The 125636-nt window shown below is 43.4% G+C and overlaps 1 protein-coding gene across 1 annotated transcript; it reads left to right on the forward strand.

Annotated features, from left to right (window-relative positions):
- The first annotated feature begins 49818 nt into the window (after positions 1-49818).
- On the forward strand, positions 49819-104724 carry MB21D2 (Mab-21 domain containing 2). Its single transcript, XM_057380613.1, has 2 exons — positions 49819-50029; positions 101074-104724. The coding sequence occupies exons 1-2, from the start codon at positions 49819-49821 to the stop codon at positions 102336-102338; spliced, it is 1476 nt and encodes a 491-aa protein (XP_057236596.1). The 3' UTR covers positions 102339-104724.
- Positions 104725-125636: the final 20912 nt, after the last annotated feature.

Here is a 125636-nt window from a genome sequence, read left to right on the forward strand (position 1 = left end):
GACATATATTAATATGTTTTATTACTCAAGTATTGGGTACTGAAGTCAAATKTGAAATGAAAGAAAAGAAATAAGCCTTCAGTAATTCCATTGTTTTCAGACAAGCTTTTTAGTCTCCCCATCTCCCTTAGATCAAATGGCACTTGTATCACAGAGTTATTATTTCTTGTTCCTTTTATTTTTTCTACTGGGTACAGGTATGTTCAGGCATTTCAGACAGTATACAACTTCTCTTCTAAAAGTAATACATGTGGGTTTTTTCCTGTAATATATGCTTGAATGCTCGAGACATGTTTTTATTTACTCGTTACCAATACTCACAGAAGAAAGGTCATGTTTCCATTTAATCCTTTGCACAGATATGTATTTATTACTTCAGTATTTGACAGCTTTTGTCTTGTGCCTGTGTGTGTTTCTGTCTCTTCCATCTTTCCCCTACTCTCACTGCCTTCTCCGCCCTCAGTAGCACTGTCACAATCTCCATTGCACAGAYTTTTGACTTCAGTTCTGGCCTTTCATTCCAGGCTGCCTGTCTGTGTTGCCTCCTTCTCCTGCTGAAACCATGAATGACTACACCTGTATGGGACACTCTGATCCTTTCCTCCACATCCAGTGGGGATGGATRGTCATCACTCCCTACTGGGAGTCTGTGCCACTGGTAGTGTTTACAACACTCTCCTGCCTTTATCCCACATCTCCTGCTCAGCTTGTCAGATGTGTTCCTCCTTCATTGTCCTCTCTTTGCAGAGACAAATTCAAAGGAAAGGTCTCCAATTCTATTTTAAGATGGACTAGGTGGTACTTTTTCCTTTCATTCAAACTAGCTAACTTATTTTCACTAGAATCTTCCCAAAGGAATAAAACGGAGGACTACATATAACCCAGTACAGTTTACCTTTGCGATCAGTCAGTATTCTCAGTGTTAGATGAATTCAAAAGAGGGCTGTAATGCCCTGTTCTCAGGAAATCCCCATTATACCCTGCTCACAAGTGGTAATATCTAGCAATTTTTGATACATACGGCAAAAGGTTGCATTTCTCCATGGTGCCAGCTGGACTCCTGCAGCTTGGCACACATCTGCATAAGCCTGTAGGCTTTCACAGAGAGCTGCATTGTTCAGATGAAGTTCACAGAGATCATACTGGCAATCTTCAAAATAACTYTGTGGATCGACTACTGCATGGCAGTTCTGGAATGGACCATTTGGATCTGTGATCAGGCCACAGTATGCATTGCTTTGGATCATGTRTTTTTCCTCATCAGTGCAGTTTGGAGTATGGCCATCATCTGGTGAGCACCTAATGGGGAGAAAAAGAAAGAAGACGTGAAAAATTAATGGATAGATCTTGGATTCACTAGCACCTGGGATGCTTTCCAAATCACATCTACAAAAACTACAAGTCTCTTCCCAGACTAAACATGATATATTCCCAATCCCTATACTTCAAACTTTTGGGATAGAAATTGAGATTTCAATAGGACCTCAACATAATAATTTTTGAGAAGTCTGCAAGAAACCCAGATACTTGTTTTTGCTTTCTGGTAAGTCAAGCTGTTTATATGGAAGGGGAATTAGGAAATGAAAGCATTCAAAGCTAAGCTCCAGCTGTTACAGAATGATGTATAGTGAAATTATAACTAACAAGTATCTCAGATGAGTTGAAACAGTGAACATTTGAAGTGGAARGCAGGGATTTCTCCCCTGTCCTTRGCACTGTTGAGGCCACACCTCAATTCCTGCGTTCAGTTTTGGGCCTCTCAATATTAGGGCCTGACACGCATGTCTATGAGGAGTGGCTGAGGGAATTGAGGTTGTTAGGCCAGGGAAGGGGAAGGATCAGGGGACCTCTGCTTGCTCTCTCCAGCTCCCAGAATAGTGGTTGTAGTGAGATGGAGGACAGGTTCTTCTTCCAGGTGACAGGATGAGAGGAAATGGCCTCAAGTTGCACCAGGGGAGGTTTAGATTAGCTCTTACAAACAAATTCTTCTCCAAAAGGTCTGTTGAGCATTGGAACAGGCTGCTCCAGAAAGTGGTGTAGTCACCTTCCCTGRAGGTATTTAAAAGATGCCTAAGTGTGGTATGTGGGGACATGGTTTTTTGGGGGATATGGCAGTGCTYGATTAACTGGACTTGATGATATTAAAGGTCTTTTAAAGCCTAATCMGTTCTAAGAGTTTAAGATTCTACAAAATTTTCTCTTTTCAAGCACAATGAAATTACCTGTGAAATTTCACCCAGATGGATAAAGTAAGTACACTGACAAGGACAGATTTTATCCCCTGTGTGTATTACATTTTTGGCCCCCATGCAACAGTTGTATAAAACACTGGCCATTGCATAACCAACAGCTAAGACCTAAGATCCTGGCTGGAGTCCTACCTGGAGTCATTGTAAACCTGCCARCTGTTGCCCAGGCTGGTTGAGTTTGGCTCCATCTCTCCATCTGGGTTGAGAAAGTCGTCTGCTTTATGCCCGTTGTAATTTCCACATATTCCACAGACTTTAGACATAAAGGTACTGGGAAGAGTGATTTCTGCTCTGTGATTTCCATCAAACTTGACTTTCAGCCCAAAGTCAGTAGTAACCACAACATACTGCCCACTGAAGGAAATACTGACACCTGGGGCCAAGGTCACAGGGACCACCTGGCTGACTCCATTKACCTGCAGGCACAGAGAAGGACAAGTAATTTAAACATAGGAAAATAAGTCTTTTTAATGGCGACCCATGTATATTCCTATATTAACACAGTGAGCAGTAAGAATTCACTCTGTGCTAAGTATTATTTACCAGGAATGGTGTATATGGCTACATAAACTAGGACCTTGAGGCCATAACAATGTGGCTACAACACACCTTACAAGTGTGGTCTTGGTGAGCCAGACACAGCTGGCAAAAGTCCAAGACTTAGCATGGTCTGTCCGCAGCACCTGCCTACAGACTTATACTTTTAATTTAAAAAAATAATATGTAGAGGGAAAAGGTATAAGAGAGAGGCTGTTGGACAAATGAGGACATATGGGTTCTCCATCTCTCTAAGATCCGATGGGAGAGGTTTCAATATGCCTTCTACCTTTACCTCTTTTAAATCAATGTACTATTTTCTTATAAGGAGGGTGGTAACGAAGCAAGGTGACCTGTTCATTTGTTGGAGGTTTGACTCAGTCATTTCTGCTGTTTTGGCCCTTTGTGGAAGGGATCCATAAAGAAGTCTTGGGATACAATAGTTAGCCAAGTGTACAATCAGTGTAAGGAGAGTMATGAAATTGTCACTCCAGGACTCCCATCTGGCCCTGCTTTATGGAAAAGGCCAGGTGTTCAGTGAAGTTATCAGTGAAATGGAAGAACTAGGAATCAGGGATGAACATGCAGCTTTACAGGCTACCACACAGGACTGAGAAATYACTAGCAGCATGAACTCAGCTGATTCAGGACTTTTTTGCTCCCTGTTACATGCCAAGCTTAAGCATGTGGAGCAGGCTAGAAAGGTAGCCTAGCCCACAAACCCCATCTGGAATGTCAGCTCTAAGCCCTACTTTTAACAACACAGCTCAGAATTTTAGCCTATGCTTTCAGCTTTGAAATTCCTATGTTTAAGAACTCCACGTTATTCCTGCTCCTAAACATCTGACTGTCCTCTAAAAGTTACTGTGTAGACCTGGAGARTTGTAGTCATTGCACAACAATTTATTCCTTCATGCTATGTGTTACAAGTGATAGAGATTGGGCTCCAACCTTACCTTAACAGCTCTTTTTTGACCAAGGTTGATCCTGTACCCATAGACATCAATATCTACATATTTGACATAGGACACACGGGTGTTGCCTCCCCTGTGCTCATTGGCTGCTTCCACATTGAAGTAGGGCAGGGAGCTGTTGCTGTGGCACAGCTTGGAGAGGGTGTAGGTGCAGGTGCCCATGAAGTCATGACGCTGACCATCAAATGTGTTGTAGTGGGGATCCCCATGTATACTGCAAATAGCTTCTGGACACAAGAAAAAGGAATATGTTCTCATTAATATCCTGACACATCCCCAAAACTCATCTCACTGTGTTTTCCTACATCACAATCACCCTTGTTTTTTTGGCTTACTTCTGGGAGAACTGAAACAGAAAATGGTGGTTTGTATGGCATAAAACAATGTCATAGCTAAATACACACAGAAATTAACTGAAGCAAAGAAGTAGTACTGGTAGTAAAAAATCTAACYGTCCCACAACCCATGGAAGTAGTATATGTGATGAACAAAAAATTACCTGTCACTGGAGGTGGTGTAGGTTCAGTTGGTGTAGGTGTCGGTGGTACAGGTGTAGGGACAGCTTCTGTTAGTGGAAAAGACAAAGCAATACAATGAGCTTGAACATTACAGGGTGAACACTATTCACACACCAGCATACAGGAGTTTTCACTTATTCTTCAGCAGCAGAAAGGTAGAAGCTCTTCAGTGAAGCAAGCAGAAYTATATGTGTTTAAAATTGGGATGTGGGGTTTTTGAGCACGTAGGAAATCTCATCTGACAGTTTGATCACAGTGACCAAGCTCGGACTCCTCTCTAAAGGTTTAAGTGTAACAACAACTGAGTGTGTGACTCCCTCTGGTGTATGTTAAGACACATGAAGATCYTACTCTCAGTGAGGGTTGACAGGTRTGAGAGTGAGAYGAACAGAGAAGCTTTTGTCTCTTGGAGTTACCTTTGTGCACCATCCGGTGGCTAAATCATATGCTAATACAACTGGAAAAATGAAGAACTGGCTCTCCCTAGCACTCAAACAAAAAAAGTCCCTAAGTCTTTTTCACACAATTTTAAATAAAAACATATGTTCTGAGGATATGGACCTGAAAGGAAGTTTTTATCACAGGTAGTACGAATTTGAAACATGTTATGTCATTATATGAGTAGTATTTCACAGAGAACAAGACCTATTCAGACCTAATGATACTTTCCTYAAGCTTTTCAGCAAATTTCTTGTGCAATTCACATCTCACAAGTATTGCATGTTTGTCAGTAAAAATGGATCCCAGCCACGCACAGCTTGTGCCAGTCTTGGCTGATCTGTCACAGGGGCAGAGATCAAGCTCAAATTGCTGATTCGTAGTCAAAGCTGGTAGTGCAACTCAGTGTTATTGACTCTTTGTTACTTCTTTCTGTGACATGTAGTTGTACTGTGTGTTTAWTGAGCTTTCAGGAACTGATATTTGCTGTAAAATGCCAATTAGACCATTTAATCTGGAATCCAAGTTCAATGTGCATAGCCTTGTCTGGTTTAGAGATGCACTTCAGACCTAGAAGTGAAGATAAATTTTGCTGGAGGTGGAGAAAAGGGTCACATTTGCTGAGAAAGGGTTAGCTTGTCTTGGATGTTTGAGTTGATGAGGAAAGATTTAGGAAGAAATTACAGTAAAACACGTAACATTTAAATGAAGTGAAGTGTGAAGTTTTTGCCATTTCTCTTTTGTGTTTCAAAGTTCTGAGGGGTTGCTATATTGTGTATGGAATAGAGTAATGGTCAAGAGGTTCTGCAGAGAGGAGGAAGAAGTATAGACTCAGGTGCAAACACAGACTTACCACAGGGTCCATCCCTTACTCTSACGTTGTCCAGTGCTGTATCCCCGTACTCTGTCAGTCCCCGGACAGCCTCAAAAATTACCTGAGGGGGGACACAAAGTGATCATCAGAATTGTTTGGGCAAACACAAGACCATTTCTCTCAGAATGTTTCCAAACTAATCTCTCTGCTTGATCACTTAAAGCATCAATAACCTGAGGTTTTAACAGTTTTCTTAGCTTCCCTCAGAGGCCTAAAATATATATTCTGTAATAACGTGAGGACTGGAAGAAACATATTMTCCTATTTTGCTGACTTATACATGATTTATGAAAGTTAGGGGTCTGGATTCTACAGAGGAGTCCAATGCARGCAGCATCCCTAAATTCAGATATTRAAACTCACAGCARACAAAYCTGCATTGAAGRYATCTAAAGCCCTTGAATTCATGATAAAATTWAAGAAAGGAAAAGAGAGAAAACTAAACTGAATAATATCCCTTTACTAACAACACTCTTGAAACTAGGAGGTTTTTTTCCCCTTCTTTTAGTTAATTGACAGAAATAATGAGTCCATTATCTTTACAAAATATTAACCAAGCAAATCTTGGTTATATCTTCCAGCTTACATGGACAATATTTTACAGCTTGCAAGGGGAGAACRGGTGTGACGCTGTACAAAGAAATATATTCTGAAAATATATTACCTTTATCTTTCTCTGTGTTGGAAAAGTGTGAGTGATGGCACCATAGTTCCACAAGGAACTCTGATTTCCCCTGCGATTCCACAGCACCAACTCCTGTGTGCCATCTTGGATAAGCACCCTCAGCTCATTCATCTCTTCTGAGCCGAACATGTAGTACCAGAAGTCTATGCATATTTTTCCAGAAACTACAGTATCTGGGCTCTCCAGCCTGTTAATGTCGAAGGGGATCAGATTACTTGCTTCTTGATAGATGAAATAACCTTCTGCAAAGTGAAAAAGTTAAAATGTGGTTGAATCTTGATAACTAATTAGTTGTCATTTAAAATTGAAGTACAAGCAAACTYTGGAAGAAATTAAGGGCAAAGAAGTCAAGTGGAAGGTGTTCGGACTTCACATTGCAATGGTTAACCACAGAGTCATCCAAAGTAGAATGCAAGTAGAATGAGAGCCGGGCAAATAAATTTCATCTCACAAGAACAGTTATTTTGGGATCACAATTAAAGATGCAGGACTCTTCCAAGGGACACCACCTCCAGACAGTGTCACATTGATCYGTGTTCCATTTCCACTTTCCTCAAAGGAAAATAATGCAATCTGCTATACACTTTCTCCTGTGGGTTATATTTTTTTATATTTTTTATATTAAGATTTTGGTCTCAAGATGAGACCTCTCCTTCCTGCCACAAGGAAAATTCTAAACTGTCAGCATTTGCTTTTGTCTCAAAACAGAAGACATGGAAAGCAATGCYGATATTTCCTTCAAAATATTTACATTTGACATTATGAAAAAGAAGGAAAYTTTTCAAAATTCAGAGATTTGCAGTATTTCTTTAGGATTTGAAATGCTTTAATCTGATCAGTTCAATRTATGACCAGATTTTGCTTTACTAGGGCTGAAGTTTTTTGTTTCATGTGGGCAAATTCTCCATTGCAGCTAAAGTCAAGTCTTTCCGGTGTGACTATGGACAAGAATCAAAAATAAATGTAGGGTAAAGTAGGGCTCCACACATGGAATCTAACATGCAGTCATATATTTCAGTTGTCAAGAAAATCACATTTGAAGTTATATGGTCTGTGACGATTCAAAAAGTAAAACATYATTATTTGTGTTAATCCAAATAAAAAATATTTCATTTCTTTTTCCAACAGGCAATTTTAGTTCTCATTATCAAAAGAGTAAAACTAAAGAAAATTATTTAGCAATGATCCCATTAATACTGTTTCAATCYGCTTACTGACTCTGACAGTAGCTGACCTTTCAATCTTGGGAGAATTACAGGAAGCTGTATGACTGCAGACTGATCCTCCTTAATGGATCTGCTGGTGCAAAGACACCAGTTCAAATACACAGAGGTGGAACMATGGAGTATTTGTTTGATACTATCACCTTGTTAGACTCCAGTTTTTAAATCACAGGTATCAGGACAAGCTTTTAAAAAATGTTCTTCACTTTCATAATTGATTTTGTAGTCAGCTAGTGTGAACTTTATCTTGTGTCAGTGCAATAATCACTAGATTTGTTGYCATAAACTGGTATCAGTGTAATTTGGCCAGAAGCCTGCTCTTAAAAAATGATATCTTCCATGTCACTTTATTCTCTGTGAGGTCTGAAGTGTGATACAATTAGCTTTCTTTCACGTCCATTCACTGATACAGATATCCAACCTATGATGGGCAAGCCAGTTTAATTCACTCCTGCCTGATAGGGTGAAAAGTCAAAGATGCATGAAACAAACCTGACACATTTCAAAGGGATTCATGAGTCTCTTCTCTTTCAAAGAAAAGGGAGTCAAGCTGTCTTCAACAAAAGAAAATCAACAAGGCCACAGCCAGGCACTTACTTCCATCAGGATAGTCTCCATCAGGACCTGTTCCATCAGTTGGAGTGTCATGCTTGGTTCGTATCCACACTCCCTGATTGACATTGCAAGGCTGGGTCCAGTCACAGAATGGCCTTGAGTTATTGTTAAAATCACATCTGGTGAGGTAAGCTGGAATACAGCACATTAAAGTGAGGAAGAGGAATCAGTATGTCCMAAATCTACCTTAGATGTTAAGAGCACTAATGACATGCAGTTACCTGTTTCAGGATCCCATGWCCTCAAGCCACCTTTTGGTTTTTGCTTGAGCCTGTCAAGAAAAAATATGGAGTGAAGTTTTGTGGAATTTGTGACGCAAAAACTGTTTAAGAAAGAATGTTGGGACCTCAATTTATGCCTCTGGGTGTTCACTGAATAACTGAATAGAACCAGGGTTTCATCCATATCTGATTTTCTCTTCCCATRTGGAAGTTATTCCTTCATGACAAGCTCTGGGTGTGAGTGAAAGGTGAGGAGGATCCTCTACTCTATATCCCACTGAGCTGGAATGAGATGAATGGATACATCTCAGCTCAGACAACACCAGGATAATAGCAAAGACTTTCTATTAACTTGCTCATGACATTATWATCCCCACGGTTGCAAAGCAAAGTGTGTAAATGCCAGTAACCCAGTGTACTGTGTAACTCGGTTATTTGTTGGAAGGCTACATTTAACCCTTGTAAACATCTCATGACACAAAGCTTTCATTTAATTCAGCTCTTCTAATTTAACCTAAAAATTCTCTAAAACAAAAGCAGTTATAAATGCACAGTCCTTGTGTGCTACAAAGTCCTGCAGAGATGAGTTGACACAAGACCAAAATCCCACCCCAGATCACGATGTAAATGGCTCTGCTCTTTGTGTGTTTTGCAAAGGGAAGGAATGGTTCCCTGTTTCTGGAGGCAGAGTTCAGTTCCAAACTCTGGGGTGCTCCCTTCTTAATTATCCTTATTGTACTTGACACAGTATAGAGAATCTGTCTTTAAGTGAATGCATCACAAGAAATATCCGCACTACTCAAAATCCAAGCAATGACATTCAGAAAACTAAGGAGATTAGGAACAAATACCACAATCAATTTAAYATGAAATGATGTAATGAAATGCAGCAAGCAACTGGAAAATAGACTGAGCTAAGGCTAAATGRCAGATAAAGTTAAGTTTTCCTCASASTTCTTAGATTTCTTCCATGAGAAAKGAAAAGCCATAACAAGTTGCCRCTTGGTCTCTATTCWGTGCTGTCTTTAAACAGTTACACATCAGGCAATTCCTAAAGAAAAGGTTACTGTAGGTATATTCAGAGTTAAGAGAGTTTTATAACTATTGTTGTTATTTGTCCAGGTCTCTCCTTTTCAGATGTGCCATTAGTAATCCACAAGTTACAGGTTCCTCTCTCAGACAGAAGCCAGTGCAGAATTAGGCAACCACAAATTTAAGTGATTTMTTTTAAAAAACAACATGGTACAATTATACAATATCCCACATTTAAAAGGTGAAGAAACATTACACATTTTAAAAGTGAAGAAAGGATATTTATCATTAACAGCTAAGATTCCTGMATTAAGCTACATTCAGTAGTGTACTACTTACCCTGTGGTATTCAGCACTGAAAAACARAGTAAAATTAAAGTGCACTGTAAGTGCCAGAGGGTTCCCATGCTAGAAGACAAAGTTAAGTCTTCTGGGCAGTACAGTTTGCATAGTAATCCACCACTGTACTGAACAAGGAGAAAATGGGGACGACCTACGGTGAGGCAGGTGAATATATTGACAAGAGGGTGGAGGCGATTATAAAAATCTGTCCAACCATGTATCATGTTCCTTGGGTTATCTACCTTGAGAAAAGCACCTATGAACTCAACACTCATACTCTGTGTCACTTAATGACACCCTTAGCTGTTAGTTAGAGAAATTGATGTGATTTTGGCAATTTTGTGGCTGCTCTTGTATATTAAAGAAGTCTGCAAATTTAAAGAGATGGTTTTYKGACATAGATGGCAAGACAACTTTTTTCATGTTAAAACTCCTGCCCAGCTTTCACTGCTAGTATAAGTGAGATTTCTCATGCTGACTAAATTTTCTCCCTTYCTGACACTAGCAGTCAGCAGAGCAGATACCAAGATGTCAATTTACTCACAACAGTCAAGTTGTCATGRACAAAATTCAGGAACTTGCTGAAATATTATGACACCAAATTGCTCCTGCTTAAAAATAAAGGATAATTTTCTGGGCTTCCATGAAGTTTTTGTTGGCTGCTGGCAGCCCAGGAAAATCAGGTGGGTCATTCCAAATGCCACTTGGGCCTTTACTGTTCTGTTCTTTTGCATCATTCCTTGCATTGGGGTGTGAAACAATTAGCTCAAAGGCAGACWAATTCCTACCTAACTTGAAATTAATGAGAGATGAGAAACAAAGGAGTATCATAAAGTGTACACTGTTTCCTTGCTCATCCTGGAAATCCCAGATCATGTCTCTATTTTTTTTTTTTTAAATATAAAAGGAGGATGTCACTGGGAGTGGGGCTGGAAAAGTGGCCTCTTAGTTGCAACCACTTTCTCTTTGCAATTATATTCTGACAATTAAGATTATTAAGCCTTTATAAATTAAGTCTGGMATTTCTTCAACTCCCTTTTGCCCTACTCATTAACAAGCAGCTATGGAGCCTATTTACAGAAAGAAGAGAAATAGAGGCAGATCAAGGGAGGCTAAGGAGAAACACAGAAGTATTTCAAGTTAGATGGTAACTGATGTGTTGACAATGGGCTTAGACYTGCATTCTGGCACAAGAGTAAAATTATGCTGCACACAAGTCCCTCCCAWGCAAGAGGGTAGATGCTAATTTGATTGGTAATGACTCCTCTCCAGTGAAAACCCTTTCCTGAACAATGTGTGTACTTTTGCCAGCCAGTAAAGAGAGCAACCAAAAAAATGTGTCCCAGGAAAGACAAATCAAGTCATAAAAAAAGCAAACTCAGCACTTTGCCCATTCTAGTGAGCGCTGTCTAGTGTGTCTAGTGCAGTTTTTGCTGCACTGTTACTCCAACACATGTAATTGTTCCCCGGTASCTAAATCTGGTTCCTCCTATTTTCATGGATCCAAGTGTTCTCTGAAGAAGAGCAATTGCAATTCACCGTGTAGCTAATGCTCAGTGTGTGGCTTTCTAATCAGTCAAAATCTCGGGAGCTTGAAAATCTTAAAGAATGGGTGAAATTACACAAAACCTCTTTGTCCTCAGCCATCACTGTCACAGTGACACTACGGGTGACTGCTACACTGCTAGCTAGCACAAAGCTGCCTGATATGAAACACTGCTGTCTTGTGGGGATGCACTTGCAGCACATGTGCGTCACAGGGTTTATTCTGTCTGAGGCTATATCTGGAAGAAATTTTAAATTAATTTACTAAATGGCTGCTCTTAAATTCTGTGCAGATTCCCTTAATTTTAAATGCATTATGTTCYGTAAATTTGCACATAGCAACTAAACATCTTTATCTGATTTTTAGACAATATGACTGTATCTCATTGCCCTTTGCACAGATTTAACTGGCTTTTTTGTATCAATTTCAGTTTAATTGATACCATTTGCATGACTGAAAGTATCCMACTATTGTTCCTATTCAGCTCATAATTTCTTCCTCTTCCCTGGCAAATGACCGAGTCAGGTTTTGGAGCATGTATTTCCTCTGTCACTGTTTCAGGAATTCTCATTGACCTCTGGCTCCATATTGCACTTACTGACGTTATGGGTGAGAAGGCACWGATAGACCTCCCATTCCTACAGAAATCTCTCCTTACTGGACTCTGGTAGGAGCTACACTCAAGGCACTGCTCTGATAAATATTCTCTAAGGAGTTATAAAGCAAACAATCAGCACCTGTGAATCTATAAAGTGATAAATTTAGATTATACAGAAGCGTAATTAATCTCACTTCTGTWGAGTAGCATGTTTTGATTGGCTGATAGGACACAAAAAATGTCTGTTATAAATGGATGTTTGCTTGATYATTACAGTGTTTGTGTTCTGTTGTGCACAAGCTGAGGTGGTTTTTACAACTGTTGGCTCTCCAAACTAAAGCTTGGATTTGAAATTCAAGCTGTCCCTTTCCTGGTCTGAAAGCTGTAATAATTTGGARAATTAAATGTAACATTCTTATTAGAGTGACAGATTAAAATTTCATTCTCTTTCTTATGGTTTGAAAAATGCAGAGATAATAGAAATAAAAAGATAGTAGGTTCATTGCTATTTTCAGTTGTCAACTGCCTATGGACAAAATTCCTGAGTGTGAATAGTGCTCTTATACTGAGAACTAAAAGAAATTAATCTTCACATACATGAGTTTATTTGGTGGTTATAAATGTGCACTATATGGATAATATATAATTAGGTCTGTAATTATTAAGGCCTTTCTTATCTTTCAGCTGAAATACATATCAATRTATTTTATTTCCAGCATACTGAGGTAAAGACCATAATGTTCCTCCCAATTAATGCAATACAGTGAGTTTGTTGGTATTCCAGTGGATATCRGAAGAAAGACGATCATAGGTAAAACTGTTCTTTCTTCTTTTYGGGGTGCTACACTTATAATAATGAGATTAGTAAATCAGTTCATAAAAGCCAAAAGATTTTCCAAGTCTCTCTCTTGGTAAAAGAAGAGATATAAAAGACAATTTTGAATGTGTGTTTTGGGAGTAGATCTCTGCAGGAGGAAACAGTTGATATTTATCATTTTAACTGCCTTCTCTATGGAGGGTTGGGTTTTTTTTGGTTCACTGATAATCTAAGCAACTGTCTCTGGTTCACTGGAGTTCAGTAATTTCATATCTGCACCTTTATATATTTTACATTTATTATTGCATCTCAGTACACAAGAAGCCTGTGGTGAGCCGAGACCATTCCGTGACAACATTTTCTTTCAGAGGCACAGTGCTGCTCTTTATTTCTGTCCATGCCTTTGCAAATCAATGTTATCTTCAGATACAAAGGTGTGATTCAACTATTGCACTGTTTCAATTTCAATATTCTGCTGTCAAAGCTGTGGTCCTGGTTCATTGTGGTCTAAGCAAAAGGGGCTCGTGGCTCATTTTTTAAAACCAGATTAGATTATAGCAGCAGTGTCTAAAATTAACAATCTCAGGCTTGGTTTAATGAATGCTGAAGTTTGTTTAATTTTCAGCTCACCACTGCATACTCCTTTGGTGCTGATGAATCCTGCATTGTCCCACCAGTCTCAGCACTCTGACTTCARCAAACCTTTCACTTACTTGAACACRATTTTAAACAGCTGTCTSTGCCTGGTTGATTATTTTTGCTACAGATCCCAAATGAATTGGTGCAGTTCTTTGCCTTCCAACCCAGCTGCTCATGAACTGAGTAACCTTACAATCCTCTTAACTCTTCCTGGTCATTTCACAAAAAGATGCCTTCTCCCATTCCTTGTCTTCTGAATGAATCTGCTTCCTCTCAAGTTAGAGAACTAAGGTATGGGAATTTCGTACAGCCTCTTCTGTAAAAGAGTCCTCTGAATATCAATTGGTTCCTTCAATTATTATAACTTGTGCTACAGCTGCTTCACAAAAAAAATCTAGTACAATTTTGGTTTTGTGTAAATATTTAGATATGTACAATTATAAATTAATAAAAATTAAGAAACTTGTCAAAATCTATTCATATGGCCTTTTCTTATCTAAATCCTACACTTCCCATGAYTACTGGAGCCATGCACTACTCTCACTTACCTAGATTACAGATACCTCCCTGCCCCCTCTACAGAAAAACTCACTGAGAGGTGACTGAGGCCAGCTAAGAAAAATCTCAGTCCAGCAGTTCCTGCCACTTTTACAATCAGGGAAACTTAACAGGGAAATTAGGCTGTAGCTCAATTTGTCCCCAGATGACGAACCAAGCCCGCTCGGGACCCTAGCAAAGTATGAAGGTTGTGAAATGCATTGTTACTTGTACTTTGTTCTGCAAGCTCTACACCTGAAATGAACAAAACTGAAGTGGAGCTCACTTGTGTCATTGAGGTGTTCAGAGTAGAGTGATTTGGCTGTTTGCTTTGGAGTGAACTGTGTTTACACAAGAGTACTTGAGTTTTGAGCTATGCAGGAAAACAAGGCTCATGCCTCTTGAGGTACATAGGGTTTCTTATCAGCAAGGCATTTAGTACTCCAGGTGACACCTGGGTGTGTTTGCATACTTATACACACATAAAAACTTGTATGAACAAAGTTTAGGACACCTAACTGACTTGAGAGATGATTTTTTTTTTTTAAGTGGTTGACTGTGATTTCCATTTTCAGAAACCAAAGTCAATTAGATAGCATTTTCTAACATATCGAGTCCACTCAAAGTGTGACATTCTAGAAAACATAACTATATTTTGATCAAGGGAAAAAGTTTCATTTTTTGTTCTGCTGGTCAAAATTCAAACTTTACACATTTCCTTCAAGCTTCTCTGTTTGCCACTGAATCTTAAAATCAGACACATATAGATAAAAGATGAAGAATAAAAGATGAAGAATGTCAACTACCACAATGTGAAATGTTAATTATCAAAAAGAAGACATGCATAMAAATTTCTTTTAAGATCTAAGAAATTGTATTTCAACCTTTAAATGTGATATAATTTTTAAAGAAAGAGTACCCATAGCAGTGGGTATGGACCCAAGAGAAAAGCCTCTGGATATGTTATTTCAGCATTTAGTACATAAAAAGGCTTGGCAAAGTAGCATGCCACTGCTGAAAGAAAGAACCTGAATGGAAATAGGAAATGAGCATCAAACCAAGGAAACAAATAGTTCTTGGAAATAAGGATGCCAAAGCCATTGCAATCAAGTCAGTGATGTATTAGACACCCARGTCTTGATAAGCATTGCTGAGTTATACTCGTAAGAGTGAGGACGTAAGTAGCTATTAACATGACTCAGAAAGATAAAATAAATTGCCCTTACAAAAAAATCATATATAATCTCAGAAATCTTGATGCTTCTACAGAAATAAGCAAATTCCATGTGGTTTAAATACAGAGTTGGAAAACTCTCTCACTAGACACCTGCAGAAATGCCTCATTGAGAACARCTATATCTGCCACATGCAATCTTCCTTCTCTTCTTGGGCATAAGAAAATCAAACAGTAATACTACAGTTTGCTAAGCAGATCAATAATATCAGAATATTCTACCCTTCTTTCAGGATATTTTCAGTATGCCCATGTGTGTAATTGTATGTGTAAAATTACGACAATGTCTTGATTCATCTGGAATTACATCAGTCAAGATTCCCCACTGGGGAGGCCCATGGCAATAAATACAAATAAAATTACTAAAGGAAGAAGGAAACATTGAAATTTACTTGGTTCACACCCTGCTTAAAATCTAAGTAACTCCAAAATCCTATCAGGTTGGTTTTGACCTTGTCYAATCAACAAGGAAATACCACAACTGGGTCCCTCTGTTTCCTGTGTTTGACCATACTACTTATGGAGATTTAAAAATATAATTAGGAGTATATACCCATCTTGAAATGAACTTCTCTTCACACTTGCATTCAGCAATGCATGTGGAAGTGTCTATAAATGTCAGGAATAACAAATTACAGAGCAGAGAGACCTTTCTCTGGCAGCCAAACCAGACAAGATTTACCTGGGTAGTACATAKTGCATCTGTGCCATCAAAGGGACTTAAAACAAGAAGTGTCAAAATTCMATGTTGAGCTTCAGAAGTAATGGTGTGATGGCTTAATAATTACAAATTTCACAACTCTGCTTTTTGTTCAGTGCCCTAAGCTCTGAGCCTCCGGGTCACCATCAGGTTTTGTTATCGGATTTTCAAAGAAGTAAAATTATTCTCTCTTTTTTTCTTTTTTCTTTTAAGCAAAATACCCCCTGTGAGTCAAAAATACTCACTTCATCACAATTTGCACTATATAAAAACAATTTTGTAAGAGCAGGATCAAAATGGAAGAATTRGCAAGTTAGAGAAACATCCAAATAAAGTGGAAAAACAGAAGCAGAGGCAATTTCCTTCTCACTGTTATTGTTGTAAGTACAGATCTTCGAAGAAAAGCAAACCCATAAATCTTCCCTGTAGTTTTGAATAAGCCTTTTAGAGATGGAGTGCATGACACCCTCAAGTCCTGGCAAGTTTTCTTTATTTCAGGTCTGCAATAGAAGTATAGCCGAGGATAATCGGAGAGAAAAGCTTTATGAAAAAAAARCTAAACAAAAATTAAGCATACTAATCTGTTAAGATTTTACTATGGAAAATGTCTTTCATTTTATACCACAGTTCTTCTGTTGCTTTATGTTWACATGTAAATCCAGAAGAGAAATAAAACCAAGAAAATAATACAATAATATACTTAGAAAAATCTTTTAAGCAACCATGGGCTGTAAAATGTTGCTCCGGGCTCTCTTTGCATGCTGACATCTAGAAACACGTCTCTAAACCACTATGCTCAAGGGACCAGGTGCAATGAATTACTGTAGTTGGTTTCACTCAGTGAAACCACATGGGGTTTCCCATGATTTCTGTGATTTTTTCCCCCCAGGCTTAGGTTTTAGAGCTGCTGCTCTGTTCCCTTTTTTCAGCGTGGAACAGTATGAGATGATAGGGCTTGCCAGGCATCACAGACTGGAAACGAAACTTGTCCTTTCCTTTATCTCAAATGTCTGTTCTGCAGGGAGAGTTCTTGTACCTTGGTCTCCTGTATCCCATATGAGTCAGCCTGGATTTCTGGACTGGGTGTATTTAATTTTTTACAGGTAACAAGCAAATCCAAAGTAGAAAAATGTGAGGGAAATTACCTGGTTACCTCAGAGACTGGAGTACTCCCATGACTTGTGAGTTCCACCCAAGTTCCACCCAAGTGCAACAGTGGCAGCAATGGAGGCTGTGGGCACACATGCAGATCACAGCCCTGAAGGCACAAAGGTGGCCGTATTGCAGGGTAACAGCCATGGAGGAAAGAAAAAACTGTGCATTAGAAAGTGCAGTGAAGGGTGAGGCTTCCCTCCTTAAGGCAAGTGGCTGAGGCAGTGCCAGGCTTCCCTGGTTTTGGCAGGAGATGATGTGCTTTGCCCATGGGACAGCTGGCCTTGCTCTGGACATTCCCTCCGCCTGCCAACGAGCTGAGGCGTGTGCCAGGGACGTGGTAACAGAAAGTGGTGCTTACAGGCGGTAACAGGAGCAAGGAGATGATTTTGGTACTCAGAACCTGCAGTGAAAAGCAGCCCAGCCCRGGGCCACTCTCTGGCCTTGCAGCAGCCCAGCCATGGCTGGCTCTAGGCCGGGTCCTGGCTGCCCACAGAGCCCCGGCTTTGTCCAGGCCCAGCTCCTGTCCCCGGGCCCGGCTCATGAGGGGCCTGTCTGCAGCCAGCTGGGACTGTGCTGTGCTGCCCCACAGAGAGGGGAAAGGCAGGGGCTGCCACATGGATGGAAAGCATGGTGGGCACGTGCCCGGCGTGTCACACCACCTGTCCCCTCACAGGATGTGATTCTACAGGCTGAGGTGTTTTTACATTTTACACAGTCCCCTGTGAGGCTTATGCAACCTGGGAATCCTGCAGTAATGCCATAGTGATTTTCCATTCATGCCAGAGTTGCTCTTTAGTTTGGTTTCTCATGTCTGGTCTGATTTTGGTAAGTGGGGAATTGTTGAGCAAGCTGATGGCACTGTTTTCTTCCTTGAGTCCRAACTTCATTTTCACAATACCAGGTGAGAAATGAGCTTTGATGTGCACTGTGACAGCGCGGCCTGGCACGCAACTGGCAGGGGTCCAGCATCTGTTCCTGTTTGTGGACCCATGGAATTAATTCTTCATTGTAAGCCACTGCATCTTGATGTCTGTACAAAGCTGTCAACTGCTTTGGTATCTGCAGACAAAATGAGTAAAACAAGAAAAGAATTGCTTCATTTACCCCTCTAGATTTTAATTGGTATTAAATTTGCACGAGCCTGAAAATCTTGGCTATCCAGGTACCATGGCCTTTGTCTTTTCATTACTTTCCTAGGATTGGGTAAAATCAAATCCAATCTTTCACCTTTTAGACCAGTTCAATAAGAGTTTTAAGAGCATCTTCTGGCCTATGTTTTGCCCTACTGATCYTGGTAAATCCAGGCAAGGCCTCAAGAGCTTTTGAGCTTTCTTGGGCATTTTGAATACTCCAGATTTGGAATTCTATGAAACTGAGGCTAAACCCCCYCAGTATTTGGCAAAAAATTTTGTTTCTGCTCTTGCCTATATTTTTAGGTTCAGTCCTCTCTTCCTACTCCTCCAAACTTTAGGGCTGGATTTCASAAATAATTCTCTCTCTTCAATAGATTGAAGCAAAACTCATGGATTTAAATACCCTGGCATCAAAATTGTGGGCAATAACAGAAGAAAGACAGTAATTTCTCTTACCTTGTTTGATGCTATTTCTTCTCATTTTTGTCACCTCTGTTTTCTCTAGAGACCACCAGACACTGAGAAGGCTGCCCAAAATGAAGCAAGGATATGGGGAGGGGGCAACATTTTGTGCCAGTCTGCACAAATGCCTGGATAATCCCAGTGCTGCACATGATGGTTGTGCTCGAACTGTGTTGTGGTCCTTTAATTAAAGACTTGCTGATGCCTCTTAGCTATAGAGATGYCTGAGGATATTCTCAAAGAGTTGCTCTGCTTCTACAGAACTGACATCTAGATACCTGTGTGTGGCCATTCACATGCTGTGAATCCCTGAGCAAACTTGATAAGTAAAAATATTTTTACATGGTCTCTACCTGGCAGCCAGWATAGTTTGAAGTCAATGCAACTCTTTAGAAAAGCCACATTCGGTGCACTGTTCTAAAAGTTTTTGTGAGAATGTTTTAATTCTTGAGGAGTTTCCATTATTTGCTAACCCCAGTGGGTAACTGTAAACAAGGGATTATCACATTCTGGGTGTGTAGTTGAGGCTCAGTTCTTGGGTGTATGCTGCTTAATAACCTGAGCAATGATGTGGAAGAAACCATAAAATCATGACCTATGGGGTGTGTAAATGAGACATTTATGGRTATATTAGATAAGGAAACCTATAGAATGGTGGCACAGAGATCTGTGGTGCTCATATTATACATGGATGTTCACTTACGGGAAATACACTGTTGTACTTCTGTTACCAAAATACAACCTGTAATTAAAGAAAGGTGATAGGGTTAAATAAGTTTTCTGAAAGACTGAATGTTTGCAGTGTAAAATCAGCAGAATTCAGTGTCATAAACAGAAGGGCTGATCTGATTTGAGGTGGGAATACTGAGTCAGCTGTGATAGCTGYAATCACTTAAAATTTTTGCTCATTTGAAGCATGGTATTTTCGTCTGGAGCAAAAGGTTCAAGAAACTTGCTGAGAATATTGATATGATTTGGAAGACAGCTGGTAGAAGAAGATAAGACTATTCAAACGCATTACATTGTTTTATAAATAATATTTAAAAACATACTTAAATGGCATAATGCCAACACAGAATGAGACTGCAGTGAAGGAAGGAGTACAGGTAGTTTTAAATTCTGTTATTGKGAAATTACTTAATCTTGGATTCTATAGGTTATAAAAAGCATGAGCTTTCTTTGATTTTTCTTTTTATTTTTTAACACTGTTTTGCATATGGTGAAATCATTTTCTTGTGTCATAATTTCCTATAAAAGAGAAGTTCCTCACTCTTCAGCTGTTTCAGTACTTGCAGATGATCTATTTGCTCTGCCACTGCTTTGGCCACTGCTTTCTAGGAGCAGAGCMCAGCACTTTGTCTCATCTTCTGTGTGCCTGAGCTGTCTTGCTCTTCCTGTCACTCTGACCAGGCTGCTGGCATTCTCCTACACGTCTGTGTCAAGTGCTATTGGGGCAGCAGCTTGACAGAGAAGAGAAAACAGGATACCAGATCTGGTTCCTAATAATTTACCTGTTTAATCCCTAGCAGCACTTTGGTGCTGGGTAAATAAGAYTTTGCTCACAAATGCTAAATTAATTTAATAAAGCCAGAAGAGGAAATTGCAGCAATCTGACTAAACTGTGGTGAAGTTGAACAGACATGGTGTTAAAAARCACAGTTTTGTTAAATGCACTTCTCTGCAAGCTAATTATTATTACTTTCTAAAGGGAGAAAGTAATAGCCTCTAACAAGTGCAAGTTCATTCAGCTACCGAGTTCCTGRTGACCTCTGAGAACCAAGCTTCTTTAGGGTATTTTTAAGTTGGGCAGGAGAAATGAAGTGTCCTGAAGACCTGACACTGGAAAATAGAAAGCAATCAATTTCCACCAGTTATCTGTTGGTCATTTAGATTGCATTTGACTAGGAACTATAAATTTTAAATATTTGTTCACACATAAAAATATTTTAACTCTTTACAGTTAACTAACATAATCTCTGTGACTTTGAAGGCACTGAAAGATCTGWACTCTTGTAACAGAAATCTCAGCTCCAGAAGCTGTACTTAATCTAATTTTTTAATGACTTCTGTGAGTCAGAGGAATTTCCACTATGGRTTGAATCAGTGGTAGCTGAAAATCTCTGCCTTGCATTGCCTTGTGTAGACGTGTCCTGAGTCATGTTCTTTAATTGCCTCAGTCTGTAGCTGGAGAAAGTACAAAGATTAATAGAATCCTCCAACTGGTGCTCCTTGACATTGTATGACTGAGAGTGTCCTGTAAATGAAATCTTAGGAGTTGCCTGGCTCTGTGGTTAATGGTGCAGAGCAGAGGCTGAAAGGAGGCCTATAGTCATTCCCATCTGAAAGGGATGGATGGTGCAGCTTACACAGCTTAATATTTTTCAACATTTCCAGTTATGGCAAGGTAGGCTCCTTAGATAGCAACATCCCAAATAACGAGCCTTTCCTGAAACATGTGGATAGAAACCACTCTCAATATAGAAGAGACATACTCTGAGGTATATATGCATGAAAGATAGTACATAAAATATCCTTTAGGAATTTAAAACAAAGGCAAATAGAAAATTTCTTCAAATTTCTGAAAGGAGTTTAAGCTTTGGAGAAAACTGTATTTTTCTTCAAGAGGCATCTCTCTGTGTCAGGATTCTCTGAATGACTTATGTGGTAGGGGTTTACACTGARCAATGAAATCTATCTATCTATTCTTATTGCAATGATTACTGAAGAAAACACCACAGTTTCATTGCCCAGCTATTGACAGCAGGAATCCTGAATCTTGCTCAGACTGGAATAGGTAGATGGTGAAATCTRTGCAAGTTGGTGCCCTCTGCCGAACTCTTCAGCTTTGAAACACATGCACTTTACTGGAGGCCAACTTGAATGTTTCTTTTCAGTGAGGTACTGCAGTTAGGCATTGGACAGAAGACCCATGCTTAAGCCCTGGTCCTTGCAGCCTGTCCACATAGTGAAGTGTGGATGTTCTAGTGTACATCCAGATGTTGACTTGGCCACACTAATTCTGATACAAAGAAATCAGGGGTTGGAGAGCCAGAGTGTCTATGCAACCACCAGTCTAGTCTGAAAACATTCTGACTGTGTTCACAGAGCACAGATCTGGTAAGTCTGCTGAGTCTGGAAAAGAGAAGTCGTAGACATGACCTGTGCTCTTCCAGTACCTGAAGGGAGTCTACAAAAAAGATGGAGGGAGAYTTTTTACAAGAGCATGTAGTGACAAGCCAAGGGGAAACGGATTCAAACTGACAGAATAGATTTGACATTAGATATTAAAAAGAAATGCTTTACTGTGAGGGTTGTAAGCCCCTGGAATAGGTTACCCAGAGAAGTTGAGAACTCCCTTTCCCTGGAGTTGTTCCCCAGGCTGGGTGGGGCTTGGAGCAACCTGGTTTAGAGGCAGATGTCTCTGCCCCTGGCAGGAGGGTTGGAACTGGATGACTTTTAAGGTCCCTTCCAACCCAGACTGTTGCAAGATTCTATTAAGTAAAGATAAGATTTGTCAACCCAAGACAATGTCAAAGGGTGCTGCCTTTGCCTGTCAAATGATCATTTTTAGTARCACCAAGTGTTAGCAGCTGGTTCAGGGCCCTGAGCAACAGTCTGCACTTTGGAGATCCTCCATTGTCTGCTTATAGCATAGAGACAAAAAGACATTTTTTTCTCTCATCTTCATATTAGGACTCAAGGTCTTCCAGGCACTGCTCATTTATCAATGCACTTTTGTACTACACCTTTTCTGGCATGAAGCCTGATCTTAGCAGTGACACGCAATCTGCGGGTGGCAATAAAACCTTGTCTAATTAATGTAATTTTCCTGTTCCCTGTCATGACTCAACAAAATGCATCAGCCTCTGTTTTGCCAGCAGTTTACCCACTGACTTTGATCTCAGAAACCTTTAGGTCCAGACGCATTCTGCCTTACAGAGTGCCTATTTACCAGTGTGTCATCAAAGCRAAGATCAGGCAGAGTGTCTCCACTAGACCTGCCCAATAGGGAGCCAAAAGAATTTTACTGAGAGCCCTGCCTTTAACCATCAAATCCTTCCTTGATGGAACAAGACTCTCTAGACTGACAGGACAATGAGCATGAGTTGTATTTTGGGTGAGGCTTCTGTCTTTGGGTGGGATAGAGCACAGGTCATTGGGTGTGGGGAGCTTATTTTTGCAGCCAAAYAAATGTTAATATTTAAATTGGCTTTAGCTTGTTTCATGAACATGAAAATATTCTACCCACAAGATGACTGCAATTTTCACTGTCTTTCAAAAAATGATGCCAACAGGAAAAGAGGAGATGACAAAACTAATTGCCTAGAGATGAGGAAGGTACTCAGTGATCGCAGCTGAAGGTGCTGCCAGCTTCCACAAATTCCTCTTTGCCCTGGARCCAAGCCAAACTAGAGAGCAGGAAYRCACAGCAGAAAGAGCAGGTCCTTCCTATGAAATGCCCGATGAAATGGGCAGGAATTGATTGCTACGGTGAGGAAGAGAGCTGCAGCTCTGTTATGATTGTAATTCCATTCTGACAGCAGCATGTGTGGTGGGACAGCTCACGGCCACCTGTCTCTTTGCTGTAAGGATTCCTCAGGGAGTTCCTGTGTGGCAACTTCTAGGAAAATTCTGCTGTCTATTCAGAAGCTAAAAATTTTGCCATATGGCTGCTATACAACAAATCAAGGCACATACCAGTTTTATTTCTGTTGACTGATGCTCACCACTCCACAGTTTTTCCTTCATCCACAATATAATGAAAAGATCTAAAAGCCTWACGTCTTTGGGCTTCATTAACCTGCTCTCTTTTCAGATGGACTGGACAGAAGATGCATGTTAAACAAAWCAGATGGAATGCCTGAGTGCRCACAACTGAAGCAGATTTGTTTTCCAAGTATAGGAGTTTTTTTATCACTCCTGGCACATACATTTCCAAAGTGTTATACTGCAGGAACTCTTATTCTAAAGCTTCTTTGTAGCAGTAGTTGAAGGATTAAGAGCTGCTTCTTAGGATATATTTTTCTCTGAAAGAAATTTGTAATCATAATAAACTGCTGGCTGTATAAGCCTTTGACAGAGGCACACATTTGACAGACATTTGTGTTGTCAGGAAATCTCTCTCTTGGGTCTCTAGTGGGAAACRTCAACTCTCTCAAGTAACCTCTGTTCTAGAGCCTTGCAGTTAATGGTTGCTATGTAATAACAAAACAACAAAAGCATTCCACAATATAAAYATGGCATATGACTGTCCCAGCCTCAGCTGGGCCTGCTGACACTGCAGTAAAGTTGTGTGATGTTGGATAGCACTCTCTGTATCACTCTGTGGAGGATAGAAGCCAGGGGGAGGTGACAGCATGTAATCCCTGCTCACTGCTCTGGGAGTGGCAACCAGGACTATCTGTCGTGAGAAATAGCATCCCTGCAGTTTGCATTCTCTGAAAGGCCACTCCCACAACAACAGACCCACAAACAATCCTCTGTTATAGGAACTTTCAAGCTTTACAAGCTCATAAATTACAATTGCATTTATCTGAAGATAACATCATTACTAAGCTATATATGTTACCATATAGCTTCACCTTTGCACCTGAAATGCTGGAGAATGACATTTCCACCAGCTATAAAGTCAGTCTATTCAGCCACAGCTAAATTCAATTTTAAATAATAAAAAACTGAAAATGTTAAAAAATGTTAAAAAAAATTGCAGAGGTTTTTTTTTTTTACAGCAAAACAGTTTCTGAGCTCAACCCAGCAAAAATAAAAGTATTTTTCTGACTTTTTCTAAGYCACAGACTCCAAAATACAGCTTCCATACAACACCCTGGAATGCATTCTGACTACCCTAATGCATTCATGAGAAACAAACACCACAAAAACATCTGAATGCAAGTCAGACATAGCAGAACAGATTGAATGGTATCTCAGTCAAGACTTGTGATTCATGCGAGATACAGTATTTGTAGAATGTTGCCAAGAATGCAAGAGTAGGTTTTGGACACCCACTGCTACAATTATGGAAGTTTAGGTTCAGTTTCCCAAATCTCGTTGTTTCTCAACAACAGAAAAAGAAATACTGGGGTGGAGGGAGCCCCAAATTGATCAAACCTAGTCCCTCTGCAATCACAGAAACTAAGCAACCATTGAGATACCAGTCTCTGAGCCCACCTCTGCTAAGAAACAAAGAAGAAAAGGAATCACATTTTCATCAAAGAGGAATCTCACTCAGCCAAGTCTGCCTCCTCTGATTTGAGCACCAGTCAGGCTGTTAAGAGAATACCCTGTAAGTTTGTTATTAACTTTTATGATTGATACTAATAGGGAGAAGGGAGGGAGAAGTAACAGCAGAGGATTTTTTCCTTGGCAGGGGGAAGGTAAAACCTAACACAAATATTTTCAGTGTATGGAAGTGTTTATCTTCTTGTAAAAAATATTCCTTTTAATTTCATCAAAGTCCACAAGTGAAGTCCATCATTTAGTACTTTGGCAATGGCCAACTTCCCTTTCTTAAGGGTAAGGWGAAAGCTGGTCACAGGAAAGGAAGGTCCTAACTCATGGGAAATTCTGAAGAGAATTTCTGTGTGGAAGTGTGTGAAGGGAAGCGCTCCTATTTCTCAGCTCTTACAAATCACAGTGAGGTGTTTTTTTTCCAGCATTTTAAAAGAAATAGAGAAATTCATACCAGGCCTACAGTAGACTTGTGCCTGTCTGCTTCCAACACTTTCTACATAAAATTTCCTGTCACACTGCATAATGGAGTATACATTTATTTCTTTCCAGCAATATTCTACCCAAATTTGAGGTACAAATGGCTAATAATTCTAGTCATTCTAGCATTCTAGTCCCACGCTCCGAGAAATAAGCATGCTCATCCTAGAAAGGCTTAGGTTTATTTTTCTTCTTCGTGCTGCTGTTTTCTGGTGAAGTAATTGACTTTGCATATCTTACTCAGCATCTCCTTGGCAACCTGGAACAGACTCTGCTTGTCCTCCTATTACTAAGGCAGGCAYTGCCACACTCAGCATCAGGGGCATTTTCTTTCTGAGCAGAGGAGAGCGAGAGTGCCTCCCAAAGCCAGAGGTGCAAACGGCACCTGGAGAGGAGCCAGCACAAACTCCTTCACAGCAGTCCTGGTGCTATTTCTGACCACAGCAAGCACTGCAGGAGACTGAATGCTGAGCTCCATGCGTGGTGGTCTAGCTGTTTAATCAGAAGCCACCCTGAGCTTTGAACACTGGTGAGGTAGCCCCAAGGAGTGCAATATACAGGGWTTGAGCCCCTCTCCTATGATAACAGGCTRAGAGAGCTGGGGGTGYTYAGCCTGGRYAAGGGAAGGCTCCAGGGTGACTTTATTGCAGCCTTCCAGTAGTTAAAGATGGCTTATAAAAACGAGGAAGAGTGTCTTTTAACATGGGCAGATAATGATAAGTCAAGGGAAAGGATTTTAAAATAAAAGAGCAAAAAAAATTTATTAGATGTTAGAAAGAAGTCCTTTACTCAGAGGGTGGTGAGGTGCTGGCACAGACTSCCCAGAGAAGCTGTGGATGCCCCATTCCTGGCTTTGCTAAAGRCCAGATTTGATGGGGCCCTGAACAGCCTGGTCTAGGGGCTGACACCCCTGCCCATGGCAGGGGGCGGGGAGTGGAAGTAGATGATCTTTAAGTGCCTCCCTTTCTTCCTTGTAACAGAAGTATTTCTACTATTATGTTAAAATACATTTACTAGCATCACTATAACTAAATAACAGGGCAAAATACAGTTCTGTAGAAGATGATTTTGGCACACTGCCTCTCTCCTTGCTCCAAACTCCTGGCAGCAGGCTGCCTGGGTTACTTGAAGTGGAATTTGATTACAGCCTGCCAGCCAGAGCCTCTGCTGCTTTGCTGACTGCACAATGTGAGTGTGTCAGAACAAATTCACTGCAAGGGAAACTTCACTGAAGTCAAGAGAGTTGTACTAAGAACAAATCCAGCCCATCACTAGACTTTTTTTCTGGGTGAATTAAGCGCTGATGCAAGCAGGCTCAGGTCCCACTGCAGTTGGCAGCAATCTTTTGAGAGACTCAGGACTGTCTATTCAGTGCTGCCCTGCTCTTGGACCAGCAAAATCCTTTGGTGTTTCTTGCCACATGACATTTCTCTGCAGCAGAAGACACAGTTAAGGACAAGGATCACAAGTGCTTATATCTGTGGGGAAAGCCTCAGTAATAKGTCATTTTTAAACACTACTTTCCTGATATGGCAAACAGTGTGGGAAACAAGTTTTGAGACATCCACATGCATCTATCACTACCAAGTTGCTACCACAACCATTACTATCACAGCAGTCCATTTTACCACTGATCACATAAGACAACCATCCAGCTAATTTACTTATCATCCCAAATTGAATTCTGTGGCAGCTTGGTAAGCACTCACTGCCTTTCCCTTCCCACTGTTCCCACTGTCTCCAGTGGCAACACTTTCTGCAGTCCCATACTGAGCAACCAGCTTGGAGATCAGAGCCCATGAGCTGAATATGTGGGGTAGAGTCCAGGGAAATTTTCTTTTAAAATAAACGAATAAATGTTCTTCAGTGAAGACATTCTATTGAATATCCAGCCTGGACCCGAACCTCTCCTGGTGCAACTTGAGGCTATTTCCTCTTGTCCTGAGAAAGGACTTTTCCAAACGTCCTTTTGTGGTGATAATTTAAAAAGGAGAAACCTCCCTTTCTCAAAGATATGTGCTACTAAGTTTTCAGGCTGGTACATTGATAAAATGTAGAAATCAGAGGGACTGGATGTAAAATAGATGCTCAGAGTATTCTATAAGCTCCTCAGCAGTTTTTGGAAATTGTCTGCCAGGATTATTTTCTGAGATTTTCCCTCAATTTTCTTCTCTTTTGCAAAACAATGACCGAGGACAGTTCTGCAGAACCAGCCTTGGTGCAGGGTCTCTGTTGTCTGATGTGCACCAGCACTGCCTCTCCTGGGGTGGCAGAAAGCAGCTCCCAGCAAATATCTGGACAGGCATGGTAGAGATGGAGATACCACTGGAATGGCATTTTTCCAGATTCCAGCAATAAATTTGGTTTTAGTATCTTCAGTGGTGATGGCCATGACATTTTCCTGAAGATTAGTAATGCAAGGASAGATTTCTGTCCTTTGGTAATAATAAACCTGAAATATGGGTCACAAARCATGGAAAAAATCCCTTTCATTTCCTGCTTTACAAAACTTATGGGATTTCTCATGCAAATACAGGCTAGAAACTACACCCATGGGCTGCACAAGCCTATTGTTTACAGGCAAGCTCACCCCTCGGCAGCAGTATCTCTAAGATAGGACCTCTGCAGTTATGTGGGGGTGTCACTGCAGTCCCACTACCACAGCTTTTTAAAGGGCAGAAATATATATGTAAGTATTATTTTATAAACTGCATTGATATATCTGAGATGGGAAAAACCACTGATGTGTGCAGGTGAATGGCTGACATTGTACAGGCTGATGTGCAGTCTTTGGCATTTGGGATTTCTGAAAGAATGTTGTTAAAATGGGAACTTATATTTCAAATTAACTGTTCCTTCAGAGAGCAGGACAGAGGGGGTGGGAKTGTTCTCTGAATGCAGGGAAATTCAGATCGTGTGATGGAGGGACTGCAAAGGGAACCAAGCCAGGTTTTGATTATTCCAGTTCAGATCAGCACAAAAGAATCAGTGACCTGCTGGATTTAAATGGTCGKTTTTAGTGGCCTGATTCTACCTTTTATGTCAAACCCCATCAATGCTTCTTTTACACCACTTTACAAGTTCTTTGCCTGATTGAGGCCATAGAGAATGAGCCAAGCACGCACTGTGACTCAGGAGACACAACACTGATGATGTCAGGGAAACCTGTCCACTCCCCCCAGCACTGGTTCTGGCACCAGACATCCAGATCAGTCCTGGGAAGTGGCAGCTTTCAAATATGTGTTAATTCATATGTAAGCCTCTCTTTTTGCCATCTGCAGCCCTGGTCAGCTGTTAACTGAGAGACAAATAGAGGTGAGCAGCAGAGTAAATAGCCAACAGAAATACATTTACTTATAAATSTGAGCATACAGTACCCAGCATAGGAGGAGTCCACGTAGTTCCAGCTGCAGGGATGGATAGGACWGGCTTGTGGGACACTGAGAGCTGCTCCACATGGTCACAGATATGTTGTATGGCCACAGACAGATTGCTTTGCTTTGCTCTTTCTCATTTTTACCCACCTGTAAAACGGTGTGTCGGTGCTCCAGCTGTGGGGACTGCGGGCTAAGAGCATGTCCTGAATCCCTGGTACAGCTCTCCATAGAGCAGGCAGCATAGCTTCATACCAGCCTGAGTAAGAACTTCGGCTTCCAGGAATTCCATCACTCCATGCACTTCCCTTGCCTCAGGCTCTGCTTGGATAGGGGGGTTTGAATTTGCATTATACCCTGGATTCTCTTTTATTTTGTTAATTTACACGAAACACTATTCCATGTTTATACATGTGTTGACGTACGTGAAGAACAAGAAGTCTAGTAACATAAAATAGGAATTTCAATGGACCAAGCATTTAAATAAAGATGAGACAGCTGGTCTCAGAGACAGAAACAAGATTGAGACTCAAGAGGCTTAGATCGAGTTCCTAATTCTGCTGAGCTCTCTACAGAGACTGGGTTTTTAGCATTTTTTTCTCCCACTGTATAGCCTTGAACAAGCCAGCATTTCCAAGCTGCTTATATAAAAAGTATTAATAAATGTATTAAYTCACCTGCTTCACTAAGTCTAGGATGATTAATTCCCGATGAGATAGAGGAAACAACTTAGGTGTAAGTTCTTTTGCTGCTAAGAGGCTTAGAGAGGCATGAATTTACATGCAGATTTGTACATACGTATAAATACAAATATATACAACTTCTGCTCACAACACAGGAGGGAAGGATGTGGCATAGGTGTATTTTCATTAAAAAAGGTTGAAGAAATTTTTTAGGCTTTCCATAAATAAACTACACCTGGGAGCAAAGGAGAGAAAAGAAAAAGCAGAATTTCATTATTAAAAGCATTCATTTTCTAAACCTCTGAGGAGAAAAAATGGAGTTGTTCTAGACATGGAAATGAATTTTTTACTRTTATACTTTCTACATTAAGTGTAATTGGATCAATATCACAGGCTGGCTTGTAAATATATGCAGTTCTCAAATGTGCTTTTTCAGATTTATATATTTTGTGCTTTGTGGTGTTTTGAATGCAAATATATGGCCAGATATGCAGCTTACGGTGTTCATTTGTTGGTTTCAAAAGCAACAGAAAGTATCACCCTTGTATTGAGTTATGGCCGAGTAGGTTAGAAGGATCCCCARCTTATGTATATTCCCTATGTCCACGAGTTCTGCTGGCAGCCTTTCTGCTCATGAAATCCATCTTTGTCACAAACAGCAAATCTTGGGCAATGGAATAACACAATCTCATTATGGGATGTCATTCCACAGCACAAATACATTATTCTCAGTGGATTTACAAACAGTGTAGCCGACATTGCCACCTGGATGTGACAGATGTACTGGGTACATTTGCACCAAAACATGATTTACACTTGTCAGGATAGTGGCAAGAATGGGCTGCAGAGAAGACTAGAAATACTGTTGAGAGAGTTTCTCCTTCATGGTTCCTTAGACACCATAATCCCTGTCCTGAAGSATGGGGTGGGGGAGGGAGCAGCTCTCCTTTGCTCTGTAAGTTACAGCTGGATGTGGGGAATAATATTCATTCAGCTCAGTATTTCTATCTGCAGGGCCTGAGCTGTGCCTTCCAGCTGTGGGAGCAAAGCATGTTACCCCTCATCAGTAAAAAATACTTGTAGGATCTTTGGATCCTAGAGATGCATCTCAGAGGGTGAGGGATAATGACAATGTCTGACCAAGCTGCAGGAGAGCTCAAATTCTACTCTGTGGAGTATGTGTCAATATGACCCTTCATTCCCATGGGAACAACCCTCAGTGGCTCTCCAGGCATTCCTTCTGTGCCAGGGCAAACATCCCTTGGCCACGTGGTTTGTTCCCTACTTGAAGGCAGTGCTGTTGGATTTGTTGGTGCTTGAAACTCATTCTCCTCCAGCTTTGGCTCTGTAGAAGTCTACAATCCAGACCTGAGCTGCACAGAAAGCTGCCCTCACAGCACATGTCTGCACATTTTGGGTACCTTTCCAGCTGCTTAYRGGTTACCARTGGTGATAGRGTATCCAGCTTYCCAGYGAATAAGGAGAAAAATGCTGCTAAMAAAAGTAGTACCAGTTAGAACAGACTGGTTTAATACTGGCCTCTTTAAGAAGGAGAAATATAAATGTCTGTGAATGAAGGTAAATCAAACTGAAACAGGCACATCAGCTCCACCAGAGCCAAAAATAAATGTGAGCAAACCTCCAGAGTTCTATGAGATGAGATAAATGAGAGAGGAAATGATCCACTTAGAGCTGGAGGAGTCCAGATAACATATTAGCATGGAGGGGACAGACTGAGGGAATGTCTGCAGAGTTCTGTCATCCAAAGAACCAGCAGGACTGATGGCACTCAGTATCACAGCTGTCTGTAAGGCCAGCAGGAACTCACTGTTTCTAGGACACAGAAGATTTTCACAGGAGACTTTCACTCTTTCCTAATGAAGGAGGCAGTCAGAATCTTGCACATACATATGGGGCAGGAGTGGGGGATGCTGCTGCAAAGAGGACATACTCTATTTTCTGGAGATGGGAGAAGCAGTGAGTGCTGCTCTGGGGGAGTCAGGAATGAAGGCAGCTTGGCTGGGATAGAAGCAGAATGTGGAGAGRCGAGTGTGAGTTGTGGAGCTCCCCTTGCCATCTCAAATGGGATCTGGTGTCTAAAAAATGGGTTGTCCTCAACCTCTGCCTAAGCTTTGGACTSCTACYCATCCCTAAAACATGGTGCYCTTTCACATGAACAGCAGGACACAKTGACGTGCTGGAGWGAGCTCTCGATCCAAATTCAAGGYCCCACTGGGTCAATGATCCTCTAGCCCAGCAAAAGGGAAGCAAAGCAGAACAAAGCTGTCATATCTCCAACCAGCAACTTAGAGCCTAATTTCCATTTCTCAACTATGGGCATTTTAAGCCCAAAGCCTTTCTGAGTAAAGTGTCTCTGAAAATTAGGGCCTTTACAATCCAGAGGATTTGTTTATAGCCTAGGTCTGCATGAATCTAGTGCTTGAATTTCTCATCTGTGAAATTTTAATGGGGGAGCTATAGAAAGAAGAGAGTTCTGCATGGTTTTACAGTAAAATCRTGCACTTATGTTTTAAATATGAGATATCTACAGTACAAAATAACAGTCAAGWACAAAGTGAGTAAATGAAGAAAAGAAAATTAAAATTAAATGAAAAAAAGCACCTGCATGGAAGTGAAAATCTGTTGACAGATTATAGTTGTGTTCCTGTGGTCACCATTGCAATTATTCTGACTCCTGGAGCAGAATTTAGGAAGCTAGATTGTCACTTATCTATTCAGTTCTACTGGGGATGCCTTTATTTTTTCAAAGTTTGTGCTAGCACTAATTAATTCTGGACTTTAAGTATAAATGAAAGTGACTCTTGACACGTTGAAATAAAAATTCTCACAGAATAGAAACTGATACTGTTGCCTGTGCAATGGCAATGTGACATCCATTAAAAAAATTATGTATATCTGACCCTGCCTCTCACTGAACGAGAAAGAATTTGAATTCAGAGTATAAATATGTTATTTTCCAAACCCAGGGAAAAGGGAAATCACAAGCCCACCTAGGAAATGAGCATCTCTAATGAGGAGGCTGCTGCAGAAACAGCATGCAGACACTTCTGTATCTCATTAGGTCAGACTTGTAAAACAAAATTCCAAAAATTAACCTTCAGCAGCCAGTATTGCAGCATGATTGTTATAAATCTTAGTGCAGGGAACATAGTGGGGTTCCTGTCCAGCCAGTCCCCACTTCACAACTCCCCATTTGCCATCTGCTTAGGCCAGCATGAGGCTGCTGAGCTGGGGCCTTGTTTCTGTGAGCTTCATGGTTGCATCCTCCCACACAACTTGGAAATTTATCTTGACCTGTTTCTCTTGACAGATGAACAAAATTGYTTCTGAATGCAAAGACACACAAGATATAGCTATGAATAACAGCYACCCTTGATCCCAGCATTCCACCTTACTGCTTAATCAGTTGGAAAGAGAAGCAGGAGCTTTCTTGATGGTTGAGGGACTGAAATATAAATTCAGTGCTGAATTCGCACTTCTCCATAGCCTATGTCCGATTCTAGGCAATTCTGCTCACCCAAAATGAACTGACATTTACCTTCTCARAGCCATTAACCCTTGGCTGTCCATGGAAGAAGCACCTCTCAAAATTCAGGTGATTCAAGCAGATATACAAGTATGAATTTTGTTTTTATTTGTTTTCATAAAAAGGTTCAGGGTTGCTCAGAAGGAAACACTCTGTTTTTGGGTTTCTAGCACTCCGCCCATGGAGTGAATCAAGAATTTTTAATTTGATAGTAAGTTGCAGAATGAAATGGCTTTTCCATTGGCTGTCTTGAAGGCTGCCTTTCAAAATTTCACTGGTCAGCAGGCCCTGAGGTTTCACACTATGTCACTACCAGAATAAGGGCAAAGACCCAAAGAAGGGAAAGAATCCTGTGAAACTGTTTGGCCACGATGCTATAGGAAAAGGCTTCTCCACTGCTCAAGGYTATCCTGCCTGCAGTGATTTCCAGGAACCCTGTGAATCCCCTTCTGTTATTCTTTATACATCATAACACTCTGTTACTTCATCCTGGTCTCTTTATCACAAGAACCCATCCATGGCMGAGTGCAGTCAATAAATGGATCTACCCTGAAGTCTTCAGTAGGTGTTATCTCAGCTCCAAAACATGCAGGTGGCTCTTCCTAAGTAGCATGTGTCTTAACTTTGACAGGCAATTTTTCCAAGTGTCTCTGCTTAGAGTTAGTCTTCTAAACTCTCCTTTTGGCATCTGGCTGAAGCATCAGCTTTCTGAGGGCTTTAGCTGATTAACTTTAGTGACACTGCAGCCATGTTCCCAAGATGTCAAAATACACATTCTGTTTGGAGCAGGAAGCTGTTGGTCTGAATTTGTTTGCAGCAGGAGCAGAAGTTTGGCTATGAGGTTTKTTGGCTGTAGTATAAGGAAAGTTTGTAATTTATTTATGGGTTATAGACCTGTGAATAAATACATCATTGGTACCAATAATCTCAACACTTACTTCTGCTCTGCAATATTAGTGAAGCATTTCATGACAAAAATATGACAAGGGCCTTTTGTGACTCTGGAAAACTTCCTAGAGCTTTCACTCTGTATCTGTGTGTTTTCRTGGTCTGTGGACAAAGCCTGGCTCTGTTTCTGTACTTTTCAGTACTTGTCATTGAGAGGACATGAGAAAAATGTCTGCAAAGTTACCCAGCTTGATCAAGGGTAATCAGACTCAAATGAGGTGAGGCTACAGGACAAGTCCTAGCCTGTCCCTGATGCCTTGAGTATCACAACAAAAGGTTTGGGTATGTTGAAGACCACTGCAACCATGCCAGTGAGCCTGGRCAGATGCTACAAAACTGGTATTTCTATACACCTTCCACATTAAAAGGAGGAAAATAAACCTGTGATTTTCACTTTTTTWAAAGTCTCCTTTACTGCAACACTGAAATGTGATGCTGGGTGAATGTGGGTGCAGAACTCTCCATCTGTCATGCTGGCCAATATTGTCTTGTTTCTGTGTTTCTTCACAGACTCATGCCTGTGTGAGAGCTCTCTGAGGCAGAGATCCTACTTTCATTTTTTTTTTCACAGCATCTGACACAGTAGAGCTTGAATTCTTAACCAGCTCTTGTGAGCTAGCATTAAACAGTCCTGATATGAGCAATATTTTAGAACAAACCWAACTTTTAAAACTGCACATTACTCTTGTGCTAGGCTTCTGTGTACAGGTGAATTTACCCTTTGAGATCTCATTATGGGGCAAGGTTTCATGTTCTAAAGATGTGGCAAAATCAGCAATCTAGGGAACACTCATAGCCTTCATCTCACCCCACCTGCCCTCTCAACAGTATCAAGGGAACTCTTTCTGAGGCTCATGCTAAGAACAAGAATAGGGAACTGACCTGGCTTTTGGAAGAAGAAAATGACTAAAGAATGTAACTGTATATTCACTACTGGCCCAGTAAGCAAAGTCTCAGACCCTGGTACAACCAAGGGAGTTTATTGCAGCAGGTGAATGGGAATGAGCAGCAGACCTGATGGAGTGTGGGAATCAGCATGGCTGTTAAACACTTGGTACACGGAAACACGGTCTGGAAGTGATGCTCTGGAGTCTTGTCTTCCTCCCAGTTTCTCTTTTATTCCACTACAGTAGCAAAACCTCCTGCTTGCTTATTAAGATCGAGCTGTCTCTGTTCTTAGGGAAGATGTTGATTAGGAGAGAGTAGGAGCGCTGAACTGATGCTCATTACTTGAACTGGCAGAGGTGTAAATCTGGGCAAAGAGGGGCTGGCCAGCTCAGGCCAGACCAGACCAGATCAGGGGTGTTTCAAGGCTGTTTCAGTGCTCACTTAGCTGCTCGGTTTCACAAGCACTGAKCTTCTTGCTTTTGCTTTCATCTCATGCAGAGTGCAGAGTGCGAGGGGACAGGTGCTCTGATTCCTGTGATGTGCTGAAGCTGATGATTCCTGGTTTGCTCATCTGTGCAGCAAAGAAATCAGTCAGTTGAGGTAACACGCTGACAAGCATTTTGCCCCAAAGCCTCTCCAGCTAGAGCTGTGAGAATGGCTTTTGTTCTGCCACAATGGAGAGGAGAATTCTCATGTATATTTTAAACAGCATGCTGAAAGTAAGGACTGATCTTCCTTGCTAAACCCAGGAAATTTTATTGAACTTAGTAAGAATTGCATTTGAAATTCCTCAGTGACAACATGACCAAGCAAGCTCTCTGTTATTCCTATAGAGTTAATTTCCATTAGAAAATTAATTTTCTTTTGCTTTTGTCTAAATGAGTAATGAGAATCCAGCCACCATTTCAAATAAGCATATTAATACTGGTAGCACTGTCCTTTTCTGTCTACTGCTTCTCTCCTGTCCTGAGTTGATTYGGACACAAGTGACATCAGTCACACCCAGAGAAATTGCAGCCAGAGTAAGTGGATGTGTCAGAGAAAGGAAATTGCAGGWGGTACCTGCCCCAGCAGAGAAGCAGGGAAATAATGCCATGAAGCAGTCCTGGAGAGACCTGTGTCCATCTACAAATCTAGTGGAAGAAGGGATGTGATTTTATAATTTAGTTTATAATGCAAGAGGCTGTAAATTAATCTATAATCCAAAATGGACTAAAAATTTCAGCAGACTGTTAATGGAGGATGTGTGCTGGTGTGACAGAGWTGGACAGAAGCTGACTGGTAGACCAACCTTTTGACTTTAATTCACAGTCTATGTTGTCAGGCTCCCAGCATACTGCAGGCACAGCTTCTATTACCCTCTTCCTGCTTGAAGTTGAGTAAATATACTTAAAAAGCAAACTAAAAAGTCACAGTTCATTGACAGTAACTGAACAGAACTGAGAAAGAAAAAACATGATAGCTTGAGGTGACAAGAGCTAAATTRCCTTGCAGAGAGCATGGATAGGTACAGATACATAGATCAGACAGTGTGACAGTCACCAGCCACTGTGCATTGCAGCCAAAACATGGTCAGCAGCTGTCTATCCAGTTCCATAACAACTCTGCATTATGGATCTGCCCACCTCTGCTTGCCTCTTACAAACAATGCAGTGGGTGACAACTCAGAACCTGGGTGGGGTTGGCTAAAATGATAATTTGTTGTAGTTTTACCCRGAACACTTTGCTGGGTATATGTATCTATTTTACTCATTCCTGAGTAGCTGTTAGAGCCTTTTTTCTTCCTACTTAAAGTCTTTATTTTCTTCTCCTCCACCAGTGTGTTTACACATCCTGATCAGAGCAATCAAAGGAACTTTAGAGATGCCCCGATCATTCTGTTTGATTTTCTGCCTAAAGGTAGGCTTCTTCTTCAAACCTAGAAGTAATGTTATACASGCTTCCTCAAATCTCCCTTTTCCTGTAAAACAAAGAAGCCAGTTTTGCCCAGCTCAAGATGCTGTTTGAAGTCAGATTGTAGCTGTCTGTAGATCAGTGGAAAACACAAACCTCTGCACTGAATTGCTATCACTCTGGGCTCACAGCCAGCATCTGGTGTCATCACCTGCTTCACCTACTTCAGTTCAGAGCTCTGGGAATAAGAAATAAGTCTTTGGAAATACCTTCTCCAAGAATGAATACCCCTTCCCATCTGCAACATAAACACCTACCTGGACTTCTCAGCTCTAGAGCAGAGCACAGAGGGAAAAGGGCACACAGAGGTATTTTTAGACATCTCATTTTCCCCCACACTCCTGGCTTGCATATGGGCTGAAGCAAAAGAGAAGCAGGTTATGAAAGSCACAAAATCACACTAGTGAGGAGTTGTGGACAAGATAGTGGCCTTGCATGAATGGGAGAGGAAATTTCCTTCTTAGCTTGCAACTTCTCTCCTACCCCTACTGGTAGGCTTGCCTGCTGCTTTACAGTGTTTCACAGGTGGACAAAGCTATAGTTCCCTCTCCAAAATACATCATACGACTGGAGCTGTCACTGAAGGGTGGACATGAGCCACATGGGGTCTGTGCCAGACACTGGAAAGCTTTTGTGTGCTAATACCCCTTGTCTTCAGCTCAGGACTTAATCCAGCTAGGAATTCTTATATTCTAATGCCAGGAAACAGAGTGTAAAAAACACAATTAAAATTAATACCTCTCTGAGATAGTTGTGTAAGCCAGCCTGGAGAGGACAACACCGTAATCTTTTTGGTCTTTCTGTAACCTAGTGCCCATAAGGRAAAGCAAACATCAAATTAACTGTGATACACACACTGGAAGCTAAGTGGAGTGAATGAGGAGAACTCAGAGATAAAACATGCTGCTCTCCAGATATTATTCTGAAAATTAAAGTGAGTGGATGGGAGATATACATCACAAAAATATTCTATTATGCTCAGTGTACTAGAGCAGAACTTTCACCCTTTTAAACTCATTAAAATGCAGCCATTTTTGTTTCAAAGGATTAACATGTTGCCTCTAAAGAGAGAAGAAAAATGTGATTCACGGTGTGCTTGGAATTAGATATTGTTAATTGAAAATAACYCTGGGCACTTATACAGTGCTTTTCAGCTCAGAATCTTGAAACTATTTAGTGTTTGTATAAAATTCATTCATGTAAAGGGGCTGCTAGAAGACTTGTGTGCAGCAAAAATCTCACCAAAAAGTACAGCAGGAGGTCTTGTATGCTTGCATTATGCATTAAGGCAAACATCACTTATGGGCAGAAAGTTTTTGAAAATGTGGGGACTCATTGTCACATAGGAACAAAATAGCTGCCTATAAAAATAGCAGGAAATGATTTATGATGGTTTGGCTACAGCTGAATGGGTGTTTGTRCAGCTAGATAAAACAAGACCCCTGGAAACTCTGGAAAAAAGACACTGGTGTAGTCTGACTTCCGTCACTCTGAAAATGGAAAAATATTCATTGTGAAATGAGGACTTTGTAGCCTTGTGCAAACTCCTTATCAAAATTATTGCAGAGAAGAAATTGCTGGTGATGGGTTTTGGCCACAGAGAATTTTTTGATGGCCTGAATCTTCCAGTTTAGTGGGGAGGTTCAGAGCATCTCTAAGTCCACTGTGGTCAAAAGTAACATCAAAATTCTCCAAAGGACTTCCACAAGAATTCAAAAGGCAGGCAGACTCTTAAGGGACTTTATGAATGAAAGACTCTCAACTTAGCTTCATCACAAATGCTCCTGCTTGGCAAGTGGGAGACTAGGCACCCCCACTGTAGGGGCTGCTTATGGTCAGAGAGCCACTTAGTCTGGAGGAACTGAAAACCCCTTCAGTCATCTCCTTTTCCCCACTCTCCCAGTGTCAAATTAAAAAGAAACACCATTCATGAATTACAGCAATTTTATAAAATATCAAGCAAAAGCCATTAAATCTATCATAAGCAGAAACAGCTAATTAAGGGAGTGATGTCCTTTTGTCTCTGGAGAAGTACAGTGACATTCTGTAGTTGTGCTCTGAAGATTTATGATTTACTTGCTTGTACAGTATTGGTGCTGATATGTTGGAGTGARGATTTATCTTTGCAAGTCATATGTTTCTGAACTCGTTGTGATCTACTTTAAGTTTGCTGATTGTGGCTGGGATTTAGAATGATTGGGACAGTGACATAATCAAAGTCATACTTTGGTACATGGAAGCAAAAGAAGTATCACTGCTAGGCCAGGAAATTTTGCGAAGTGCCACCAGATTAAATAAATAACTCTGGAATAAAAATGAAGAGGGCACCACATACTGAAAGGCAAGACCTGTTTGAAGTGGAGAGAGCAGAATGACAATTTCCATGTGGCTAATTGATGCAGCAATTCCAGCAGGAAGTCTTGTTACTGATGAGTGTATCCAACACCTCCAAATGCCCCCTGGGAAGCAGAGGTGATGAACGTCTTTGATAAGCCATTTTCTGCAGGCTTTTATTCATTGCTAAGGTAAGGGATGATTTCTCACAACCCTACTAGCCCCTAATGACCTTTTTGTATTATCAGCTGGGGCCTGCCATCRCTCCTGGAAACAGGAATATCTTCCTTTCACACAGTGTCTGGGAGGAAGGTAATGAGATGGGGAAAGATACAGGTGCAAGACTTAGTGAAGGCAACTAAATCCAAAGTGCTGTACTCTGTAGCCAGCTTTGGGTCTGTTTTCCCCAAGGAAGAACTAGCTTATGCTGTACATAAAAGGCCAGTGATATGAAAGCACATGACTCTGAAGAGATCTGGGAATGAGAAATGCCACACAGTATAAGATATTATTGCTGTCATTTTATAGTGGGCAGTTCACTGTCAGCCTCAAAGAGTGGTGGAGGAGAAGGGTGGAGTGGAGGAGGCTGAAGCAAAAGCATTAGGATGGGCAGAGAGGGCATTGTCTGGAGCAGACTTGCAATAGGGCTGTGGACAAATCTCTCACACCAGAAACACAGAAAAGTCAGTGAARAAGCTCTTATTGCTGTCATCAAGGTCAGGATTTCACAAAGGTCTGACCTCAGCTTTATGTAGTCCAAAGCATAGGTCACAGTCTCACAAGGGGAGCTTCAACAAAGCATGGCCCAGGAGTGATTTTTGCCTTCAAGCTCTTTGATGTGTCACCCTGACTTTTATGTCTCATTCTTCTCTCATATGTGTGACCTCTACCTAAGGCTCTGCACTGAGTTCCCTGCAGAGGTCATTAGTGCCTCTCCTGGGGCAGCAAATGTGGAGAAAAGGGRTAAAAAAATACATGGGTTTCATGAGAGCTCAGTACTACATTCTAGAAACATCATCTCTGTCCTCAGATAGCTTTCCAAGCATGAGGGGAGARCACTAGTGGTGTTTCAATTAGCACTCTGCAGTTCTCCAGATGTGCCACGGCTCTCAGAGCCCTGAGTTCACTGCTTCACAGAGCCTCTCTGTGTTAATGGAACAGCACCTGCTGCTGTGTGCAATGCCTCCACAAATCACACATCCCTGCCAGCCCAAARGAAAGGTGTAGCAAAATCACTGAAGCTCTTCATCTCTAGCAAAAGGTGGAGTTTGATGCCCTGTTATAAAATCACATACAGGGAGCCTAATCCTTGGCCCTCCATCTCCTGAAATTAAGTGAATTTCCCATAGAAATACAAGAAAATTTTATCTTAATAAACCTTCAGTATTTACTGGCTTTACTTTGCTTAAGTAACCATGGGGAATTTAAACTGATCATTTGTTTTCCTGTGGACAAATCCCATGCACTGTAATAGAGGAGACCCWGAAAGGCTTTTATCTTAATTACTACAGAAAATTACAGAGAATTAGATCCTTTCTAATGGTTTTCTGAATCATCCTTTGAGATTTGATAGCAGGAATATAATTCGCYATTGAATTGTACAGACTAGTGGAGTAACAATGCCTCTAGAAAAGTGTTCACTATCTATAAATGTCTATAAGGCTTCCATATAAAAGATTTCTAAAAGCCTTTTATTTACAAATATTTCCAGGGAGTTCTATTATGCTGTACACCTTTGTTTATAATGTACACTCATTAGAGTAAGAAAAGCTCAAATAGACAGCAAAGACCAGTGATCTGGTTTCTGGGAAAAAGAACAGCATGAAATCACAGGAGACCATCTTCATAACCCCGTGAAAATGCATCACGTAGCCTAGAAAGGCAGAAAAAAGCTGAGGTTTTCATCTTGCATGGAGTTACTACTGACAGACCCTTGTTCCCACCTAAACACTGCAGCTTTAGGAAGGCTGAAAGAAGTTTAGGTTTGCTTTGGATTACAGCTCCATAAACTAACGCAAAAAATCAGTAACAAAGTTTGATCATACCCTGGAGGTCTGCATGCAAGAATCTCTGATTGTRTGTATAATAGTGCAATAACTGAACAATTCCTTGTTTACTTCCTTCAGCTGAGCAGCAGCCGGGTCTTTCAGCAGCAATCACAGCTCCCTCCTGAGCAGACTGTGCTGTRCACAGCTTGTTTCTTCCTCCCCTAGCACTTGTATCACTGACAGAAAAGGACTCCCTGACCCTGCTCTGCACCCTCACGCCCACCTCACAGACATCAAWACTGTCACATAGGGAAAACTGGGTCTTAGTTGTGCAGTGCTTTTCTCCACAGTTCTGGTATCAGCGTTTACATGCTTAAGCATCCAAGGAATGCTTGCAGCCACAGTGTGGTGGGGCACTGTGAGGTGCTTTGTGTATTTAGGAGTGATAATAAGCTCCTCTTCCAACCCCCCCCTCCATCAGCAGTAATGACTAAGGGCTTCACAATATCTGCTTTGGGAGTTTTCCTGTTCTGAGGGGTATTTGTGATCCTGTTTTGGTTTATACTAACCACTTTTGCTCTCCTCTTATACAATGTTGAAGGAAAAGACCTCACTAAATGTGGTTGTGTGCTTTCCAACAGGTTTGTTGCTTCACCACTTGATGGGGAACATGATGAATTGGTGCCTGACTTCAGCATGCACTGCCAAAGTTGCTCCAGGTTTAAGCAGAACAGCTGAGGCTGCCAGATGCAAGTGTTTGCAGTTAGGAACAAGAGAAGTCGCAGAAAAAGTCTAGGCATCTATCCTCAATCACCTCTTGAAAGTTCCCAGCAGGGACAATGGAAGAAAGGAGACAGAACCAACCTCAGGATTTGCTTGTTTCTGCAAAAGAGGGTAGAAGAGGAAACACAGTGACTTGATGTGACTTTCCAGGTGACAACATGCTGAGTTTTCATACAGGAGTCACAGAGGGATTCTAGCACTGAAGGATACTGAGGGTTTTTTTGAGAAAAATTAAACTGGAAAAATGTTATTAAAGTATCCCAGCATTGCATACTTGTGCCAGGTATCCCAGCATTGCATACCCATGCATTGAAATTCCACATGACAAAAGGTGTTTGATAATGTCAGACTAAAGGGTGCTTTTCATTTCCCAGGGACCCATTCATATTGCAGATATTCATCTGCCAACTGCTAGCACAAAACACTTAAGAGTAAATATGGGCAATTCCAGAAAGCATAAAACAGCATGCTCAGTACTGGAAGCAGAAAACRAATTATTTTATTATTATTAGATACTTGAGTTGAACTAAACCTAGAAAAACCATTCATGTGTGTTGCAGTTCTGACCAAGTCCAGCCTCACTAATATCTTTCATAAAAAGCACAATTATCTTGATTTTCTATAACTTTCCTTCCTTCCCTCCCCTCCCATTTTTTTCATTATTTTTCATTTGGTATTGTTTGTCTTGGCAGAGAGACAAGTCCTGTGTTCAGGATACAAACTCCTACTCATTATTATAGATCYCTAAAATGTTTTATCTGACACATTTTCAGGCTGTCACAAGCATTACAGGAGATTTTTTTTGTTATTACAGATTGTTCTTGCCTTTTGTTTATCCATCTCAGGTTTTCCCTTTCTCAGATATGAACCCATGCACGAGCCAAAGCTGTGCTGAATGCYGCTTCTCAGCAATACAAAAACCCAAGATCTTAAAAATTTGTCAGCAATGGCCAGATGCAGAGAGGTTTTTATTGAAGTAGAGCAGTTAAACACCGTACATAGCTCAGCCCCACCCCGGATTTCATTTTATGTTAATGTATTTTTGTAGAAAGACACAAAGAAAGATCTTCATGTTAATGAAAATGAAATTGATAAGTAAGTCAGTGTGGTTTGACAATCATTTACAGATTGGGATATTCTAACAGGAAGCAAAATGTGGGGAAAGGCAGAGGAAAGAGACTATTGGCTTTCAACATGTGACCAAGGGGCTGATTTCTCTTTGTGTGGATGCTGCCACAGGGAATTGTATCCTGCTAACCTCCACTTTCCCATACCTTYATGACAACTATTAAGACATGTTTTCTCCATAGGAAAGAAACTGGGTGTTGGAGTGTTTGTTTATAAACTTGGAAAAATATCCCTCATTTACAGCGACAGTCATTTTACTGGCCACTACACAGTGTCCTGGAGAACTGAGTCACCTGTGAACTCAATGTGAGATTTAAAATAAGAAATTATGCTGAGACTGGTACATGATGAGGCTCCAAAGAGGTAGCAGGTACTTCTAAATCACAAGGGCAGTTGCTGTGCAACTGAGTTTGCATGTGAAGTGCTGTGTTGAAATCTGCTCAAGAGCAGCAGAAGATGATGTGAGAGTTAAACTGCTGCTGGTAGACACCTTGTGAGCAGAGGGGTGGCTCAAGAGAAATGGTGTAATTGGTTCTTCTCCTCCTGGGTCTGTGCATCACTGCAGGCACAGACCTACCAGTAACGTTTCTAAGCTCCTGGATGGGAWGAGAGCAGCTGAATGAGGTCTCTGAGCATACAAGGAAATGAAACAGAAGTGCTAATGACCACKTTTTCATTATGTTTATATTTGGTTTCCAGTACAATAGGGCCCTGATTATAATTTGTGGCTTTTGATATTATTGTAATACAAGCAATTAGCTCCAAATGAACAACAGCAATGAGAAGACAAGYTATACATAATCCATATAGGTGTGTAAAACGGAGCATGTCATGCTGTTTGTGTTCCCCACACTTCCCCACCAAAATTTATTAATTACATGTGGAACAAAACCCAAACACCAAATCTGTATCCTCTCCATGTAGGGGAAATTTGCACATGGATGAGGGATTTATTGTTCTAGCCATATCCCTGTACCAAAGCATTAGCTCCAGTACAGCACTGCAACGCTCAACACTGCTCAGATATGAATCCAAATTTTACTGCTTGAGAAAATCCCAATTTAAAAATAAAGCTAATGACAAAATATTAACATAAAACCAGGAAATGAGCAGCAGAAATCTATCCAAACATTGCTTACRGAGGCTCTGAGCCAGCCCACTTAGAGACTATGAAGTTATCAGATCAGCTTCAAAGGTTTCTGGCTACAATTTAATGACACTTTACAATAATGAGATAAACAGATCACCAGCATATTTCCACCAAAAAAAAAGAAAAAAAGGCCAAAAGAAAGACACTGAGGCAAGAATAGCAAATGATCCACCTGGGGACTTTCAATAGTTGTTGTCTGAAGTTGGTTGAGAATCAGGAGCCTGCTTCTTAGAACTTTACTTAAAAGCATCTGCTCTTCTTTTTCAAAATGTTTTTAGCATCCTSGGTATGGGTACTTTGAGGCTGACTATGACAGATGCAATGTTATTGTTTCAAAAAATTTTAATGAGCACAGCTCCACTGCCATGTGGATGGCTCGATGCTGTATTTTGCTGACAGGATATAGATCACAACTCTTCACATTTTTTTTTTTTTTTTAATCTGGAGAAAAAGTTCAAGTCTGTCAAGGAAGCAATACACACCTTTTGGAAACTGTCTGAATATTGTGGTGTGTGCTGGATTCTATTGGCCCATCATAATCCTTTGCATACAGAGACTGTGTCTGTAAATCACACAGATTTTCAGCTACAAAGTCTGTGGTGTCTGGAGGGGTAAAAAGGAGGGGGCAGAGATTCTCATGGTCTGGAAGACATCTTGGGGACACTAGGTGTTTGGAGGGGGACACAGCTAAGTATAATCCTTGCTGGTTGGGCTGGCAAATTTAACAGTTGTGACCACACATGTCCCACGTGGAGACAGCTCCAGATGGTGAAATTAATGGGGTCCATGGCTCAGAATGTAGCTGATTTTACCCCGCACACAGGGGAAATCAAGAGGGAACCCTGAATACAGAGCAGGAGCCAAATTTCTTGCCAGTTCCAGATCTGCAGAGTCTGGGAATGCTGTCATGGGGCTCTGTGACTGCAGTTCCTCCAAGTCTTGCCCCTTTGAAGTGCRTAACCTGACTAGCAGAGCCAGGGACACATCATGAGTCCAGACTTCATCTGAAAGACTTGTTTGCCTTTGTAGACCCCAACCTTGTGGAGCCTGAAAACTGCTACCTGTAAGTGTTATTTTGAAAATGCTTTTGGGGTGTGTGAAATAATAGAGGCAAAGTTTCTGGAATTAGAAGGAGGGGAAGACCTCATGCAAAGAAGCACAAGGAGTGTTTCGGTGACATCATGGCGTGCTATGACATTCCAGTTCTGTCCAAGAGTTCCAAAATGCCTCATTTCAGAACCAGACTAGGAACTGCTAGTGGAGAGAAAGATCTGGAGAGCAATGAAACAGCTGAAGTACATAAAGATATCACCAGAAAAATGAAAGTGAGGTTCATGTGAAACTAGGTTTGGTGCTTCTCTGGGCTTTTTCCTACTGGAACTGGTACAGAATTGAGAGAAAGTGTACACRTAGAAGGAAAGGGAGAAATCTTGGCCAGGATTCAGCTGTCAAGAGCACAGCTGAGTGCAGCCAGTGAAGGAGAGGGAGGAGGATGGCACAGCAGGATCCTTGSTCTGCCACTGAGCAGCTCTCCCTTTCTGTGAGCAGCTCATTTCCCTGCTGTCAKTCTTCTTATCTGCACAGACAGCCTGTTCTATAGGCCAGGACCAGGTTTCTGCAAYACGAGGCACAAAGGACCCTTGAACAGCTTAGAAGGTACTGCAATAAAAGGGAGCAGAAATTGCAGCCACCAGATGGAGAAAATAGAGCACTTCCAGTCAGCAATTTTGTTCCTGGTGAAGTCCCATGCCTCATGAAGCTCTGAGCTACAGCTGCTTCAGTGCTAAGTACAGAAAAGGGAGATCTTTCTGGAGTCTACTTTTAAATTWAAAAAACTGGGTACAATTTCCATGAAATGAGGGATGAATTTAGTTCATTTTGCATCATGCTCTAATTACCAGCTGCAGTGAAATATTCTAAGATGATGTATCTCAAGCTCCATCTTATTTCTGGATCTTGCTCCAATTAATTCCCTCTACCAGTTTACAGCATCTAAATGAAATGCACTGAGCATCAGACTATGAGTTGCCTGATCTTTCTCCCTTGGTATCCTGGGCCAATTGCTCTTCATAGCTACTGCAAAACTGTTTTACCAATCTTAGGATGATGGTATTAATACTCACTTGTCATCCAGCAGTTTTTTGAGACAGCCTATTCAAGTGTGAAAAGTTTTTTGAGGTCCCAGGTCATGCTCCAGAAGTGAGAACAGTTATTTCTTCTCTTTCACATAATTTCTCTGTGGTCTGTTCTATTTCTGAATGATGCAAGTGGCACTGAAAAGAAAAGAAGGTATCTGTTCTGCAAGAGAAAAAGAAGAGGAAGTCTCTTTAGCAGGAGGAAAAGAAGCAGACTGTTTGAAGGAAAGAGAAAATGTGGGAGAAAGGAAGGGTGAGTGTGAGAGGGAGGGCACAGATCCTAGTGCAGGTGAGAGAGAGTTTAGTAAKCCAGGTTTTCAATCCCTATTCCAAATAAGGTGAATATCCTAATTGACAAGTCTTGGGGCCAGTATGGCAGAGGTCATAGATTCATTCTAGGTCCCAAATAATGCTCCCAAGAGGTGTTTTGAAGATGCTGCATTTTTCTACAAAGAGTTCAATTTCAGAAAGAAAAAAAGATTTGATAGAAAACTCCTGGCCAACAGTATTTGCAATCTCATTCTCATTTATTTGCTCAAGTAATCCCAGTGCTTGATTTACGTAAGGCTTGAATTAACTGTGTATTTATTCAGAGATCTTAAATTACACTGATGTGATGAGGTAAAATTGCAAGCTGATGCAGTTTCAAGGGTATTAACAAGCACATGATGGTGAGGCAGATCCCACTTGCCACTGAGGAGCCCAAACCCATTTAAAGGTTTCCAGAGGTGGTAAAAAGGATCTTTTACAAGTACAATTGCTTTTCATGAAGCAGAATTTCTCTGAGGTGAGGTAGTGAGGTGCAGCACTTATTAGAGACCCTTGAACAAAATTAAAACTGCTTGATGCTGCTCTTGGTGAACAGTCTTGGTTTGAGTTCAGACACTGAATGAAACACATTTTTGGATCTGAGCAATGTCTGAATAATGCATGGTACCAGGAATAAGACAAATTCAGATGAGCAAGAAGCATGGAGCAGTTACCACCCTGACCTAATGGAAATTTTCTCTAAATGTGAAGGTGACTATAACTTCAAGCAGAGGTGCTGTTAAAAAAGACAAACTGAAATCGCCATTGCTTCTGGCATTAGCTGTTTCTGAAGTATTTCATGTTTTCAATAGGTGCTTAGTGAATTCAGGCAATGAAAGCTAGCTAYGAAGTTGTCAGTGAATGGGATTTAAACCTGCTAAATGGAGATGGAGGAAAATGATAATGTAGGTCTGTGGTTGATGTGGGTGGAGAGTTGATGGGACCRTTTGGAGGTCCACTAAAAGAATCTGAGACAAAATGCTCATAAAGAAATGACTGGAAGTTTCAGTATTGAAATAWGATGCAGCAAACGAGATATGGTAAGGAAAGAAAGCTACCTGGTCCATGRAGCTTGTGGAGATCATCAGCTTGAAAAAGGTGGGGCAAGAGGATTGGGGATGAAAACTGTAACTGATATAAAAAGATCCATCTGCTTCGCCTAAGTGGTGTCAGTGATGCACACAGTAGAGCTGCTGGTGGTTTGCACCACGTCAAAGGGAAACAAGGACACCACACAGCTAAAAATGGTTACGGCAGGCACACAGGGGGCTTAGAGGTGTTCAGGGAGGACAGGGCAACAGAGAAGGTCTTGAAGTGGGTTGGGGTTCAGGAGCAACTGTGGCTTCCGTGGGAGCAGCATTATCACAAGAGGGAGCTCTCCGCCTGCGTGAGATTGTCACCCCAGGACGAAACACTGCAKGGAAACAGGACCAGGGCTCTGAAACCTTGAAAAGGCAGGAGGCGAGAAGTCCCAAGCGCTCAGACAGAYACCACAGCAGCCTAGCATGGGAGGGCATGGGCTGAACCGAGCTAGCAGAACTAATCCCACAGGGCGAGCTACTAACACTGCACACTGCTAATTGCTCTTCTGCAAGTCACATCCTGCACTGTGTTAGTGCTGTCAGTTAATTGCTTTTTTTTTTTTTCTGTAGGCTTTGCTGGGAAGGTAGAAAAAGGAGAGGTGCTTGATCAAAGTCAGACAAGGTGCTAGTCAGAGTTCATGTGACAAGGCAGCTGACCACCAAGGCTCCGATGGTGAATGAAGTCGATGTGTGTCAGCTGCGAGCTGTGTCTGAGCACAACAGGGCCTGTGTACCCAGCAGAGGGCATGTGCACGCACACACACACACATACACTCCTGCCTTTACCTTTGGGACGTCATTTCTTAGATAATGAGCATATCAGTGCCCTCAAAACTGTGTAAGTGGCTACAGGACAAAGACAGAGGCATCAGGCATTCTACTTYGAATGGTTTGTGATTTCTGTTACAGGGTCCAAACCTACCCTTGTGCTGAACTTCCATTTCTGATCAAGATAATGGTTCAGAGGAACTAAGCAACATCCCTTWGCTCAGCTTTAAAGACCAGAATCTGTATTTACAATGTATCAGCCAAAGCAGCCCGTAACCGCTTCACACTGAGTGTAGTTTCATCTTCCAATTATTTCCCTGAATACTCATGCCCGATTTTGGTAGACACATTTTACCGTAGTCTGAGACAGAGCTGAAAGCTTTGTTTCCTGCCAAGAATCTTGAGAGGATAACACATATCCAAGCAGTTTGCATCAATACCATAGCATTTAAATGCCACAGCATCTAAATGCCCTATAGAAGGCAAACACAATATATTTGTAGGCTCTCCAGGCAGGAAGACWGTTCTTCCAGTGGATGCACAAAGGTATGTAATGGATCGTGCTGTATGCATTCAGTGATGGGTCAAGGCACAGAAGATCAGTCTAAAGGGAGAAAACCACTGTAGGCTGGAAAGTTAGAAGGCATTAAAAATACATACAGAAGAAAAGGGTGTAGGTTTGTCGATGGAAGAAATGGATGAAGATCAGAGGTCTGGGCTCCTTGCCACAGGCTGCTTGACCTCAGGCAAGTCTTCTGAGATCCCATTTCCCCTCCTACCCTTTGTCTATGTAACTACCAGGAGCTTCGAGGCAGGGTTAGTCTCAAGCATAACAGCAGCTTTATCCTGGTCATTGCTCCTAAGACATACGATGAAATCACTTCTTACATACATATATGTATATATATGAAGCAATCTTCCCGATACCGTAAGAAGCTAAAAAGGAATAAACACAGAATGCCTTGAGAACMTATAGGAGGAACATATAGAGTTCCCAACCGGTTATTAATCCACTTGCAGCACAAGGCTTTTGCTGAAGTTTAAAATTAAATTTAAATTTAAAAAGGAAAAAAAAAAAAAAATTATCCCGAGCCAGCGGTCAGGCTCCAGCCTCAGCAGCCGCCCGCCGTGACGCCGGCAGCGGAGCAACCCCCCCGCGGCCCGGGGCCGGCGCGGGCAGCCCCCGCTCCGCTGCTCTGTTCTGCTCTGCTGTGCGCTGCTCTGCTCTGCTGTGCTCTGCTGTGCTGTGCTGTGCTGTGCGCTGCTGTGCGCTGCTGTGCGCTGCCCCCCCGGCGGGCGGGCGGCTCCGCGGTGCCGCGGGCGGGGGCTGAGCCCGCGCGGCCGCTTGTTGATCGCGCCGCTCCGCGATCCGGGCTCCGCGCCGGCGGCCAGCCCCGCGCCCGGGCTTGCCGCTGCGCCGCCGCTCGCATTCTTACATTGCAACAGTGCAAACCCCTCCTTTTTTTTCCCCGTCTCCCTTTCTTTTTTTTTTTTTTTTTTTTTTTTTTTGCATGAATATGGCGGCGCCTCTTGCCTGCAAGGCAGGCTCCGCCGGCACCACCAGCAAGCCTCCCTTCCCGGAGCTGGATTTCCGATCGGGAGCCAGGGTGGAGGAATTAAATAAACTCATCCAGGAATTCACCAAGCACGATCAGAGGGAGTACGACGACCAGCGAGCTCTGGAGATCCACACGGCGAAGGACTTCATCTTCTCCATGCTGGGTAGGGCAGGGACCGTGCGGTGCGGTGCGGGGCGGGGGCGATGCCGGCCGGGGACCCCCGGGCAGAGCTCCCGGCGGTGCGGCACCAGCGGAGCCTTTCCCCGCGCCGCGGGTGAGCCGGCCTGGGAGGGGTCCCCGGTCTCAGGGCGGCTCTCACCCCCAGGAAACTATTTTTTCCTGTCCTGTGCAACTAGCCTTTGGCAGCGATGTATTTATAAGCACAGAGGAAAGGCTGGGTCGCAGAGCTGACCRGTGCCCGAGAAACACGCCGAGCCTGCAAGGCTGCAGGCGAGGCGAGATCGACCCTTTATTGTTTTTCCCCCCAGCTACCAAGGCGTAGGAAACACAGATTTTGATTTTTTTCCTACGGACCGCTTGTTTATTTTGGTTATTAGACCGGTTGATGCTTGTGCAGGAGCATCTCCCGAACTGCCTTTCTTGCTTAGGTTGCAAAACTCGCAGCGAGTGGAGCAAGTCAGATTGTGGCGGGGGAGTCCTCATCTGCGTGAAACTTTGAATCGCGGGCAGGGATCCTTGAACCAGGGTGAAGCATGTGTTGGTCCTTGCGGAAATCACCTGGGCTCTGGCATGACTAAGGCTTCTTAGGAGTAACAGAATGAGTAACAGCTCTGATTCTCCAGGTAGTCAGTTTCTGATAAATATTTACCTTGAATTAACTAAGAAATGGCTCACACGAAAAAGCCTTCAGGTTACAAAAGGATGCTCTTTAACATGCAGATTAGACCTTGAAATCAGTCATTCAAGTTTGAATCATGGTCTTAAACATCCTCTCAAACGTTTTTGCGTAAACAGCTGCTGYGGCCAGTGAATGGTTTCTTTGTAGCTCAGAGGTATACAGACACCTTTAAAGCGTACTTGGCACAAACCAAGTGTATGGTCTACTTGTACTCTGAGAATAACGTACATCACTTTTCTCATCAGGAACACAGAGCTCTCCTATTGCAATAATTATTATTTTTCATACCGAAGAATGGCCACTATAATTTACCACTTCCTCTATAGCCATGAGCACACCTACACTCTGTAACGAGAATCTACCTGTCCCTCTGGTTATCTTGTAAGGTACCTGAATAAYTATAATTGCCTGCTGTATGGGATTTGCACAATTTTATGTGTTTTTCACCAAGGTCTGGACAGGATATGGCAGACTAAATTTAGCCTGAGAACAAGGACAACAAGTTGAAAAGTCAGTAACATGTATATTTATAGTTGCAGTTATAAATATTTTTCCCTTCCCAGTTAAACAAACAAAAAAAAAGGTGGTGAAGCAATGGTTGCATTAAAGCCTGTAGGGTTATTGTTTTTCAAAACCTGATCCATTGGAAGTCATCCGCTATTATGGTCTGATACCTTTTTCAATCAGGGCTTTAAATAACTGGCTGAGGAAGCATGGCTGGATGGGATGGAGCAAAGAAGAGTGGAGAGAAAACAGCTAGAGCTGCAGTGTGGCTAGCAAGTAGATGAAGCTTTGTATCATCCTGTTTAAGCATTAATAGTCTTTGCAGGGTACAGAGACCACAGAATTTCTTCCTGCCTCATGTGGGAGAAGGCAATATAAGAAAGACAGAAGAATGARCTGGAGCATGCCTCATATTTCTGCAAATGCACCCTTGTTCTTCAAGAAACAGGTAGCCTTAGGCTGTTTAGAAATAATGTAAATGAATGTGGTTATCTTTCTTAATATAATGACTGCAAGACAAGCATTGGTGAGTTTTAAATATGTAGCTAAACCTTTGGTTTCATCACAAGCTGTATTTCTTTCTAAGCTGCACATGATAATTTGCAGAAAGCCTTGTTTCTGAATAAAAGAAGAGACTTGAGGGCCAAGCCCAGGACAGAAATGGAGATGGGATGTCTGATTTATCTGCATTAGACCCAGAAGTTGTGTTTGTGGATCAGATCCTTCTTAGCAAGAGAGACTCTTAAATCTAAAAGGATTTAACTTATTAATAAATAGCTCTTTCCCCTGTGCCTGATCCCTCCCATACGTACTGCTCTTATCTTGTCGGGTGAYGATAGGAAAATTAAACGTAGCTTTCCTGATTTAATTACATTGGTGTGTAATTGGTGGATGAATGATAGGTGAGGAGACCTTGTGCAGATTCTCAGATGTTTGTACTCTGCATGGTTTACCCTCTAGGTCAGACTTTGCTTTTAATTTGTATTAACTCTTTTTTATCTGTGTTGCCCTGCCCTAGCTATAAGCAACTGAACTCTGGGAGATGTAAAGAGTTGGACTGTGAGAAAATTAGGGAGAGGTACTACTTGTCGTGCATTTGTCTAAAATCTTGTACCCCAAGCATTAKAACAGGACTGGAAATGACTTACCTCTCTGGTGGGAGAAGTGAATATTTTCTGAATGTGGGCATTTCCTGGACATTTACAGTCCCTTTTCACAGTCACTAAGACCATATGGTCTTGCCAACACCCTACACCAAAACAACAGGTGTATTTTGTTGCCTTTGCTGGGTAACTTCCTGTACTCAGACTGAGCTGTGCCTGATAAATACTTGTCTCTTTGACACAAGTATAACTGAGCTTCAGAGGAGGGGAATGCTGAGTAACCAAGAGTGGAGAAAAGACAGTCTTGTGTGCTGGGCAGAGGGCTGGCTAAGAGAGGCTGACAGACCAAGTCTCTGCCTGCCAGTCATAAAAGGTGCTAATTACTTATTCTTCTGATGACTCAGTTTTGGGGGGTTTTATGCTTAAGGAATGATAAAGGAGTATTTTTATCAAATCATATTATAGTCAGTGATATTTTGATTTTAAAGCACTTGCTGCCATTATGATGAGAGGTGCATAGCAATCATATGAAAAACCTTAAAGAGTACTTGACCTAGAGAGTGGTTCTTGCAGTAGAAGCACCTTCAGGAAATTCTTTAATAAACACTATCTGTCTCTTTCTGTTCAGCACCTAAATAAAAAGTAATGCACAGGTGGTAGGCTTACAAAACCCATAGATTATGCTCTTGGGAACTAGAAGATTSCATAGAAAATGACCCCTTGAAATTTCTAGTGCTATTGCTGGCTCAAACCGGCTCATGTTATTAGGAATACTGACTCTAGAATTTTATTTATTAACAAGAGAAAGGAACAAGGAGATATTAATAAGTAAGGACTATATAGAGTTATGTTCTCCACTCCAGGTATATGTCAGTGTTCAGTCATCTAGAGCAGTTTTCAAGCTCTTTGGTTTGTTTTTTTTTTCTGTTTCCTACCATGAGACTTCTCAGGAGAGCCAGAAGACAGATGCTTGGGACATTTCATGCCATTCTCTTTCCCGAGAAATTAAATCAGGGACAGAACTAGTTAAAATTGGTGCTAAAGTGGCCTTTTGGGTTTTTAAGGCCTTTAGTGTATCTTTTTGTCGCTGCAGTAGTTACTTTTGTAGAAGTGGGAAGTGCCCAGAAGAGCTGGCCATACTTTGAGCATCTACAGCCAGCTGCAACTCAGAGCTGTTGACAAGACTTCTAGAGAGCTTGTCTCAGCCCCTGATACAGGAAAGGTGGTCAGCCTATTCTGAGATAATTTCCTAATTCTCTGGTGYCTGCCTGGTCCTGTGCTGGGTGTGCTAGCAAGTGTTTGTGATAGAGGCAAGGCTCAGAGTGGAAGCAGGGCTGGCATCAGCAAATGGTTTCTGCTGCCAGTACCAGCTTCCCGAACGGATTGAGCTACCCTGCTGAGCCCCTGCATCTGTAGCAAGGCTTCCAGCTGTTTCTTGGGCTGATGGGCCCCCAAAATATGTGTCGTGGAGGTGCAGATTGCAGTGCTGAGAATGCAGGTGTCCTGACAATAGCTTGCTTTTAGCAACAGCTTCTACAAGCAAGGAATTTTGCAATCCCCCCCCTGTACCCAAGGTCTGTGTAGCAGAACAGCATTGAAAGTGTGACTCTTGTGTGTGTTTATGTGGCATTTTTTCCTCCCCTTCCCTACCCGCCATAACTTGCTGATAAAATCTATTGTAGATTAGATTTCAGGCATTGTTTAAAGTGCTACCTGTTTGCCTGTGATACATCATGGAAATTCKCTGGTTCTTGTTGTAGTGAGCTGATGAAATAGCAACAGGATKGGAGTGATCTCTGTAGGGTTAAGTCTTTTGTGTGTGTGCGCCTTCTCTCCAGAGAGGCCAATCATGATAGGAGCACACTGTACTCCGAGGCCTATGTTAATAAAGGCTCCCTGCTGGCATTCCCTGTGCTGCTGAATGCATAATGCACAGCTGTTAAGAACAACCTTACTGGATCGCAGATTTCAATTTCTGGTTTCACTTGTGTCTCCTCTCCCTGCAGACCACATGTTTCAGTATTTGCATTTGAAGCTGTGGGGCTTTCTTGGTGTTTTTGTTGGTTTTTTTGGTTTTTCCTTTGAAATTTTTTTTATTTAGGGGACAATGTGCTAAACTGGTAAAGTAAGCCTGGCAAGCATTGGTAGTTTTTATTTGGTAGTACCTGCCAGAAATGAACCAATTTCATCTCACTGGCAATTCTGTCTATATAACTAGTTAAAAAGCTTTGGCAGTTTCCCCTGTTCCTTTGTTCAAAGGGATTGCTGGTCCATGTATGTGTCATCAGTGAAAATAGATTTTAAAATCTTTGTCTCAATTTTAAGATGCTGGTACTTCCCTTGCTCAACTACTGTTTTGAAACATTAGTCTGTGATGCAAAGTATTTAGTGTAATAGCTAGGAACATGTCCTAAGGGCACAAATTCTCATGGCAGGCTTGTCAGACTGCCCACCGCCTGTTCCTCCAGTCTGTGGAAATATTTGTAAAAGATTTGGGTGAATACTTGCCAAGCCCAATTATGCAATTATGTTTTAAGGGCAATTTTATAATTATAGTGGAGGATGGTAACCAGGATACAGGAGTTGTYCAGGTTTTGACTTTTCCTTCTTTTTTTTCACATGACTTTGCATGAATGTTAAAATATTGGGGGCAATTCTAGTCAGAAACCAGTTGTTCAACTTTCTTTCAAGCAATGGGCTACTTTTATGGGTGAAGCTAAATTAAAGATGACTCCAGCATTGCTTAGGAAAGCTGGAGGACATGTTTTAATATAGCTTTGGTAATCTGCAGGTTGGATGTGTACTCAGAGACCCAGAGTAGCTCATAGACAATGTTCATTGTAGAGGAAACTCAGAAGGTGAAAGTCCTGCCTGGGCTTCTCAAAGGGAATCTCCAAGCTGGTCAAGTTTTTTTAACAGTTGGGATTCTCTATCTTAATTTTTATTTGACAAACACCAGATTCCTGCTCTGTCTCCTCTACAGCTGAAACTTTTGCACCTTTTCTTGGGCCTTGACATGTGCACTTTTGCATTTAGGTGCATCTTTTTGTGCATGTCTCAGTCTTTTTGCTGCAAAGATGGTTTTCCCAGGCACGCACCTGGGAATCTTTTTCTGCCCAGGTCAGACCCTGTTTGTACTCTGYAGGATTGGTTAGCTGAGAAAGTGCTACAAAGAGGTATGGTCAAGGCCAACATTGGCTTTTGCCTCCAGTCCAGGGCTCTTGAGTTGCAATGGCTGCTTCAGCATGACACTGTGGACAGTGACTGAGATGGCAAATTGCTCCTCCAGGCATGTCTGTGTGACATTCTGTGGTGGCAGCTGCAGGTAGAGGCTCTGGAATAAACCTCTCAGGTCTCTCTGAGCCTAAGAAAAATTACCTGCCATTGAGTCCATCACCTTTGTCTGGGTGATGCTGGTGTATGAAACTTACTTGAGAAGCAAGAATTGTAGCTCATTTACTGTGAAAAGAGACACTTAAGAGTTGAATGCACTATATGGATGGATTTTCCCTTAGTAGCAGTTGGGAGGGGTTAAGTTCCATTAGAAGAACTGAAAGAAAACCATTAATTCTGCCCATTGGTAGCTTGCCCTGCTATCTTCTGAACTGGAGGAAAATTCTTTGAGAGTGACAGTCCCTTCATGTGTACAACATACTGTATTACATTCACCCTGTCTGTAATTTGCCCATCTTTGGGGTATGAAACAAGCAGTACAATTGGTGGAGTTCTGGGGAAGCAAAGGGGAGTATCTGCCCTGTTTYTTCCCTTGGAAAAGCAGAGGGCCTATCATGAGAGCTAAGCAGAATGCAGCTTTGGAGGCTGTTTTCACAGAATGCCCTTCACTGGGAAAAGAGCAGTGAGCCTGCATGGGAGCAAGGGTGAGAGAGCTGAAAAATGACCTCCAGATGTGTGTCTCAGGTTATTTGTCCAAGTCTTGTCCTGGTGACTCTTAGTGTGGTGTGAGTTCAGGAGCTGAACTGTGGCTTTATTGGAACTTAGAACCATATTTCATAGGTTCCCCATCTTAACTRCGGATTTTATATCCAGTGAAGGTTTATGACTTCTGTTAGCACAAAACTCCATTACTGTCTGAGTAACAGAACTGTAGAGGTTGGCTTTTGTTTTTGCTAATGCAACCGAAAGGCATCTTATGAGACATTCAAAATAAATCTTTCAGCACCAGCTGATGTTCCAATTGACAGATGCAGCTATGGATTTTGCTGTGTTTCATTAAGAGAATTCCACTGTTTGCTTTCATTTCTACTGTTCTGTTGCATTCCCTTTTACTGTAAATAGCAATTGTCCTGGACTGAGTGGATTARTCTGTGCCTCAGTACTTCAGCCAGCCTGATAGATCTCTGAATCATTTACTTCTGCATTAGATAAACTTTCTGCAATTCTTTCAAAGCACTATTTCAGTGACTGTGTGGTTGTATAGGAATCATTCAGTTTGAAGAARACAGATTCCCTGCTCCCCAACAGATTTGACTTTTGAGCTTTTAATAAACACWTGATGCTAAGAAAGTTGCAACAATCCTATTAATGCATTGTGTTTCAACTGTCAGATAGTCTGATTTTAACTTAATTTAAAGCTTTTAATTAGAAGGTTGTTAATGCATTTTGTTATAAGCATGCTGGTGTCAAAAGTACAATTTGCATACTATTAGGTGGGGGTGATTATTTGCTCTAAGGTTCATAATATCCATGTCTGTGACACAGCAGTGGTAGCTACTGCCACCCACTCATGTTTAGAGCTGTGGGCAGACATTTTCACAGCATTGGGTGGCTTCAGCTGGTAGAACAGGAGGTGGGTGGGATCTATTTCAACCTAAGAAAAYCATTCTGTGGGTGAAACACTGAGTCACAGTGAGGACACCCTAGACCTCTGTTCTGAACTGCCCCCAAATTTATACAGACCTGTGCAAGTTTCTGAGAATAAGGATGTGTAGCAGGGCCTTGGTACTATGAGAAGCCTTCCTTGTCTCCTGTGCTTCAGCAGTCTGTGAAAGGTGGGGTGGTACTGGAAGAGTGGAACATTGCAGTGCTGAAGTTCTTCATGACAGGATGGTTTATTCACGTGACCCTCCAAGACTGAAGATGTAAAGAGAAGTCTGTTTTTGAGAGTCTTGCCRCAAAAAGTATTTAAATAGTGAAGGYAAATAGTTGCCCTGTCATTGCRTGYCGATCTAGTGGCTTTGAGATCAAGTACAATCCAACCTCTGTGAGAAAGATTAAAACCTGACCCAGTTCTAGCAAGTAATCTTATTTTGTACTGAAGGGAACCCAAAGCAAAATTGGGACAAATTAGTTTAAAGAATGCATCCTGTCCATAGAGTGCATAGTGATGTAATTTGGCTGAGTTAGGCAATGCCTTTCAGTAGAAGGCAGCAGTTTGGGACACAAAGCAAGATACAAGACATTGCCAAAACTAGAAGTCCTGCTTGGAAAGCCATTAGCCGTGAATCTTGGTTTTTTTTTGGTCCAATGACGCATTTCTGAGGTCATAATTTAGGAGAAAAGTAGACGTTTATGTGTGGAACATCACTGCTATGCCTACATCTTCTCTCCTGTGGCTTGCTCTAGACCATGCAGAATTTCTTACACCAGCTGACAGACTGAGAGTTCATACATGATTTGGTCCAGAACTGCTGAGCAACTAGGGAACACTTTCAGTTGCATCCGGAAATAATAAAGTCAATTTTTGCTTTACAGCATAATCTTTTAGGCAATGCACTTTTTTTTCTTTTTAAAGTATTAACTTTCCTGTTCCTGTTGTGGGATCTTTTGGCACTGCTCCACAACTCTGTCTCAAGGATGGATGTTTTTATTCAGTGGTGCATGTTTGACCTGGTTTAGAAAATCAGGTGCTGAGGTTGTGAAGAAGGAGTGGTATTAAACATCTATCAAAAATGCTAAGACAAACATTGCAATTAGCTTCTGTGCATTTCCCTTTAGCACTTACACTCTTTGCATTTTAATAGTCTGAAGAGTTAGTGATGCTTTGGGTGACTTCTCCTGGAAATGAACCCTGTGCTAATAGCTCTGACTGTGTCCAATGCACAGGCACGTGCTCAGAGATATTTCATGTTTGTTTTTGTATCTCACTAATTAATGTATAAGTTAGTGGTAGAACAGCAGGAAAGCTGCRTTTGCCGACACTTCATGAAATAATGATTTAATCCTTTGTGACACATTCCTGCTGAGTGTCAAAGCTGATAACTCTAATCTCTGTCTTTAGCTCAGTGCAACAGGAACCTGTTCTAGAGGATGTTTTGCATGATCTTGCAACCTCTTGTAGGTACTTTGTGACCAGTTCATGTAAACTTGTTTTGTACATTGCTGCTCTCGAATGTGATTGTGCAGGATTGTTTGATGCACTGAGGAATCTGGAGTTGAGAGCAAAGGAGCTAACTGACTGCATTCACATGAAATAAGGGTTGAGCTGTGGGGAAATACCYTCATCTCCTAAATTCACCCTTCCTTTGCCACCATTCCCAGCAAGGCATGGTTATATTGATCCAGAGGTGCTCACTGACAGAGCTTTAAASTAGCTTGGAAGGGGGAATGATGGACTGAGGGCTCTCAGTGCCCTGAGCTGGAAGACCACGACTAAAAGAATGATCAACTCCCTGTCCACTGTGAAACTTGTGGGGTCTGCTGCTCCAGCTGGATTCTTACAAATCTGTGGGGYCTGATRGGATTCATCCAAGAATTCTCAAAGATGTCATCACAAAACTTCTGTCAATGATTTTTGGGTGTTCTTGGGAATTGGAGAGGTCCCAGCTGTCTGAAAGCTGGTGAAAAATCCCAATTTTCAAGAAGGGCAGGAAGGAGGACCCCAGAAAATACAGGCCTGTCAGTCTCACTTCAGTGCTTGGTGAAGTTATGGAGAAGATTATTCAGGGAGATATTGAAAAATGCTTGAGAGACAGCACAGTCATTGGTCACAGCCAGCACAGTTTCATGAAAGGAAAAGTCCTTTTTGTTGGACCTGATTTCCTTTTATGACAAGGTAACCACCTAATTGCCTTTCCATCAGGCACAGCATCACCAGCCAGGCAAGGGAGGGRATTGTCCTGCTCTGCTCTGTCTTGGGTGGCGTCACCTCAAGTGCTGGGGGCAGTTTTGAACACCATATTGGTTGGATGTTAGAGCAAGATTCTTCACCCAGAGGATTGTTGGGCACTGGAGCAGCTCTGCAGGGTTGTGGCCACAGCACCAAGGCTGACAGAACTCAAGAAGAGTTTGRACAACCCTCTCAGGCACATGGTGGGAGTCTTGGGGCTGTCCAGTGCAGGGCCAGGAGCTGGACTGGATGATCCTTGTGGTCCTTTCCAACTCAGAATATTCTGTGATTCTGAGATTCCCATTCCTCTTCATTCTGTGTGATCCTGAAGCCTGGGTGTGGTTGCAGATCTGTGTGCAGGAATAGCTGAGGAACTGCTCTGCAGTAGTTGGTCCTTGTGATACAACCAGCAGAGCTTGCTTCTGTTCTGGCATGGGCTATGAATTGCTGTTTAAAATAAACTTTTGGTTTAATGGCATTAAAAAAATGTGCAGCTCTGCAAATAGAGAAGGGAATGTCACTGTAACAACACTTCAGGGCCGCTGAAATTTGTCTTKTACAGTTGCATACAGTGTGCTGAATGGTAGATCAGGTATTGATATTGGCCCCTTGATATAAGGCCCTTAAAGCTTGAGTTGCTGAAATATCTGCATTTTGTAGGCAGTAGGGCAACCATGTGCTAAACAATCAGTAACGTGAGGAAAACAAGAGGAATCCAAGTCTCTGTGCCAGCGCAGCATGTCTCTGACAAGCTGGATTAAATGCCCACGTGTTTTTTCCCAATGTGCAAGCTGCAATGCACATCTAAGTGCATTATTGAGAAAAAGGAACCATTACAATTTGATTGAGCGTCTGTCAGAGGCTTGCCTTATGTAATAAGTTGTCTGTAAAAAGTTTGACCCTGAAGCTGTTTTTTGTCAATATCGTGTGAATTACTTTGTGAATGTGCAAAGTATGCAGTTAAAGAAACAATGTTTCACTGAAAGCAACAATGTTACAGTGAAAATAACAATGTTTCAGTGAAAGTAACCACTTTGACACTGGCTTGTAACATCAAAGAATGACTGTTTTGTGCAGTTATTTTAATTGTCAGGGGAGAGGTTCATCGGTGCTGTATCTGCACTTAGCAAAACTATTTTCGCGTTATCAGAACTGCAGAGTTAAGTTACAAGTTAGTCTGGAAAATCAAAGTTAAAAAGAAATTGTTTTGATCTTCTTAAACCTATATTATTGTTCTGAACTAGGGCACTCAGGAATTTAAAAACTGGACAAACCCTCTCACTCTTTCACCCAAGTCACATACAAGAGATCTGAAATAACCTCTTTATCTAAGCTGATTCTTTCCAATGCAGGTAAAGAAATCAGAAATTTAAAAATCTGCTGTAATGCTGAGACTAGTCTTGTAAGACATTGCTTGTATATGTATGAATCACTCTATTGTTCTGTGTATGTCATTGAGTTCTGAACTTCTTTCAAGTAACCCTTTCTTTACCTTAAAATGTGTACGTGCCTTTATTTTATTTTATTTTYTRTGGAGGTCTCACTCCCTCCTGACTGAGCTGTTCCAATGTGACAGCTTCTCTGGGCCAAGGCCAGCACTGCTTGGTGAGGACTGTAGGCGTCCTGTGGAAGAGATTTCTGTCTGAGGGAGACAGGAGTGAGGGAGACAAATGAAGAAAATCCCCAGACCCACAGCATGTTGATAGACCTCCCGTTGTTCTTAATTCGTGTCTGTAAATGGCACTGGTTTCCGCTGTTGTGCACCAAGACAATAATAAATAACAATCCTTAGCATTTGTATACCACTTCACAATTTTCAATGTGTTCAACACACATTGACTAATTCAGCTGAGATGCACATATTCTGTGAGCAAAACTACTCTTCTTGCTGCCCAGGGGAACCTTTCATTRCAGCTGGGACAAGGCTTTTTCCTCTTCCCCTTGACTGGTGCTGTTGGCAGTAATGTTCTAYACAGGGCTTGTGTATTATTTCCTGAAGGTTTTAGGCATTTGCATGTATCCCTGTGTGCACAGGAATTGGAATACTCCTAAGCCATATGAAATACTATGAAAAAATTTATGCCGGAGACTCATCTTTCTGTTTTGTGCCACAGATATGCAGACCCAGGGTTAATAGATWAGTGGTTTCAGAAGCCATTGAGATAGCAAAAGATGTGGCTACATTAAGTGCATCTTTCTGTGCTTGCATAGGGAACACCATCTCTAGTGGACCTTGAGGCTCAGGGGGTAACCCTCTGTCAGTTTTGACTATGTTGGATCATCATATCATGGTGCTGAAGAGAATTGAGAATACATGGTGGCTTTGCTGCACTAGATCCAGCACCTGCTAGGCCACCCATCTGTCTTTTGGGGCAGGAGAAAGCTCAGCAGGAGCCTATTGCCATGTAAGAGGTGTTTTGAGGGCAATTAAAGACATTATGCCCTATTTGTTCATAATCCTGAATCCCAGATATGTTTAGGGTCCAACACATGCACTGGCATGAATCTAATGAGTCTGGCATTTGATTAATTTTCTGCCCTGGCATTCCATRTATATGTATAGAGCTGGTGAGAGGGGAGTTTGATGCATCCCTGTCTGCCTCTTCAAGCTGGGCAGCATCGGTTCTACATTTTCTTTTCAAGAATAACACCATTTTAGCATTCCATTAGCGTGACTAGAAGATAAGCATCTTATTTAATCAGGTCATATAACGTGGATTAGTGGTTTACCTTGGACATAACTGTTTTTGTAAACTGATGCCTGGTACTGAATGGCTTTGCAGTTGCAACTCTTTTTCTRATCCAAGGGTTTAGTTATAACTAGTGGTCACATTTCTGGACTGCCTCTTTGTCTAACCTTTTAGTTACTTTCTGATTTATAAGTGGTGCCTGCAGGTTTTACCTGAAMCTGATTCTGCAAGACCAGCACAGAGTATAATTTTCCGATAAATGGCTGTATGAACAGGAACACCATTAGCCTTTTAGTGACCTAATTACACAGGGAAGTAGCAGTGCATTTTGAGATCAGAACTCTCACCTTGCTACAGCTCTCCCTTCAGCTAACAGTGCATGAGAGAAGAACAGCATGTWTCTTGCAGGTGATGATTTCTCTTTCAGTGGCTTTGATATCCTCATTTTGTGTTTGAAGGTGATGTGCAGATTGCTGGGTGGTGTCACTCAAAGTGACTGACTGAGCTGCTGTTGCATGTGAAGATGTCTCCAAGACAACTGATTTCCTGGTCAAACAGCACATTGGCTTCTGCCACAAGACATTTTAAGGGAGTTGGTGAGCTGAAGGAGCAAGATATTTTAACAGTTAATTATTAGCATTGTAGCTGCCAAATGCAGCTCAGAGTCTAAGGCTGGAAATGTTCCTATTAAACACTGCAAATGAATATTTTTATTTTTAAAAAAAAAAGGATTGTGTTACTTGATTTGCAAATTGATTTATCAGAAAACTTCTATCAAATAATAGGAATTAATTCCCTACCTTCACAGTTATTTTCCTCTTGTTGCTATACATGGAATTTAGAGATCTTTTACTCTCACATTTCATTGTTCTATGTCCAGAATTGCTTGCTACCTTTCAACTTTGCTTTTTTAGTATTAGTGTGCCATTTTTTTTTAACATGTACCCAAAAAATCAGAGGTTTGTTTCCATTTCCCTTCTGCTCTAGAACACAGAAAGGTTTAGTGACTGTTCTGCTCTAAAGTTAGGATAATAGAAGCTGGAAGTATTGGATTTTTTTCCCGTTTTATCCCCTACTCTCAATCCTCTTTGTCTCCAGAGGAGCATTGTTACTGAACAAGTGCAGAACACTTAGAATTTTTTCTTCGGTGTTTCAAATTTTTAACTTTTCATCATAAAATTCTCCTGTGCCCATCCTGTTACAAGGTACTTGGTCCAAACCAAAACCAAAAATACCCACATTTTTTCCTGCCCTCCTTGCAAGGCTTGGCTGTTCTGCTCAGCTGAACAAACCCCACCTTTGTCTTCTCTTTGGAATAAGAGACAAGCAGGCTTGTTGATTCCTGCTGCATGAATACTGTGCTCCCTCACAGAGATGTAGTGGTTATCAGGGGTAGGGTGGAAGCTGCCTGCTGCTGTTTTCACAGARCCTCCAGGAGGCTGCTGCCCTCCCCAGAGACAGCACAGACTTGATAAGGACTGAAGGAACACAGGCAAAATATGTTTTGTGCAATAGTGGATAGTGAGAGCRCAGAGAATGCTACGCTGAGAATGCTTGAAGATTTTCAAATGAATGTGCAGGAGAGACAGGGGGTTGTAYCCATGCCCTGACCTCTGTCCCATGGCACATCTGAACCTGAATTCTCAGCTAATAACCCCTAAGCTGCCTTCTCTGAGTGTGCCTGCATTCGCTGGGGAATTTTAGGAATGCAGATTTCAGCGCAGTGTTGCTGCTGCTCACCCTCTGCTCAACTAAGAGCTTTAGAAGCTGGTGTGAGGTTGGTATTGCCAGGATAAAATCCCATTGTGGTTTGCAGTATTCTTTAACTAAAGATTTATTTTCCTGGGTAAGATTCCATTTAGAACAGCAGGAGCCAACATCAAAGAGCTGCAGAGAGGCCTCTTCCCTTCCCCTGGCACAGCACAGCTTCACCCCTCTCCCTTCACCATCCCCTCTCCCAATTCCTTTGTTTTTAAGGCATTACAACTTTACAAGGCAGCAGGAGTCCGTGGGTTTGTCTTGTAGCAGATATGGTAACAAGGGAACTCCATGGTCAATCCCTGTCTCTGCTTCTGGTGGATAGTTGAAGGTCCTCCAATTTGCTCTGAAAACCAGCTGACAAAGGAAAGCAAAGCAATTTGTGACCTCAGCATGGCACAACAATCGTGTGACCACCGTCCCAACAGTGCATCTTGTGGTTTCATCCAGACTGTATTGACACAGAATTCCTACACATGGAGGTGTTCAGTGCCACACTTGATAACTAGGCAGTGATTCAAACTATTTAAGATGCCAAATGCAATATGAGAAGCAGCCTGGACTCAAATGAAAACACAGGGTGATGCTGGAGGAAAATGTAAGGTTATTTTTAGGGTTGTTGCAATTATGTTGTGCACCAAGGAAGATAATGCTCCCATTTTGCACTATRGTTCAGCATTGTTCTGCCTTATTTCTCATTTCTTGGTCCCATCTATTTTAACTGGGAAATATTGGTTGCTTGAGCACCTCCTTTCGTGACCCTGTATCTACTCAACTGGATGCCAGACAAAGCAGTGATTTGAAGCAATCCAGGGTTTGTGTTCTGGATRAAATGAACTCAAATTTGTTCCTGGTCATCTTGCAGCAAAGCTATTTCTGCCCTGCCTATGGCCTGGCTTGCAAGCTGCAAATGTCTGGATAGGATTTATTATCTCTGACCATAAAATTTTAAACTGCTTTTAATGGTAGATGTTAAATCACCGCTGCCCCAGTTCCAATCTCTCTGCAGAATTTCTGAGCTCCATTTTCCCTGCTGGCAACCTTTGGTTTCTGAGAAGGACAGAGGCAAGTTGCAGGGCTGTTCACAGGATGATGAAACACTAGTTTGATGAGGGACCTGTGTGTTGGCTGGTGTCCAGGCATCTGTCTGGCCCCAGAGAGCAGAGCCAGGCAGACCTGGTACGGCTGTGATGTGACTGAGGGATGTTTGTATTGGWGTCTGGGTGCAGACATTCCACTGGGACACAGGGACTGAGTGTCTCTGCTCTTGGCTTTGTTCCTCCCTGATTGAAGTATCTTTGACGCAGCAAGAAAACTGAAATTCAGTGTTTCAGCACTGAGCTGCTTACAACAAGCTATTTTATTTTTGTACATGTCTAATAAATACTGAACTGTTCAGTGTTCTCACTCAATGTGGCTTTGTCCCTTGCTGCTGGGAGTCTCTGTATAGATTTCTCTTGAGATGGCAAAACRCTTCCTCCAGGATGGCATAAAATGCACTCTGTTCTAGCTGAGGCTGTTGTCTGTCACTTTGCCTCAAGAGTAGTAGAAGCACTAAAACAGAATCAAATGTTTCTCAAATCAGTTAATAGTCTTAAAGCCCTTTTCATCAACATGTAAAGGCAGCTGTGGCAGGTGGGCAGGASATGACTCCCTTGCCAAGGAGGGGGCGATGCCTTCTTCAGTGCTGCAAGTGTTTGCAGGGGAGACAGAGCCGCTCAGAGCTTCCCACTTTCAGGCCTATGCACTTTACACATCTCCATCTTCCTCACAGTAACTTGGCTTTCCATTTCATCAGCATGASTACTGTTTAGTGTGTTTTGCTTTAACCCAAAGCTGGACATCATAGAAAATATATGAAAACATATACTAGGCTGGCAAGAATAGTWTGACATCAGCATATCAAAAAAGGCTGCAAAAATTTACAGTATGCTATGGCAGAGTTTTCCAGAGCTTGTGCTGGACTGAAGCAGGGTAACTCCTGTCCCTAGCACAGTRTTTAAAATCACTCTTCATACCATACAGTGCCTGCAGTTATGGGAGTTGAAAGCAATCTTTTGGACCAGAGTAGCCAGAAGCTTGAAACCATCTTATATTTGACAATTTTCATCTTCTGGAAGATCTGTGCTGTCTAGCTCGGGGGTTATTTCGCTTCCTGTATGGTAGGAAAGGCAGGCTGTCATCAGTAGAGTCTGGTGATCCTGGACCAGGGTTGAAGCAAAATCACTTTTACCAAGAATATTTTCCACAAGGGCCTCTGCCTTTCTGAAGTTAAAAGGAAACTCTGACTTTTTTTCTCTGCTTATTCTCACACYTCTGAAGGTTGAACAGTCCATTTTAACAGTGCTGCCTTATGGCTTCTGCCCATATTGGAAAGGAAGGTGCTGAATATGGGCATCCCAGGGTGCATACGTCTGTCTGTCTGGACCTGTCCCATCAATTAAACAGGAGCTGACRTCATTTTTGAAGGTCAGCTGTTTTATAACCTAATATTATCTTTTTTTTTTTTTTCCTCTGGGTTTATTATCTCTCTGCAACCTGCAGCTCGGCACCATCTGGTGCAGACACACAAGGGAGAAAGATTAGAGAAAGTAAAGCAGCTTTGTTCRCTTCCCCCATTGCTTCCGATGTACAGAGGAGTCGGCAGGCTCTTGCAATATTGAATTTTAAGTGGTGGGAAGGGCTGGATCCTGTTTGCTGTCTGAGGGAGGGAGGAATAGTCTGTGCTTACCAGAGATCTGTCAGGAGGTGTCTCAGGGTTCCTAAGGGACTCGCTGTGGCCACAAAGTGCACTTTGCTGCATTTTATTTTCTATTTAAATATTCTTGGTTTTCTGTGACCTGTTTTTCCCAGCACACGTATTTTCCTTACCTGCAAATTGCCAGAAGCACTCCAAAATGAGGTACATGTGCAGTACTGACCCCGACTAGAGTCTGCTTTGGAGGTGAAGATCTCTGAATACCTGAAGTGCATTTACACCTGACAGAGCCAGGCTGTCACACCCCAGGCATGTTCTGCCACACAGAGATAGCTCCATCTTCCCTGGTGGCATCTGTCTGCACAGACGAGGGAAGTAAATATTCACTTATCCAGCCTCAGCCTCAGGGAAGACACACCAGTTGTTTCCATTTCATAGGCAGGGTTGGGTTGCATGCGAGCTTCACCCTCTCTCCCATCCTCCCTCCTTCTTTTTCTCTGTCCCTCTAGAGATGTGATCGCTTTCTGTCCAAACTGCATGATGACTCTTTCCTGTAAAAGCAAAGCTCTTTCCTTTCCTGTAATAAAATGATAATAATTCAAAAATGCTGGTCTCCTTGACCACAGGATTATTTGCAAACTAGTATCTTTTTGCTTTTCTTCAATGTTGCCCAATTTTGCATTTGGCTATTTTGAAACAAAATTTCTTTAGCCGCAAGTATCTATTGTATTTGACTGTTGGGAAAGGATGGATAATTGGTGCACATTAGTTGGACACAAATATAAAATTTTAATTATGGAAAAATTGGCTGACTGTGATTCATGCCATGTGCATAGCACTGTATCATAAGGCATAGAGACTCTTTTTTGTCCACCTTTCCTTTGCTGCTGTGTGGCCTTCTTCTAAACTGTGATTTTGTCAGGTCAAGGACACTTCATAAAAATTCCTAATTTCTGGAGAACAGATCAGCTTGGGGGCTTTTGAGGAGGTTTAGTTTTAGTTTTACTCTTTTAAGAATAAAATGACATAAGTTTCTAGCCTCTCCCATTATATGAAGAATCTTGAACTAACAACARTAGAATTTCAAAAGAGGAAGATTTATTTGGAAACAAGGAGAAATTTCTGKTTTTTTCAGWGYTTTAGGTTTAGCTRCAATTTGTAACAGAAAGGTGTTTGWCTCCTTTCACAMGTTCRGATGCAGTTCTTTCCACTGTGAARTCTTTMARSTTGGGATTGAACTTCTTCCTCTYCTAAATCAGTATAATGTATGGTGTTTCTTCAATATTTGATTCAGCTTTTCCTGTCCCCAGCATCTTGATTTATACAAAGTTCCCCCTAGGGAAGATCCATAGGAGGAGCAATGCTTCCTGCTTTTCTTGACAGGTTTTTAGGTTTGTGAAGTGTGCTTTTACAGGTAGTGAGACAAACTGCAGTCCCCACACATGACAGTGAAGAGTTGAGAACACAGATGCACACAATGGAGGGCCTGACCATGTTACCACAGTCTTCCTAATGTGAATCCTCATCACCTTGAAGAGAGCTTAAAAATTATGCACTGGATTCTCATTTGCAGCTTGACTTTGAAATCACTTGTGGTATGTCCTGTTAATATTTTTAAGACCATTCTTGAAGTAATTTAACCGCTCACAGCAGTTTACAATACATTTTGTTTCCAGTCCAGACTGATTCAGTTTTCTCTGAATCAGAGAAATTACTCTGAATTTCTCTGTACTTAAGCACTATATAAGTAAAAAACTGAAACCTTTCTTTGTGCTACCTTGCCACGAGGGAAGACAAGATCTAGGAGATACTGCAATGGTGTTTGAGGAGAGAGAAGGAAAGTATGTGAAAGGTTTGACTCTTTATTGCAAGTTTGCTTAGTTGTTTTTAGTGCCCAGGAGAAAAGGAAGGACAGAATTATTTTATTATTCAGGTCATAGTGTGGTCTTTGCAACCTAAAATACTCATTGATATATCACTTTTGTACTTCTAGTGCTCTCTCCAAAAAGATCTCTGACTTCCCTTTTCAAGGACAGTATAAGACAGCAGTGCTTGGCTTGGATTTCTATGAAATCCCCTTATCTGCCTGTTCTCATTTTATTTTTCTTCCAACTCTTACAGTGTCTTCATTGGCACTGAAAGCATGCAGCCAAGGTTGATGAGGGCAAATTGTAAGCTTTACCCTAAGTTCTGCCTTAATTCTTTGCATCTTTTTTTTTCAAGCTGTGAGCAGAGCTGTTAAACCCATCTCTTTTTTCTTTTCTTTTTGTTTGTTTGGGGGAGGTTGTTTGTTTGCTGGTTTGTTTTTATTTATTTATATATTTTTATTTCGGTCCCAATGCAGCAAGTAGTTTTAATCAGTCTTTTAAAGAGCTGAAAGCTCCGTCGGTGATCTGAAATGGTGTACTGGGCCTGGTGGTGCTGGGCACTCTGCAAGGAGTTGGGTTCCTCTATCTCTTTATTTTTTTTTCTTCTGGACACCATTGGCTTGTTTTAATCATTGATGGACTGTTTGCAGTTGCTTGACTTTTTGATTGTTTCTCTTTGCACCTCAGCAAAAATCCCTGCTGGCAGTCTCTAAGGGATTGTCTTATTTGTTTCTGGAAGTTCCCCTGTTGAARAATTTGGCAGGGGTTTGCTCACTGTCTCTGGTAATATTTGAGGTGGTTTAGTGAGTTATGAAGAATAAACTGCTTTGATTATCCTTTTGCTGTCTGGACTAGAAAAACTGATTCCATTGGTCTGTAGCACGCTCAAGGCCAAAAGCCAAGCTGCTATCAATTTTACCTTCCCCTCCTGTGAAACTGCTAAAGAAAATATGTTTTCCAATCATGTGTGTGGAACAGATGTGGCTTATATTACTAGATGATTCAGCTAAGATTGGTGCCAAAACATTTTCCAGAGCTCTCAGCTGGCAGTTGGGTTGAGAGAAGGAACAACTTGATAGAAATGCTGGGCTGGCTCTGCCATCCCTGTCTGTAGCTGCAGCCACATGAAGTGCAGTTCCCTTTGATGCAGCAAAGCTCTAACAGAGTGATGGGATGAGGGGAGGACACAGAGGTCTTACACCATGAGGCCAGGGAGACATGGGAGATGGGTGTCCAGAACTTGGTGCTGCCAGCCTGGGAGCCTGAAAGGAATATTTACAATATTTACAATAGGCCTGGTTAATGTGTGGAGGTGCTTACACASAGCCTGTGTGTGCTTCTCCCACTCCAAAGGTTCCTTTGTAGTCAAATAGCATCAGCATAGAGATCACTGGGGTCCTCTRGGCCAAATGTATTTCCTTCCACCTTCTGCTGAGATGGAGAAAATTCTGTTTTCATAAATAGGAATGTGATTAGCTCACCTATTTTTCCCTTTGCAGTCACACTTGGCAGTCTCCCAGAAAGTCACTGGAATGAGCTTTTCTGAGGTTATATGTATACATAGAATCATGCCAGAGATGGGACTGGGCAGTTGCCTGAAAGTCTGGCACTGTAAACACACATTTGTTTGTTTAAAACTTGCTTGTATGTAGACTGAGGAGTGCAGAGAATGAGCAGAAGTGCTTGATCAAATTCAGTCAAGTATATCTTAACATGGCCCTTTGGACTTTACTGCTGATGTTGTAAATTGGAGCACTTTAACCCTAAACCTGGTTAAAGGTTTATACAGGGTGAGGTCTGAGTGAAGTGTTCTGCTGGTAGTGCCTGAGGAATAGCAAGGAGAAGAAACYGGTTGTTTTATAACCCATAATAGGGAAGTCTTAATCTCAACTGCTGAACAAGACATGGTTTTTACTGCACAGGACATTTATGGGGAATACAGAAAACACTTATGCAAAATGTTTGCAGGGTACCAGCAGCCTCCACCAGCCAAAACATGGGTMCTAGTAGCCTCACTCATGGATGCATCAAAGGAAGCAAATTATTACAGGGGGTGGGAATTGTCTCCTTTCTATGTTCCCAGAAAAACTTCAGCTTTGTGAGTCTTCTACTGAAATATATACTGCCTTAATAAAGAGAACTACAGGAAAAAACCGTGGGTTTGTTTTTTTTTTTTTTTCTCCTGCAACTGCTGAGTCAGGAGGGGGTGGAGATGAGAAACTCAGGGTTTTCTTTCTGGTCCCATGGGAAAGCAGTGGGATATTGGCATAATAGTTGCTTTCAGTATCTGTCCTGTGGGAGCTCGCTCTATGGTTAGGAGCCCCATCTACCCTCCATTAGAAATTAGGATTGCTCCCTGTTGCTGCTTGGTTCTCTGGACTGTGGTCTATAAACCAGATGTCCTGTGCCAGCAAACAGAGCAGCCAAAAAAGAAGTCTCTACCCAATGCCCCTGCTACAGCTGGTAATTTGGAAGGGGTCAGGTGTGGGAGGCTTGGGGTACAGCACACTATTGTAGGTGACCTTGGTATTCCACAGTGGGTGGTGTACCTGCCTGGGGAGGGGGCAATGTTTGCACACTCTTTTTATGCCATGCCTCTTTCTGTGTAATTATTAAATAAGGCAGTTGGGGTCCCAGCTGTGCTCTGGCTTCTTTTGTGCTCAAAATATCTGTTCTCTATCCAGTCACAGGAGATTTTCACACAGCTCAAAGTGCAGGAGCTGGTGCTTTCAAAGCATAAGGCTTGATGTCCTTTCAGGTTAGTAAGRGCAGGCTCTGTCAGCAAATTCTTGCCGAGGTTCTTTCCATTTTTTTTCCAGGAAGGCACTTTCCTGTCTTTGTGTTTGAGCAAAAGGCGGCACCAAGTGGCAAAGGCACTGGGCTGATGCTGCAGGGTTTCAGTGGCAGCACTCAGCTAATCATGAATAGCATCTCTTGCACTTTTTGGTGATGCTGACAGAAGAGCTTGCAGTAGGGACTGGGTGCTTTTGTGTTGCTACCAAGTTCTTTTTAATGGTAGACTACTTTGTGGCCCCTGGAATTGCACTTGGAACTGCATGCRTGCTTTGGTGCTAAGCAGTAAAATGCTGCATATTGCAGACTGAGGTGCACCTTGATAGGTGAAAAACCACTCAGTAACTATAAACCAAATCCCAGCTGGATACAAAAATGAAGTAAAACGTATTTACCAAGTTTTTATTACTTTTACCACAAAGTTTCTGAATGGAAGCATGGGTGCTATCTGGATAAACAGGCTGTTTTGTGTATTCAAAGTGGGAAAGTTTTTAGTCACACTCCGAATAAGTTGCTGCAATATCAGAAGTTTGCAGTTTCTTCCCTAGCTCTTGGACCATTGAATAGTGGAGAGGATACAGTAAGCAAAAAATATTATTTGGAGGAAATTAATTTCTCTCTGCTCCACCTCTTCCTGTGAGCAGGAGGGGGAAGGCACAATGAAGACATCTGTTCCTTTGAACCCACTCACAGACTTGCTTGGTAATAAAACTAGGGGAGAGGAGGAGAAGCTATTGGTGCTGTTCAAGTGGTTGCTAATTGCTTTGAGTACTGAGGGGGTGAGCTTTTATCATGTTGACCTTCTTAGCAGATATTGAAAAGAAGCTGGCACTGACCTCTGCCAGGATTTAAATCCAGGAGATTCAGAATCCCTTTGTGCCCCTTTCAAAGAGCAGACAAATCTCTGTGGTAGCCACGCTCTCCCCTTGCCTCAGGGTAGGCACCTCAGCTGTMCTGACCCAGATACTGCACTCTGCTCTCCTGGATGAGCCATGTTTCACCATCACCAGGGCTGCACAAACCAAATGGGAACCCCTGCAGATAAAAAAATTAAACTGTGCCCTGGACTCAAACAATGCCCTGCCTCCCATCCACACTTTGCTCTTGTTATGTGTAGTGCTTAAAATCTYGTGGCTGTAAGCACAGGGCTGCAGGGTCCTCCCCATCCCCCACTGCTCCTGCCTAATCCCATTGTGCTGCTCAGTCACAGCAAAGACCCCTCTAATGGGTTTAAGTGGCCGTGCTCCTGGCTGGCTGTGCTGTGTGTGCTGTCTGTCCAGCCTGGCACCGTGTGTCTGGGTAAGGGATGAGGCTGCACACATCTACTGCTCTGAGTCCTCCTGAGTSTCAGCAGGTGCCTGCATGAAGTTTAGGTTTCCCTCTGTCATATCTGATAACAAAACCTGTTAAAAAATGCCAGCGGGTGATGATACATTTTTCTCAAATGAATTAAATGTGGTCGACAATGCTTCTGTGAACTCGGCCACAGAAGGCAGAAGCAGATGGTTCCTTATGAGCCTTTCCCGGCCCTTAAAAGTGTCTTAAGGCATAAACCAGTGGCTGTGGCACACACTGGCACTGGCAAGGCTGATGAGGGACATTCTTCAGCTGTGGATTTCAAGTCTTCTCTGTATTTTTCCATGACATTCTCTGTTAACTAGYGAGGAGCTGTCAGAGAAAGGCCATCTGGGAGCTGGTATAAAGTGTGTACAAGCCTGTAATGTTTGTTCAGAGTGGGAATGGTTCTGCCTTAACCAAAGGTAACAAGCAGGCAGCTGCTCAAGGGAAGAAAGATGGCTTTGTGCAGTGATGCAAGGAGCAAGTTTGCCAAACCCACACAGTGGAGGAGAAATAGGGACTTTGTTACTGTAGGCGGCACTGGAGCATGATGATGTGACTTAAAGTTATGGAGCTTTCTGATTTGTTCTCTATTTTTTTTTTTTTTTTTKYTRYWAWRMAYMRKARSAWMWWWWAYARWRGWGSKRWRARRWKGYWRSAGSMSSCCCCCAAAATACCTCCCTAAAYTGTAATTGGTGACAGAACATTRAGGCAAGAGATGGCACCAGAGCAAAGAGTGTGAAGTTGAGCAAGGTAGCAGGGCTRGGCTGCTGCAGGGGTTTGAAAAAGAATGAGCCAAACATTGGCAGAAGAGAAGCAAGTGAGGCTGGTAAAGCAGTAGGCAAGAGCAGAGGCTGGTACTAAATTAATCTTCTGAGCTAAACAGGAGTTTGTTTCAGAATTATCGCTTGAAATTCTAAGCAGTGGAGACTAAGGTGTTAAATACAATGTCCATAATAGGCACAGTTGTCCCATACCCCAGGGAYCCAGGATTGGGGCAGAGTGGCTGGGAAGCTGCCCAGCAGAAAAGGACCTGGGGACGCTGGYTGACAGCAGCTGAACRTGWGCCCAGGTGTGCCCAGGTTGCCAAGGAGGCCAGTGGCATCATGGCTTGGATCAGGAATAGTGTGGCCAGCAGGACCAGGGAAGTGACCATTGCAGTGTGACTGGGCACTGGTGAGGYCACACCTCAAATCCTGTGTTCAGKTTTGGGCCRCTYACTRCCAGAAAGACACTGAAGTGTTGGAGTGTGTCCTTAGGGACATAGTTTAGTGATGGATTTGGTAGTGACAAGTTAATGGTTGTACTTGATGATCTTAAAGGTCTTTTTTAACCTTAGTAATTCTGTGATTCTATGGACACTGGAATTGCAATCTGTACTGAGATTTTGTCTTGGAATAGGCTAGGCTTGTTCCTTCTTTCCTTTATCAATTTCTGGACAGTACTGAGTTAATATTTAAGGTTTGTACTCAACACTAGTAAGTTCGGACTCTACTGTATGCTGGGACTTAGAGGACTCTTGAAAGAAAAGGCTGGGTAACAGAACTGTGAAGTATTGTTCTCCTTTTTCCGTTTGTGAAGTGCTAGCCTTGGCCTGATATGTCCTGGATGGAAAAATTGCTTCCAATAACTCATGATGCTGCTGGCTTCATGGAAATGAAATCTCTGTGCAACACTGCTCTCCTTTCTCACTGCCTYTCAAGAGAGTTCTTGGTGCAGAGCCACATGGTGCTTCTAGGAAGAGCAAATAAAGGATTGCAGCAGTGTCTGGAAGCCATTGCCTGGCCACACATCTCTCTCTAGTTAGGRGCAGAGTCTAGCCTTGGGAAATTGCACCCCAATTCCCAGTGAGACCTGGGTCAGATGGTTCCTCAGGAATGTAGCTGTTCTCCTCCATGAAGCATAAAGTCCCAGCTTTTTTGTAGGGAAATACAGAGCTGCTGGGCACTGCTTTGGAGGATGTTGGTGCCCAGTGCTGCTGTYAGGCTGCCTGGGATCCAGGATGGAAGTGGGCTCTGGGGAGTGCCACCCTACAGGCTGCAAGGAATAATGTCTTCTGGTGGCTTGTGGTGGAAGAGTAGGAGAAACCTCAGGGTCTTTCATCCTCWCCTGGAACAGCCACACAGCTGGTTTTACAGGCAGCGGGGTGGGCTCAGTAGGCAGTTGTTTCTTCTCTGAGGTGGTTGTGGCTCTAGTCTGACTGGTTCATAGCAGGGTGGAATGGACAGAGAAAGTGAGTTCTGCTAACAAATCCCCRTATCTTCCCTTTAGTCCTGACAGCATCCTTCTATTACAGCTCTTGTTACAAATCTCCCATACATCAGCTCGGATTTAGCAATGCACAAGCCAGACATGGTTTGTCAGCTCTTTCCCCTGGAGCAGGGTTTGTTAGCCAGCAGAGCCAGAAGGGCTGTGTGTGCCCTGGTGCYTTCCTCTCTTTGCCCCAGTCTCTGTTCTGCAGTGGGACTTGTCTGGACTGATAATACTCATACCATGTACACAAGCAYTCTGCTCAGACTTGTCAATGCCTGGTAGAGAAGTTTTTTTTTGATCATCAGGCCTGGGTCAGAATATAATCTTTCTGTTCCTTCTAAAGCAGCCATAGAGCAGCCCAAACCATTAAGATACTGCTTTAGGAAAAAAATGGCTTAAAATAATGAACTGACTCGTGGCATTTGCAACTGCAATATAGAAGGAGTCTCCCCTATGTRCTTTACTCCTTTTTCCCCTGATGGGAATGACAGTGATTGGTGTGGAAAGGGTGATATGATATGAATTTTGATCATCTTCCATGCTGCAGAAGAATTACAGGCACCAATACACTTAGCAGGTGGCCATTGAAATGCAAGCATTTCTCATGACCTGTAGCTGCAGCACGGAGCTTGTTGCCCCATKACACATGAAGGTTAAAATACAAATGGGTTTAAAAGGAGTTGTGCAAATTCACAGAGAATTTACCTGTCAAGTGACTAGTTAGCATTTACAAGGTTGCATGCAGAAACCTCTAAGCCACACACTTCTAAAAGCCAGGGTAGGTGTGTCAGAAGAGGTAATGCTGTAGGCTATTTTGCCCTTTCACACTTTTCCCTGAAGTTTCTACTCCTTGTCACTGTCAGTCCATGGTCGATGACCCAGGATTGTTTTGTCAGTGTTGAACACTGACTGTTTCTTTGCCATGATCTCTCTCCCACTCTGTCATTTTTGCCTCTCGTACAGATTTGTCCCACTGGCATCCCAGTCAGAGCCTGCTTGTGTGAGGCATCGCCCTAATGAATGCTGGAGCTCACAAGTTCCCTTTTCACACAAGCAGGGCAGCTGCTCCCGTGTGGGTGAGAGGAAAAGTGGATGCAAGTACCATGAGCAATAACAGTATTTAAAAATAAATGGCACAGCCATTCAGTGGTGCAGACAGGTCAGCTGGTTGGCTTTTTTTTCATTTGTGTGAGCTTCTTTGATGTGGCTGCCACTGTGTTTTGCAGCTCGATACCTTCTCATTCCTTCTTCATTTGCTGAGCCCTTGTCTCCTGCAGTTTGACGGAAAGAATCTCCAAGTATGTTAAAGAGATAAATGTTAAAGAGATAAATGTTAAAGAGATAAATGCAGGTTTCCTGGTTTCTTAAACAGTCCTTACTAATAGCAGTGGAATTTAAAGTACATTATCCACCCCCCTCTTCAGACCCTCTTTTTCAAGGGGTTTGGATATGGAACTCAGGAGTTCTGCTRACAGGAAGGTAATGCTGAGTGTTTGACCAGTGTCTGCCTGGGCGGCTTGTACAACACAGGTCCTTCTCTCAGAGCAGCCAGGAAYGTGCTCTGCCACAGACTGTAGGGCACAGACTTTCTTAAGGATGTAAAATATGTAATTCACAAAGCTTGTTTTGCTGGAACAAATGGTGTGACCAAACATGAACAGCTCTTAATTTATGGGCATGATTGGTTGTGTGTTTCTCTACCTTCCCCTCCTCCATCCASTATTCTCTCTGCTAATTGCTTTTCATTAGTTTTATCTAATACTTATTAGTAGACAGGAATATCATCAGCCATTCATTAGCGTTCTGTTGAATTGTCTTTTTCCATGGTGGGAGGTTCAGGCTCTGGTGTCCATTCAGGGTGGAAAAAGACTTCCCATGTTGGAAATCTGCTGCAGTTGGATACCTTTTGGCCAGGATTGTTAAACAAAGGCCTCCTGACTGTGTTCAGTGCTGGCTTTTTCCCTCCTGCCCAACTCTTCACACACACACACACACACACACACACACACACACACATACACGCACAGAAATGTTGCTGGGTTTCTGTTCCAGTTCTATTTCTGATGCCCCAGCCCTCACTCTACCTCTGTCACTTTAGCATCCACCACGGGGTTTTGAGTGAGACTTTCAAACACATGCTGGGTCAGCTTCTTCACCTCCAACAGCAGGTGACACAGATGGCTGGGCTGATTTTTAAGGCCATATATATGCCTTAGTGTGTTTCTGTGACTTTAGAAACCTGTGTGCTCAGAGATCATAAAATACCAGTCTATATGCTACAAAAACCTGCCACTTAAAGTTCTTTAAGAACTGTTGTGTTCTGTTAGAACTGCTTATATATATCATATTAACTCTCTTCTCAAAACATCACATTAACATGTGACTGTTCTCAAAAGCTGCATGCATGACCTTTCTCACATATGCAGAAGTTGTGCTATTGATTTTACCTTCGCTTTATTCCTTAGATGGCCATGAGTTCATGTATTTATTCCTGTTTTATTTATTATTTGCAGTGCCCAGCTCTATGTAACCTCATTACCAACCCCATTCTGTAATTAGCTCTTCCCTTCTAGTAGGAAAGAAAATAAGCACGTGCAGTCTGMATTACAAATCACTGTGTGCTGGTGCATCTCAGCACTGACAGTGGAGCTRTTCTGCACTTCTGTGTCTCATGAAAGCTCACTGAGTAAATGTTTTATAGGATCCAGCCCAGTTCCCACTTAATGGAAAAAAGTCTTATTGGTTTCAGTGGTGTATGGATCAGTCTTCTAATCCTGTGAAGGAATGTAGCTATATTCTTCTGTGGATTTTAGCATGACTGTATTCTGAATGCCATAATGACTGCTGCAATATTAGCCCGCATATTTTCCATTGAGGTGTGAAATCATCTTGATGTTTGGAACTGCTCAGATATTTTTCTAACCCGCTGCTTATCTCTGCATGGGAGCARCGTGCTGTAATAGCCTTAGGACTGACTGAATATTGCATGCTACTGGACTGTGAGTTCTCCCTTAATCCAGGGGATTCCTGCAGTCTTTTTGAAAACAAGAATAGGGAAAGGGGAGAAGGATGTGAGAAAGATTTTGAAATGAATTTGTAATGAACCTTTGCAGACTAGCACAGGTCTGTTACTGTGGTTTTCTGTATAAACTGACTGATGTCTTACTTTGAAGCCACTCTGTAGATTTCCATAATGTTTTTATCTTTGAAGCATTATTGAAGCATATSTAAATGCTACCAAGAAATTTTCACTAACATATAATATGTGCAGTCTCTGACAATGTTTCAGTATAATAGTTAAATATTTTTGGTAGGTGTGCTGYATATACACAGTGATTTAGAAAAGTGTTTAAAAATCTTTTTTATTAACACCTCCTGTATCAAGATATAAAAGTAAAGTTCTAAAGACTTAAAGTAAAATTCTATGCAGTGGGTTTTCTTTCTTTATGCTGTCAGGTTTAACTTGGTGCACTGGAATCACCCTGAAAAGTTCATGAGAAACTGGTTATTTTCTCTGTTTCTGCACTGAGCCTGCTGCTCTCATGCAATGCCAAAATAGTGACTCCAGATACTAACGTCACATTTTCTAYAAAGAACAATCTTAATAAAACCAAGACGATGCAACTTCCCTTCCCCTTTCCTCTGGATATAGCTTTTCTTTTTCTATCTGGGTAATTTTTATCCTTGTTTATTTTTCTTTGGAACTGACAGCTCCCACTACTGATATGCCATTTCACTCAAATAACTTTGGAAATAATTTCCTTTACATGGCAGAGTGGATGCATATCCCTTCAGGGCAGTGGAGGGCACAAGTTACAGTATGCTGGCTGCCTTGTTTCAGTTCCTGTTTCACAGGGATTTTTTGCTGTAGTGTTGCATTTCTGCAGACCACTTGTCAATCTTCTGGTATCCTTTTGCATATSAGTGGGAGAGTTAATGCCACTGATTCAGAGGGTTGCACAGCTTGTGRGGATCAGCTGCAATGGCTGAACGGGGCAGCTGAAGACCATGGCTGAAGTTTTAGTGACCTTGTGTGGCACTACAATTGCTTTTTAGATCTGGACATACTTTTGCCTTTTTGCTATGGTGACACAGAGTTCCTTTCATGGGCTCATCCCCAAACACTGACAGCATCAGGACAATAAGATGTATCAATAGAATCTTCCCAAGCCTGGCTGRMAGAGGAGAGCAGACCTTCCTYAAGTAACTCCTGCCTTTTCTRGYTTTTGTTGCTGTCTGACCCATCAGYCCAGCAATGGCAAYGAGCTGTGGAGCTCTGCCATCCCTCCCCTGTGTGGATGTGGAAATGGCAGCTTCCAGGCCACCGATGGTGACAGCCTGGGGAGAATTGTCTTGGCACAAGGAGTGCAGAAGTGCTTCACTTGTATTTGATGCCAGATGTCTACTTATTTCTGGCTGCTGGAGTAATGCCAGCTCTGGGGTGGGTGTGGAAAAAGGGATTTGGGCAGTTAAATGCGGGAAGGGGAAGAGAGGTCAGGCCTGGCAGCTCTTCAGTGCCTTACAGGATCTTCTTACAGCAGGAGCTTTAAGGGACTCTCTTGCTGCAACACCCATGGGCAGCCTATTAGCTGTCCCCAGACTCATTCCTGACTACTCTCTTTTTTTTAATAACTGTGTGAAATATATGGGGGTCTGGCTCACACGTGCTTGTCATGAGCAGAGCCAAAAATGTGCCATGGGAATCACGCTCATCCTGGGAAGTCTGGCCAGGAGCACAATTGAAGCAAGTCAGATATGGATCACAGGGTCAGGGTAACGATTAGTCCTACCCTTCCCCCTAGTTGTAATTAGCTGTGCTGATGTCACCCTCTGTTCTGACTTCTCACTGGCATTAATTACAGAGCTGCAAATTTCCTGCCTTTCTCTTTTAATTGCTCTCTGGGAAACTCAGAGTTTACACCCTCTGTTCAATGTCTGCCAGCAAACTTCCACATGACATGCTCCAGGGCCTAACCTCTGGCCCGTAGAGCTGTCTGAAAAGGGGCTTGTTTGGGGTGCTTGCTCAGATGCATTTCTGAATGTTAACACTTCTGGTTAAGAATAATCCCTCTGTTTCTCTTGAGCTTGTGTCCTTTCATCCCATTTCATTTTGGATTCAGTCCTGAGGAGCAAAAGGTGTTCAAACCCTGCAGTGACATTAACCCTCCCTTTAAGAGAATTCTGTCCCTTGCTAGCTGAGCCTGTTCCTGTTGGAGATGAATTCTCTGCTGGTGAGACAGGGTTTGGGAAGTCTGAARTGGTGCAGTTTTGACAATTTGAGTGGCCTGGCATGTGTCCTAGTCCTGTGAGGAGCCTACAGCCCTTGGCTTGGGCTCCACCTGCTTCAGGGGCTGTGGCTTGAACCCATSCAGCAGTGGCTTGGAGTCTGTCACTCATGAACTCTCATGAGCTCTGTGCAGCCTCCAATCATTAGGGTCCAGTGGAAGGAGTAAGAGAGAACTGCTAGAGGGATGAGGGAAGGAGATCGAAATGATTGCACTAAGAGTTATCAGGGGAGAGAAGGATGAGCTGATGAGGGCAAGTGAGGTCCTGGGGGCCRGGAATGTGTCAGCATGAACTGGCTGAATCCCCACCAGTTTGGAGTGGGCAGTCCTGGTTAAATGCTGAGGCCTCACATCTGCTGTGTCACCCCTGAGGCAGGCTGGTGCTGAGAGAAGGAAAGCAGCCCTGTCTCTTGTGTCGGGGTGCTCGTCTGAGCATGGGGTGAGCAGGGTCTGTACCCTGAGCAGGCTCCCCAGGCAGCTCCKGTGGTGCAATGTAAGGAACCAAGGTTCCACACTAATACTCATCTRTTTAGAGAAGATCATAAAAATACGRTCCAGATCTGGTTCTGAGGAAGCTAAATGCAAGCATCCAAGCCCCTGATCTTCATACTTGTTTCATAGCCATTTATTTTCCTGGATGACTTCTTAGCCTTGTGCGTGTTGCTCTGTCCAGACCTCAGCAAGGTGGTCTCGTGGCTTTTTCMGTCAAGCATCTCCCAGTCAATCCTCCTTTTATTTTGGGTGCCTCTCCCCTTTCAAGTGGGGTGCGTTTATGACAATAAACATYATCATTAACATGAGGGGGAACATATCCCATAATCAAGAACCTTCTGTTTAGAGAGAAGTGTTTATTATACACAACTTGTTAGGGAGTGTCAATCAACCAGGCTCCCTTTGTTACTCCATAATGCATCATTAATGATGGCTGCTGCTGTGCATTTAATTTCATTGCACACAAGGGCCTTGTCTCTGTCTCCTCATCCCCTTCCCCCTCTTTATAATCACCAGCACAGAAGAAATTAATAAATCAATCCAGGAAAGGAGAGCTACAGACTTGCTATAGGCTATCTTTGGTGTCCTTGCTCTAACTGGGTTGTACCTTGCTCATGGAGAAATCTCTTGGATGTCAATGGAGCTGTTTTGGGATTAGGACTTGCTGTGCAATTTATGAAGGGGAATTGGTGTCTGCCCACATATATACATGAGCATGGATAACTGGCCATGGAAAGAAAGACCRGCAGTATCTCATCAAAGTGATCTGGGGATGAGTCCTGGGGATGGATGTGTCACATCCTCTTCAACTCTTCATTTCTGCCCCACCCCTCTGGATCTTTGAGCCCTGAGAACATGCTGATGCTTTGCTGACTGACATCTTGCTCATTCAGTCCAACTCAATTAACTTTAAAGGAGAATATTCAACTGCTCCAGGGCTTGTGGAAGGTGGATGGGAGAGACAAGGTAACTGGAGGCTATTTATTCACTAAGAACATCAGTGCCTACCCTGGAATTTTTTAGGAAACTACAGAGTTAAAAAAAAAAAATAAATAAACGGGAAAATCCCCATTTAAGAGTGATAAGAGAAAATGCTAGTTGCAATGTATTTTGTTTGTTAAACAAACCTAACTATGTGGTTTGGGACACGCCTGTTGGAAACCCTGAAGCTGATTTTCTCTTACTGTCAAAGTTTCCAGCCTTCATCCTGCAGCTGAAATTCAGCATGCCAGTAATGGCAAGGATAATTCTGCCTTCTGGCTGGAGTCTGCTAATTGGTTTTGGTTGATCTCCCTGTCTCGTTTCTTTCTGTTTGAGTATCTCTAGGGCTTTTTTTTGAGCAAAAGGGGCCAAGTCCTGGTGTGAACTGTGGATACCAAACTCTCTGGTTTTCTTGTACTTTCCCAGATCAGAAGTTACTTGGATTGTCTGGGTCCTTTCCTGTGCTGTGGAAGATCCAGTCCTGTTTTGTGGTTCTGAACCAGCTGCTTGGTGTATGTCTTGGCACCAAATCTTTCCTAAGTCTTTATGTGATGCTGCTGCTCATATATGTCACTTAGGTGCACAAGACACTGGCATTTTTTTCATGTGGAAGCAGTGGTTTGTGTGGTTATTTGRCATTAAAGCAAGGAGTGGCTTGTGTTGAGAGTGAGAAACCCTCACAAATACTTCTGCCCATTCTGCTGGGTTTTTCCAGAGGAGCTCCACTCCTCGTCCTGACGCCTGTTCCACAGAAAGACCCCGTCGGTCCCGAGGACACTGCAAAGCAATTGGAGGAGAAGGAAATTCAGTCAACTTCRGATGGACTTCTTTAATTCCCTGTCCCCACATCCTTGGCTCCAGGCCATAGCCTTTTGGGATTTCCCTCTGGCAAACAGCTTTGGCAGAGTGCTCCAGGCTGGGTTCCAGCTTGTTCTCCTTTGTGCTGGGCGTGTTGGGGCAGCCTGGCCTGGCTGTGGGTTTGCAGTGCTGTGGGATGGAATCCACTCCTGTCTGCATGGGCACAGCCTCTCCCTYGTGCACACACATGTCCTCTACTGGTTTCCACGAAGGAAAAGTTTTTGTCTGTGCTGTTCTTGGCCAAGGGTTTGGCCTCTCAGTCCAGAGCATCCTCTGGAAGGCAAAGGTCAGGAGTTGAAGCTGTTTTAAACACCTGATGAGCAGAGGTGTAGCAAAAACCTTTGATCATTTTCCATCTGAGTGGGGTAACTCACAAGAGTGCATTGCCTTGGTTTTCCATTGTAAAGGTAAAATAATGAAATTTGATGTTTCCTTTCTGGAACAGAGCACTTGAAGTTTTTGAAATGTTTTGCATATTTTCTATTTGCTGTTCCTGTACCTAAGTATCTGAAATATTTATAGATTCCTCCTCTTGTGATTAATTTTAAAAGAAGGTTTTATGTCCTTTGTTTCAACTCCAAAGGAAGTAAAATTTCAGAATRTTTCCATCTTGGCCATAGTGGATTTCTATCTTCTGTATTGGTCTGTGGATTTATTTGATATTTAAAAAAACACAGAAAAAAGGACAAATTTTACCTTTTTCTTTTCCAATTTATTTTTTCCAAGACCCACTGTTTCCCACATATTTCTGGAGTTGCTGTTTCCACCCTTAGCTCTCCACTTCATATTCTGAGTTCTTTGCTACATTTTGTTCCCTTACATCCAGTGCATTTTCAGGCTTGCTTTATCTTGAGGATGGAACGATAACCTGTGATACTCCCCCYCTCATTCATGGCCAGTGTAGAGCAAAGAATTAATTATGGAATTTTAAATCACTGCTTGAAGCCATAACAGCAGATCATCATTGCCCTTAAATGTCTCTGGCACAAGCTCACTATCTCTGATTTTCACGTCTCACCAGTTGCTATTTTTACGTGTTTTCTACGGAAGAGGCTGCACCAAATAAAGCTCTATGTTGTAGTAAGTGATTGAAGACCTTAAAATGGCTCCCACTCTGTTATGTGCCTTATAACCTGAATTCCCAGCTCAGCTTTTTCCCCGTGCCAGGAAATATCTCCTACCTTTGAAACTCCCCTCCAGAGATGTAAGATTAGCTTTATGCTGTCAGGAGCTGTCATTTCAGGCAATTAGAAATAGATCAGCTGACACCTGGTAGTTTTGCAAATGCCTTTCTTTCCTGAAAATGCCTCATTTCTGGCTGGTTTTGAAGATTACGTGCAGGGTAACTCTTCCCTATTACCCACATGCACTCTTTGTTCCTGGCTGCTGTTCTCTGGCTGCCTTTTCACTGTTGGTGAAGTTATTGGTAGCTCGTAATGCTGCTGTGAGGGAGCTTTATTTGTAGGGTAAGAGGGGTGGAAGTGGCAGATTTCTCCCTCCTAGCTAACCCAGTGTCTGAAGAAGGAAACAGAGAAAATAGGAATTGTTATTGCTGAAGGCAGAGGCAAATAAAAAAGGAGCTTTTATTGCCCTAGAGATYTCTCTACTACTAGGGCTGGGAGGAAACATGCAGTGGGAGTTGGAGAACTGCATCCACAGAGTGCAACTCTTTGCATGCCCTTCGGCCACGTCTTTCATCAGGCGCCTGCCAGCCCCGTGCTCAGCACCATCCCAACCCACCTGTCTGGTCTTGTGCTCTCCCTGTGCAGCTGCCTCTGCTTTCATTTGTTTCTAGGTTAAATATTGTCACCTGAAATATGCGCTTCCCAGAGGAGACACAGTCAGCGTTAGTGAAAGGCTAGGATCTGTTCCTTTGCATTTTGGTTTGAATTTGGATTATAAAATCAGTGTAAGAGAGTGAGGGGGAGTCTGAGGAGGAGCACAGCTCTKTTTGGTGACCTTGCATTGCCTCCAGAGAATCCCGTATGTATCTGAAATTATGAACTCTGGGACTTGGTTTTGCTGCCAAGTTCATTTTGGCTTTCTCCTCTCTCTCTGAAGCTGTATTTTAACTAGGCAGAGCTCGCAGGCAGTTAACCCGAGTGCTCCGCTGTGGAGAGGTGCTACCCTAGATAATAACATMGTTTCTACCAAACTGTTGTTTGAAACAGGTCTCCTTGACAACTAAGTTTCTTGGCAGGGATGTGTTATCTCTGGGTRGAAGCTGAAAGGTAACCGAATGCCAGGCACTGGCCTGTCTGCTATGTCAGACATCTCCAACAGCAGAGACACGAGGGTCTGCTCACATCCAGAAATAGCGAGGGGTGAGGCTCTTGGCTCCCTGAGCACAGAGAYGGGGAGAGGGAAAAATGAGCGGTCTCAAGGAGCACCATGTTCCAAACTTAGTTTTGTCCCTGTCTGTGAGCCCTGAGAGCCCTGTGGGAGGTGTGTGAAGGGTGGAAGGCTCTGGGGCTGAGCGGCTGTGCCCTGCTGCATCAATGGGTGCTGGAAAAGGCCAGGACTTGGCCAGATGGACYAACGGAGAGTGGAGGCGGGGGAGGCTGGCCCTGTGCCAGGCTGGGCAGAGCACAGAGGGACTGCAGGGGGGTCAGAGCAGGATAATCCCCGGGCAGYGATGGAGGCTGCAGCTGTTGGTGCACACACGGCATTAGAGAGGGCCATTGCAGAGCTTTGCTGTGCCGGGCTCTGGGCACCAGCAGAGGCTGKCAGCTCTGAGAGCTGGGTGGATGAGGTGCTGGCAGGCACTGTCCCCTTCCTTTGGTCCGTGTCTCAGGGGATGTTGTGGGACATCAGCTGAAGGAGGAGCCTGGAGGTGTGCAGAGCCCTGGACAGAGCCTCGCCTGGCCTCCTGTGGGGTTGTAAAAGCTGTGACAGCAGCTGGAAGGCAAGGCAGGAGCTGGCTTTTGGATATGCTGGTGTGTGTTTCTCACCTGAAAAGAATATACCCAGCCCTTGTCATCCCTAGGGCTGCAGGCAGATTCCTTCTTGGAGTGTTTTTCCCAGGACATCACTGGGAAAATTTCCCTGGACATCACTGGGAAATGTCCCAGGACATCACTGGGAAAATTTCCCTGGACATCACTGGGAAATGTCCCAGGACATCACTGGGAAAATGTCCCTGGACATTCCCAAGGAACAATACACGGAATCCTTCTGTCCCTTTCCTCATTGCCATCTCTCCACCTCCCTAGTGGGTTTTACTTTGCCATTTTTTTTTACTCAATAAGTTTGTTGAGAGAGCTGATGCCAGCCATCCAAAGGGAAGCATAGAGCACTGAGCTGGTTTGCTAAACTTGAGGCATTCAAAAGCCRAGTTGGACTCTAAAATTAAAAGCTCTTGGTGTATTTTTATTTCTGTGCTGTTTTCTTCAGCTTTTAAGTGAGACTCATCTCCTTCAGGGTATTTTTGGTTATTTGCAGCTGTGATGGATAGGAATTGCTCATTTCTTTRCATAAATTTAAGCTGAGACTTTTGCCCTGCCTTAGGACTCCCGAAACTTGGATCTGCAGAAAAAGACAGAAGACAAGAATTGGCAATATGGCCAAATATCAAATACTGAACACTTGTGAAGCACCTCCAGCACATTTTTGTCAGGTGCTTGAACSTGAATTCAGTACAAATACTTCTCTGTGGCTCGGGATTTGGAGAATTTGGGAGGATTTGCTCGGTAGGTGTTTATTAGGTTGGTATGTGGAGGTGATGGATGAGAATGGATCTTCTTTTGTGTCCTAGACAAAAATGGTTTGGTAAAAAAACATGACAGTTATTTCTGTCCAGCTGGCAGTGACTGTTGAGAGCTACTGTCTCAAAAGTGCAGACAGGTCTTCACTTTCTCTGYTCACTGGGAAGTTTGARATGGGGCTCTSGCAGCAATTCTGTGCCAAAGCTGTCAAAACCCAGCCCCAGCCCTGCTTTTTCTCATGCTGCACCTTGGATGTGCTGGAGCAGGCACATCAAATAGTTACAAAGGGTGTGATTAAGCCCTTGGAAAGAGCAAGCAGGCAGCTTGTTTTATGTTTCCTCCCCTGTGTTTGCGTGAGTCACAGAGCTGGCGGCAGTCCTGCTTTCACCTCACAGAGAGCAGAAAKAAGTGTGTAAGAGCCCCACACTAATTTGCTGAAAATAGCCAAAAGCCAGGCTCTTAAGATACCCAAAAGAGATTGCAGCTCCTCAGTTTATTGATTCCCTTTCTCCCTGCTTCAWGTTAACAGCTTTTAAAAGGCATAAAATGGGAAGAGCATCCGTGCTGCCAGCAGTGTGGTTRTCTGTCCCAGCCCTTGCCTCAATARYGCATGTGTGTGACCTTGAAGGGCACACAGTGGGGTGCAGTGTGGAGATACACATTTTTGAAACAACAGAGAAGAGGTAAAAAATACCTTCCTCTGTTACCCTGGAGGCCTCTGGCACRTCATGCCACTGCCACAGCAGCAGAGAGGCTGGCTCTCACCACCACACACYGACTCTGTCCTGAGCAGTCAGGGCCAAGGGGTTTTACACCTGAGCTGTGCACGTCTCTAGTGGTTGGGCTGGCCACTGTCATTCTCCAGTGCAGGGGGCAAAATACCAGCTGAGTGCCTTGCAATGWTGCCAACTCATAATTGCGTTTTTTGTTTCTGTTTTTAATCAAATGTGATGTTAAATTTTATGTTGCCATTAAAGCTTCAGCTTCTGGAGCCAGGAGATGATGCTGTGAGAATTCCAGCTTTGTTTCTGAGCAGGGGAAGGAAATCAAGAAGGCAGTCTGGCAGCTTGTAGCTTGGGGACAAGCAATGGACCTCGTGCTCCTTCCATGTTTCCATGGGTCAAGTCCATGTGCCAGGTTTTGAGCACAAGGGTTGGCAGAGCAGCCTCTGATCCTAGCTGACGTGTTGGGAAAAGCAGAAAAAGTGCTTCAACTTGCAAGGGATCCAACGCTTGCATGATGATCATGAATTCAGCTCAGCTCAGTTGAGCACGAGGGGAAATAGGTGAGAGAGGCTGCTCTCACTTCAGCCACTGGTGTGGGGAGTGCAGCTGTGGTTTGGGGCTCGCTGAGCCAGGGCTGTTGGTGTGCTGAGCATGTCAAGCAGGCAGGAGAGTCAGACATCTCCCAGCACTCGTCCTTCGTGCAATCAAGCGATTGCTCTTTAGCAATGCGGGCTTCCCCAAAGCCCAATTCCTGCATTTCCTCCCTGCCGCAAGCCATCTTTGCTTCACTTGTTTCCACATTTGTTTCTTCTGTTACACAAACTCTGGTCTCAGGCCTCTGAGCTGAAATGCTCTGGGCTTTCAAAAGCCTGACTCTGAATTGCAGAGTCTCTGGCTCCTCTCTGCTCCATGCCCAGCTCATCTACCCTTGGCAGAGTGAGCAACAAAGTCAAGGACTCTAGTGAGTGGTGCTGCTCAATGATTAAAACCCGTGGGTGTCTTCTGAACTGCCACAATTTTGCTTTAAACCCAGACTACATCCCATTGGATTCAGCAAGTATTCCTCATGGAATCTGCAAATTTTATGGCCCCATGAGGGTCTGTTTGCCACTTCATTCACTTTTTCTGCTTCCTCACATTTCTCACATGTACTCCTTTTGTTGTCACTGCTATCTTGACTTTCCCAAAGAAGAGAATTTTCTCCCGTGGTCTTTAAACTGGACCTCACCCAGCCCCTTTCGACAAATGACCTGCCCCTCACACTGGCTGACTGCTGGGGCTGGGCCCTTTCCTTTTAACTGGAATGGAATGGGAAAATGGGTATGAACATTTGGAATTATCCACCCAGCTTCCTTTTTCCAGACTCCTGACTGAATATGGGGTCAGGGCTGGTGGGGAAAGAGCATGACAGGACATTCTGCATCACTGTCCTGTCCAGAAATTATGTTCCAGTACTTGGAAATCAATTCTGGAGCTTGAAATGGGCTTGCTGGTGAGTTGGTTCTGGATATGCATCTCTTGAGCCAGCAAGAGAGGTATCCCAGCAGTGTCTCCTATGAGAGTGTCTGAGCAGTGTTTGAAGGCTGAGGAGTGTTCTGGGGTAGAGAAATACGTGTTTGTGTCCTCGATTAAGGTTCTGCTGGTCCACAGCTGCAGTGTGGGTGTGACAATAGCTATTTAAATGCAGCTTCAGAAGTGTCTGTAGGAGATACCCAGCCCCCCTGAGAGCTGATGTTGTTGCTGGGCATGGCTCTGTAGTTCATGTGGTGGCAGCATTACCAACACAGTCTGATGGTGGTAGTTTGCCATTTCTGTAAACTCAAAGGATGCTTGGTTTTGTTCCTTTGATGCTCACTCATGCCAGATGTGTTGTGTGTTGCCAGATGTCCACAGCTATCAGTTAGAGCACGCACATCTAAGGCTGCGTCATGTGCATTCCCACTCTGGATTTGTTCCTTTCCTTTCCCCTTACTCAGCTGACATATGAACGGTTTGATGGATCTGGGTTCTACAGGTGGAGTCCTGCTGTAACCTACCCCTTCTGCAGCACATTGCCACAGAAAAGGGTCTGTATTTTGAATCTCTAAAAGTCACACTAACAAAATCAGAATACAATTTCCTTGACTRAGAAGCTGGTTTTAGCTTCCTTTGTCTCTTCTATTTAGGTGTGTTTTAAATTTATTTAGTTCAGAAATCTTATACACTGGATTAAAACATGCAAACACGACTTCACAAGAACACTGTTTTTGTTGGGCTTTCTCGTAATGCTTTCAGCTCCTCCCCCATTTCTAGATAGACTCTCTATTTATTGCCCTGAAAGAGTGCCAAAATCCTGCTCCTCAAATACACATGGATGTATGTGCGTTCCTAGACGATCTACTTTGCATTTAATTTTGAATGCTCCGAGATTACCTCTATTGTATTCACTCTGTTCTGAGTAGAAAAGTAAATTCGGGAAACTGATTAGCAAGATGTTGATTTTACCTTTAATCCAACTCTCTGGAGGTCTCTGTCATTAAACTGAAGTACCTGCTTCCATTGAGCACAAGAACTGCTCCTGTGCAGCTCTGTGCTTGCTGAGGGTTTACTGGGTTTTCGATGAAGAAATAGAAAATGTAATTTTTGAACTAAATTTACCTGCAATGATTCATTCTATTTGCATAACTTATCAAAATGCATTAGCAATAAATTCTTGACAGTGCTTCTATAAACAGCAGTTGTTCTCCTTTGAAGCCGTGGTGCTCACTGCCTGCTCAGTTGTGCTGCTGTGCAAAGTGGAATAAATACTCGAAGAGAAGCGACACAAAAGGAGCTGTGTACAGATGGCTTAGACAAAATGCTGGCCTTTCCCTTCAATCACAAGCTGGAAATCTGGCATTAAATAGGATTTGTAGACCGGTTTGGTGTCTATCTTCTGGCTTTTTCCCTCTTAAAGTTGCATTCTCGCTCCCGGTACATTGTTGGCTGCCAGAGGACTCGTGGCGTGCACCCGGTGAAAATGATGGAGCGAATGCGGTTTGGTAGCCGGGTGCCGGTCTCCCAGCAATAATTGTGTGGAGCTCGCATCGTCTCCACTGTAAGCCCTGTCAGGCGGTGCGGAGGGGTTTCTCTGTGTGTCCGTGCCGTGTCCCGGTGCGGCGGGAGCGCATTCCCGGTTTTTGCCGGCTGTCGCACGCCGGTGCGCTCCTGCCATCTGCTGCCGGCACACAGCACCGCACGCACCCTGGACACKGGCACAGCTTCCCCGGGACCTGTTACACGGGAGGACAATGAACATGCCCACAGCAAAGCGGAATGTTTACTGCCTTCTCCTTAAGGCGGCTGAATAACTGGCGGAATAGTTTGGAGTAAGATTTAAAGCTCAATATGGTGATCTAAAGAACCAGAAGCAAAGTAGAATGTCCTCAGTTTGGGAAAGCAGAGAGRTGTTTCAGAAGCATTGTAATTTCATAAGCCATCTTTCTGGGAAAGGGCAAAGTGCTGCTTCTTCCTCAGCCACAAAGTTCTGTGGAATATTTCTTTCTTAATGTCTGAGTGCTTGGAATGTAATCTGGGGCAGGGTATTTTGTTTTAGCAACAAATTCAGCTTTCTCTGACTTCACAGACAAGCATCCTTGTTACAGGACCAGCTCACACCCTCATATTCTTGCTTTTGCCTTATGCAATTGGTTCTGAAGACTGTGTTATCAAATTCGGGAGATCTGTAATATTTTTTCTTCTGTTAATCACACTGTGGGGACCAGCTGTCCATAGGAAACCAGCAAGCACTGTGTTAGTCGTTGCTTTCTGTGTAGCAGGACTGTATTCAAACAATATCCATCTCTGTTGTGCTGGGGAGTGTTTTCATGCAAGGGATAGCAAGCCTTGCAGGAGCTGAATATCCACAGGGAAATTTTACCAAGTATTTTCACGGCAACATCTGTAAAAYACAGATTTCTAGTTATGAAATCCATTTAAAGGATCTGTATTCTCCATGTACATGCCTCTTGTAAGTGTAATTTCTTTATCATCATTTGTGAGCAAAGCATTTTTCATAATTGCTACAAATATGTTAGGGAATTTGTAGGATTAAAATTCCAGATTATGCACAGTATAAAACAATAAAGAGTGTAGTTTAATTTTTGAAAGAAACTCCAAATACAGTTAGGAAAATTCTACCAGCATACTGTCATTTTCCTTAAGGTGTGTTACTGGAGKGGTATGAGATTCTCTATTAAATAGAGTGTAATCAAAGCCTTTCTAGTKCTCTCATTTTCAGGGGAAAGCTAAGTGAGCTAACTGAATTTTCTATTCTATTAAATTCTATTTCTATTGAATTTTGAACAGTAGCTGCCTTTCCTCTATCCTCCTTGCAAAAATAGCTGGAGAAAATTAAACTGGGAAGACATTGTTGTGATTTCATGGCCTGTCTTTCAATATGTTTGGGCTGGGGACATTGCTTCCTAAAACATGGAGGGATTGCTGAATGGGATTCTGCTCACCTGAGCTTTCAGAGTCAGCAAGGTGGAGCAGCCCAGACAGGAGATGAGATTTGAAGAATGAGCTTTGATTGTCATCAGCTTTCTGTYACAAGAAGACTTTGAGATCCTGCTTCATGAGGTGTTTTGCGTAAGTTTCTGACAGTTTCTGGACCCGAATCTTGCTTATGCTGTCCCTGCCAGCTTYCTGGAACATACTTTGTGAATTTTATATTTGATCAGCAACAATTTTGCTTTCTCCTAYCTCCTTCACCTTGCAATGTAACTTTCATCCTGATGAGCACCAGGCCTTTCTTAAAATAAATGTGTGTGTGAGGCTTTATTTCATTCCAGTAAGCACAAAAAGGTTTTGCAAGAAATGTGATTGTTCTCTTGGAATTTTTCCTGAGTGAGCAGAGTGGGTAAAATGGGATGGGAGTTCTGTGCAAAGGGCATTTCAAACCCTATCACTGGTAACAGAACTGCTCCACAAATACAGCCCTCATCTCACTGCAAAYGCTTCCAGGGCATCGGCCAGAGAGCACTGCCAGCCCAAATACTCGGGCTCCAAATATGACGTTTGCAAAACAGAGCTGGAGCAGGATGGKAGGAGCAATGGGACATGGACAGGCAGGTTTGGAGGGCTTAGGTTTTCCTCTGCCTGTCTCCCATGGAAAGTAGTAAGAAATGCTCTTACAATTTCCATTCACTCAGGAGCGCTGCTTTGGTTTCTGCTGGCAATAAATCTGGCCTGTATCAACTTGTGGTGATGTGGATCAAGAGGAATTTTGCATGAATGATGCCAACCAGCARTTTTCATACAGCTGATGCTGTACTTGGGGCTTTAGCAGAAGCATCTCCTCTGGGTGACTTGATGCAGCTCCATGTGGCTTTGGCAGTGTCTCAGTGGTGGGTGGGAAGCTGTTGGTGCTGCAGGAAAGCTTGAGCTGAGCTTCATGATCTCAGACAGCTGCACTGTTTAGGCCATTTGGATTTCAGCACTCCCTGAGCAGGATCTGCATTTCCTGCCTCATCTTGCTAGTCCAGTCCATGCTCATGTGCAAGGACAGAGAATTGTACTGTGTTTCTGGCATTGGTTGTCTCAGCCATATTTGACCTATTTGTCTTAGCTTCTCCCAATGTTTGGATACAGGATTTGTCAAAGGGGCCTGATCAGGTGTGCATGGATGGAGTTGGGTGAATTCTAAGGGCTGGAGAGAAGATTCACTTYGTGTCTTCCCCACCAGAGGCCTCAGAAAAGTTTCTGAAGACACCTGCTTTCCCTCTGTACTCAGGGAACWCAGGATTTCCAGCACTCTTTGGCTGATTTCCTGGAATCATCCTTCATTCCCTCTCTTTCTGACCTGTCCCAYTGTATAAATCTAAATAGATTTAGTCACTGGTAGATGAAGAGAATGAAAGCAATTAAAAGGGATGCCATTCTGATCATGTCATTGACCCCAAAGCCAAGTTTGGTGGATTTTAGGGAAAATCAAGGGCATGAATTACAGCTGTGGTTATTCATCAACTCCCTAATGGCTGTTAGTCACCRTGTGTACTCCATATGTAAATTCAGCTTTTTCTGGATGATTTAGTGAAGAATTGTTGAGTCAAGGACAAATCCCCTGCTKCTCTGCAGCTAGGTAGAGCTGTTTTTACAGAATAGGCAGGCACAGAGGATGGGCAGTGTTAGCTCAGGCTGAGTTCATAAGGAATAGTGCTGTGATTTGCTCTTGGCTGTGGATTTTCTTCATAGAAAATAACTAGGAAGTTGTTGAAAATAAGCTGGTAATTTAGCAGCTGGGAAGAGAATTTCTGGTGAGTTGGAAACTCTAAGCAGGAGGCTTGGTAGAGCAGCTCAAAGTGCATTTACAGTGGAGGCTCTTATGTTATTTGGAGGATGTGAGGGTGTGGTGGCTTTCATTTCTCTGGGCACAGCCCACTGGCACCCGARCATAAAGTGGTGTAGCAATTTAGCCCTTTCAGGTTGGGCAAAAGATACCAAACAGTAACTGAGAGCTCAAAACCCTCCCAGAGGAGCCCAAAGTGCTTTTACAACCTTGGAGTCAAGTTGTGCCTGAAATGTACTCATGCYCCTGTGGCTGACTGGAGTGAGAGGAGAATGTGTTCCCAGGTCTGGAAGGGAATGGCTTTGCTCATCAGTGGAGAGCTGCCACGTGTTTCTGTGAGAGGCACCTGGTGCTGACTCGTCACATTGGGATGAGCTTGAGGGAGGCTGGGGACTTTGTTCTTCTGTGCAGCCTCCAAAACCTTACCCTGTCCTACTTGCACAGTTCTTTTCCAGTGTCAGCAACACCCCTTGTAAAGCGATGGGATTGGTGTTGGCTTTTGCCAGGAGAGCATCCTGAAGGTGAAATTAAATTTTGKTRAGGAGGACTCCATTACATTGAGYGAACCTGCAGTGGAGTGGGGCTRCTTTAGCAAGCAAGGGTGCTGAGGTRTTTCCCAGAGGACTGTGAAGGCATTCACCCAGAAGTCACCTTTTCATGTGTCATGCAGTGTCAACCACTCTCATTTCAYGTAAGAGTGTGGCAATACCAAGGCCTGCACAAGGGCAGATCAGGACAGTCAGCTAAACAAAGTTTAAATAAGTTGRCCTTTTCATTGTGGAAGAAAGATGACTGATGAAGCTGTGTAAGATCTTCAGTGATCTATGGAAGGTGCCRTGGTTAGGTGAGTTTCTTCATTTCCTAGCAAGCCAGCAAAAGGAAATCCTTTTGACACAATGTGCTTTGTGAAGGCACTATAACAAAAACACAACTGATCTGCAAAGCAATGAGAGAYATTCCAAGCAGAGAAGTCTGTCAGTTCTATTAAAGACAAAGCTGCAAACACTGCCTCTGGTTTGGGAAACAGCAAAACAAGAGAATGCTTGAAGATTGCAGAGGGAATGTTRTTATGGTGTACTTTTATCACTTTTAATGCTCTTCCCCTGAAAGCACTGAGCAGCAGTTGCCTGAGCCAGGATGCTRCAGTAGATGGATGTGTTATGTACCACACTGAGGTTGTGGTGCTCTTGCAAAGATCTCAGTAACAGTGAAGGGACTAGGAAAACAAGGGCAGAACAGCCTCTCCTGCAAGCTGCATGTTTGCACTCAAGATGCTCAACCTGGTTTGTGCCCATGCTGTTACCTTGTAAGCAGATCCAAGACAGGAATCCTGGTGAGTCTCCCCCAGTGTAACATCTTGCTGAATACTCAGCASAGCTCTGTAAAGGTGTGAGCAGAAATGGCCCATCTAAACCCTGTGTAACCCTTGCCAAATGTGTGCTCTCAGTCCCAGAGGGTGCAACTGTTAAAACAATCTGTCCGCTGGCATATTTTGTCTCTGGAAATGCAGTTCCAGGAGAGATGGCATCTTGTGCCATTTCCAAAGGGAATATCATGTCTTATGCACATTTGAAAATATGGACACCGTATGGACGCAGTGCACAGTGTTAACTGGGGTTTAGCACCAAGTTGTTCTTATAATTATCCTCTCTGTCCCCTCTTTCTTCTGTTCTGCTTGTTAGCTACTCTCAGACCTCATCACCCACATTTTTCAAACCTTAGAGCACCTCTTGACATCTGCTGCAAGATTCCATGCAGGCTTTCAGCTTTCATCACTCCTTAGTTTGGCTAATGTGACTCTGTAGACATAAAACCCTTGGATAAGCAAGCTGGCAGGCTGGAAATTGGTTTGGAACTGACTCTCAAGCCCTCCCTTGCACAGCAATGGAGGGGCTCCCTCTGAAAATGCTGGTTCCAGCTCTGGAAGCAATCTGACCCTGTGGCTGTGGTCTCTGAGACCCAATAGATTTTGCCAAGCAGGTCACTACAGGAACATCACTGCTGGTTTTGGTGCCAGGGTGGGTTTAAGTGTTTGTGGCAGCACCACTCTTCAGTGTAAAGGCTCACCCTTTCTTATTTTTCTTTTTTTTCTGCTTGCATGCTGAAACACCCCTTTCCACTGCCAAACAGGATTTCAGTGAGGTGGGTGGCTTCCACCAGGACACATGAAAACTGGAAAAAAACTGGGACACTGCTTTTAAGATTGTTTTAAAGAACACTTTGGAGAAAGAAGCTGATTTCTTTTACGAGGGGGTGCTGTCTCCCTGCAGTGTGTTCTGTCACCATGTCACAAGATTTCTAAAAGGAGCAGAATCAGTAGGACACTGGTGTATCAGTCTGCAAGGAGCAGCTTCTTTTGCTTGCATCCCATATTTGACTAAACTGGTATCACATGATTCAGTCTCCCCACTCTTCTCCCACCCCCTGCCTGCTTCCGCCAACAGTCCTCTCAAAATGTGCTTTGTATCTAAAGACTCCCCTAAAGAGCTGACTCTTTCAGTTCTCCTGCGTAACAAAAACTTGTTCTGCTCATAAATAGATTTGCAATTACCAAGGGAAACAGAAGAATCTGTGCAGTCCAGATGCATCAGAGYGGCCTCCCATCCTGTCTTAAAGAAGCCTCTGAAATTCAACACACATTGCTCAGGCATAGCTGGGAGACCTCTGCAGAAATCTTTCATTTCAGCAGCATTCCTATACTGCAGGATCTGCTGTTTGCAGCAAAATTGTCAAGGAACCTCAGAGTCCGTGTCTAGTGTCTTTACAAAAAATGACAAAAGCTTTTTTTTTTATTTTTGACTAGCCTGGGGTTTCATGTATTTCTTATAGCAGTTGAGGGTAAGAATTGCCTGCCCAGCATGAGAGATCCTGAATTTACAAATTAGTTCTCTGCAAATAGCATCTAGTGTGTGGTTAGTGTCATCTGAGCAATTCCAAGCACCTTCTGATCATCCAGGAGGTCAGACTCCCTTAGGTCTTGGGACTTACAGGAAGGTGATGATTTCATATAGAAGAAAAAAATCTCAAGGTTATGCATCAAATTGGGTGAATCTGGGAGAAAAAAATCAAGAGCCCTGACTATGCTGGGTTCTGTGGAAGGATTAAGSAGTAGAAAAGAGGGAGGCCATGGTRTATGTGAGTGGTCCTTAGCTTTCCCTGTGGAACAGTTCACATATATAAGAAARATCCCTTCTATGGATCTTCTCCCTMGGCWGCCAGGGAACTTGAAGGGGCCTACACCCAGTTAGTGCCCGGGTCTGGCTTGGCTCCTGGAAGAATTTGTGTGACAGGCTTTTTCTGTGTGCAAGGTTCTGCTGATTCTCCTTTGTGGAACCTTTCTGGGCACCCCATTGCTCTTTTGACCTCTSTCTAGTTTCCATGCAGCAGAAGTGTCCCTGAATTCAGTGACTGCCCTGAACTTCCCCCCATTCAGTTTGATGAGACCAAGTTAGACTAACAGAATGGCATCTYATTTTGCCTGTGTTCCCTTTTGGTGGCAATGGTTGCACATCTGAGACATCAGGAAAAAAATCTTCAAGAAGGAGCCCAAAATTAGGAAATTTTAGAAACAAGTTTTTATGTAATATTTTTTCTTATGATCAGTTTTTTCAAAGACAAATCTTTGTGTTCCTGCTTCTTTACACAAAGCTAGTCATGAAATAGCAGCAGATCCCACCACACACTGCAGTGATTGTGAAATCAGTTCATCTGAAATTCTGTAATGGCTGGAGAGCATCTTTGCATTGCTTTTTTCTTTTCTTTTAATGGGAAAAACAGTCTGTGTGTCATCTGCATCAGAGTCACAGTTCATTCAAGGATGTGTCCCTAATGTAGGTGTTAYATAAAGTGAAGTATCTTTTCTCTGTTTTTATTCTCTTTGTATCTTCATGCTTGAAGTAGAAATAAGTCTTTTTTTTTTTTCCTGACACTGAAGAAACAACAAAGGAATGAAGTTCTGTTGGTAGAACTCACTTGCTCACCTGTGTCACTCTGAATTCATGTTTAGTAAACCAACCAGCAAGCCTGGCCTACAGGTGGTGCTCCTGATTGTCACATTCCTTGCCTTTCTCATGCTTGCAAGCATACTTACCTGATAGGATGGCAAATTKAATAGCTTGGGGAAGGTCTTAAACKAGTTACATGTCTAGGAAAACAGAAGTTCTTTAAGGTGCTTTACAAAGAAGTGGTTACTGTACACCAGTCTCTTACTTAGYTTTGCCAAACATTTTCAGTGTCACACAAGGTACTACTGCAGATTATTGTGTTTTGCAGCAAGAGGCTTCCTAAGTACCAGTGAACCTACTTWGATGCCATGAGAGCTAGTCCTTCAGCTAAAATAATTTTTGTGTGTGTTTGACCCTATAAATTCTGGTTTGGTCTTCACAAACTCCACAGGGCTTCTGTAAATTTTGTTAGGTTGTCTGTAACCCCTGATGYCTCCTTGTCCCTGGTGGTCCTGAGATGAAAAGAGCAGAGCTCAGATGGCCCATGAGTGCTATTAAGTACTTGGGTCGAGTACCAATCTTGGTATTTCTCTTCTTTGTACCTGCTTGCTGARCTGGAGTGCCTGTTCCTGTTGTACATTCGTGGGCTGTAGAAACTTGGGATGAAAGCTTTGTGACCAGGTAGTGTTGGCTGATGGGGTTCCTTGAAATCCCTTCACATTTTAAATAGATTTATGAGTAAGAGGGACAATGTGAAGACACTGCAAACCCCTAAAGTCTTAGGTAATCCTGAATTTGGCCAGCTCAACTATTTATAGAACACTCTATGCCTATTCTAAATATACTTTCCTCAAGGGGACTTTATCTCAACTCCCTGCTCCACCACTTCAGTTGGATCAGCAMTGCTGCTGTGATCTGTTAGCAAAAATTCCTTCTCTTGTTCTGTGGCAGAGCTGCAGATGTTCCTGGTCCAGGACTTGAAGGGGAAATTCTGTGCTAAGTAGAGCTCAAGGGTTTGAATTTAAACTKCATCCAGCCAGGTAGAGAGATATTGATGATATATTAGATCATTTCCTGTAACCATTTCCTTACYATATTTCAATATTTCTCTTCTGCTGGTAGGTCTGGAGCTCTGGAGAGGGAAAATCAAGTGATTCATTGACGGTGTACAGAAGGCAGAGCTTGAGTCAAATGGGGTTGGACTATCCACTCTGTTGCTCCCTCGTAAGGACAAAGGGTCTCTTCAGGCCAAGGAGAGCAACTCATCCAACACTAGATTCCATAGTGGAGAAAAAATCGTGATTTTCTTTTTCAGTCAAAGGCTCTGGGATAGAAGTTTAGGTGCAAAGGGCACACTGCAGATCATTTTTCATCCTTCAAGTTTTAAAATATTTMGAAAAATGCTTCCTTTATTGATTCCTGTAGGTTTGAACATTTTCTTCTGTAGGGTAGTTAGATTCTGTCTGCCTATCTCAGGAACATCTGCAGATCTGCATGGCAGGTGCTGCAGATCACAGTCCTSAGTGGAAAATTTTGGGTCAGTGTAGAAGCAGGATGGGCCATCAGAACCTTACACATCATGAATAACTGTGCTGCCCAGAGTAAGAGCCAGCAGTACTTTAATCTTTGGGGGGGGGGGAAAAAAACTGCTCCTTGTCCTATGATGTGATTGACCCAGACTCTRCTTCATTAGTCTTGGGCTCAACTTACAACAGAGATGTAAAGCACTGAGGCTGCTTGCACTGGCTCAAGGACAGCATTCAGAGGCTGTGTGTCAGTAGTGTCTGCAGAWGTCACGTCAATTTAGGTACCCATTAGAAAACCCCTTCTGGCTACAATAAAGAAGTGCCTGCTGCTTCTTTGGCCTCTGGGATAGAGAAGCCTGTGCAGGACTTTGCCTTTCCATAGATCAGGGTAACATAGCTCACTGTGTATCTAAGCCTCAGAAAATGTTTTTGAGGTTGACAGAAGCTTTTCGTAGTTATTACCCTTTGAGGATGAACAGGGCAGCGTGTGGCAAGATTGCAGAATGGGATTAGCTCAGGATTTAGCAGGAAGAGCATTCCTTCAGAACTGTTTCCTTGTATTGCAGCCCCTGCAGCTGCATGAAATGGAAGGGGTTATGGTCCTTGCCTGCCTGGCAGGAAAATCATCCCAGCTCAGTGCAGCMAAATAGACTGGGTCCAGTGTTCTGAGAAGGAATGAAACAGGTAAAGTGTATTTTAAAAGGACTTTCACAGGGAGGGTTTCAGTTACACTGAATATYCCCCAAGATGCATTCTGCTTCACACACAGGCCTCTTCCTACAGTCTCCTTGCTTTTCCAAGGAATCAGTGTGCACACAGCTTTAGATTTTGCTCTGCTCATGGCTTACCCATATGCCTGCAGACAGCAATTCCTTGTTGCTGTCTGAGCATGCAGGAAAGGACAGGTGAGTGTCTGAAAGCACTGCAGTGCCACTGAGCCCTCTGTGCCTTGGGCTGACCCTCTCACTGCAGGCAGTGGCTGTGATCCTGTGGGGCTGCATTATCTCAGGAAGGGCTCTGCAGTCACTGCGACTATGCCAGGATGGGTGCTCAGACTGTAGTGTTGATCATTTGTGTTTCAGTAAAAAACATTCCTAATGTGTCTGATTTCTGGGCTGACAATGTGACTGGCRGCTTTCTGGCTCCCTCTTATGCTCTGGATAGTTATTCCCACTGCTGTCTCTCTAAGACTGGCTTGCTTTTAATGGAAAAATTGTCCATTTGACCATTCTTGATATAAACAAACCATATTGCCTACGGAAGCTGCAGTCAGTAATGCATGCCAGCAGAAACTAGTGCATTTGTGCTTGTAATGACTAAATATCTACCCCGTTTGCAGTGCTTTTAACAGCTTTAGCATCTCCATTCAGAGCCACTGGCCTTTGTTCCATCATGGTTTAGGTGTGCTGGCTGAATTGAGGCTGGAAAGCAACCAAAAGCATTTAACCACAAGAGGAACACCAGCAGTGACACAGCCCAGAAAGCAGGAGCAGACTACAGAGCAGTTGACGTGCAGAGCTCAATTTTAAGCCTAATTTGAACACTGAATGAGGCACTGGTATCTCAGCTCCTCTGTAGAGTCTCTTCTCAGTCTGCTGTTTGTGCTCTATGGACACAGTATAGTGGGGTGTATATATAGAATATCCAGTGAAAAGGCAGCTTTGTGCAACTGGTAGGGGCACTGCAGGGTGACGGGAAGTGTCTGGCTTTGGTGCTGAACATAAAAAGCTGTCTTCATATCTGTGTTCTGGGGAGCTGATCAGATATTTTGTGTCATTGCAGCTTGAAGAACCARTTTCAGAGCTGGCATTTCAAATTGCCTGATGGTTTAACCTGTTCCATTTGCCCATAAGAGAAGGATGCATTTCCTTTGTTCGTGTTGCCTTGTTCATCAGTAAATRTAAAGCAGATTGTAAAATTAGACCTGCTTGAACTAACATTTGTAGCTATTCATTCATTCATTCATGTACAAACCGACCCCCTGATGTTGGTGCAGCTTTTTTTCTACACCAGAGAGAAAAATAAGAACAGCGAGTCAATTAATATTCTCTTTTCTTTGTGAAGTGTTAGTGAAATATTTAGATATCATGGAAATTAATGTCAATATGGTGAAAAACTGTTTAGAAGGTGTTTAAGAAGTTAAATGTAGTCCTGTAGGCAGCTTTGTTGTGTTCCACCRGAGGCTTCTGCTTTTTCCATTGCTCCCAGTGTGATGTTTAGGATGGACTTTACAGATTCCCAGGAGTGTAGAGATGGCCCTGAGCTGAGTCAGGTGAGACCAAAGGTTGTCTGAGTGCTGAGCCTGATGTATATTTTTGCCATACCGAATGTGATAGAAACCTTTGGTTGGTTTTTAGGCCTGCTGGACATGGAAGGGGTTMTAATCCTGGTTAAATCCTAAATCCCGGACCTGTTTGCCTTTTTTTGAAAGGACTTCTCTTTCTGTCTTTTTCAGGCATGGTTCAGAAACTTGACCAGAAGCTGCCTGTAGCCAACGAGTATCTGCTGCTGTCAGGCGGCGTGCGGGAAGGTGTGGTGGACATTGACCTGGAYGAGCTGAATGTTTATGCCCGAGGCACCGACTATGACATGGACTTCACCCTGCTGGTGCCCGCGCTGAAGCTGCACGACCGCAACCAGCCGGTGACRCTGGACATGCGCCACTCGGCCCTGTGCCACTCCTGGCTGAGCCTGCGCCTGTTCGACGAGGGMACCATCAGCAAGTGGAAGGACTGCTGCACAATCGTGGACCATATCAATGGAGCTACCAATTATTTCTTCTCCCCGACAAAAGTTGCGGATTGGTTTTATGAATCCATTAGCATCGTCCTCTCTGAGATCCAGAAAAAGCCCCAACGAGGGATGCCAAAGGTGGAGAAGGTAGAAAAGAACGGGACTATCATATCCATCATTTTGGGAGTGGGCAGCAGCCGCATGCTGTATGACATTGTCCCTGTGGTGTCCTTCAAAGGCTGGCCAGCGGTGGCACAGAGCTGGCTGATGGAGAACCACTTTTGGGATGGRAAGATCACAGAGGAGGAAGTCATAAGTGGGTTTTACTTAGTGCCTGCGTGTTCCTACAAGGGGAAGAAGGACAACGAATGGAGGCTGTCATTTGCCAGGAGTGAAGTGCAGCTGAAAAAGTGCATCTCCAGCAGCCTCATGCAAGCCTACCAGGCCTGCAAAGCCATCATCATCAAACTGCTGTCACGCCCCAAAGCCATTAGTCCATATCACCTGCGGAGCATGATGCTGTGGGCTTGTGACAGGCTGCCAGCCAGCTACCTGGCCCAGGAGGATTACGCAGCCCATTTCCTCCTGGGTCTCATCGATGATCTCCAGCACTGCTTGGTCAACAAGATGTGCCCCAACTACTTCATCCCGCAGTGCAATATGCTGGAGCACCTCTCCGAAGACACCGTCATGCTGCACGCGCGCAAGCTGTCCTCGGTGCGCTCCGACCCTGCCGAGCACCTCCGAACTGCCATCGAGCACGTCAAAGCAGCCAACAGGCTCACCCTGGAGCTCCAGCGGCGGGGCAGCACCACCAGCATCCCCTCCCCGCAGTCGGATGGAGGGGACACCAACCAGCCTGATGACCGRTTAGCCAAAAAGTTGCAACAGCTAGTGACTGAGAACCCCGGGAAGTCCATCTCTGTCTTCATTAATCCAGATGACGTCACGAGACCCCACTTCAGAATTGATGATAAATTTTTCTGAGCTTTCGTCAATRTTTCCTGGGATTTTTAATTTTGTTTTGTTTTTAAAAAACTCTTGCAGTGTGCAGATTTTTTCATTTGGTTTTCCTTGATGACTTAGTCTCTTGGTTTTTACATATCCAGTGTAGATTGGATCTGTTGAGAACAATCTAAATAAATTATAAATCCTGGTTCTGCAGGACGGTGCAGATTTTGAGACAGTATATTACTATTTCATATGCTGCTTTGATTTTTTTCACCCACCCTGCCCCATTGTCTGTGAGTAGTTTCTAAAGGACAACATGCACCATAAACACAAGCCACAGTATAATGTAGGGGTTTTTCCAAGCTTCCATAATTTATGTACGTTGTTGGGCCTGGAGAAAGGACAACTCATTTTCCGTTGCTTCAGAGATTCACCTCTTTTTCCATGAGCTTCCATCACCCTAAAGAAATGAGGAGAGACTGGGTTGGAAAGCACTACTGGTAATTTGACGAGGCCAAATCTACTGGGCTGAAGCCCAATTCATCTGTTCTTTACACCTCTCATACTAGGGGAGAAAGCTGACTTTAAAGATGATAATGATGCAGCTTTTTGGGGAAAGAGTTGTTTCTGTTTTGATCTACTTTTTGAATGTAATTGTTCATTAATTGGACCTTGTACAGTCCAGAGGGTTGTTTCTGCTGCTTTTCCATGCGGAATAAGGTTATGGAATGTTAGTTTTAGTGTGTGTAATTATTCAAAGCCTTATTTAAATTCTGTTAAAGAACATACCATTTTAAATGTAATTGCACTAATGAAATCTCTGCCATTACCTCAGTCCCACTGTTTGTGTTCCTTTCATGAATTAGCATCTGTTATTAGGTCTCAATATTGCTGTTTGCTTGGGACCCCTGAGGTCTCATGGTTTCAGGTGATTTCTTGATTGTCTTTTGTAAAAGACTCTTCCTTGTTAGCCTGGCTATGTGTGAGCAGTCASAGTTTTGCATTGGCATATTTCTTTGGATGCGTATTGTGTGTTGCAGTGCATATTGCATTAATATGTATTGCATGTTGTTGAAACAGGTTTGCCATTAGATAAGGATGTAATGCTCAAGCAGTGGTATGTGCAAAGTGAATCAGCCAGACCTCGAGCAAAGGAGCTGCCTGGCTTCTCTAATGCATGTATTAGGCCTGATCCTTTCTGGCAGTTATCGTTCCCTGGACTCCTGAGAACTTTCTGACTCGCCCTGGGACGTGGGAGATCTTACTTCGGTCTCATGTTTGCAAAAGTTGTGTTTGTATGTAAACTTGTGGTGCAAAGTAGCCTTGAAAAACACATACACTTTTCTTCTGTGTGTAGGATAAGATGTATGGTAACAAGGGTTAGTCTGAGCCAAAAATAATTCCGTGAGTTCAAGGATAGAGTGACTTATTGTGGCTGGCTGGCCAGTGACTGATATTTAGGCCTTAAATCAGCAATTTGGGCTTACTGATTATCCCAGAGACGCTGTTCTGATCCAAACTTGATGCATGTGTTAAAATGTGATTATTAGAGCAGGTTGAAGTATTTTTTAAATATTTGACAGACAAATGAGGTGCATATCTAGTAAATTCTAACTGATAAAAATTGTGTATGAAAAATGTGTCACTTTTTCAGCCCAGCCTTTCTGGTAAAGACACCAGGCTGGTGGAGCAGCACACCAACAGCTTTGGCAACTGCTTTATTAGATGGCAGGGAGGTTTCAATACCTGATCTAGTGCCCAAGTCATGTCTTAAAACAAAACTTGAGCTCCTCAATCTCTTGGGCGTAACTGAAAACTTCACCCCATTGCTATAGYCAAGATGTTCACATTTACCTGAATTTACTGTTACCCACTTACAAGAAGCTCTCAGAAGTTGCTGGCCTGATGGAGTGGAMGAGGATTTAACCTTAAAGCACAACTGGCTCAAGGTCATGAGCCCCAGTGCAGCTGCAGTTCGGTTTGGGGAAGGACATGGATTGACTTCAGCAGAAGCAGAACTGAGTCCTACCTGTGTGGCTATTGCCAAAGATGAGTCTCCATGTAAACCTGTGTAACCTGCCTGGGGGAGGCAGGRGAAACAACTGGGAATCCTCTCCACAAGTGCTTGGAAAATGCAGATTTGTTGAAATGKTTTCCTTCCCAGTCTCTGGGGCTTCTGTTTGTTGAAAGAAGAGTCTGGGCTGCAGGATGAAGTTTCCCATCACCACATGAGAAATCTGCTCAGCACAAAGCAGCAGTAGCCTGGCAGGCAGAGTACTCTCCCAGGAGTCCCCTTGTCTGTGCCAGTGCTCCTGAGATATGCAGAAACACAGCCTTCCTCATGCCAGTTCAACGTCCTGGTGACCAGCAGTTTGACTAGTTCAAGCTCTGGTGTGTGCTCCTTTTTTTGGTTTTAATTAAAAAAAACATTTTGAAAAGCATCTGCCTTGTTCTTCCTGCATTCTGTGTGTTGGGTGTTTTTGGTTTTTGGTGGGCTTGTGGTTTTGTTTTTTGTTTGGTATTTTTTTGGGGGGGCGGGTGGGAATGGAGGTTTGGCTTTTTACTGCATTGAAAAGCAGTTTTCCAGGTAGGTTTGTGAGCACATTCCTGGATCATCTGTCTTCCTGAYTTCTTCTGGCTTCTCCCTGTCCTGAGTGATTTCAAAAGGATTGGGACAGTTTGTGAGGGGCTGGCAGTATGCATGAGGTCTCCTTTGTGAGTCTGTGAGTTACTGACTCCTGCAGGGTTAAAAGGGAGGGAATCCCAGCCAAGAGGGTCTGGCAGAAAGATGGAGAGGAAGGAGAAGTGCCCCTCAGAGGCTCCACTTCCCAGTGTGAACCTCCCAGGGCATCCTGGCTCTGCTCTTACTCTTGGAACATGCTGCCTTTGCTCTTTCCTGAGGTTTCTGGCCATTGGCACAATGGGAGGAGCAGCTAATTTGACTGATTCTGGTTTTAAGTTCTGGGAGATGCTGAAAAAGCTGTCACTTCTTCAGGGGGGATCTGAGCTGCTGCAGAGGTGACAAAACTAGCAGCTAGTGGGGGATTACTCTGTGCTGTGTTGGGAGAACTCATTTTAAACCAGAAGGAACAACAGACTAAGAGTTTTGTGCAAGCTTGCTCCTTCAAGCATTTTTTGTGAAGCCTCAGTCACTTCTGTCTGGCTGTGATAAATTGGTTTCTGCGCATATTCCAATACTTTAGCCCAGAGAAGCGTTGGTGCTTTAACCAGAAAACTACCACTGAGCATCAGAGTCAATCTGCAGCAAAACTCCAGCAGGACTTTAACCATTCAAAATAGAAGGAAGTCYTCAAAACCTCTGAAAGAGCTGGTTTATAGTGGTCTGTCTTTTCTGTTGTCATTGTGAGAAATAGCATTAATTTTGATCTAAATTCTTGGGACTTTCCCTGATTGCTTTGTTTCAGTAGAGAGCAGCCTTTTTTTGGCAGCTGTGGTGGTTCTGGGCCGGACACCTGAGCTCTTTGCCCTTCCACTCCTCGGTCTCCTCATGGAGGGCTGTGGGACAGGCTTGTGTCTGTTAAAAATTGACTGAAAGAGGCACTGAAAGGTGACAGTCACAATGAATTCCATTGGGAGACTTGAAAATATGCTTGAAGCAAAGTGTGTGTACTTTTCTGGATAAAGCTGATTGTGGTCAAGACCAAAAGTAAGCAGACATTTATCATATTTTATTAACCCATGGAAAATACAAGTGGCCATGCACAATGCAAGTGAATGCAGCAGARGGAAAGGAAGACAGACTTTGTTAATGATGATTTCTCATAAAAATTTTTTTGCAAGGTGTGCATAGTCAGTGCCTAAAACTGYTTAAAAACATCMATYTGTYCCTTTTTGTGRGTTCRGTGCTGGATACATTTTGCCACTTTKTCTTGTATTAAAGTGACCATGTTGGAAAGGTCACTGGGCAGCTGAGTATAAAAATATTCACATTCTCCTGGCATTGCTCAGTGATTAGAAGTATTCTGCATGCAAATAGCTTGTTCAACTTCAGCAAGTACATCATCTCCCTCCTGCCAGCCTTGCTTGGGGTGAGCTAATGGACTTTTAACATTATACAGCTTGGAGAGCACTGCCTCTAATAGCTCCTGATTAAGCTCTCCAGAAAGGCAAATAACCATCACGGGGCAAAGGCTAAACAAGGGGAGGAGGGAAAAAGAGCACCCTGGCCAAGGGACTCTTGCTGACATGTTTTGGGTTTAGGGACATTCAGATTATATTTAGCACATTTTGGCTTTTGTAAAGCATCTGTCAAGTGAATCCAAATTTATTTCCTCTGAATGCTTTTAGAATAGTGATAAAATAGCCTTCACTCCCTTCTCCTCCTCCTTTGCCATTTATAATCTATTATTTTAGGACTGCTCTTAGGAACTATTGTGTTTTCCTATTATCATTGTCCCTGGCTCAGCATTGTGCTTCCAGGCTGAATGTAGGTTTTKGGGGGTTATTTTTATCTTTCTGGCCTTCTGTGGTAGAGGAGCACACGCTCATTCAGTCTCCAGACAGCCTGATTTGCCTGGCAGAGATGTGGGTGCATATYGGGGGCATCAGGCTCTCTTCAAACTGACTCAGCCCTGTTTTCCCCTCAGTTTTTATGTGTTAGAATATTGATATGGAAGGAATGACTGAGGTCTTGCCAGGCACACAGAAGACACGGTAYGTGATTCTGAAGTCAAGCAAGCTCYGGTGCAAAGTGAACATTGAACTGAGAGAAACAGCCACTTTCTCCCTGATTCTCAACCCCTCTGACTCCTTTGTTTTAGTTTTATTTTGGGGAGGTGGAGAGGAGARAGATGAGCTGCTTTAGTCCACTTCAGTTGTGACAAATCAGCTTTGGCCTAGGATGTTAGGYACTTGACTCATTAATGCCTTTGTCTCAAGGGCTCCTATTGCCTCTGCCCTACTATGACATTGTCAGGACTGGGACTGGGTTTTGTGATTTGTTCAGCCAATTCACCACAGAACTGTGCAATGAAAGGAATGGGCATTTTTCAGCAAGGACCTTTTGTGTCCACCTCCTGCGTGCCAAGGCTTACGCACACAGGGYATTAATTGCCACTTTTGGGGCTGCAGCTGATCACAGAACAAATGCCAAGGTGCTTCTGAGCAAACCAGTCTTCAACCTTCAGCACCCCTTGCAGGGTAGATCTGCTCCTGACCAAAATCTGTGCTCTCAGAGCAGACTTTGGCTGTGTTTGAAGGGTTCAGGCTGGGGCTGCGTACACCAGTGATGCAGGCCAGGGGACAGCTGCCTACAGCTGACACACAAAGAGATAACTCCASTGGTCTGATCTGAAAGAGCACAGGRAAGATAATGCTTCCTGCAGGGAGGCCACTGCCAAGTCTATCCATTCCAGCAGGGTGACCTGTGCAGTGACCAAGAGCAGTCCCCATGACTTATGCCACCATAAAAGCACCCTTGTGTCTCAGAGTTTGTGTGTGCCATGTAACAGTCACGGCTGCTGGGGCTCTTCTGCCTTTTGCCACCATGAGGGATGGACACCAGGACTGTCTCAGGACTAACCCAGCAAGGAGGGCACAGCTGGAGTGGTTGAGGACACACTCCCTCTTTGCACTGAACCCCATCTCTGCAACACCCCCAGAGCTGCAGCAGCTGGTTGTGGCTTCTACGATACAAAACCATTGGTGGGGGCAAAACTGGGATTGACAAGTGCTGTACTTAACCCCTGGACTGCTGTGGGCACCTATAGATGTTATCTTGTGGAATACTTGAGCTGGTTGCACTAACATCATCTCTGCTGCTAATTAAAATGGATGGAACAATGGTGGGAAGACATTRCAGAAAGTTTCTGGATAAAAGCACAAGCCCTCCAGTTAAAGGAAACTCTAAAAATGGAACCCAGCTGTCCTGGATCCCACCAGCCCATTGTGACTGAATCCACCAAGGCCTGTATTACCAGGTCAGTAGTACGAAACCAGTCCTTCAGTTGTTCTTTCTCCAAGGTGTGGTTCTTTGCAGCATCAAAGCCCACTGAAGGCAGAAGGTGAAACCTAGTGCACCAGGAGGTGTGGACAGAAATATGTCTTAACTGTTTCCTCTGGTCTGTTTTGCCCCTGCACCCAGCCTGCCCCATTCCCCTCTCCATCTTTAAATAAACTCTCCAGAGGTGTTCTGCTACACRGTAATGAACTCAGATGAAATGACATTAAATGCTGCTGAATGGAGCTGCATAAATGCCTTGTCATATTTTGTTATAATCACCCAGCGCCACTTCATCGTCTGTGTCATCTGTCTCTCCAGCTTACTTGTGSAGCAGCAAACACCGTGGTGACTGGGCAAAAAAGGAAGAGAAATGCAAGTTCATGTGAGTTGGAGTAAATAATTCAGAGGCACTGGTTGTTGTTCTGACACTCAAAGCTGCCCAAGCTGCCAGGGCATACTGGTCCAGCACGCAGAGAAATCACGCTCTCCCAAGGAAAAGCAAAATATGGAGGAGACTGAGCGAACCCTCCAGGCTGTTAACTTTCCAGCTCATGGAGCAGGTGAAAACTGAGCAGCACGGCTGTGTGGAGGAGCGGAGCGAGGCTGCAGGGTGTGGGAGCAATACCTGAGCACTGGCACCAGTGATTGCACTGCTGTGCTTCATTGTAAAACTGATTGAATACAGTCAGTGCTTCAGTCTGAAAGCCTTTTCTGAATAATAGCTTGAGAGAAAAAGGGTGGGAAAAACCTCCAAAATGCCTAAGAAGCAATGCATTGTGCACARCTTTTCCACAAAGCAGAGGCAAGAGTGAAAAGGAGCTTCACATGAGCAGTTTCAATGTTGTGGTAGACTCGGATTTCCTGCGCAGCTGCCACCTCACAAGGAACCTYACTCGTGCTCTGCTTGGAAGGGGTTTTGCTCTGGCAACACAGCTGTGAAACTTTGGAAAGATGCAGTTTTGGAGGCAAACAGGTGTGACTGGTCCACTGAGCAGCTAGCACAGCTGTGGTTTGTGTGTGCTGCATGTTGAACCCTTTGTGTCCCAGTTTCTTGCCGTATCAATCTTAAAAATTCTCCTTAACAGTGAAGTGTTCCTTAAATCGATACTTTTGTCTGAAATTAAAAGGAAGTCAGTGCAGTGCCACAGTGCGAGGATGAGGCACGTTCAGTAACTCCCACACAGTGTGCCAGAGATCTGCACGGTGTTTGCAGAGCAGGTCCTGCCTGGCTCCCCTTTCTTTCGTGCCCCTCCATCCCTTCACACCCGGCACAGGCAGGAGAGCTCTCAGGCGTGTCTGGAGGTGCTGGGACAGCTACAGCTGCCTGTCCCTGTGATGGGCTCGGGGTTCAGCCCCGCAGAGCAGTCGGTACGTCAGGGTTGGTGTCTCTGTCGCTCTCAGCTCTCCCAAATCCTGTTGAGTGCTCACCTTTCCTTTCAGGCATGAACAATTGCACCTGCCTTGAAGAACAAATGTGTCGTTGCACACAGCTGAGGGGTTATGAATTGCTGTSGTTTGTGACTGGGGGTGGGATTTATGTATCACCAAGATCTGAGTTAATGTGACTATTTGTGCAATCAGACCTGAGGTCCAAGGGAGCAGTGCGGTGTTTGGACAGCTGAGTCACGCCCCTCCAGCATTGCTGGTGCTTGCAGGCACAGACCTGGTCCCTCAAATACTTGTTTAATGCTACTGCCATATAATAACTCACTGCAGAGGYTGTCTGCACTGACCTGCTCTCTCTTTCCATGGCGCTGATGAGACTACAAGCAGCTCCCATTTCTGGGAAAAGCTCTTTTAGAGCCAGCTCGGGTACCTCTCGTCTGCATGGCATTTGCCAGGTGGGAAACATCCACTCTGCTTGCAAAGCTGAGTAATGTCTTGCAGCAGAATTGCAGCCTCCCAGTCCTTACTGAAAATCACCTTCTCATCTCATCTGCCCTGGTATTGTCCCTTCACACATCTGGCAGGAAAAGGCATTATTTTGGGGTCAGRGTAATGATGGGGAAGGTATCTGCTSTTGKCAATTTTGCACGCAGTTCTTCAGCAAATGTCCAYGTTTGCCAGCCTAAATTCAAAAGAATTTGAGAGGGGCATGAGGACAGAATAGCAACAMAAATTAATGAATGTGTTTGTAAAATAATCTCCTGTATGCATAACTCACTTCTAATACCTGATTCTCAGTCTAGTCACAGAGGGGTTGTGTTGGTTTGCATTCCTGCAATCACTGAAATTCCTTTGCAGTCAGTTAGAGACAGGACTTTCTGTTAAATATATATAGTACTTCTCCAGGTTCATTTAAAGAGAGTGATAATATATCATTGCTCCCAGTGGGGACATAGCTGCCTCATAGCTTATGTCTGCTGTCAGGCATTAAAGCTGGGCTTGAATGGTGGCAATCGATAGTGGAAATGCAGCAGCTGAAACTGTTAAGTGCAGCTCTAATGCTCCTTATGCAAACCCYAACTCTCTCCAGAGAGCACACCTGCTCAAACAAGCAAAGCAACACGATTGACTCTTCAGTTTCCCAAATGATTTCCCAATATTTCCTGTATTTTTTTGTGGTTTGCATATCTTATGGGAAAAAAAAAAAAAAAAAAAAAAAAAAAAAAAAAAAAAAAGACTTGCTGAAACTGCAGAGGGTAGTAGTAGTTAAAATTAAGAAAAGAGCACTTCTCTTTTTGGGACAAATGTTCTGTTGCTCACACACTCAAGGACAGGTGGGCTGTCCTGGGCTATCTCCAGGCCTGTCAGGACAGAGCTCAGTGGGTTCTGTCCCCCTCCTCTCATTATGCACTCATTAGTGCCTTCCAGCTCCTTATCTTGATCCTGACCAAAGCAGGTCCCTGTCCCTGGCTCTCAGGCAGAGCTGGTGCATGGCAGTCACATCCCCCTGTMCCCAGCATTGCCAGCCACTCACCAGCCACTCAGCCTGGAGCTGGACCTGGCTGCCTGTGTAGCCAAGAACCCGCTGCTCACAGCAGCTTTACAGGAGCTGCATGTCCTCAGGAGTGCCAGGAATGGACCTGGAATGTGCTCATGCTGAAAAACARTTCATCTGCTCTGAACACACAGCTGACACGTGGAGGGAGACCACTGTTATGACAGGCTGGCCCTGAGGGTCTGGGATCACCGTTTTATTCCATCTGTAAGCTGAAGCAATTGCAGTAATRACCTCCTTCCTCTGTCACACACAGAAAAGTGAAATAGAAGGAGAAAAAMAAAAAGCTTTGTTTTCTTATTTCTTTCTGCAGGGCAGCCCTGACYTTCCTGGCTCAGCTGGCCATGGTTGTGCCTGAGTAGGTTCATCGTTCCCAGCTGGAGCTGGTCCCTGCTCAGCAAGGCTGGGCACAGGTGAGGGGCATCAGCACAATGAGGCAGAGCAGGGCTATAAAAAAGGAAAGAGGGCTGATGCAAGTTGATGTTGGGGAAGCCTCGCTGCTCTGAAGGTGACTGGATGGGGGCTGCAATCAGAGGAAGGTTAGCGATGGAGGGGAGGTAAGTGAACCTTTTTGTGGTATTTGTGTGGGAGGTAAGTGAACCTTTTTGTGGTATTTGTGTGAGTCTGTGCACTGTGAAAAGCAGTTCTGTGTCCTGGGTCTGCTCCCTGAGGAGCTTCAGGCAGGCCCTGTGGTTGTGAAAGGGATAGAGCTTGAGCTGTGATATGGTGGAAAAKGTGAACTCTCATTTTGGTGGGAGTGTGTGCTTGCCTTTCTCACTGCTCCATTTCCTCTTATCTAGAGATTACAGCAGAGCTGTGAGYAATCTTGTGAGCTGAGGAAGATGAAAAGCCGGGATTTGCTTGTGTATTCTGGGAGCTGGGGTGCCTAGAGAGCCTGAGGCAATGTTCTGGGAATTTGAAGCAGGAATTGTCCTGCTGCTGGCTCTTTCCCTAGGAAAAAATCAAGGAAACTAAACAAGGACTTAGTGTGATTGCCTTCCAGATGTGCTCTCTGGAGGAGTCTGGTTTGGGGAGAGTTGAGCAGGAAAAATCTGCTTTATCCTGAAGCCAAATGGCCTGTTGGGAAATCCTGTTGGGCTTGAGTTGTTTGAACCTGTTGGTTCCTTGTGTGGTAACACTGCTGAGCCTGCACACTTCCTTGTGTGTGTGGGGAATTGTGAGGGCCCATCCCAGTACACACTCAGCTTTGTTTGCTACTATCACTAGTAAGCTGGACATTAGCAGACACTTTTCAGTGGTTCTAAACCCTTCTGAGGCGTCACAGAGAGAAGGTGAATTGTTCCYTTGGCTTGGTTCCAAGTGTTGGAAAGGTGCATTCACTTAAACTGTGAGTTGAGGGAGCCTGTGCCTGCAAAACAGTCTGTCCAAGTGCTTTGTGTCTGTGCTCCAGGGGCTCACTGAATGTATTTTGGGTGCAGGTGTGTCTGTGAGCCCTGGTTCTGCTCTGGCTGGCCTCAGGGGCTCTTTGCTTTGCAGAGTGCCTCTGCAGAGTCCAGAGTTTGCCCAGCTGGGCCCTAAGTTCTGTTGATCAGGTAAATTCATGAGCTTSGCTGTTTCATTCCTTGAGGGAAGTGTTGCCTGCAGGTTGGCTTTGGATTATCCCTGCCTGAAACGCTTGTAGGAATGACTTCACTGACCCAGACAAGGTGAGAGTCATCAGCAGAGCACAGGTGTGCCTTTTAATGCTTGTGCACAAGTGTCCTGGATTGTGCTGTTAGAGCCCTTGCTGCCTCCTTCAAGTGACCACATTTATAAAAGCAGAAACTAAGCAATGCAGCCTGATTTTTGGCTTGTTGTATTTTAAAGACTGTAATTCTTTCACCGTGCTACACCACCTTGTTTCTCTGCCTGTCTCAAAGAAAAGAATGGCCTGGTAAAGCAAAGTCCTGTTCTGGAGAAGTGTTTATACCACAATTCCTATCCCGTTGCTCCAGCTCTCCTTGCCTGTGAGTGTGGCTAAGGGATGTGGTTATACTGCCCATCTCTGCTGATCCCTGACAGATGAGAGGGTTATGCTCACAGTTTTGCAGCTGCTGTCTGATTTCTTAGTGAAGCCCTCATGTGACTTATCTTGAGAATGCAGAGACAAGGGAAATATTGCCTATGGGTGACTTGTAAAAAATGCAAACAAAACTCCAAAGAAGCAAATCCACCAAGTGCTRGAGAGGCTCTGTAGGCCCTGAAGTAAGAATTTCTTAATGGGAAGTCTCCTATCCACAGGATAGCTTCACTGTCATTGCCTTCTGCATAGCCTGAGTAATACATCAGTGGAAGTGGGCAGAAGTCAGAATTCTCAGAATTTTGGTGATAGAGTATGAAAAGAAAAGCCACTGCTTTCTTTCTCCTKTGCTCTCCATCCTATGAGGCTCTAACAGCTGCCTTTACCTACCATTTTCCTTTATAGGTGGAGAATGGGAGTTTCTCTTTTCTGTATWCCAGCCTCTGGTTCAATGTGCAAACCTAATTGGAAGGGTGTTTTTTTCTTATCTACACTTGTTTTACCTGATGGGTTTAGGTGTATGATGAACACTCTSACCATAAATGTACTCCCTTCTTGTGTCTGACTCAGCCAGCTGCTGTTCCTGTTTCCTATCCCTGACAGTGAATGAGGGCTGTTGATTTCTATGTGGAGATGAGCTAAATCAGCAGTGATGCTCCAGATTTTGTGCTTTTTTGTAGTTGCTAGAGGATGTGGTTATCCTGGGTAAAAAGTCATCACCCCTCGTGGGAGATAAGGTTGTTTCATGCAGCCATTTTTATTATTGAAATGATAGTACCCTATTACCTTTGAGATTTTTAACAATGCAGAGAGATAGTATTGCATGACCTTGCTTTTGGCAGTGACTATGAACTGAAGGYAGCCAGCAATGTTTKCAAYTGTTCTTAGCTCAACTTCTYCCTTCCCAGTCCTCTTTTTCCTRTTTGCCCTCGTAATTGGAGATAAGRTGGACCCACACAGTTTTGCAGCATCAGAAATGTCATCTAGACATCTTTTCCATGAAGCACATTTCTAACATGCCCTTCAAACCCAAGTCAGATGCCTACAGTCTATTTTCTGTGAGCTGCCTGGAAAAAAAATCTGAGCTGAAACTATTGAGGGATACATGTTTGAGGGACACCTGGAGGTGTCTGATCTTCTCACAAAAACAGCACAATGCTTCACTGAAAAGCAGCTTTGCTCAAGGACAGCTTTATCCTCTTCCTAAAAGGAGATCAAACTCCTCCTAGGAGGGCAGGCAGGGGCCACTAGGGACTTTGATAAGGTGATGAAAGCCTCTAAGTGTTTTCATTTTTTTGAGCAGAACAGGAGTTCAGGCTGTGCAGATMATCAGAAGAGATTTTAAAATACCCTCTCATGCTGTCTGTGAACAATGGAGGACTAGGTGAAAGATTGGGTTCATTTTCTGTCTTTGTGCCCTATCCAGGCCATTTTGTTGCTGAACAAAAACCCTGCTTGCTGTGCAATGAGAGCTAAGCAAGTTCAGGTTCCCAAAACTGGATCTTCTTTTCAGAACATCACTGAACTCCTACCTTMTATTCCAGAATGAGAAACTTGTAGAACCATGGGGAGGAAAGTCTTGGCTGAGAGGAAGCCAGACTGGCAGCGGTGAGCAATTACATTCAGGTGATAAGCAAGAAATTTTGACAATTGTGATATTGAAATCCTCCAAGCAGAAAACAATTCTGATTTCCAGAACTTGTCCCTATCCTCAGGATCTCCCTCTTGGGAGGTTTCATGGCTACCTACAAGCATATATGTTATTTGGCAAGGCTAAGGCCAAGGAAATGGAAAGTCTGGAGGAGGGTCAAGGGAGGTGTCCAGACCAAAAAAAAGCTATTTGGACATTGCCATTCCTTTGAGACAGATGAAGCTGCRTGTAGCTGCTCCTGACAGATGGATTGAGAACTTGAGGCTTTATTAAAAAACCAAAGGTGTAGATTTTAATGCCTGTAAATACTCAGTGAGTTGTTCAGATAAATGATTGCTCTGAAATTGTGGTTGTGCTGATTTTGGGGGTTCTTGGGAACACAGCAGTTATTCAAACTCTACTGCATTTGACTGAAACTGTATGCTCCTTAGCTTTACCCTGTGCACAAGTCTCTAGGGTGTTTGAATCCTTTAAGTGGTCAAAATGAGATGTAATRCTCTGGAATGCCCTGGCTGAGTGGTCAGTGAAATCCTGTGTTGTGAGGCCCAGTTAATGCTGGGTTATCCAGATTAGACACTGCATCTGATTATCCTGCTGATAATCCTGCCCTCAGTAATTTAATCAGGATGGGGATTGCAAGGCCAGGATCAGGCAGAAATAATGGGTGATTGCCCCCCTGTGCATCTGTGGCACTTGGAACTCCTTGTTTGTGGCAATATCTGTAATGCATTTAAATAAATAAACCTGTGTGGTGGTGCTCTGTTGGCACTGGCACTGCAGTGGGAGTCTCCTGGTGTTTCTCACTGCTTGTAAGGGAGAGGTTGGTTATCAAGTGGTTTGGGAGATACAGAGATTCCTATGTTTACTTTCTTTGAATTCTCACAGTGTGTGAGGGCCCGGTTATGTGATGCCAACTTAAATGAATTGAGATGGTAAAGAGAATGATCCAGTCCAGTAAGAGGARCAGATGGTGTCAGCTGAGGCAGGACTCCTTGCCTACTGCTACAGTGGGTGAAGTGATCCATGTCCTGATCCCATCTCTGGCAGTGTGGGTTGGGAAAGAAGCTGCCTGGGCATGTAGTGCCTGAAATGGGGCCTGTGTGCTTGTTACGGAATTTGGTCCAAAAGGCAGGGATTTAGATTCCGGACACCTGGAGCACCAGGTCCTACAGAAGAACTGGTAACCCATTTATTTAGCTCCCCCAACCAGAAATTAAATATTGGGTAAGCCACCTAAACATGTACACATGTGATTAAGACCTGCAAAAGGGAAAATAAAAAGACAACTTTCTTCATGTACTGAATGAAMCTAGGTCTAGCAGCTAACAGAATCTCACTCAGGAATAATTGTACTTTGAGATTTGGGGTAATGGGTGTGCTTGGAGCAGTTCCACGCATAGCTGAGTGCCACAATCTGCACTGGGCTTTTACCACGGTGTCTACATGCGATCTATCGGAAGGGCATTGGAGAAGCGCCAAAACGAATTTACAATGTACATTTTTACGTTCTCGGAGAGGTGTCAGATCTGTATCGAGTGCAGCCCCGCATCCTCCCCAGGGCTGTTGAGGCCGAGCTGCCGCCGGTCCCATTCCCGATCCCGCCGGGAGAGGGCGGCGGCGCGCCCGGTCCTGGGGACCGTCCCGAAGCGGGCTCTGCTCTGCTCTGCGGGGCAGCTGCGGCACCCGCTGTGCTTCGGCACCGGGCTCTGCAGGGCTGGAGAGCGCAGGGAAAGGAAGAGTGGGGGGGGAAAAAAAACCCCAGCCAGGAGAGAATGGGTGCTGCAGGAAAGGGAGGAATAGCAGGTGGCCGCGGGCAGGGAGATGAGCTTTCCCTTCATGTGGCAAACGTGGCTCGTGTCTTTGTGCAGATGCCAGAATTGCAGTGCTTCGTGCACGTAGGAGGGCTGCAGCCGGGGAACGGGGGAGACGGCTTAGCTGGAGCTCGCAGCCGGGATCTGCCTCGGGAAGGAGCCTGCACGCACTGGCCCGCGGGTTCAGTTCGGCGTCACTCCTACCCGGGCTGTCACCTCAGAGGTGGAACTCAGCCCGCCACTGAGGATGTTCTTTAGTTGCTGACATGTTCGTGATGTGGGAAATCTTCAGGATCAAGCAGTGTTTCCAGCAAATGCTTTTATTTTGGAGCCCTTTGATGGCGCTTTCTTGTTGCTGACAGGAAAACATCTTCCCCTGGAAAACAATTCCATTGCTTTTCTCACTTGCTGACTCTTTTTTTTTTTTTCGGTTTTTTTCCTGCTGCTACTTGGCTGCACATCCCATTACTTGGTGTTTCTAGTGCTCTCAGCCTTGACATTGCTTCTTGTTTCCTTGCTGTCAGTCCTCMTGTTCTCTTCAGCTGATCTCCTCTCATCCTGGACCTCTTGCATCTCCACTGCAATGTGGATCTTGTTGATTCCCTGTCCTGGTTCACTCTAGCCTGGGCTTCTGCTCCTGTTACTTGGAGGGTTTCAAACCATATAGCTGTGCTGAGTGTCCTAAACTTTTTTTCAGTTTTGCCACCTTGCTGACTAAATAGTTTTCCTTCTCTAGCCTTCTTGTTGGCATGGAATTCAGTCACAACTGGCTTCCTGCCACCTTGAGTCAGTCCAAACCTTCCTCCTCTGCCTTCATTTCTTTTTCTGACCAAAATCTCTTCCACTTCTTCCAAGMTTAAAAAGAAATGCAAGATGATATGCTCTCCTTTCTTGTCCTTGTCTCTTGGATGTGAGCACCGGCACCTTCTCCCGTCTTCCAGACTCCCTACATCTATTCCTATCCATGCTGTTATTCTTTCCCTTCAGCCCACCCTCTCTTCTGGCAGCTCTTCCTTAAAAAACAAACTTGCTATTCAAGCCCCYACATGTTTCTCTAAATACTGCACCTTGACTTGCAAAGTGCCTTCTTCAGTCAGCTCTTCTTCCCTCTCTTGTCCTTACTCTTGCCACTTGGGATGTTACTCCTCYGTTCTTCCCTTCCCTCCCTAGACTGCTATCCACAAAGTTCCTTGGAGGATGCTGTTCTTCCCTTTGGCCTTTTCCAATCTAAATTTGTTCAAGTGTCCTATATCACTCTGTCCTTGGGCTCKTTCTCTCCTCTACACCTTATTTGACTGATCTGATCCAAGCAGTAAATTGCCTTTGTGGTTGCCTTGTCCCCTCTCCTCAGTCTGAGAACAGGAGGAGAGAGGTTTGTCTGGATGATCTCTGTGCAGATCCAGGTGTTTGCTTCAATCAGAGCTTTTCAGTGTCCTGTCACCTCCAGTCCATTCTTGTTTTTCTGGTGACAACTGACATTGCTGTAAGGTCCTCACTTAACTGGAATGTGGCACTGGATTCTCAGGTCACAGCTATTTTAATGCACACTGTGTACAGTTCCTTCTCCCACACCACACAAACCTTCACTGGCATTTTTTTTTTCCTGACACATTTTTTTCCCCTTTGATCCCAGGCTCTTTCCGTCTTTGCTGAATGTTGATTTCAAGGTGATCCTTTCCCTAGCTTAGAAAAAAATGTCCCTTGGAGTTGGTGTTTCCACAAACCTGACCCCTAATACAGCAAATGCTGTAAAAACACCCAAGGGGTAACTGCTTTCTTTTTTTCACCATTCAGTATCTGTGCAGCTGGTCCTCTGAYAAGAGAGGAAAGTCCTCTTAGCACTGTTTGCTGAAGTTGCTGCTTGGTTCTGATATTTAAGTTGTAAAGGGTAACCACTTTGACTAAGAAACAGAAATACACTTTTTCCTCATCAGTCAGCWAAGAAGTGCTGGGCAGGAAAGCTTAATTTTGTGTGGTAGAAAATGAGATTTTGGGAAAGGATGATAATGATTCCATTTGGACCCTCCTCGAGTCAAAAGAGATAGGCTTTGGGCATGGCTGGGATGGGCAGTGGCAGGACTGTGCTCCTGGACTGGCTCAGCTGTAATGGCCAGCATGGCAGGTGTGTGGAGCACTGACAGCTGAAAAGCTCTGCTATTCCAGAGCTTCTGGCCACAGCAGGATCTTCACAGGCAAAGATGGAAGATGGGCAGAGAAACTGGAGCCTGTCTGATCTCACCTAGGTGTTGAGTGCTTCCAGGACTTGGTTCTTGAAAATGCCTCTCAAACCCAGCCTGGACATTTTTCCCATCAAGGAGAATCAGCCTCTCATACTTAACACATTTTAAGCTCTGTAGAATAAAGGAAGATTCTTCCCAGGAGCACGTGGCTGTTCCAACTCAGGGCTGCACTCGCTGCAGTCTATTTGAACATCTAACAGGCAGCAGGTCACAAAAGCTGCCCATGATCTCAGTCTTGCTTCATCCTTTGTTGAAAGGTCTGCAGCAGAGCAGAGATGGAGAACTGCTGTAGAGTGAAGTGACTTGCTGGCTACACTGAGTGCAATTCCAGATTCTTCCTTGAGYCTCCACTATTTTCTAAATTTATATTTTACTGTCACTTTGAAAATGCTGCTGCAGTGTTTAGAAAGGAGAGTTGTACTCACTTGCTGAGCTCCTTCTAAGGTGTCATGCTTTGCAAGGCTTGGGTTAAARGTATGAGCTTTGGTGAGGCAGGTGAACTCCCCACCAGGGAGTTTTACTCCTAAGGTAAAACTCCTTTAGCTTTACTCCTAAGGACTGTTCTTCCTGTTCTTTCAGGTGACAGTGAGTTCACATAGGATTGCCCTCTGCTTTTCTCATTTTCCCCTCTTCACTCCTCTTCCCCTTGTTTTCTATTGCACATCTCACTTTGATTTGAATTTAATTTCTCACTATTTTTCATGACACAGGCCARGAGGAGTTTAAGCTGTGAACTGGTCCAGCCAAAAGGCTGTCAGTGGTGCTGGTATCAAGCAGTGCTTATCTGTCTCTTGTATTTGAACAAACTGAGTTTCAGCCTGAAATATCACAGAGATCCAAGTCCCTGAGGCATKGAAGAGCTGCACTATGAATACACTGATGATAATAGTCTTGGCTCTGCCTGTTTTATTGCATTTGTTGTTTTCTAACATTCTGGAAAACATAGCATTAAAATGAGCAGRGTAAACACAGACATGGAAAAAGATGTTGGAGCTGGATAGGAGATGACTCTGTGCTTGAGGCTCTATTGTCCCCTACCTCAGGGTCACTGGAGCAGTCTGACACATGCTTAGAATTTTGGGGGATGTCAGTTGGCATTGAGCAGCCACCTTAGGAGGTATATCAGAACTGTGGTGTCTGAGGGCARAGATCAGTTCTAGAAATGGCTTTTATGGGGTAGGAATGAGGCAAAGAAATTTCTTTCTGGGCCTYGGCAAAGGTCAGCTTGCCATGTTTTCTTGAAATAGCAGATAAAGAATGTGAATGCTTCTCAGCCCTGATGGCTGTAGATTAGTGATGAGCTAATAGATTTTTTTTCTTTAATTGTAGGAAATAGGCATAGGCAAATAGGATTTTAAGGTGAATAGTYTATTCTCTGCAAGCATTCAAGCACCTGGCTCTTAGGAGGGCTGAGCTGTCAGCAGGAAGCTCTTTCCTGCCTCTGCCCTGTAAAGTTTTTTTTTTACTTTTTTTGTGTATCTTGGTAATTCCAAATGCATGTMATTACCTTTTCTAATCAAGTCAAAAAAAGACTAGAGCTTAAGGAGCCCCAGCAGCTAATTTTCATATTTTATCTACTTACATGGAAGTCTTAAGCTTTTATAATTGTATAGTAACCTGACTTCAGACACCTTCCCTCCATCCCCATCTGGTTRAGGAGGAGACAAAGTTATTTACTCTACTGAGTAACAAGAACTGAGAGTTACCCTTGAAAACACAAAGCATTTTTCTTCAAAGCCTAAGAACAAATTCCTTCTTCCATAGACTTTGGTGAGCTCAGGATGCTCTGTATCTCACAGAAAACTAAAACTGGGAGCTGAGCTGTGTCAGATCTAACTACTGTTAAAATCAATATCAAGATGCTTGTCAGTGTAAATGGGTGTATATATATATGGATGTTTGTGGAGAACAGTAGCAGAAGAAAGCTGGTGCTTGTACCAGCCCAGTGAGGATGCTCAGAAGGAACTGCCTCTGTGTCAATAASAGGATGGTTCCCCCATCCATGATTATCTCCCATAGTAATTTTTGACTTGGTAGCAAGTAATTGCAAAATCTCTCCCCTGTTTCGGTGCTTTTGTGACATTAGTGCTTTTTCCTTTATTAATATAATACTGACGGATTAATCTTAACAACATTTAATCAATAATTTTATGTAATTAAACTCTGTGCTAGCTCAAAGGCTGTAGCTTACTTTGGTCTTTATTTCACACAGCAGCTTCTAATGCACTTGCTCTGCTTCTAGCARCTACTTGGATGATGTAAGGAGCTGACATCAGCTGATGATGCAGTTATGATTGGTGTTTTGGTCATAATCAGAAGCTATGTACATCATCAGGGTGATGGAGCTGATTCTACAGCTTGTAGAGTGGTTTTTTTTGTATTTTACTCTACCTATATTATTAAAAACTTGTGGTCTCTGTTTACTCCTCTTTCCCCCAATGTGTTCTTTGCTTTCTCAGTAGTGTTAGAGGTCCTTCCTGCTGCTGCTGTGTCATGGCCTACTTTCTTGGAACCTGCTGCTCTGGCTTGTGCTTATCTGAGCACAACTCATGGCACGTGGACATCTTCTGAGCATGGTGCAGTACAGAGCTGTTTTCTTTTTCTGTCCTTAAGGAATCTGCTCTGCTGGCTAATGATGGCAGCTAGCTAACAATGCCCATTGGTGGCTTTGGGTAGATGCTTCAGAGTTCAAAGAAGCACTTTCAGAAGCTTTGGCTTAGTCTTGGTCCCCACTGCAGCTGGCTTTGGGGTTAGGCCCACACTGAACATCAAGGTTAGTAGTTATTCCTCCCCCTTGGCCAGAACTCAGTGTAGTTTTTGATTGAGCAGTTCATTGTCTTTAAGACCTTTAAAGGGTGGGCAGGACATTGCTGTTCTGTCACCTGCAGTGGGAGCAGCTCAGTCTCTAGCTGGGTGCTGAAGCTGGCTTCTGGGCAGTTTGGGAACAGGCTGAGACATTGGTACCTCGATTCACGCTCCCTTGAAATGAAAGTGAGCCAGCTTGTGTCTGGTTTTGTGTAGAGCTTGGTACGGGAGACGGTAGATCGCCTGGCCCTTGAGATTGTGTGTGTTTGCCTGGGCTTGTTGCTGTTTAGGATGTTCATCACCAGAAACTGGCACTGGGCAGAATATATCCCACCACTGCAAGCTGCTCCCTGCTGGCCCTTCCAGCCTCACACAAAAGTGCCCCACGTAGGCATGGCASTGTGTGGCAATGTGCACAGCATCACAGGCTGGCTGGTGTCTCTGCCCTGTGAATGGAGGTTCCCTCTCAGAGGAGGAGGCTCTGTGCCAGGGTAGCAGATGGGCAGGAGCAGCAGCAGCTGGGAGACCATGTATGATCRTCATGCGGGCTTACGGTCTGCAGCAATGCCAAAACGGCCACTTGGCTTTGTCCTGGCTGTGCTCAGGGCTGTTTCTAAGCCAGCAGCTTGTGGAAAGGTACAGGGGCAGGCAGGGCCCAGCATCTACCATCAAGGTGGGAAGCAGCAGGTTCCTCAAGGGCTGAAGGCCTGGGTAACATTTCTGTTTGTGTCTGGATCACCCTGTGAGAGCAGCCAAGCTGAGCCCTTGTGTTCCCTCTCCCCTGTACAGCCTGAGCTCTTTGTCAGATAGAACCTTTCCTTCACTGGCAGGAGCTTACACTGTCCCACTACCCTGGGGACAGCTCTCTGCTGTTCAGAGTGAGTCAGTCTGCTGGGGTGGGAAGATCTTCAGCAGCACAAACTGAGCAGCAGCCCTGCTGATCAAACAACAATGCAGGCAGCCATGACAAAGCCTGTGTTTGCAGCCCCACAGAAACCACTCAGGACTAACATCAGGAGGGAGTAACTCTGCCTTTCCCAAACAGCCATCTCCTTGCCGTGATGGGACCAAGGATATGCTGAGAAATTTTGGGAAGGTGGGGTCAGCACAGGGTGGTTTGTGCTTGAATTGAGCCACCTTCTTATTTGTACCGTGATTCCAGCTTACTCCCAAAGCTTGGATGTGTGGAGGAAACAACCCTGGCACCCTGTGGACTTGGTACACTAGAGTGGCACTTCAAAGGTTCTTCTTCCACCTTGGCTAAAGGGTGTGAGTAGGAATGATTCCAGGCTCAGCACATCTGCACCTCCTGAGTGCTGCAATGCTTTCTCTTGCTGTGGTTTGGGGAAGAACTTGAYCTCAGCACTACTGAGATGCCATTAGTGTGTGTGGTGTTATTCRATGCTTGATACTTGCAAAGCCAGGGTACGCTCACACTTTCCTGAGGGAATAAAGGAGAAGCTGTGATCTGACTTGAGCTGGTCCAGCTCGCCAGATACTTTAATGCAGGATGTACTTTAATGTAGAATAGAGTACAGGCTATATTATATTTCTTTCTACTGGTAAGTAATTTGAAAGATGATCTGTAAATGGCAAGGGARGGAAARTATCYACTGGATTTGTTCCCTTGAATTWSCTTCTTTGSATTRAGAAGACTTGAAGTAGCTTAGGGAGGGRCTTCTCTCTTCAAGCTGGCTTTTTAAGAACATGTATCTTAAGGTCTTTGGATAGTTTCAGRATTTGGAAGAGAAATTGTGATGTCCCAGATGTGACCCAGAAAGCTCTGATAAACTGTCATTGAAAATTGAATGTGTGGATTAGTGGGTTTGTATGTTTTGTTYGAATTATGTTTCTATCCTCTGTTACCTCAAAGGAAGAAATGTTGCGCATTTCAAAAGCAAAACAAAAAAATAACAAATGTTAATTTTGCCTTGCTCTCCAAGAGGGAGACCTCTGAACAGCTTATTCATGTCCCACTCCATTGAGAGGATCACCCTAAAACCCCCAAATCTCAATCTATCCTTGCCAATGGGGAACATGTTATGGCTGATCCTTTCAGGACATTGGAAAAACATTTCCTATATTTGGGAAACTTAGTGTTCATGTGTTCTCATGGCAGTGGGGCTCAGCCTGACGCCTTCACTAGGATCTGTTTCTCAGCTTTTTCTGTGGAGCTGAGTTATTGATGGCTGTCAGCTTTCCAGGGCTTTGAAATGAGGCTCTTAGTTTGTTGGTACAGTGCCTGCTATTACAAATAGTGCCTCAGATTGTGTTCTTGGTAAACAGCCTGGCTGTACYTTAAAAGTTAGGGTGTTTCTTTGCCTTCTCTTTTTGTTGAAAGTTGTTCTTGAACCTGGATGCCAGGAACTTTAATGCCCTCTGAGGGTTTGCCTGATTTTTATCTGTGGGAGTTGATAACTTGAATCCAAGAGTTATAAAAAACTGGCTGAGGAGYTCTGGAGCACTCTTGTGTATATTCTGATTGTGTTTTGGAACATTAGTGAGGACTAATAGACCTTGAATGAGTCATTGTTTCATTGCTTTTCAGAAAAAGTGCACAGATTGACCCTGGAAGTGTAGTCTAGTCAGTTTGGCATTGATGGTGGGTAAAGACAGAAATAGGGAAATAGGATCCTGCCAGTCAAAGAAAGAATTGAGAATTTGACTACAAGGTCAAAGTAAATGTCTGTTGCTTGTTCAGTTTCTAAGTCTGTTTCATCAGTTCTCTGTAGCACAGCTTGCCTGCAGACTATTCAGTCCTGAAATTAAGAAAGCCCTAATGTAATTCCTCACAGCAATGTAGGACCTAATAAATGGGTAGGAGCCCCTTAAATTGTGAATTTTATTTGCTGGGTCTTCATCCTGGGCTGTTTCTAGTTGATTTTTTTGCATTAATAGGCTRTCTCTAACTCAAGTTCCCTGCCCCCTTGTGGGGTGGCAGCTGAGACTGGRGCTGGTGTTGCTCAGAACTGCCTGGGCTACATGCACATGATGTGTGCAATGTTCAGTTCTATAATCAAATCCAGGATTTGGCTTTGGGATGTAGATGCCCATAGGTAGTGTCTGCAGGCTGGTTTGCAGTAGCTCAGAATGAAGAGCATGAGAAACCATGTAACCACTGAGTGTTTTGCCAGTCCTGGGCTGTAGGTAAGCAGAATATAAACGCCAGGATGTATAAAGAGACAGTGAGAGAAAGGAGTGACTATTCCTCTATTAAGAAACTTACGTAGTGCTGGAGCCATCCATCCTCTATGTGTACAGCTCTCAGCACAGTAAATACCTTGAGCTGCCTTTTCAGTAACATAAATCATAAAAACRAACACAGAACTGGGTTTTACTATCCCCATTGCACCAAAGTTAAAAATCTGAAAAAAACTTAAAAGATGTAATTCCAGTGTGGAGAAACTTTCTTACAGGGATGAACTCTTCGTTCTCCAAAAAGAGTGACTTGATTCTGKTATGAATGTTTTATCAACTTCTTATTAGCAGGAGACTGCTTGTTTTATTAATGACTTAGAGGAAGAGTGAAATCCAGGAGTGAAATCCAGGGGCTGGATGTGAAGGCAGAAAAGCATAAACTAGCCGTGAGGTGGATGTTTTATGAATCAGCACAATTAATCTTGAAACAACACATCCAGAGAAGGCCTGAACCTGAGTCTGGGCATCTCCTGAGAGATCCTCTCCGGGTCTGCAGGTGTGCGGGCTCAGCCGGGCGCGCAGCATCCMGGGAGGCTGGGGGCGAGCGGAGCGATCGCCGTGACCCGCCCGGTGGGCGAGTTGTGGTCTGGGGGTTCGCGGTGCCCCCGCGGGACCGGCCACGCTCCTGCAGCAGCGGGGCCCGGCTGCGGGGTCCCGGCCCGGGGCGGGGGGCTCCGCCGGTGCTGTCCTGCCGCCCGTGCCCCAC

The sequence above is a fragment of the Malurus melanocephalus genome, unplaced genomic scaffold (genome assembly GCF_030028575.1).
Source record: "Malurus melanocephalus ecotype Western Australia unplaced genomic scaffold, MMel_1.1 scaffold_464, whole genome shotgun sequence".
Taxonomy (NCBI): Eukaryota; Metazoa; Chordata; class Aves; order Passeriformes; family Maluridae; genus Malurus; species Malurus melanocephalus.